The sequence below is a fragment of the Sus scrofa genome, chromosome 10 (genome assembly GCF_054392235.1).
Source record: "Sus scrofa isolate SSC_HxYL_T2T_F1_AM1 chromosome 10, Sscrofa_HxYL_maternal_Yorkshire_Landrace_v2.0, whole genome shotgun sequence".
Classification (NCBI taxonomy): domain Eukaryota; kingdom Metazoa; phylum Chordata; class Mammalia; order Artiodactyla; family Suidae; genus Sus; species Sus scrofa.
This window is the reverse complement of record NC_139392.1, coordinates 48336244-48480109: the sequence shown is the minus strand read 5'-3', so window position 1 is coordinate 48480109 and position 143866 is coordinate 48336244. Positions and strand designations below refer to the sequence as shown.

Below are 143866 nucleotides of genomic sequence, written 5' to 3'. Positions count from 1 at the left end.
TGGGAAGTGCCATGTTCATGGACCACCTCTGTCCCTCCATCTGGGAAAACCCCACCTGCTCAACTGGGCAGGAAATCCGAGGCCAGGACCCTTGTCCACTTTAGACTTGGTCTCCATCCCCCAAAAGCATTTTTTTTTTTTGGTCTTTTTAGGGCCACACCTACAGCAGATGGAAGTTACCAGGATATGGGTGGAATCCTAGCTGCAGCTGCCATATAATTGGAATGATACCCAGGGAGTTCTGGCCAACCAGACACCAGCCCCAGCAGCAGCCATATCAGCATCACCCTGAAGCCTCCATGAGGGAGATGTGAGTGTGCATTCTGGCTTTTCTGTGCTATGAATTCTGCAGATAAGATTTGTGGAGAGGACCCTGGGGCTGCCTACACAATACCCAGGATCCTGTTAGGGTCTCACCAAGCAGAGGGAGCCAGCAACTAGCAGACACCTGCTAAGGAGTCAGAGGAGTCACAGGTCTCATTAGGAGAAGCCTCTGAGAAAGAGCACGGGAAATGGGTTCCGTCTTACTTAGGACCTTGTCTGGAACTCTCCACCCTCTCCCTATCAGCTTTTAACCCTTGCTAGCCCTGGACTGCATCCCAACCCCATCCTGATCCCATCCACAGCTTACTTTTTGTGATTCAGAAAGCTAGGACCAAGCTCTCAGTCCAGCTATCAACCATAAAAAAAAAAAAAAGCTCAATCTATGGAGATCCCATTGTTGCTTAATGGGTTAAGACCAAACTAGTATTAATGAAGATGAAGATTCAATCCCTGGCCTCACTCAGTGTATTAACGGTCCAATGTTTCTGCAAGCTTAAGTGTAGGTTTCAGATGTGGTTTAGATTTCATGTTGCTGTGGCTGTGGCATAGGCCAGGAGCTGTAGCTCCAATTTAACCCATAGCCTGGGAATTTCCATATACTGAGGTGTGGCCCTAAAAAAAAAAGCACAATATAAAAGCTGAGATGTATGTTTAATTCGGGGGACTTGGGAGGCCTTAAGGCTGAGAGGCAGCCTCTCAGGCCACCCTGAGGGTGGTTATGAAGAAGTCAGGGAGGAGTCTTTGCAACAAAGACCCAGGAGCTGGAACATCACAAGATTACTGTCAATTAAATGACCTAACCAAAGGAAACCATAAACAAAGGAAAAAACAATCTATGGACTTGGATACAATATTTCTGAATGATGCAACTGACACGGGTCAATTTCTGAAATATACAAACACCTCATACAACTCAAGAACAAAACAAACAACCCAACCAAAAATGTGCAGAAGTCCAAAACAGAAACCAAAAATGTGCACAAGACCTAAAAAGACATTCCTCCAAAGACAGATGACTAAAAGGCCTCTGAAAAAATTTCAACATTGCTAATTATTAGAGCAATGCAAATCAAAACTACAATGAGGTACCACCTCACAGGGGTCATTAACAAGTCTACAAATCACAAATGCTGGGGAGAGTGGGGAAAAAAATGAACCCTCCCACACTGTGGGTTGGGATGTAAGTTAGTTACTATGGAGAACAGTATGTAGGCTCCTCAAAAACCTAAAAACAGAGCTATGATTCAGCAATCCCACTCCTGGCCATATATCTGGACAAAACTCTGATTCAAAAAGATGCATGCACCTCGATGGTCACTGCTGCACTATTCACAAGAGCTAAGATGTGGAAAAAACCTAAATGTCCATAGACAGAGGAATGGATAAAGAAGAGGTGGTACATACATACAGTGGAATACTACTCAGGCATGAAAAAGAATGAGTTAATGCCATTTGCAGCAACATGCATGGAACTAGAGATTATCACCCCAGGTGAAATAAATCAGAAAGAGAAAGACAAATAACGTATGATATCACTTACATGTGGAATTTAAAATATGACACAAATGAACTTACTTTCAAAACAGAAAGACTCACAGACACAGAAAACGGACTTGAGGGTGCCAAAGGAGGGATGGATGGGGAGTTTGGAATTAACAGAGGCAAACTAGTATATATAGACTGGATAACCAGCAAGGTCCTACGCCATAGCACAGAGAAGTATATTCAACATCCTATGATAAACTGTAATGGAAAAGAACATAGGAGTTCCCGTCGTGGCGCAGTGGTTAACGAATCCGACTAGGAACCATGAGGTTGCGGGTTCGATCCCTGGCCTTGCTCAGTGGGTTAACGATCCGGCGTTGCCGTGAGCTGTGGTGTAGGTTGCAGATGCGGCTCGGATCCCGAGTTGCTGTGGCTCTGGCGTAGGCCGGTGGCTACAGCTCCTATTCGACCCCTAGCCTGGGAACCTCCATATGCCGCGGGAGCGGCCCAAGAAATAGCTAAAAGACAAAAAAAAAAAAAAAAAAAAAAAACATAAAAAAGAATGTATACATATATATGTATATGCATTTAGTATATGTGTAACTGAATCACTTTGCTGCACAGCTGATTGTGAATCAATTATTGTTCAATAAAACAAACTTTTAGAAAGATTATGGTTTATTACAGAAAACCAGGCATCTCAAGTCAGTATTATGCTGTTCTTGAGTGGGAAGATGCAAGAGTCTGGGCTCACAGGGATCATTCTGTTGAGAGGCACCACAGCTTTCTGGGGCCAGTATCCTGCTTTTCTCCATCCTGACTGACACCTGTCACCTCCTGGGGCACAGTTCAAAACATCCATGTGTGAAATTTGAAATTCCTCAGAGGAGACAGAGTCCTCTGGGGAAGAAGTAGTTCTGGACCTCTGATATGGCTGTGGCTTCCATGGATGAAAGCCCTATAGCAAGCTCACCCTGCTGGGCTCAGCACTGATAATTCCACACATAACCATTATTCCAAAATCCATACCACTGTTATACCCTGGCCACAGCCAGGCAGGGACAGAGCTAGAATCATGTCTCCCAATTCCATGTCCAGCACAGCCCCCAGGCCAGGCTGCCCTTTCAGGTGCCTCCCTCCTGCCCCATGGAAGTGGCTTCAGGCCTGTGTGCGGGCCCTGGGGCCCTGGACATGAGAGGACAAATCTGGCCAGACCTCAGTGATGGGGAATGTCCTGCACACTAAGGTGTGAGCTCATGGGGGGGTTTACTCTTAATCCCTTTGCTGTTTAATGAGCAAGGCCACCTCTGATATTCTGCTCTGTGTCCCTATCAAGTTCACCCTGTTCTTGCCAACTGCCTCCTGGCCCTCGCAGACAGTCATCCCAGAAGTCACAGGCCCAGGTGCACTGGTCACTCCTAGTTCCAGAGCCCTCTATCTGGCAGGACAGTAGGGGCTGCAGTGTGGTGGTGGCAGCATTTCATTGCAGAAAGCAGGTCAGGAAGAGGATGAGACAGTAGGACCCTCCCCAACAAGGAGCCCAGCCCTCAGATAAGTGGCCAAAGGAAGGACATATGGCTGTGTCCCTAGTCCAGAACAACCAGACCCCACACTCATGCCCATGAACCTCTTCCTGGGGGTGGCCGGCCCCCAGGGCTCTCAGGGGAATGAATCAGTTTTATTGTGCAGCATTTTCTCCATGGTTTTTCAAAGCTGGTCCTTGTCACCTGTAGGGCTCCAGTGGGGCCCCTCTGTCTCTCTGAGTTTCTCAGGAGGAACTCAGGAACAAATGGAATGAGGACAGAGGCAACAGGACTGCCACAGGGGCACAGCGATTCCTCTTCCCACATGGCTGACACAACACAAGGAGGGAGAGGGGACACAACACATGGCAGGGTTGGGAAGGATACTCCAGCTGCTTGGGAGAGCTGACCTTCACCAAGGCCTTGGGCTGGGCCTTAGTTAATGGCTCACTCAGCTGGGCCCCTCCCAAGATCAGCCCTACTTTACCAGTAAGAAACAGAGACAAAAAGAGAGAGACAGAAACCACCTAAATCAGAGCACTGATTCACAGCAGAACCAAGAGTTGATCTTGGAGCCAGAGCCCATGCTCTGAATGTGCTGTACAGAGACAGGTGACTGCAACAGGCCTGAGTTGTCCACACACTTGCCTGGTCCTAGGAGGTCAGCTCTGAGCCTTTGGAATGACCTCCCCAGGGGGGTGTTTCTATTTACCTGAGGTCTTGAGTGACACCAGACTGTATGCGTAACATCATGATTTACGGTGGGGGGGCCTGGGGCTGGGCCCCCCAGTGAGGCTAGAGGCTAAGGTCAGCCATGCAGGTGGGCAGCCAGGCTTATATGACAGAATCCTGGTAAAACCCCTGGGGAGCATCCTGAACTGGCTGTAGCTCAGCTGTGCTGTCATACAGGCTTCTGGGGAACAAGGTGATGTTTGCAGGTCTCGCCTTGGACAGGGGGAGTTGGTGCCTGGTTCCTCCTAGACCCTGGCCCATTAGATTCCAGATCAGCTGATTTTCATTGGGATCCTTAACTGTAAGGAAGTGTAACCCACAGCAGCTTCTCAGACTTCTGTGAGCTCTTTGAGAGAATCCCTGAACACAAGGGTGGGTTGGGGGCCCTCAAACATCCAGTCCCATAAGTGGCTATAGTTCTAAGGTGCTGAGTTACAGGCCAGGGTGGGGAAACTGACATCTGGATTAATCTACCAGAACATGAGTTTCCTTTATAACAGTAAAAAATGTCAATCCATAAACAATAGTCAAAAACCACACAAAGGAAGTCTGGATTCCATTGCACCCACAGTAACCAAGGAACAGGGCAAGTGCCTTGGCTGTGAGCACGTGCCCTGTCCCCAGGTGGCTTTACTGCAGGGACAACCCCCAGGCAGGCAACAGGATCCCATATACTTCCCATCTGTGCTGCAGAGAACAGCTGCCAACCCCCTGGGTCAAGAGAGACAGTGCTGGGCAGGGTCCTGTGTTCCCCGTGGATAAGCTCTCAAGGGACTTGTTCTGTGAGTGAGAAGCCAAGTGAGGAGCTGCTGTGACTCCTGAGGTAGGTGTTCTTCACTCACACACACCGGGCACCTGGTTCCCACCAGCCACCCCCTACGGGGGTCTGGGCCACAGGCTCCTTCTGAGATGCCTCCAGCCCCAGCCTGATCTGAGTCACAGAAGAAAGGCCAGGGTGTCACACCAATTACTTCTCTCTCCCATTTTGCTGCTGATGGTGGCCACCAGGAAACCACACAGAGCCAGTCCTGCAGAAGGGGTGCCAGATACAGATGCCACAGAAACACCATCTCGGGCCATGGAAAGCAGACTTGACTTGTGGTTGCTTGGGTGGGGGCAGGGGGGAATGAATGGGATGGACAGGGAGTTTGGGGTTGGTAGATGAAAACTGTTACATTTAGAATGGATAAGCAGTGAGGTCCTATAGTATAGCACAATCTTGTGGGATAGAACAAGATGGAAAATAGTAAGAAAAAAAAAGAATGGGTCACTTGGCCGTACAACTGAAATTGAAGGAACACTGCAAATCAACCATACTTCAATGCAAAATTAAAAATAAAAAAGAAACACCATATCCCCATTGGCCTGTCCAGGGTGCTGACAGGGATGCCAGGATGGCTGGGCTGCCTCTCAGGTCAGAGCTAGGGGCAGGCAGGGGACAGTGGCCTGAGTGATACTGGCCTGAAGTCTGCATCACACCTGGGCTGTATCACACTTGTCTATGGGGATTCAACTTAAGGAAGCCCAAGTCACTTACCCAAAGGGTCTTGAAAGGGGGTTGGGGGGAGCCTCAGGATTATCTCTAAATTCCACAAGGAAGAAAGATCCAGAAAGGGGAGAGTCTGCCAATGCCCCCCCACCCCAACTAGACCTACCAAGCCACCACAAGGCATTTCAGATTAGCGCTGTGTGTTGTGCATTACTGTGCTGGGTGGTAGGGAGCAGCCAAATCTTCAGGGTCTCTCAGGGCAGTGGGGGTGTCCACAGGACCACATCCAGAGTCATTTCCCATGGTTGCTGCAGATATGAGGGCTGAGGGAGCTGCCACCAGGGAAGAAGGGCCCCGACAGCATGAGGGTCCAGCAAGCCTCTTGCCCCCAACCTAGGGGACCCATGTCCAACTTCTGCCCATGTCCCCCCAAGCCTGTGTGGGGACCTCAGTGTCTCCCAAAGTGATCACTCCATGAATGCATGAAGGAAACATAACAAATGACTGCAAAACAGCTGGCAGGCCACGTGCACTGTGGGGTGTCTTTGCCAGCACAGTGGGGGAAGGGCATCAATGCCAAGCTTTCTGCCTTTTCTTTCCTTAACATGCTGCTGAGTAGCTTTGCAGAACCTCCTCCCCACTGCTGGTCTCCACTTTGGAAGATGTCCCTGCAGACAACCATGCTCATGAGAAAGATCCCTCTGGCTTCAACTTCATTCCAGCCTCACAGTGGCTGGCTGTTGCCTCTGTGTTTGTTTAATTATTACTTTGGATCCATTTTGTGACTGTGATAGAGCTCCTATTAGCTGACCCTCTTCCTCTAAAAACATCCAGGGGCGAAAAAGAATGTACAGGTGTGTATAACTGAATCACTCCTCTGAACAGCAGAAACCAATACAACACTGTCAATCAAACAGACTGCAATCAAATTAAAAAAAAAATCACCCAGGGAGAATAGCCCTTAGAAGGCAAATATACAACTGCCATTCAAGTGAAAGGAATAAATATAAAATAGAAAAGAAGTGTAAATATTTAGAAAAAGTGGCATCAAGCTGCCCTGCCCCACATCCCAACCTGTGTGCCTTTGATGGGTAAACTGCATTATTTTCACACCCATGGCTATGGAACCACAGCAAAATTACGTAGCTTGGCTCCTGTGCTTCCCAAATACCAGCTTGCTACCTAGGCAAACAGGTGATAATTGGTAATCTAATAAAAACATCAACAGTAAAAAAGGGAAAAGAAAGAAAATAAAGGGATGATTTGTATTCAAACACTCAAATTTATTTCCAACAGTTTGAGACAGGAAAAATCTCACACACCAGCAGGGTGATAGGTTTATTCTGGTGAATTCCATTCTCTCTGACTTCTCCCTTGTTCTGTCCAAGGAGAGGTGAAGGCAGCAAGGTCATGACTGCCTGCAGAGCTATGAAGCCACACAACAGAATACCTTTGAGCAAAATGACCACTGGACCACAGGACAACAGGCCAGCATCAGTGAGACCCTCTCCGTCAGATGTGTCCATGGATTTTAAACCAGCGGTAAGCTCTGGTCACCAGGCTCTTAACTGGGTTGCCTCAACACAGCCCCTTGTCTTCTGCCAGGGGACATACACAGGGACACACACCCTCTGGGATTATAGCTCTTGGGTCTGCCCAGCCCACCATGTTGGGGGAAGGGGGAAGATGCTGACAAATTGCAGGCAGGGCTGTGGGCCCATGTTCAGATGTGCATTCTTCACAAAAGACTCATCAGATCCTCTGATGGGACGGAGACCTCCAAAAGTGAGGAACAGCTGGTATCCATAGCTTCTGAGGGAATTTCAGAAGCAAGCCTTGGTTCTATGTGTCCCCAGAGGCTTTGGTTGTTAAAACCATCCCCTGGGAATGTGTGGTTAAGGCCCAGCATCACCACCCTAGAAAATTCCTGGTTTGGCCCCATGATTATTTTCCATTTGAAACAGACACACATACACATACATTCATATTACTATAACTTTACTTATATTCACTCTCACCTAAATGCTTTAATTACCAGGTAGCTGCACCTACAAGCCTCAGTAAACCTGCCCACACACTGAGACTGGGTCCTAAATGACTCCTGCCCTGGACCTGGACCAAACCCACAAAAGGGAGATCCAGGGTCTCCAGCAGAAGTGCCTTTCCTCCCTGGAGGATGGGGGTCACTGGACATGGGACAAGTTGTGTCTCCAACATATGGGGTCACCCCTGCTTAGTGGAGAGATTCAAGAGACCGGTGGGCCTCTTTCCATAACAAAGCAGCCTGAGTGGGCAGGACAATCTCGGCTTTGGGATCCCAGGACCAGATGGGCCTTGGGCTGGTCACTGCTTTAAAACATGCTTTCTGGAATACCACTCAGCCATAAAAAGAACAAAACAATGCCATTTGAAGCAATATGGATGCAACTAATAATTCTCATACAAAGCGAAGCACGTCAGAAAGAGAAAGACAAATACCATGTGATACCACTTCTACGTGGAATCTAAAATATGGCACAAATGAACCAATATGCAAAACAGAAAGACTCTCAGACATAGAGAACAGACTTGTGGTTGCCAAGGAGGAGGGGGCTGGAGAAGGAATGGATGGGAAATTTGAGGTTAAGAGATGCAAACTATTACATTTACAATGAGTAGACAATAAGTTCCTACTACATAGCACAGGCAAATATAGCCAATTTCCTGGGATAGACTCTGATGGAAAAGAGTATAGAAAAGAATATATATATAAAACTGAGTCATTTTGCTGTATAGCAAAAATTGGCCCATTATAAATCAACTAAATTTTAATATTTACTTTAGTATAAATAAATCAATCTATCTTTCTCAAACTTACATCAAACATGCCCCCCAAAATGCTTTCTGACATGAGGCAACTGAATACCCACATTCATGGCAGCATTAGCCACAACAGCCAAAAGTCAGAAGCAACAGAACAACAAATATGGTCCATCCATATACAATGGAAGATTATTTAGCCTTAAAAAGAAGAAAATTCTGTCTCTCTTTTTTCTTTGTCTTTGTCTTTTTTTAAAGCCACGCCTGACTTAAAAAAGAAAAAACAAGTTCCCTGGCTAGGGGTTAGGAGTCTATTGGGAGATGCAGCTGCAGGCCTACACCACAGCCACAGAAATACTGAATCTGAGCTGCATCTGTAACCTACACTGCAGCTTGCAACAATGCCAAATCCTCAACCCAGTGCGTGAGGCCAGGGATTGAACCTGAATCCTCGTGGATACTATGTCAGGTTCTTAACCTGATGAGCCACAACAGGAACTCCAAGAAGGAAATTATGACACTGGTTACAACATGGATGAACCTCAAGGACATTAGCTCAGTGAAATAATCCAGACACAAAAACACAAATCCTATAAGTTCCCACTCACATGAGGTCCGTAGAGGAGTCATATTCATTGAAACAGGAAGCAGATGGTAGGGCCCAGGGGGTGGGGCAGTGAGTGTTGAATGGGGACAGACCATAAGTTTGGGAAGATGAAAAAGTTCTGGAAGTGGATGGAGGTGGTGGCTTCCCAACAAGGTGAAGGAAATTAAGCTGACTGAGCTGTGCACTTAAAATGATTAATGCAATAAACTGTATGGTACATACACCTGAGCACAACTTTTAAAATGGTAAGTGCAAAAACTGTTGTCACATCAACTTCCATTACATACTTCACTTATCATTTATGACTTCCCTCCCCTCCTTCATGTCTTTACTCAAGTTCCACCTTCTCAGGGGGTCCACCCTGACCACCTATGTAAAACCATACCCACCCCTCATTCCCAGACCACTAACCCAGCTCTCCTTTCTTCCTGGACCACACAGATGCCTCTTCATTATTGCTCTTATTGTGTCTCCTCTGGCTAGAATCAAAACCAAGTGAGCATAAGGAAGGAACTAAGAAACTGAGGGTGAAAATTCATTAAAAAGAATATAAAAAAAATAAAGAAAAATCAATGAGACCCAAAATTTGTCCTTTGAAGGTCAATTAAAAAAAAAAAAAACCTCTTAACTAGAAGGATTGGAGGTGGGGGGGAAATACTAAAATCATCAAACCCAGAAATGGAGAGAGGGTGCTGCTACCAGCCTCACAGGAATACAAAGGAATGCTATGAACAATTGTGTGACAATTAATTAGAAGGTTTAGGAAAATGGACAGATTTCAGTGAGATGAAAACCAACTTGTGTGACTCAAGAAGAAACAGAAGATCAGACATGTTCATAGCAAGGAGACAAGTGAGTTAACAAATTCAGAACTTCACGGAGTTCCCATCATGGCACAGCAGAAACAAATCCTACTAGGAACCATGAGGTTATGGGTTTGATCCCTGGCTTTGCTCAGTGGGTTAAGGATCTGGCATTGCCATGAGCTGTGGTGTAGGTCGCAGACATAGCTTGGATTCTGTGTCGCTGTGACTGTGGCATAGACTGGCAGCTGCAGCTCCAATTAGACCCCTAGCCTGGGAACCTCCATATGCTGTGAGTGAGGCCTTCAAAAGACAAAAGACAAAAAAAAAAAAAAAAGAACTTCACACAAAAAGAAGCTCAGGCCCAAATAGTCACACTAGTAAAGTCTACCAAACACTGAAAGAAGACTTATTGTCTCGAAAAGATACATGCACCCCAATATTCACAGCAACACTATTCACAAAAGCCAAGACATGCAAACAAACTAAACAGCCATTAGTAGAAGAATGAATAAAGAAGATATGGTCCATATATACTGTGGAACATTACTCAGCCATGAAAAGAATGAAGTACTGCCATTTGAAGCCACATGGATGGACCGAGAGATGATCATACTAAGTGATGTCAGAATGAGAAAGACAAATGCTATATAATATCACTTCTACACTACTGGAATCTAAAATATGACACAAGTGAACCTGCCTGAAACTGAAGTGGTCTCAGACATAGAGAACAGATTTGTGGTTGCCAAGGGGGAGGGGGGAGGACATGTGATAAAGTGGGATTTCAGTGTTAGGAGATGCAAACTATTGTATACAGGATGGATAAACAACAAAGTCCTACTGTATAGCACAGGGAACTATCAATAGCCTATGATAGACCATAATGGAAAATAATATGAAAAAGAATGTGTGCGTGTGTGTGTGTGTGTGTGTGTGTAGAGAATCATGTTGTGGTACACCTGAATCTAACGTAGCACTATAAATCAACAATACTTCAACCTAAAAAAGAATTTATATTAATTCATCACAAACTTTCCCCCCAAAATAGAGAATACTTCCTAATATTTTCATGAGGCTTGCATTACTGCAATACCATCCCAAAAAAACTACAGACCCCTAACTCTTATGCACATACACACAAAGAGCTCAGCAAAATATCAGAAAACAGAATCCAGAAGCATATAAAAAGGGTTATAAACCATGACTAAATGGGACTTATCACAAGAATGCAAAATTGGGTTAACATGGAAAAATCAATTAATGTAAGATATCTTCTTAACAGAATAAAGGACAAAAAAGCAGCAGATTATCTCAGTGGAAGCTGAAAAATCATTTGACAATATCCAAAGGCGCTTCATGATAAAAACCTCTTAATAAGAGTTCTCCAGCTGCTCAGGAGGTTAAGGACCTGACATTATCACTGCTGTGGCTCGGGTTGCAGATGTGGCATGGTTTCAATCCCTGACCTAGGAAATCTGCATGCTGTGGGCGTGGCCCCAAAACCAAAACCAAATCAAATCAAAAAACAAACAAGCACAGTCAACAAAGACTAGACTTGAATATCATCAACCTAATAAAGGGCATCCATAAGAAACCCACAGCTAACATCCTCCCTAAGGGTGAAAGGCTGGAGGCTTCCCCAGATACTAAGAACCAGATATGGATGCATTTTCTCACCATTTCTATTCAACATTGTACACAGACTTCCTGCTGTGCTGTGGTGCAGTGGGTTAAGAACCTGACTGCAGCAGCTCAGGTCACTGTGGATGCGAGGGTTCAATCACAAGCCCAGCATACTAGGTTAAAAGGTCCAGCATTGCTGCAGCTTCAGCTTAGGTCACAGTTGAGGCTTGGATTCAGTCCTTGGCCTGGGAACTTCCATATGTCATAGATGCAGCTATTAAACAGAAACAAAAATAAACAAAAAACACTTTACAAAGGATTCTAGCCAGAGCAATTAGACAATGAAGTGCAGGCACCCAGATTAGAAAGGAGAAGTGTGGAAACTTCTCTCCTGGGTAATAAACACCTTCCCAGTGGCTGCCCTGGCCCCCCATCCTGCCTCTGTCCCCCAGTCCTTTTGGAGGTAGACAGCCCCCTGCTATCAGAAACCAGCCTCTCTGCCTTATAATATTGCCAAAGGAACTTCCTGGCTCCACAGTTGTCACTCCCCACCCCATCCATTTAGCTTTTGGTGACAGGAAAGCAGGGAAGCCTCTGAACTCTTGGAAACCAAGAACATTCACCCCATGTTTGGGAAATCATTAACCCCACACATCAGGCTCACTGCAACCAGCTTCAGGAACTCCATCTCCAGCTTCATCTGGGCTCCATGTTCACAAAATAATCTGTTTCTTTGCCCCACCCCCACTCCCCAAGTGCCAGCTTTGCAAACATCCCACAGTCATCTTTGTGGATGTAAATTCACATGCCACCTGCCAGGAACTGAATCCCAGGGGCCAGCGGCAGGGAGATGCCAGGCCTGAGTGAAAACACTCCGCTGGCCTGGCTCTGAAGCCTCATGGTGAGGCAAAGAAAGTATAGGTCAGCAGCCTGACTGGTTTTGCAACTTCTAAGAGCTGAATACACAAGCTGAGGGGAAATCTGGAACCACTGATGCCTTCCAGCCACCCTCCAGAACTCATGGGATGTAGAAAAGCAAGGTCTCTTCCTGGAGAGACCTTTGCAGTTGGAGACAAGGGCCCCATATGCAACACCAGAAAATGCCTACCCCAGCTTGCCAGACCCCTGCCAATGATGGTGTAGACAAAGAACAGTGCATCAGAATTGGAAAGGAGGCAGAACAGGGAGAGGGCAGAAAAAATCCCAGACAGGAGTTGCCATGCCATGTGCTTTTAGGGGGCCAGCCAGCAGGCAGAAGTGCCTCTTCTGCTCCTCACACAGTCCTCATCCCCAGGGTAAGGGGTCCCAGGTTGAATTTTCTTTTTTCTTTTCTTTTGTTTTTTCTTTTTAGGGCTGCACCCACTGCGTAGGGAAGTTCTCAGGCTAGGGGTAGAATCAGACCTGCAGCTGCTGGCTTAGGCCACAGCTACAGTAATGCAGAATCCAAGCCACATCTGTAACCTACACCACAGCTCATGGCAATGCCTGGATACTTAACCCTCTAAGAGAGGCCAGGGTTTGAAACCATGTCTTCAGGGATACTAGTCAGATTCATTACTGCTGAGCCACATGGGAACTCCTAAGGCTGAATTTTCTTTTCCCTCCTCCAGGGCTGCCTTCAGCTCTTCTCAGGCTGTGTGACTGTCCCCCTGGGCCCTAGGCCTCCTGGGACCCAATCTGGCAGGCCACAGTCCCCCCTGCCCCATCCTGCACTTCCTCTGGCTCAAGCCACACCATGGGTTCATCAGAGCCCCCAAGAAAGGGTCCTGGCTGTCCCCAGGCCACTCCCCACCTGGGCTGGGATTATGGACTCTGTTTCTCATTTTTCCACACAGCCCTGGGAGGAACCCTGAGTGAGGACACTTTGGAGCAGGAGGCCCATCCACAGGGTCCTGGCCATGCAAAGCAGACAGGTTGCATCCAGTGTCACTGTACCTAGGTGTCACCACTGTCCCCAGGAGAGAATCACCTTCCAGAACCTTGGGGGTGGGGCTGAATCTCACCCACATCTCTCTCCTCCCCTGCAGGGGGCTTCAAACAGGGGTGCAGGGACCCTTTCAAAGGGGCACAGGCTAAAGGGGATGAGTCTTTCCTGAAATCCCTGAAAGCCTGGGATCCCCCACTTCCCATCAGCTCCTCACCAACCCTAGGATCTTTTACCTACTGAAGGACTTCCAGCCCCTCTGCATCCTAGGGGAAGGGACTCCTGGACACCAAAGGGGGAACTTCAAATAAGGCTTTAATCCAAATACTGAAATCACCCACCACCCCATCACTAGGAGATGGATTTCCAGGAACAGTTTCCTTTTTCCATTTCTAAAAATCCATAATGTATTCATAGTGTTTGACCACAGGACTTTCTCAATCCAGACATGATTTTTTAAAAAACACTTAGTGACTTGAGGTCACAGAAAATTTTTTAAATCAATTTATGTATATTTTCCCTGCACAGAAATATGCTTGACTTATTCATAAAAGACCCACAAGCATAAAAAATGTACCACATCAGGATAAAACCCCTCAGGGAAGTATCAAACCAAGAAGAAAACAATGAGCAGCCCCTAAGGGCCCTCCAGGGACCTGCCAAGGAAAGGTGGGAGTCCAGTTGCAATTTAAAGTTAGGGAACAGTTACTTTCCAAATGTCAATAAGTACCTCACAGACCAGGTTCTACATCTTTGACAAATCTTTAAACCCTGACAGAGCACATTTTTAGAGGTTGGCTTGAAAATGTATGCAAAGTCTAGGAAAATGGTTAATGGAGGGAGCTGAGGTGGGAATAAAGAAGTCAAGGGTGCAATTCAGTGCTCTTGTGGGTATGTGTACTTCTCATATGAAAATGTTGCAGAAAATGTGCAAGAGGACAGACAGGTTTTTAAAAAACATTTAGGGAGTTGACAGAAAAAAAAACTGGGAAGGGGGGGAGATACCTGCTCCAGCAAGGCAGGGCCACTGTGGTGTGCAGTGATTATCCACCTGAGGGTGCCCCCAGGTAAGGCTTCCAAATCAGGCCTTTTATTCTGATTTTTCAGCTGTGCCTGCAGCATGCAGAAGTTCTGGAGCCAGGGGTCAAGCCCACACCAAAACAGCAGTGACACTGCCAGATCCTTAACCCAAGGAGCCACCCACCAGCCAGGAACCACCAAACCCCACAGCAAGGTCCATGCTGGCAGCAAGGTCCACCCTAGCACCCGCACCCTCTTATCACTCAAGGCAAGATCCATGACGTCCCCAGAGGCCTATGAACCGCAGCGGGGACCTCCATCCATTTCCCAGCACCCTCTGAACCAGAGCAGGGAGGCCCTCTCCGGGGGGGCGGGGGGGGGGGACCTGCTCCAAAGTTCTGGCAGCCCCAGCTCAGACTGCCAGTGTGTAGGGGGTGTCTCCAGGCACACCGCACCAGGGACATCCTACCAAGGCCCTTGGTTCTCAGGCTGCTTGGGGGGGGGGGCGGGGGCGCTGCACAGAAGGGAGGACAGATGGCACGGTGAAAGTTGCCAGGGAAACTTTAGCAACTGGAGCTGGCCAATGCCAGCCTCCTGCCTAATTCACAGGAAGCGGCGGCAGGCGAGGGGCGTGGCTCACCAGCAACGGCAGCCCCCCCCCCTCCCCCGCCGCCCCAGTCTGGCAGAGGGCTGGCACCCGGTGTGGGTTCTACTGGACCCCAGGGACAAGGGGGTCCACCGGAGACCCCAGGGCCTGGGCCATGTGCACTGGCGCCTGGCCTCAGGAAGCCTGCTGCTTCTTCCCCATACACCTGGAATGCAGCCTCTGAATGCTGGTAGCAACGCTGTCTCCCAGGACCTTGTGGCCGCTGCAAGGGTCTCCCTCCCCGCACGCCCCCTGGTGGTCACTTCTGAGTCCACCCGCAGACTTCAGAGCCCACATACCCAGGCCAAGAGGCGGATCTAGGGCTAGGAGACCCCAGGCAGAAGGTGGATATAGGTCCATCTTCATTGCCCCACAGGAAGGCGCTAGAGGTGAGGGGGGTTCAAACCCGAGGGGGACGAAGGGATGCTCCTGTGCTCTGCCCCCACACTGACTCCAAAGCATTTTAAAGGGGTCCATACTCCAAAAAGAAATGGGGAGGCGGGAGCGGGGAGGGTATCTGTCTCTAAAAAGAAGTGACCCGCCCCCAACCAGGCCGCCAAGAACCCTTCCCCCCCCACACCCCGTTCCCCCCCGCCCCTCCCCTCCCTCCCCGTCCTCAGCCTTTGGGCCCCTGGGGGGCGCGCTACTGTCCTTCCCAGCAGCGCGGGGTGCCCTCGCCACCCCCGCCCCGCACCCTCAGCGCTCCACACCCCCAGCCACTGCCCTACCTGGCTCAGGTGTAGCTCGAAGCCTGTGGAGTCTGGGCGCTTCGGGACCCCCAGGAGAGGGCCAGCATCTGCTCGCACCCGTCTTGGCCTCTGGAGCCTGAGAGGCCCAGCGCCTAGCCTGGCGGGAGGTCTGGAGCCGCTACTGCAGCTCAGCTGTCTGGGTGGGGGGTGCGGGGTGGGGACGCCACGCCCCTCCCCTCGCCGCAGCGGGTCTGGGAGCTCCCAGCAGGGGTGCCTTGGCTGTCCCTCCCCTCAGCAGGGCACTGGCAGTTGGGAATGGAGAGGGAGGGGGAGAGGTCCTCTTCCGGCCAAAGTGCCCGCATGCGCAGCAGGCCAGGATCGCCGCCCTTGCCGGCATCCACGGACACCTTTCCACCTGGCCCCAGGCCAGCTCCCACCTGCAGAAGAGAGGTTGGAACTGGATCATCTTATATTGTTTTGATCCTATCAATGAATAATGCACTAACTTCTTTCTTTGGGGAGATTAAAAAGAGAACAACAGATGTTTGTGAATATATTTATACTAAAGGACTATATTAGATCAATTTGACCAGAAATGGAAGTTGTAATGATGACAGAAAAATGGCAGGAGCCTTAATACCATCAAGATGGACTAATTTAACTGTCTTTCTGGTCTGTGTTTTGGTTTTAAGACATATTTCATAAAAACGTATGTCTAAATTTTTCAGTCACAGAGAAATCATGTACTTTACATAAGGGGAAAATCAAAATGACAGACAATATTTAACATTGGTTAGGATGTGGAAGAGTCAGACCACTCACTCACTGAAAATGTGAAAGATGAAGTATGGATTTGCATACTTCTCTGGAAAGCAGTACAATGATATTTAGTAAATTTATATTTTATAAAGTGTACATATACATTTTCAAAGCCCAGTCTTTACACAAGGTAAATGAGTGTGTACCTCTAACAAAAGACATGTAAAATTATTAGCATTACTAGTTAGCATTATTGGTAGTACAAAAGAGGAAAAAAAATACTGCACTGTCTATTAACATTAAAGTGGATTAATAAATAATGACCTAATCCCACAAAGAATTACTGCACCACACTGAGAATGAATGTACTGCAACTTCCTATGACAACAGAGGATTGAATAAGTATGTGGTTGAGTGAAGTGATATATGCTGTAGGCATCCATTTTTGCATGGGCTTGTCTCTTGCCTCCTTGCTGGCAGGTGGGCAGCCTCAAGACACAGTGACAGAGGCCCGGACAGAGCTGAGGCCTGGCAGCAGCACGAGCACCCGGTGAGGGCCCAGCTCTTGTCTTTGTAACAAAGCAACCATCCAGCCTCGGATGGGCCCCGGGGTTCAGACACAGGAGTTTCTGCTCTCCTGTGACATAACTACAGCCCCGAAAAGCCTCCTGTTGTGTGAAATCTCACACTGAAAACCAAACCAAACCACACTTGAAAACAAACCAGGGTGATGGCTTAAAAAGGTTTGGGCCAGATCACTCAAAACCTGTGGAACTCTGTAACCAAGGTGCTCACAGAAAAGCAACAGCTGCAGTAAAAATACTCACCCCATTCAAGCTGGGATCACGGTCTGAGAATCCTTCAGCCTTATAGCTTCCACCCGCCTGGGCCTCTTTCTATGACATGTAGGCCCTGGAGAGGATTCAGGGGAATAGAGATGATGTGAAATGTGAACATGAGAAACAAAGGCAGGGTGTGCCTTTATACCTGAATCCACTGTTTTACATGAGAAATGGCTGCCACCCCAGCGTGTGAATGTGGGAATTCTCCCGGGAGATCTGCTGGCAGAGAGTGGAGTGGCTCCTGAAGCAACTAAAGCAGCCACTGCTTCACTAAAGGAAGCCATTTCTAGAGTTTTAAACATTTTTTTTTTAATTGATGAGGCTCACTTTTCAAGTGGGAGAAAGCTGGCCCAGACCACCTCAGACCATCATGTGTGAGGAAGCCATGTGAGTGGACCAGAGGCTGGCCGCACACCCCACACTCTTCCCACAATCCTTGTGAGTCAGTTCCCACCAAGTTACCTGCCTGGTTGCAGAATCCACCTGCTACTTAACCTCTGTAGTGAACCAGGGCAGCCCCTCTGTGTGTGTGCTCAGAGGGGCCTGGCTTGAGACTATCAGAGCCTTTCGGACAAGGGCCCACATTTTCACCTTGTGCCAGCATGGCCAGGTCTGACACTGCCTCTGACCTGTCCTGCTGCCCCTTGCTGGAGGGGGGTGAGAGGTTCACTCGGCACCTTTGGTGCAAAGTTGACAATACCTGTTAAGTGTGGGGCATTGTGAAGATTGTCCATCTTCAGGGACAACAGAGAAAGAGGGGAGCCGGGCTGAGACTGGCTCCCCCTGCCTGTCTCCCCATCAGCCCAAACCAGTCCACTGCCAAGCTGGGCTGATTCTCCCACTCAGAACACCACTCTTGGCCTCCTCCACCCTTGCCTGGACCAACTCATTCCCTCAACTACCCCTCCTATCAGCCCAAGGGGCCCTTCATGGTGCAAAGATAATCGCAAACTCCTGGCCTAAAAATCCTAGTGGCTTTACATTTTCTATTTTCTCTAAGAGAAATGACAAGATGTTCGAGGCAGTGGGTAAAGGCCCATCAGCTGTGCTCCCGTCTAGGCTCATGCCTTTCCCTAACTCCCCAGGCTCAGGTAAGACGGCCCCTCTAGATTCTTCAGATTCAGTTCCTTCTTTCATATTCTTCCTGTTCTCATACAGGGGTCCCTCTGATAGGTGGGCCTATATCCCTGAAGACTCTCATCCCAGCTCAGGCTCTGCCTGGAACCACACCCCTCCCAGAAGCCTCCCTGGTCCCAAGGGCTGCATTAGCCCCATACACGTGGCCACAGGCCCTTGCTTCTTTCACTTCAGGAGTTGCAGGTTCCTGACATCGGCCCTCCCACTGGGCTCTTGGGGGGGAAGCACAATGGCTGACACCTTCAGCACTGCTTCCTCAGTGCCTAGACCATAATAGGAAATCATGTCATCAATTACCTACACCTTCATTGCGAAATGAGGGCTTGGATGTCAGTGAGGCAGAGGACCCTCTGTGTCTCAGAAATATTCAATTCTTAGATAAAAGGCACATCAAATATATACTGTGGTGATCATGTGAAAACAGGCAAGACACATGGTACCCTGACTCACCAGAGATCCCGAGACAGGAGATCGCCTCTCTGGGCTGTTACCATCAGCAGGGAGTGTGACTCCTTGGTGTCCAGGATGGTCATTGCATGCATTCTGGAACATTCTGGAGCCAAGACTCACTCTGTGGAGAATCTGCATGAGGAGAAACAGATAAGGGTCTTCGGTGTTTATTTAATGCTGGCATCACAGAGTTACTTAGGCCAAATACCTCAAGACAAATTATGCACCCTGGGATTTAAACTGCCTTTTCCTTTTTATTTTTTTCAGTATAAAAGTAATACAGCCTCATTAGGTTTCTGCAGCATTTGAATGTTTATGTTCTGTAAAGTGACATCCCCTCCATTTACTCTCCCAATCCTCCAGCATCCTTTTTCTCTGTTGGTATGCAGTAGTGAGTACTTTATCGTGATTTTACAAAATCGAGAGCAAAAACCAGTGTCCTACAGCTTGCTTCTTTCACTTCATGAGCTGCAGGTACCTTTCTAGGGATGTTAATGTCAAGTTCATTCTTTTCAACTTTATTGTTTGGAAAAATGAAACAATCATCATTTATTTAATTAGTTCTGTGTTGATGGAGATACAGGTGTTCCCAATTTTTCATAATTACAAACCATGTTGCAAAGTCCATTAAAAAATGTGTCTTTCCACACCTGGGTGACAGTTTCTTTAGGATAAATTCCTGCCCAGAAATAGAATTCATGGGCCAAATGGCACGAACATTTTTAATATTAATTGACATTGCCAAATTGCCTTCCATAAACAGGTTGTGAAAAATGTACACTCTTGACAAGCTATGGGAACTCATACAGGGAAGTTGCTCTTGGGTAGAAGTGACAGAAATCCCAATTCAAAATGCTTTATACAAATGAAAACGTGTTGGCTTATGTAAAGGGAAGTTTGCTGTAAGGGCTTAACATGTATTATCAGAGCCAGGTTGTTTTGGGGTCCTAGCTCAGCTCTGTGGTCTGCTGTGTGTTTGCCTAAATGTCAGAGAGGTCACTCCTCACGGTCACAGGAAGGCTGCCAGCAGCGACTGGGCCACATGGTCCTAGGTCCATATCAGAGGAACAGAACTTCCAGGAAACACTCTGGTCAGGCTGTTACTGTGATGGGCTCACAGGCTCACCCTTGAACCACTCGGTGCCATCACAGCAATGTGACTCAGGGGCTGATTTAGCTCAGGGTCACATGTTGTAGCCCTAGGGCTGGGTGTGGCTGGGTGTGTTGCTCATACCAGAAGAGAAGAATGAGTGTGTCTGGCCCACCCTCAGAAGTGCCCTGGGCTTGCTTTGCTGCTCTGCTGTCATCATTTTGAAGTTCTTATAATTGTTAAACATTTTGCATGGGGACCTACAAATCATGTAGCCAATCACAGATGAAAATTCAGGCTGCTTTTAGAAAACAGAGGCAATATAGCTGGGGTGACACAACACAAATGTCCACTGCAATGGTTATGTGCTAAGTAATATGATTTAAACAATTCCTCCTTGAACAGTTTTATCACTCACTGTCTCTAATCCTTTGCTCCATACCAAAAACTATGTTCTAGGGGCTATGTTCTAGCTCTGCTTTTCTCCAACCAGTGTCTGCCTCCCTTGGGCTGTGAAAATTAATCTGTGCCTGCAGCAAGTTTATGGACAGGGTGATGTTCTTGAAGATAAGCTGCTTTGACTGTACTGGTATTAAAAAGTGGCCATCAATTAAAAGGGGGAGAGAATAAACCATGTTACAGGAATGAGAAAATTAAATTGATGAATCCCAGCTTTACTCAGCTCCTAGCAACCACCAGTGTTATGGAAAATTTCCAGTATGAAAATCCCAAGGTTTAGGGCAATGCTTTTTGAAGATTCTTGTAAATAGGTAACAGCTTGGTGTGGTGGATTAGACATATTTTTTCAGTCTGCTTTCTTTTCACATGTAACCCAATTATTTTCTTCTAATTGAGGAGCAAAGCAGACACTTAAATGGCATCTAAGTATTTCTGATGTGCTTCTTTCATCTTCATTAATGGTCCCATCCATATATTTCAGTGAAAATTATATTGTATGGCCATTCTTCAAAAAAGTGATTTATTTTTACTTCAGCTATCAATATGTGACTATATTCTCTTGTAAAAAGAAAAAAAAAAAAGGAAGAAAATGGAGCATTCCATGAAAGGTTAAAGTCCTTTCTGACCACCTCTCCCCACCTCACTCTCTCTATTACTCATCCTCCATCCTTGTCCCTTCTCAGAGGTAATTGCTGCAATCAGGTCTTAGCTTTTTCTAGAATGTTCTAAGCTTTTAGATACCTATATATCTCCCCAGAAAATGGCTACAATTGTTTTGTTCTGTTTTGACATAAAAGGCACCATCATGTAGGTCTCTTCTTTAAAAAAAAACAAAAAACAAAAAAACAAACCTCAACATAGCTTGGTGAGCTTTCCACATACTATGCAGATATTTTTAACTGCAGGAGAGTTTGTGCTGTATATTCCACATTTGATAAAGCCTCGTTGGGCCTTTATGGTGAGTTGTTTCCACTCTTTCGCACAAGAATGCTGCAGTGACCATCTTCATGAGGGCCTTTGAGACCAGCGTGTCTGCTCAGCATGGACTCTGCAATGGCTGATGGGCTAGCCCTGGAACCCACATCTCTGGGGAAGCAGAGGCAGTGAGCCTGGGCAGAAGGGGCCTGGGCTGTGATGAAGCTGCACCAAGGCCTTAGTCACCTCCATGGTTGGAGGTGTGCTCTGGAGCAGGGTTATTCAGAATTATTCCAAGCTGGAGCCACAGGACAGGTGTCTGCAACACACATCAACTGGTCACTGGTTGTGGACTGCCTTGGGGGAGGGACATGACCTTGAAGGTCTTCAGCAATCCTTTGGGATGGGGAAGACAGAGGTGTGGTGCTGGGGCCTTGGTTGTGGCCGTCAGCCAGGAACAGAAGGGACAGCGTGAGAAGCAGGAGGTTGGGTCCTGAGGATGGGGTGGGGGCAGGGCCCCACAGGCTCATGGCATTCCCACATTTAAAGACAAGGTGTGATTGCCTTTAGTGGGCCATGGACTTGTCGGGTGGGTGTGGTCTGGAGCAGATGCTTGATTTCAAAGGGAAAAGACACAATCAGATAACCTGAGATGAAATCTGAGGTCTCCAGGACATGTGCCACCAACCTGCAGCTTTGCAGCCCTTTCCAAAACCAGCCTGATCTGCAGATGCTTAGCTTGTGTCATTCTACAACTCACCAAGGTAACTTAGCCTTAGCACTTCCCCTTCAAGCCAAGTGGTCTTGAAGGTCATGTCCAGGCTCTGACTCCTTGTCAAATGTTTCCAGTCAGTGCTCTACTTCAGAGCTGGCAGGACTGAATGCAATGCGTCTCAATGTGGGTTGCTCTTCAGTGGCCACATCAGTTGGAGGAACTTGAATAAACTGGGGCTTGATAACTTGTTTCTATACAATAAATTTTATTAAATATAAATGGGAATCATTAGCTGAAACACTTAATTAAAACCATGGCCAAATTAGATATGTGCTAAGGAGAGGTCTCTAAATTTATTGCCCAATGACCTATAGGTTCACTCAGTAATATACTCCTGGAAACCTCCTTAATGAAGCTATTAAGCACATAAATATCATATGTGCCAAATGTTGAAATTTAGTGATGATATATCCCAATTTACTTGCTAAGTAAATACACCCCCTTGAAAGAAGCCACGAATTTATGCTGCTGAGGACTAGAGCATGGAATTCCTCACCTGCCTGAAAACAGACCTTTTGAAATAGGCAATTCTTGGCACCCCAAGTCAGGAAGTAAGGAGCTGCTCCCCACCAGTAAGCCAGGGGCGTTTGGACTGGTGCTCTACTCCTTAAACTTTCCTTCTCACAAATGCAGAGCAGGTACCACTGGCCACAGACGGATCCAGACTTATTCCTCTGTGCTAACTGACTTGGAGTCTGGGGGAAGCTCCTCGACCCACGGGGGGGGGTGAGTTCTTGGCTCATCTGGCACCTGGGAGGCCCAGGAGGGCTGCAGGTATGTGTGGTCTGGAGGTGTGGCCTCACAACCACCCAGACTCCTCAGCCCTCTCACCCTTAGTATGTTGCTTATCTGAGCTGTCAAACCTCCCTTGCTAACAGGAACACTGTCTCCTGTGCCTCGCTCAGGTAGTCTGCTTTGATGGTGATCTTGGCCAGAGCAGGCACTTTGGGAATGGCCTGCCTTCCCTGTTCTCTTAACTGACTTTGCCTATTGCTCTTTTCCTACCCTGCTTCCTGCTGGAGCTGCATCAGCACCTTGACCCCTGCCTTCCCCCCATCTGGAGTGCCCTACACTCCCCCAAAGCTCCCCAATAACCACACAGCTGCTCCCCCGACCCCACCCTGATGCCCAGGCTGCCAGAAACCTCTCCTCATCCCATCTGAACAGGACGTGTTTTTCTGTTGTCCCTCACCCTGCCTTTTGCTTGTCGCCACCTGACATATTTCATATTTATCCATTTATAGTTTGTATTCCCTCCCATGAATGTAAACACCAGTGGAGCTGGGGGAGGAAATAGTCACTTTTTGTTCACGGTGAATCCCTAGCACCTAATTCAGGGCCTGGCACACAGTTGATGCTCACCAAGTTTTCAAAAATGAATGAATGAATGAATGAATGAATGAAAAGCTAATAAGCAGCAGCCACTGGGAGTGACCCTGTGCCAGAACAAGAGCTACACCTGCTCCCAGAACAGTTCCCAGCTAACAGGGATCTGAGATGAAGTAAAGAGGAGATGACAAAAAAGCAGGCAGAGTTCTCCCATTCAGGGGGGGAGCGTGGGGACCAGAAAGCCTCCCCAGAGAAATGAAGGGGAAGACAAATCTGTGAGGGGGCACCAGGTGAATGGGGCTCAATGATGCTGGAGCCATGAGCACCAGGGTTGGAGGCTTGGTCCTGGAGGGTGGCAGTGTTGGGGTGATGCGATCACCCCGAGAGTGTGCATGGTGAGTGTAGAGGCCAAGGACAGACCAACGGCATGCAGGGGCCCTGAATGAGCCAAGCAGCAGCTCCCAGAGGCTGGGCCAAGCCAGAGCCATGGGTCCCAGCAGCTAGGAGAGAGCCAGCCAAGGGTGCCTTCAAACCATCAGCTGTTCCCCTGCAGCCAGAAGGCTCAGGTCAGGAGAAGCATATGCGGGTCTGAGCAAGGGGCTCCAAGGTGGGTCCAGACTAACCAGCAGTGGAGAGAGGCGAGCACAAAAGGGTGTGTGGGGACAAACGGGATGGACACTCTTTCCAGAGGTTGGACTGTGGGATCTGTAACAGTAAATCCCAGTTACTGTGGAGAAAGCTAAGCTCAAGTGTCTCAAGTGGGTGCATGTCCACCTGCTTTCACAGTGTGCTGGAGGTCATTCTGAGAGTGGGTCCCACATGCAGGTATGTTTGGGAGATGCTTTCAGCTGGCCCAGGGACATGGCACCAAGTGACCAGGCACCTGCAGATCAGTCCTGGCCTTTCCCTCTCTGTCGGCTCTGGGAACCCAAGCAGAAAGCCTCCTTCCTGGTGGTGCTGGCCAGTCTCCCACCTGCCCATCTGCCTCTCACCAGGACAGGAGCCTCTGCGGATGTAGCATCTGACTGCATACCATGGACTTTCTTTGAATTGATTTCTAAAATCATCTTATACTGCAGGCAAGTGGGTTTTGTTTTCATTCAAGTTGGTAATATCAAGTTTCTTGCAAAAATGCATTCAGTAAGAAAGTGAGTCAGGGTAAAATAAATTAAAAGTTGAGTAAATCAGGTAATGTTAACTAATAGGTAGTATGAAGAGATGCCAAGCCAGGGGAGGGGGGCACTGGTTGGGACCTCCTGGGCCCCATCATGCCATGAAGATGGTCTGATGTCACTGTGCTCCAGTGACAATGGGTAGGGTAATCTAGTTACTGCTGTACTGGGTTGAACAGTATCCCATAGAAATGCATGTCCATGGGGAACTTCAGAATGTGACCAATTTGGAAATAGGGGCTTTGCAGATGTAATTAGTTAAGATGAGCTTATACTGGACCAGGGTGGATCCTAAGACAATGACTTTTGTCCTTATTAGAGGAAAATTTGGATACAGAGACAGAGATACAGGAAAGAAGGCCCTGTGATGACAGAGGCAGAGACTGGAGTGACACAGCCACTTGCCCAGAAATGCCACAAGTCACCAGAAGCTGCCAGACACTGGAGAGGCATGGGGGGACTCTTCAGATACTCTGGAGGAAGCACAGTATGACTGCCAACACATTGACCTCAGACTTCCAGCCTCAGGGTTCTCTTGTGGCACAACAGGTTAAGGATCTGGAATTGTCACTGCAGCAGCTTGGGTCACTGCTCTGACATGGGTTCAATCCCCAGCCTGGGGAACTTTCACAAGGCCCAGGCAAGGCCAGAAAGAAAACAAACAAACAAAACTAAATAGACTTCCAGCCTCCAGAACTGTGAGAGGATATACTTCTGCTGTTTTAAGCCACCTGGTTTATGGTCATTTGTGACAGCAGCCCAGGAGACCTTGTACAACCAATTTCTGAAAATTAATCATTAGATGATCAATTAATAATTAAGAGAAAATGGCCTTATTTGGTATATTGATGAACACTCTGACATTCATAAAATTTCTTTCTTGTAGTTATCCTGGGTGAATCCTTCTGGAGCCATAAGGCAGAAACATATTCTGACCCAAACCATACGGTCTTCACAATATTAAGTGTATTTTATCTTAAAAAAAAAAAAAACCGAGAAAACTACCAACCTTTGCATGAAAAATTGGTTTTTGTTGATCCATATTTTTATTTCCAACAAATCTGATGAAATCAAATGGTGAGACAGGTGGCCTGGCTTGGAATAATGATGCTTTTGGATATATCCTTGTCTTGTTCTCATTTACAGCCTTAGAAGCATAAAAGCATATTTTCATAAAACCAACCCTTCCATGTGAAGGCAGATTTATCATTCAGATCCATCATTAATTTCCCAAAGACATTCTCACTGGCCATAAAAAAGACTTAGAGGAGTTCCCGTCGTGGCGCAGTGGTTAACGAATCCGACTAGGAACCATGAGGTTGCGGGTTCGGTCCCTGCTCCTTGCTCAGTGGGTTAACGATCCGGCGTTGCAGTGAGCTGTGGTGTAGGTTGCAGACGCGGCTCGGATCCCATGTTGCTGTGGCTCTGGCGTAGGCCGGTGGCTACAGCTCCGATTCGACCCCTAGCCTGGGAACCTCCATGTGCCGCGGAAGCGGCCCAAGAAATAGCAACAACAACAACAACAACAAAAGACAAAAGACAAAAAAAAAAAAAAAAAAAAAAAAAAAGACTTAGAGATCTTTACGAAAATTTTATTCCAGAGAAAATGGTCTCGAAACAGGGTTTGCACAGGTCTTTTAACCACTGGTTCCCTGTGTTATTATCATAAAGTAATAACGTTGCTTCCCGCCAACATCATTCTTTCTGCTTTGTACTTCGGAGACCGAGTGACGCCTTTTGGAGTGGAGGACAAGGCAGCACTTAGTCATCACCTTGTGCTCCTGGCTGGTCCCTGTGTGCCTGCTTAGATGGCAGTCTTACATCATCTTTTACGAGACCATCAACTTATCTGCAATTAAGTTTAGATTGTCTAATACAATCTGGTGACATTTTAGCTTACAGTTTATGTCCCAGTAAAAGGCTCCAAATGTTATTGCCATAAGAATCCCTGTGACAACCCAACATAAACCTTTTATTTCAGGCTGGACAGCTGACTGTGCATTTAGAAACGGTAGGGCAGGGAGATGGAGGGACCAGGGGTTGTGATGTTGATGATGCCTGAGGGCTTCATTTCCTTCTGGAACTCAAAATGGTTCAGCCTTTCTTTCTTATTGCTTTGGTAAGAATACCTAACATGAGATCTACCCTCTGCATCTTTCTGGTGTACCAGTCCATGGTATTAACTACAGGCACACCACAGAACTCTAGAACTTACTCATCTTGCACAGTGGAGCTTCAGACCCCCTGAACATCAGCCCTCGATTTCCCCCTCCCCCCAGTCCCTGGCAACCACCAATCTACTCTCTGCTTCTATGAGTCTGACTGTTTTTAGGTTTCTCACCTAAGTGGGTCATGCAGGACAGGGCCTATTTCAGTGAGCATGATGTCCTCCATGTTCATCCCTGTGGTTGCATTTGGCAGGAGATTCTTTTCAAAGGCTGAAAAATAGGCCATTGTGTGGCTGCACCACATTTCCTTGGTCTGTGCCTCTGTCCTTGGCCTGTCCGCTTGTTTCCATGGCTTGGCTATTGTGAACAGTGCCACAATGGACATGGGGTACAGATGCCTCTGCAGAGCCTGAGTTCAATTCTTTTGGATACCTACCCAGAAGTGGGGTTCTAGGTAGAAATGGGTTGAGACGCATCTGGTTGCAGCCTTTAGGTTTGGGCAATAGATATGTGAGCTAAGGAAATCACAGAGGAAGTCAGGCTTGCTGGTAGGACTGCTTCTGGTCCTCAGAATATTAGGCCTCCAAACTCAGCTTAGAAAAGTACTTTCATTACCACTGTATAGGAGCTAAATAGACGTGGAGCTCAGAGATTCTCAACCAGGGATGATTTTCCCTCCAGGGACATGGGTCTGGAGACATTTTGGTTGTCATGCCTGGGGTGGGGTGGTACAGGCATCTAGTGGGCAGGGCCAGGGATGTTGCTAAACTTCCCACAATACACACAACAGCCCTCCACAAAGAATGATCCAGTCCAACAGTTGTTACATGGTTGAAAAACCCTCATCTAACCGAACTCTCTTTTTTTTCTTTCTTTTTTAAGGGCTGTACTCATGGCATATAGAAGTTCCCAGGCTAGGGATCAAATCAGAGCTACAGCTGCCAGCCTATACCACAGCCACAGCCACACAAGATCTGAGACAAGTTTGCAACCTACACCACAGCTCATGGCAACACAGGATCCTTAACCCACTGACTGAGGCCAGGGATCAAACCTGTGTTCTCATGGATCCTAGTCAAGCTTGTTAGCACTGAGCCATGATGGGAACTCCCTGAACCCTCTTACAACACACAGCCTTGACTTTCCAAGGTGGCTGTCTGAGGTCCTTGCCTTTTGTCTTAGAAACATATTTTGCTCTGAATGAAATCATGGGTGAAGCCAGGGGATGGCTGGCCAATCTCAGCCCCTGCCTGGTTCAGGAACACAGTGAATGGTGGTACAGAGAAGGTGCAGGGTTTTCAGGAGAGAGGAGACACAGGACAGAAAGTGCAGCCAAGCTCTGGCGAGGAGGAGAAAAGCCGCGAGCTGCTTCAGTTTCCTAGTGAAGGTAATGCAACCTAGAAGCAATGACTTCATTTTCAAACAGAAAGTGCATCCTATGAGGAAGAAAAAAAGCCTCCCAGTGCCTGTGGAAGTAGCCTTCCAGAAGTTCTCAACATCTATGACCCCAAACTATGCTAACGGGTGCTCTGGAGGAAGCTCTAGGTGTAACGTGGATAAAGTGTGGAATATTCCATGACTCTTACATCTTAAAAGCTTACAGATTCCAGAAATGAAACCAGTTCATGCATAAAATATCTGCTCTCAGAGCATGGTCATTTTCAGGTTTGCCCTTGGGTGGGAATCTGGGTTATAAAGCACTGTGGTTAGACCAGAACATCCTCCACCATGTGGACAGAGGCGCCTCTATTTATAGCTCTCCTCATGGTGACTTACAGCATGTGCATCAGTCTCTGTGTGAATTCTGAGCTCCCAAATGCCTAAGGAGATATGCTAAACCCTTTTCCCTGTGGCATTCTTCCAGACAGAATTTAAGAGACATCAGAGGATGGCACATTTATACTGAGTTTGCAGTTTCCTAAATGTGAAGAAGATGAATAGCTCTCAGTTGAGGAACACAGGTCAGATAGGAGCTTGAAATTGAGTATTTGAGCTGACACAGGAGTGAAACACTGAGAGTGGCTTTGTGAAGTTTGCTGCACCTCTAAGCTTCCTAAGACCCTGTGATTAGAAATAGATTGAGGTCACAGAGTATGGTCCTATTTGAATTAATGAAAAAACAAAATTGTGCAGAATGCTGGTTTCTGTACTGTGTGTCCGGCTGCTGGGTTCTGTGTAGGGGAGGGTACTCCTTCCCAGGCCTCCTTCTCTCTGGTAATTTGAGATCCCAAATAAGATTTTTTTTGGTGGAGAAAAAGACAAAATGATACTGCTATTACTTCAAAGTGTGTGTGTGGGGGACTGTCAATGAGAATACTGAAGTGAACAATTTAAAAAGAAAATCTCAATTTGTTTACTCCTGAATGCTGGAGAGGCTTGGAGAGTGGGGACTGGGTGGACCTTGCTTCAGAGAGAACTTAGTCAAAACCTAAGCACCCATTCACTAGTCCTGAGACCTTAACCCGGCTGAGCCTCTTCCCTCACCTTCAGTGGAGAGAGAAATTCATACCTTCCAGGGGCCTGTGAGGACCACAGGCAATTACACCCAGAGCTCCCCTGGCTGTGGCTGTGGATGGTCCGGACAAGGGGCCTACCTCAATGCACAAAGGAAGCAAGTGAGGGGAGGTCTTGGTTCCCTACCTTGGGTTCCTTTTGATGGTTTAAGACCCGGATCATTTAGAGTTCTTTGATAACAAGTAACAGAAACCAGCTCTGCTATTTTAAGCAGCAAAGGGATTTCCTAGAAAGCCGCTGGGTGGCTGGTACACAGAAGGGACAGGAATGCTGGGGACTGAGGCTCAGCCACAGGAAAGAAAGCAGAGAAGCCCTCAGAACACAGCTGAGCTGAGAGTTGCTGGGCACTGGCGTGTGTTTTACTTTCTTGATCCCAGGCCCTCCAGTTTCATCTGGGTCACCAGCCTCCTCCTTGTAGGAAGGCAGGGCACCTTCACTGAGATGCCCTAAACCTGAGCACAGGGAGGGTGGTGATGTCCCCCAGGAAATCCACATGTCAGGAGCCAAAATGCTAAATGTCTGTTGCAGGCCTCCTGTGATGTGAGCCTCTTGCCCACCCTGCATGCCCAATGCCACCCTCCTCCCTCAGGTTTTCCTACTGAAGCCTCCATCCTCTGTCATCTGGGTAAGAAATTATTGTCAGTTCCCAGTCAGTTGCTTCAGCTTGTTTATCTGAAGTCAGGATTTTGCAGAAGCTTCGGCTGCCACTGCAAATCTTCCTGTTATCAAGCAGGCAGGCAGGCAGCAAGTGGCATCTGCTACCATCTTAGGGAGTTTGAACCTTTCTAACGATGCACTCCAAAACTTGGTCTTAGATCTCAAAAGTTTCCAAGTTAACTGATAGCCAGTGTCCCCAGAACAACATGAGCAAACATTCAATTCTAGTGCCTTCCCGAGGCAGAGCCTGGATGTGTAGGTTTGAGTAAAGGCTGAATAAATGATCAGCATGTGTTATCTCGTGCCAATGCTCCAACTCCCGACTTGTTCCCCTGTGTGATGGCTTCTTTAGTATTCTTTGGGGAAATTCCTGTTTCAAAAGTATCTTATTCTGAAAGATGATATAAGAAATCTAGGGGGGAAAAAAGAATACAAGCATATGGGCTAATTTTAAAACCTGGTGAAACTAAGAGAAAAAGCCAGCTTTGAGAGTTTCAGGCTTATGAAGTATTTATCCAGTGGCAAAGAAGACACTGAAGTCAGAAATGAACTTTGCAAAGTAATTCCTTTTGATCCCAGAAAAATGCATTCAAAGCCCTTCAGGTAAACATCATCTTTGATAGGTGGGAGGTGAATTACAAAGTGACATTATGCTTTTAAAGGCAACAAGGAATGAATCAAAGTCAGCAACTTGTCCAAGCCCTGTCAACCATGTTCCTGTGTGAAAGTTCTAGATGATGCTCCTTGAGTGCAGGGCAGAGCTGTGAATAGGGGAAGATGAGATATGGACAAATGGCAGATGAGAAAAGCCACAGGCAGCAAAACCAGAGTGGATTTTCCTCCTCCTGAAGGTGACTTTAAATAATGCACATGTATTTAAAAATAGAGTATGTGCAGCTAATTTTGATAGAGATCTTTAAATGAAATTAAAATGGAAATACACTCAAACTAGGCATCTCCTGGGAAAATGTCACTAGTTATGTTACATTGGTTTTCCATTTTGTTCCAGTGCTGTTGTGAAAATATCTTTATCTTCAGTACTCCCAGAGTGGAAGGAAGAAATTTCAGGGAGAAGAGGAGTGATTTTTTGGTTTTCCAATGAATTCTCCAGGGAGAGTTTACTCCGTGCCACATACACAAGCTGTCCCAAGGACTGCGTTTATCCAGCGCTGCCTCCAGGGGTGTGTGTTTGCACACATTCTTTTACTTTTAGATTTTAAGTCTCTGTCACTACAGGCCAGGACCCACTCCCAGGCTAATTAAGTATTAAGAAAGTAACACCACTGACCAAAGAATCCTGTAAAGATGATCTCAGTTCCCGGGTAATACAGGCTCATCCCTCCTAAGACTTGGTTTTCCTGAGTCCACACTGACTCAGCTGTAGATGATGTGATGACTGCAGACGATGGGAAGCTCGTCGTGGGGCCAATCTCAGGTTGGTGCAAGCAACCAGCCTTTCTGGGAAGGATGATGCACTGGCACCATTTCATTCCCCTGAATGTCAACTTCGGTGCTAGTGGGAACAGGCTCCCTTCTTTGAGAGCTGTTATGAGAAGAGGATATTTTTATAAACTCCTCATATAAAAAAATAGACAAATGTGAATCTGTCCCTTTGCTTTCATAAAAATCCTGAAACAACTTCTTATAACCCCAATGTCATTTCTGAAACACTATTTCTGGAAGCTTCCTATTGAAATCTTGGGATACTATTTGAAAAAATAAATTTAAAAAATTCCTTCTTGTCCTTAGCTCATAAGTAAAATTTTACCATCCTTGCTCAAAGAAAAGCCTGGAATTGGTCTTTTTCCCCTGTTGGATTATGAGCAGCAGGGAAGGTGAGCAAAGAGTCATTACAGTAATAAAGGTCAGGTCATCCCCCAGAAAGGCCACAGCTTATCTCAGACTCTGTGACTGGAAAAGGGTGGATGTTGAGGGCACGCTTTGGAAGAGCTGGAAACAAAGCAGAAGGTGTTATCTTTGGGATTATCTGATGGGGATGAGCCTCACTGCCCATTGAAGTGGGTGGGACGGTAGGGAAGATTCAAACCTGCAACACAAGCTACCCAAAGCCAGAGACAACCATGCTGGGAGCAGATGAGCTCCTAGAAACCCTCCCAGGAGCTTCCAGTGGAGGAGTGGGACAGCAGGACTAGAACGGCAGAGAGGTCAGGCAAGGGCCCATTGAGGAGGTGACTCCCCAGGGAACTAGGAAGGTTTCTCAGGTTGAGTCTCAAACACCCCACAGTGGTCTGGTTTTGGCTAGGGCTGCCCTGGTGGCTATGAACTCCTGGCACCTGTGATCTCAGCAAGTACATACAAGCAAAAGCCAAAAGGAAGTAGGGGCTTTGCTCAGAAACAGTGAAAGGGATAATCAGGGATGGGGGGGGGGCATCCACAGTGCCCCCCGACCTGCACCATAGGCTGAGAAGCCCCCAGCATAAGACCATGCCCTTGAGCTCAGCATTCTCTCAGAAAAGCTCCAGTTGCTGAGCACCTTCTGGCTGAGCTCACCTCTCACAGGGGGACATGCTGAGGCTGGGTGGTCAAGCCGTTTACCCAAAGGCACTAAACACCAGAGGGGCTTACTCCAAAGCCACTTCCTGGCATCCCATCCCCCTGCCTTTCAACTTCAGCTGAAAGTCCTTAAAGGCCATTTGTTGGAACCCATTTTCTCTCTGAGATTAAAGAGACTCCCTTGCTCGGCCTGCTACTTTGCATGCTTTGTGGAATCCTGGCTTATTTGTCTGACTACACTCTTCTCTTCCACAAGACAGGCCATGCCCCCGCCCCCGGCAGATGTGATGGTATTGCTAAGTGACAGAGAAGAGTAATTAGCACCCCAGTCCCACTGACTGCAAACTGTGTGCAGTGGTTCCCACGTTCCCTGTCAAATGGGCTCCGAGGCGCATTGATAATTCATGGTTACAGCCTGCACACCTGCAGAGAGATTCTGCTTGAGCTGCCGCTGGAGAAAGAAGCTCAACTTACAGGGAAGGTGGTTTGTCTTTTGAGAGAAGGCCTCCATACACAGAGCTAACTGGCTGATGAGCAGCTTCAGGGGGCTCTTTGGAACACTCAGGGATGCCCCTTCAACTGCCCAAAGCAGAAGCCTGAGGAGGGCTGAATTGGTTTGGGGTTCCCCCTTGAAGGCCCTGCTTGTAGGTTTATTCATTCACTCAGCGAGTCTTTATAGAGCACCACTGAATGAATGAATGAATGAATAAGCCCAGGGCTCTGTCCCTGGTCCTCTGCAAGGACAAGCAGATTGCTGGTGGCTTCCCTTGTCACTGTGATGCACGGGGCAGCCCATGAAGTCAGCTGCACACAGGCTTTCCCTTCATTTCAAATTCAGGATGGAACTATTTCCTAGTATCAGGGGCTGACTTACTAACACACTTTCCAAAATAGGGTCTCAGAAAAGTGGCCAAGCTCTTCCCATGTGTGTGTGTTTCTATGTGCATGCATGTGTGTGCACATGAGTATATGCATGCTTGTGTATGTGTGTCCATATGTGTGTGCATGAACAAGTGTGTATGTGTGTGTATATGTGATCTTCTGTCCATGTGTGTGTTCACACGAGCATGAAAATATGTAGGCTCATGTGTAAACATCTATGCATGCATTCAAGTGTATGCATGAACATGGGAATTATGCACAGGGGTGCACATGGCATGTATGTGTGTGTGTGAGAGAGAGAGAGAAAGAGAGACAGGAGTGTGTGTGTATGCATGCACAGAGGGCCGAAAATGTCCTTTCTGCTCACCAGTGTCCACACCTGAACTAGAGTCCCAACATGCTCCTGGAGTAACTCATTTTTCTAAATGCACTTCCTTCCTGCCTTCCCAGAAACATGGTGCCTTTGAGACTTTCCTACTCCCACATCTGGTCCAGCCACTTCTGCCAGGCTTCCTGGAAGCCTCAGTATCCCCTCTGACTCCCCTCCTCTCTCAGACTCAAGTAATAGATGCTGAGCAACGGGGCCCTGCCTTCAAGGTCATTCTCCTCTCCTTCACAGTGCTGCTGCTTCTAGCCTAGGTTAGCCCTTCACTCTTTTTTTTTTTAACCTTTTAATGAACTTACTTTGTATTTTAACTAAAATATACATACAAAAAATAAAGAAATCATAAATGAACTGCTTGATGTTTTCAAAAGTAAACATGCATTCAATCACATCCAGGTCAGGAAGTAGACATGGCCACTCCCCTGATACCCCTCTCCCCAGGCACCAGACTCCTTCTCCCCAAAGATAACCCCAGCTAGCCCTGAACACCCTGATCCACTTTGTTTTTGAACTCTGTATAAAGGAAATCATACAGTAGGTTTGCTTTTGTGTGTGGCTTCTTTTGTTCCACATTCTGTTTGGGAGATCCATCCTTATTGCTTATAGCAGCATTTCCTTCCTTTTAATTGCTCTATAGTATGACACTGTGTACATATATACCAAAGTTATTTATCCATTTTACTACTGATGGGCATTTGGACTGTCTCCAGATTTTGACTATTTTGAATAATACTTCTATGCATGAGTATCCTTACAGATTTCTTTTGGTAAACACACATACACATTTCTGCAGGGTATAAACCCAGGAGTGGAACTCTGGGCTCCCTCATTATGCTTTTCATGGATGCCTGTAGCAGTTGGGACCATGTTTGCCTTGTTCTGCCCCAGCCTGGAGTCCTCCTGCCACAGGCACATCTGCAAGAGACCCAGCTCAGTTCCAGTCAGCAGCTCTCAAAGGTGCTTTGCAGGGCATGTTTCATGCAGCCAACTGAAACACAGGACCACAGGCTCCTCCCATGTGGATTCACACCTCTTGCATTGTGATACTATAGCCCATCCCCCTTTCTCAACCCTTTGCATCTGGGCTGGCCTCCTGATCGGTTTTGACCAACAAAATGTGATGGAACTGACTATAGACTGAGGGCTCAGGATGCTGCTGCCACTTCCCTTCTCTTCCTGGAGCCCTGAAAACAACCAACCTGCCATGGAGAAGTCAAGGAAGACAGGCCACATGGCAGGAAGAAGTCAAGGTGTCCCAGCTAAACCCAGCCATGACCAAGCCACCAGTGGGCTCACAGAATCATGAGAGAGAGGTGGATGTGATGAGCTGTAAGTGCTCCCGGGTTGGTGATGCAGCAGGAGGTTGGTTGGGGAGCCTGTGCCCCTGCCCTTCTCCTTGTGCTCATTTTACTTGATAGCCCTCACCCTCTCCCTGCCTTTCCGGTCCCTCTCCTGCCCTCCAGTCTCTATTCTGGTCCCTCCAGCCTTGGCCTTCCTCCTGCTGCTCCATCTGAGGACATCTCCTCCTCACTGGGACACTTTGCATTGCTCTTTGCTTCTCTTGGGACACCTCTTCGGTGGTACCTTGTGTCTTAATTACTATTTCTTCCCAAGAGCTGTCCTCTCCAGAACAGGACCATTGACACCATTCATGCCCTGCCATGTCTGACCACAAAGATGCTCATCTTCTCTTGGCAGGGCCCCTCAGGGCACCTCACAGACATCATCTCATTCACTGTGGTCCTCCCTTTGAGGAAGTCCCATCACCCTCCTGAGTGGTTTAGAAGACTGAGGCCACACCTGGTAATGTGAAGATGAGATGTGGACTTGGACCCAGGTGTAATTCCTACAGCTGTGGCCTTTCCACCTGCTTCACTGCCTTTCTCTGCATGGCATCCTGCCAGGTACAGAGGGCACACTCAAATCTCTCCTGAGTATAAACAAATCTGAGTTATTGAGCCTCTAAAGGCTAATGTGTTACTCTTTTCAGGTAGAGCGAGATTCAAGCCAACAAAGGAAAACAAGAGTAGAAAATGAAGTGGTTTCCCAGTAAAAACAGCCTGACAGGAAACACACACTGCACTGTTTTCCAGCTAAACTGGGGGCTCAGGCCACTTCCCTGTCACCAAGCACTGAGCTGGTGCTCCGTAATGCACTCTCTACATTCTTTAGTTGGCTAACCCACAAGGTTATGCTGGTGTCGTCACTTTACATACAAGGAAACCGAGGCTCAGGGTACTGAAGCTGCCCTGGGTCCCATAATCAGGAAAGGCAGAACTGATGTTCCTTCCAGGCCTCCCTTGGGCTCTTCATTTATTAACAAACCTATATTGAGCTGATCCTATGTGCTAACTTCAGAGACAATGGGATCAATGCAGTATGAATGCCTCCATTCTTTCCGAGGTGATAACATTTCCTGCTAGGCTGGGTTTTCTAGTTCTAAAATCAGCTTCATCTGCAGTCAGGCCTTCACTGTGTAATGTGAGTAAGAGATGATGAGCTGAAGGTGTTAGGGATTATTTCTTAGACTTATAGCCTGTTAATGAGTTGGTATAATTTGGAGACTTACTTGCAAGCTTATTGTAAAGTTTACAAGATAAAAACTGATTGTTGTAACATATTTCCAACTCTTTCCTTTCTGTCTTATCACCCCCACATAAATCTGATGCCTGAATTTCCAGAGGTTGTGAGAAAATGCCTCTTTTCTTTTTCAGCATTGTTTCAAGATTATTTAACCACAAAGAGGTATCAAGTAAACATCACCTAACAGAAAAGAAGATGTGGTGTGTACACACACACACAATGGGATATTAGTTATGAAAAAGAATGAAATTATACCATCTGCAGCAACACAGATGGACCTAGAGATTATCATACTAAGTAAAGTAAGTCAAACAGAGAAAGACAAATATATGATATAACTTATATGTGGAATCATAAAAATGATAAATATAAACTCATTTATAAAACAGAAATAGGTGCACAGACATAGAAAATGAATGTATGGTTACCAAGAGGAAGAGGGAGAAGGGATAAATTAAATTTGGGATTAACAGATACACACTACTATATACATAGTAGATAAATGACAATGTCCTATTGTACAGCCCAGGGAACTATATTCAATATCTTGTAATAATCCACAATGGAAAAGAATATGAAAAAGAACACACATACTTACAAATGTATATATAGATGTTTATATATACATATATATATATAAGTGAATCACCTTGCTGTACAGCTGAAACTAACACAACACTGTAAATCAACTACACTTCAAAAAGGTTATAAGGTAAATTTTGGTGGAGTGATAATTCATAGCACAGTTATTTTATCATTGGCTTTATCTTTGTATTCTTTTTGAGATAGGCATTGATAAGGAAAAAAAGGCAGTAAAACATTTCTCCTTAAGATTTTGCTTGGTTGTGTAACATGGGTCACATTCTCAATGAGTCTAAATAAAATTTCCTCCACTTAATGTTCCTCCTCATTGGTTGTTATTTGGAAGAATAATGATAAGAATTTGAGAAGTCTTTCAGGTGGAACTTAAGAAATCACATTTAATTTTTATGAAGTAGAAAGGCTTGAATTGGAATTTCCAAAGTCAGAGTGTAGGGGAATGTAGAAACTGGTTCTGGGCACTGCTCAACCTGATATAAATCAAACTGGATGCTCTGCTTTAATTGCACATTCCATCAGGATGCACACTGAACGCAGAATACTGTGAATGCTTTGCCCCACTTGCTGACATGAACAATGCCTTTCATTTATTTTAAAGATTCCAAAATTCACTGCATGGAATTGGTACTTATTTGTGTTGCCCACTACATCACTTATTATGCATTTTCTAGCTCGATGTAAAAAGGCTGAGCCCTTAAGTCATGGGTTCAAATTCTGGTTCAGTTCTTTAAAAGCCCTGTGGATTACAGACCTTGGAGTGCCTCATTTTCATCATCTGTCAAGTGGGGGTTATAAGGAAAAAGATAATTTTTGGAACACCCCTGCATCATGCCCAGCCCTAAGCAGGACCTGAATCAAATTGCTATTATTATTTCTACTGTCAGGATTATTTGCAATTTTACTCCTACATAAGACTAGATTTACATAGGGCAAAGAAAAAGTGGGCCGTAAAATGCTGGACGTGAGGGGGACTGATCAGTGGATGGACATGAACATTTGGAAAATTATCCCTCAGAGAAGTTGCTGTTTGCAGAGGAACTCCTTGAGGAGTGGGTGGCATTCCTCAGACAAGCAGAGGAGGTGGGAACTAAAGTCACCTCATACTGTGGGTCCCCAGACAAAGCAGGGGAGATGTTAGCAGATTTGTATATGCTCTCATCTGCATTTCTCTATTGTGCAGGATGGCTGATTTGTCTAAATGGGTGTTTGTATTGTTTCTGGAGTCACCCTGCATTTTGGTATGTCTTTCCAGTTGTTTGTGTTCAGGATACAGGGACCTAGTTCCAGGAGGAAATACTATATACTGGCTACTGGTTCAGGACACGCCAGTGCCTGCCACACACTGGAGAATGGACAGTCAGGGCCACTTGGGGTGACCTGAGATGAAGGAGAAAGAGCACAGGTTGTGGGTGCAGATAAGGGTTGTGGTGCTCGGGTCCTGTTCTGGGGGTTGGGGGTGGTGCTACCTTCAGAGTCTGTTTGTTATTCACAGAGGAAAGCAAATTTTGCAGAAACAAGATAAATGTTCCATGCAACTGCACAAGTTTTCTTGTTAAATAAAAAACATGAAGAGTGTAGCAGCAGCTTAAATATTTTCTGCTTCCTTGTGCCACCTCCAGCAAAAAAGAAGGGAAAAAAGCCAGTGGAGAAGATGAAAAGTGGGGCGGGGATTGAAAATCCTGACTCAGGTGAAGCTAGGTTCGTTGGCTTCACAAATCAGCAGACTCTGTACATACACAACTTGGACGGCTGCCAGGAAAGGTATGATGGTGGTAAAACCACTTTTGAGTGTTGTCTGTCACAGCATCTAAGAGCATCTTGGTGCCTCTGCCTTTGTTGTGCTGTTAAAAGGTGAGAAAACCATGGTGAAACTGACTAGCGCCCAGCACTGTGCACATCAGGACTTGTGCAGCCTGGACCTGTCCTCAGGCAATTCAGACAGTAAACAAACGCAAGCATCCCCCCAACCCACAGGTGAGGTCTTCCTCGGGAACATCCTGGAGGTATCCCGTGCCCTCCACCTTGCACAGGAATATGTGTCGGTCAAGGCAGTTCAAGCAGAGAGGGAACTAGGTGCTTATGGAATTTCTAGCAGGGCTGAGATGTGTGCAAGATCTAGGGAGGAGCTGCTGCCCAGAAACCAGGAAACTGGAGGAACCCGCTGGATCTGCTGCCTGCTGCCTGGAGCAGGAGAAAGGCTGGGCGATGCTTATTTTTTGCCTCCCTCATCTCATTAAGCACCTCTCATAGGTGGAGTTAAGCCAGATTCCTGCTTGAAAGGGATTCTGGAAAATGCCATTCCCAGGCTTCACCAGCACAGGTGAATGCGGTGGTGCTGAATGCCAACAGTCCATAGCTGGCAGTCACGTGTATGGTCACTCAGCATCCAAACTCAACATCCCACTGAATTTAACTTCCAAGTAGCAACTGTAAAAATGTCATCATGCTGCCTCACCTTCACCCCAAAAGAAAATGACCCACAGTCCCATAATTACCATATGCTTCTCTGGCTGATGGTCATTTTCTTTGTTCTGTAAGATTCACCCTTAGACTATGGCCTAAAGTCTGAATTACTGGCTTAACCACAGTTAAGACACTTCTATAACTAGCAGGGGGTGGGGAGAACAGGGTAAGAGACACTGGTTAATGTACATAAACACACATTCAGTAAAACAAACAGGAACATGTGTCTAGACACCAGAGTCCTCATTTCAGCACCTGGTCACAAAGCCCTGTTTGGTATTTAGAAATGCCCACTTCACCACACCCTGCCTGTTCTTGATGGTCTCAGCCATCTCTGAGCCTGTAGAGTTCCACCCAAAATGTCATTCCCGAGGGACTGAGCTCAAGGGCTCTTGCCCATTTGAGTTTGCCATGGTTTTCCACGTGCACATCCATGGGTCTCAGGCCTCCTGCTCCCTGCATCACTCTGCAGTGTGGCCATGGTCCTCTTAAAGCAGCACGTCCTGTAACCCTAGCCAGCACAGCAAGCCCTTTCTCTGCCTTGGGAAGAATGAAGCATTCGGATTGTCACACCAAATTATCAACTTCTGGCATTTCTCCCCTGGAAGCCAAGCCCTCCACATCTGCAGGTTTGAAAGTTGTGCACACGGGAAGAGAAATTCTGTGTGGAGGTTGTTAGGTGTATCAGTGAGGGGAGCCACATGCATTTCTGCCCCTTAGCTCTCAGACTGTGTTATCATGGCTGGGGGAGAAATAGTACCATATATTGGTCACTGGTCCAGAACATAAACTGCATCCTGTAGGTGCAGACTTTAACTGGCAAGATTCTGTCTCCCTGGGCACCAAAACCAAGTCTTCAGAAAGCCATTCTTGATAGTAAGACTTCCCATATACAGGAATCCAGTCAGTGTAGCACTGGCAGAGAGAGAGAAAGAGAGGGAGGGAGAGAGAGAGAAAGAGAGAGAGAGAGAGAGAGATCAATGGAAAAGAACAGAGAACTCAGTATGCCCAAATGATTTTTTTGACAAAGGTAAAAAGAAATTCAATAGGGGAAGGAAAACCTTTCAACAAACAGTCCTGAAGCAATTTTGACATTTGCAGGCAATTCCCCCTAAAAATAACACAAGAAAATGAACCTCAACCTATACTTCACACCTAGTACCAAAATTAACTCAAAATGGATCATGGACTTAATGTAAAACTAAAACCATATAACTTCTAGAAACAAACCACAGAATCAAATCTTTGGGATCTGGGGCTAAGTGAATAGGTCTTAGAATTGACACCAAGAGCACAAGAGCCAAAAGACAAAAATTGTTATGTGGGGCCTCATCAAAATTAAACTTTTGCTTTGTGAAAACCTAGGAAAAGACAAGGTTCAGACTGGGAGAAAATATTTATAAACTATTTCTGATAAAGGATTAGTACTTTGAATGAAGAATGCCCAAAACTCATCAGTTAAAAAAAAAAAAAAAAAAAACCAAAAAAAAAACCTCAAACAATCCAACTGGAAAATAGGCAAAAGACATGACAGAGGTATTTTACAGGAAGGACATACAGATGGAAAATAAGCTAATGAAATTGTACTCAATACCACTAACCACAATGAAAATGTGAATGAAGATCACAGTGAGATATCACTATACACCTATCAGAATTGCCAAAATCAAAACAAAATAGTGGTAACACCAAATGCTGGTGAGGCTGCAGAGAAACCAGATCACTCTTGTGTTGCTGGTGGGAACGGAAAATGGGACAGCTGTACTGAAAAGCTGCTTGGCCGTGTCCCATAAAACTAAATTTGCAATTACCATACAGCCTACCAATTGCTCTCCTGGGCATTTATCTCAGAGAAATGAAAACTTAACGTTCATAATAAACCTGCACATGAATGTTTATGGCAGCTTTAGTCATAATAACCCCAAACTGGAAGCAGCCCGTATGTCCTTTACCAGATTAAGGGTTAGACACACTGTAGTACATCAAACCACAAGGCACTGCTCAGCAATTAGAAGGAACAAACCATGGAGATACACAAACTCATATGTGAAGTGAAAAAAGCCAATCCCCAGAGGTTATAGACTTTTGTACACAGGGTTCCATTCATATGTTATTTTTGAAATGACAAAGTTGTAGAAATGAAGGACAGATTAGCAGTGCCCAGGTATCAGGGAAGGGGCTGGAAGTGAGGTGGGTTTCGCTGTAAGAGAGGCACTAGAGATCCTTGAGACGGATCTGTTTTCTGTCTTGACAGTGGTGGTGGATGCATGAACCTGCACATGTGCTGATGGTAGTGCACAGAATCCCAACACACACACAGACACACACACACACACACACACACACACACACACTCAGGAGTGCAAGGAGACTGAGGAAACCTGAATCATAGGGTGGATTACATCAGTGTCAATTTCCTGGCTGTGATACTGTACTCTAGTTCAGCAAGATTTACCACTGGAGGAAATGAATAAAGCCTACACGGGCTCTCTCTGTATTGTTTCTTACAACTGCATGTAAATCTCCAAATAAAAAGCTTGATAAATAAAGAAAGGATGGTGAGGAAGCAGTAAAAACAGTAAACCCCCAGAGAGGCCCCAGTGACTCATTTCTCCTGCTGTAAAAAATTTCCTCGGGCAGAATCAAGGTTTTGGTAGGTATGTGTTTGATGGGTGAATGAGTGATCACAGTATGCCTTCAGCTATCTTGCCCAGTGTCTGAGTCAATCCGATAACCCTGCCTGCAGAAAGATCTTGGCTGCTCTGCTTGAGTTTTAAATTTAAAATAATTTAAGTTTATTTTGATGAAATAAAAACATTTATAAAAACAAACAATTGTATGTATGAAGTTATTACCTTCATACATACCTGCTACCTTAATGAATTATCTTATGGTTTGCATTTTAAGAAATGGATTTTTTTGTTTTTCATCCTTTTAGCCCCGCACCCACGGTATATGGAGGTTCTCAGGCTAGGGGTCTAATCGGAGCTGTTGCTGCCAGCCTACACCACAGCCACAGAAATGCCAGATCCTAGCCATGTCTGCAACCTACACCACAGCTCATGGCAATGCCAGATCCTTAACCCATTGAGCAAGGCCAGGGATGGAACCCACAACCTCTTTGTTCCTAGTCAGATTAGTTTCCACTGCACCATGATGGGAACTCCAGAAATGGATTTTTTGATACAAAAAAAAGTTTGTATGAAAATAATAATGTGGCTAGTGGGAATATGAACATATATAGTTTCCTGGGAGCTGACATACCAACATAAATCAAAAAAAGACCTAAAAGAGGAGTTCCTGTCATGGTGCAGCACAAATGACTCTGACTAGGAACCATTAAGTTTTGGGTTTGATCCTTGGCCACGTTCATTGGGTTAAGGATTTGGCATTGCTGTGAGCTGTGGTGTAGGTCACAGACATGGCTTAGATCTAGTGTTGGTGTGGCTGTGGTGTAGGCCGGCATCTGTAGCTCTGATTCGACCCCTAGCCTAGGAACCTCCATATGCTGCAGGTGTGGCCCTAAAAAAAAAAAAATGAATAAAGCCCTTAGTCCAGCTTCTATAAGCTCACCCTAAGAAAATAATTGGACAAGTGTGCAAAGATGTGCAAAATATTAACCAAAGTATCATTTATAATAGCGAACAAACATAAACAAGCAAAATATCAAAAACACAGTTAAAATAGGAGTTCCCATCATGGCTCAGTGAAAATGAATCTGACTAGTATCCATGAGGACATGGGTTCAATCTCTGGCCCAGTGGGTTAAGGATCCAGCATTGCCATGAGCTGTGGTTAGGTTGTAGATATGGCTCAGATCTGGCATTGCTGTGGTGTAGGCCGGCAGCTGTAGCTCTGATTTGACCCCTAGCCTGGGAACCTCCATACACCACAGATGCGGACCTAAAAAGACAAAAGAAACAAAAACAAAGAAAAGAAACTAACATGGGGTATTGCTGTCAATCCAACTCAGGTGTTAGATTTCATGGCTTTTGCACTGTTGTCTTTTTCCTGGTCTGAGATCCCACCCAGGACACCCCAGAGTGTTTAGTCCTCATGTTTCTCGAGCCTCCTCTGGGCTGTGATGGTGTCTCAGACTTCCCTCATTTTTGATGACCTTGAGTCTCTCAGAGCAGTGGCCAGGCATTCTGTAATTCTGTTTGGATTTGTCTGGTGGTGTTCTTGTGGTTGCACTGAGGTTGTAAGTCTGAGGGCAGAAACCCGCAGAGATGAAGAGCCTTCTCATAACAGGGCACATGCTGTCAACGTGACTTGGTCACTCATGATGGGAACCTTCATTGCCTGGACAAATACTGGAGGTGTTTAGTAGGGGAGGGGACCTGATCCATCACATCATTTCCAAAGGTCAAAGGGGTCATGTGGGTAGAGGAACACTAGGACGAGAGCCAAGGTGTGTGGGGGATGGGGTGAACAGGATCCCTGAGGCAGATTCATGGGGGGCGGGGGTTAGTAGTAAGGCTGTGAGGGGTGCTGAATGCCAGGGGAGGGGGGTTGAGTTTTATCCCAGTAGTTTTCAGATGCTGCCCCCTGAATTCTGTCTTCAAAGAGAACTTTCCAAAAAGGAGTGAAAAACGATATAAAACTTAACAATGAATTCCCTGTGATGAAGGGAAGACTTTGAATTCAGAGTCACTAGAGGCTCCCAGGACCCCTGAATGGAGCCCCTTAGAAGCTGAGGGCAAACCGTCAGCCAAGCCCAGCTTTGGGCAAGGTGGGCAAGTGGAGGCCGGCTTGTGGGTCATCACACCCTACATGGGCGAGGCACCTTCCCATGTCCAGGTGGGAAGCACCTGTAGCTGAACCAGGTGGGCAGAAAAGAGAGTAATGCCAGCATTCGGGGGTGTAAGAAGGGAGGGGGGCAGAGAGCCCACATGCCCTTGATCAAATGAAAGGCCAGTCACGCTGATACTGAGGGAGGAGAGGCCAGCCCACCCTCCTGGGGAGGAAGAGGTCTGTTCAGAGGCAAAGGTGGGAAACTACACTCTTGTGGTCCACAGGCTTCATCTCCCCTGGTCCTGGTCTCACGGAGACATTCAGGCAGGACAGCAGGACTGCAGAAGCTGCCTTCCATGTCCTTTGGGGTTTGGCTGCTGGTGAGCAAAGGTGTCCTTGAGCTTAACCTAAGCAGTTGTCTCCCAGACCCGGTTTCTCGCTTGCTTGAGGTTTTGTGATGTGGTGGACAGAGCAGGGTAACGACCACAGAGGACTGCCCAAGAGGAAATCTTGTTTAACCTTTAATGCATACTAATGACTGCAGCCATGGAGCTCCTTCTCCTCAGCGGCTGAGGGGTTTATTGGTTGCGAAGTTCCAATCTGGTAGTGAGGTCATTATAGTCCTGGCTTCCTCTGAAGGATCCCTCAAACAAAGAAGACTTCTCTGAGTCCTCCCCAGCTCCTTCCAGTAGCAAGGCCCACCCCGTGCTCTCCTCATTCCTCACACTCACCCCACTCCTCCTCCTGAAGTGGCTCCATCCTTCCAGGCTTCCTCCGATGCCTTTATCCCACCCCCAAATCCAATGTTGAGCACCTGCTACACACACACACACACACACACACACACACACACACACTCACTGCTTTGCAGGTGACAGAGGTGGCTCAGGTGGCTTCAGCCCATTAGGATCTCACAGTCCTGCCCTAGTCCTTGTATCCCCAGAGTCTGAAAGAACAGCTGAGCTGCTGGTGAACGTGTACTGTGTTCCAGACTCTGCCTTACACCTGCTGGGTCAGAAATTTGGGGGCGGAAACAGGCACTCTTCCTGAATGTGGGGTGGGACCAGTGGCATGGCTCAGGGCTCTCTGCAGCCCTGCACTCTTGGTGTGTTTGGTTATCTCATCCCTCCATAAAGGATCTAGAACTGAGACAATCTGTAAGTGCCTTTCTCTCTCACTGGATTGCCGTGCCTCCCAAGCAGGAGACACTGATCTATATCTGCTAGTGGAGGGTGGGTGAGGGGTTAGTGTGTGGGCTATGAGTCTCCATGGACAAATTTAATGGGACCCCCTGTCTAGCACATGGAGTGGACTGTGTGTCCAAAACGGCAGGTAGGCCTGGCTCTCCCTAAAGTGATGAAAACAACAACGACCACAATACTGGGTGTGTGCATGTGTTGGGGGTTGGAGGGGTGGTCTGCTGCTGCTGGACATGGTGTCAGGCTCTTGGTGTGTCTGAGCTCCAGCTGCTTCCCAACCTGGCAGGACAGATTCTGTAGCCCCGCTGCACAGATGAAGAATGGAGGCCTCAGGAGACAGCAGCTGGAGCTGTGTCAGGAGAATCATTAGAGGCCCAAGCCAGAGGTTTTGAGAGCCATGCAGTTGCCTGGAGAGGGCCTGGGAGGTGGGCCATCCAGGTGCTCACGGTGGGCAGACACCTTCTCTACTGTGCCTGAGGGTGGTGCAAAGGCACAGAGCAAGGGCTCCCACTGGCTTTGGAATCAAAGAGCCAGGACCACAGCAAACATGCTCTCTTAGACCCTGGACTTTCCTTTGTCCTTGTTCTGCTCCAAGTCAAATCGATCCACTCTGACTGAGCACTGCCACTGAGTCATGTCTGTGAAGGCAGCATGGCCTTGTTCCTGAAGAGCTCAGAGTCCAGCAAGTGTCACTTTAACAGGCCACACAGGGACAGAGTCATCTGTACACGCCAGACCCGGCACAGCCCTCCTTAGGATAATTGCCCTGCACTATACAAGCCATTAAAGTCTCAGTGTGTGGGGGGCACATGCCCCAATTAGTTATGTCCTCTACCTAATACAATGTTAATATTTGACAGCAGTCCTAAAAATGAAACTTAAATAATCATATAAACTAAGATAGCATACTATTACCAATCAGAGTAATGTGGCTTCATAAGCCAGTGCCATGTCATATGAATCTACCAATTAGGCACCACATTAGAGGGTAAAACCACATCCTTTACTGCCTTGCCTTAAATTATTCAAAATTTCTCTGAGCCATGAGCAAATAGGTGTCTCTTGCGTTTGAGAGTGTGCCTTTCCCCCGGATTAGGCTAACTCAGTGATGCTGCCCTGTGCACCTGCTGGTGTATGGTCCTGGGGCAGAAACATGGGGAAGGGTGGAGGGGAGGATCAGCTGACCACTGAGGAGCACTGCTCAGGAGCACTGAGGAGGTCGTGCATATAACTTTTCAGGTGGCCCAGGGACAGGCAATGATCCATGTGAGAAGTCCTAAGATGGCCAGGAAAGACTCTACCCCCTAGAGGGCCAGGCCCTGTTACCCACAGAGCAGCAGCACCTGTGTGCCATGAGGACAGGCGCAAGCATATGTGGACCAGCATGAACTCAAATGCCTCCAATTTATGCTGAGTATGGAAAGAGGAAAATGACATGCCGATCACCAAACTCATGCCTTAGGTTTTCTGATACAGTTTTTCATGGATTTCATTAAATAATAAAAATGCTAAGCATGAAACTTGGGTACACTGCCACCAGATGGCAGCACTTTTTCAAAAGTACACTTTGTTCAACACCTACTATATGCAAGATGTTTGGGGCATACAGCAGGGACCAAGGCATCGTGGAGCCTGGAGACTAACTGTATGTCATGGGCTTAGATCTTATAATATGCAGTGAGGTATAGCCAGCTTTTAATATGACATATTGATAGTTAACAGAGAGGAAAAGTGCTTAATCTAACTCAAAGCTATAATTTTTATTACAATAACTATTAAATGGAAAATAGTAAATGAGAACTAATATTATGTTTAGTTATAAAATTAAGTAGAGGTTTTCAAATATCTCTAAGTTTTGTGCAACCAAAATTATATGAGGAAGGAAAAACCATGAGTACTGAAGATAAAGAGCTATTCTATTTGAAATGGAAATGGGGATACAGGGAATCCATTCCAATAGGGCCAGATGTTGAGGGCTCAATAGAACACAACTGCAAAAGCCTGACCACAGAAGCATTGTTTCTGGGACTCACATGCCCAAGTTGCTGTTTGCTATGATTTAGTCTTAAGTGCAAACCTCAGAAATCAGGCCTGTTACTTTGTTATTTGTTACTTTGTTACTTTATAGACTTCTGGTCAAATAGCCTCCCCTCCCCCTGCCCCCTTCAGTTCTCTTGGAGACTATTTTTCAGCAAAACAAAGAGGAAAATAAAGCCTCCTAATGGCTAATGCAATCAGGAAGGAGAAAACCCCCCACTATTTATACGCCCCCTTCAACCAGAAGGAGGGCCATCCCCCACTCTCTTTCTTGCTCTAACATTTTCCATTCTGTTAAGTGTTATATGTAACAAAATCTTAGAACATTTGGAAACTAGAGCAAATAAACAACCACAGTCTGCAGTCTTAATGACAACACTGTTATTTTGTTGTAATTCATTTCAGTATTTCCCCCAATGTTTATTATTTGATATTTGCAATTATACTTTAGTAAAATTTTGTTGTAATTTTTAACAACATATCTTAATATTTTTATTTTCAGGTAGCTGAATTTCTTCATAAAAAATATTTTAAAGGCCACTAACCACTGAGTCTTTACGATCAATTTATGTAACCATTCTTTGACATCTATTTTGTTTCCACTTGTTTGTAAAGAATGCAATGGCAAATATCACTTCCCTTCTATTTAAAAAACATCCATTAGGACATATTTCCCCATGTCTTATTGCAGGGTTTAGTGATTTAAAAAAATTTATAATACCTCCTCAGGTGTGTTGACTAACACTTTGCAATTTATTATTATCATTATTCCCATTTGCTTGTTTACCAGATAGTTCTAGAAATATATGAGAATACAAGCTTCATTACACTGTTACCAGCACTAGGAATGTCCAATAACTACATTTTATTTTTATTTAAAAAATTTTTTTTATTTTTATTTTTCTAGTCTTTGCCTTTTCTAGGGCTGCATCCACAGCATATGGAAGTTCCCAGGCTAGGGGTCTAATCGGAGCTATAGCTGCTGGCCTATACCACAGCCACAGAAATGCCAGATCTGAGCCACATCTGTAACCTACACCACAGTTCATGGCAATGCCAGATCCTTAATCCACCGAGCGAGGCCAGGGATTGAAAACACAACCTCATGGTTCCTAGTCGGATTCATTAACCATGGAGCCTCGACAGGAACTCCCCCAATAACTACATTTTAATGCTAGTTAAATAGGCTTTGTGTAATACTCAGGTGGAAGACCCACTCCCCTGGAGAGGGCAGAAGCATCAAGTCTCCAAGAAGACTCCGGTGGCAGCTGCTTTCTTCCCAGCTTCCACAGGAAGCTCCCTTGGCCTCTCCTATCAGAAGAGATTTCCTGTTGATCACCCCCACCATCACTCATGTGCCTTTGTCATGATGGGTTTGTCCCATACTCTGCTTCATCCTAAGCCTGTCTGTACCTGTTCTCTGCCCTGCCCCAATATCAGCTCTGGGAAGGGAGATGAGGATGGAAAGGAACTCTCTCTTAAGCCCCGACCCTGTCTAGCACAGCACTGTGTATGCCTTGGGGGCCCAATTGAACTTTAGGACTAAACTAAAAATGAGGAAACCCAAATTATAAATGGAGAAACTAATTCCATCATGAGACTTCAACATTTGGAAGCTCATGAGTGGAACCAAGACCTGAACAATTGGAAACTCGGTTTTCCTCTGCTCCTGAATCATGGGTGGTTTGAAGTAAGAGAGGGTCAAATCCCCTTGGCCCTGTGTTGGGGAGTCAAACTCATGTCCTCAATGCTAGGCTCACAGTAAGGAGACATCCCACATAGTTTGACACAAGATGCATCTTCTGGATCCCCTCCCTTCCTTGTTGGGTTAGCAAAGTGAATGGAAAGAGCTGTGATCCTCGGGGATGCCTGCAGGGTGTTCATTACATTCATTCACTTGATAGGTACTTGTCAGGAATCTACTCTGTGCCGAACTTTGAGCTGCATCTGAGGAGAGTAAAGGGTGATCAAGAATGACCAGAATGTGGATGTTTAAAATTACTGTCATCTGAACTACTTGGTGATGTTAGAGCCTGACTTGTAGGAAGTTATCAGATCAGGGTTTCCAAGTGAGGAGGCCCTTATCAGTATTTGGCATCACCAGTAATTTCTCAATCCTCGAAAGCAGCAGTTCTCATACTTTAGCAAGAATCAGCATCACCTACAAGACTTTTAAGCCACAGATTACTGGGCACACCCCCGAGTTTCTGATTCAGTTGGTCTGGGGTGAAGGCTGAGAATCTGCATGTCCAACATGTTCCCAGCTGATGCTGATGCTGCTGGTCTGGGGACCACATTTGAAACCGCTGCTTCTACCCATAGAAAATTTACCGTGAGCTAGGTGTTCTGGTAACCACTGAGCTTGCTCAGTCTTCAGAGCATCCTTATAAAGGAGCTATTGATGCTGAATTTCTGAGATGAGGCATCTGAGCGTAAAAGAGGCTAAAAACTTCTTTAAGCTGGTATGGGAGATGAGTGGCAAGTTGGGTCTGAACTCATGAGTCTTTGGCTCTAGGTCTGAGCTCTGAATAACTCTTGCCTTCTTGGTATATCCACTCACATCATTAGGAACCACTGTCCTTGATAACAACTGAATCCAAGTCCACCTTCAAGTAACACTGCAAGCTCCATGCAGAATGCAGTTATCCTACAACAGTGTTCTGGTTCTTCACTCATGCTCCTGTGACATCACTGCTGTTCACCTCACTTCTCCATGTGCCATAATCACCCAGGATGCTGTTCATGTTGTCGCTTTTAACAGTGATCTTTTACAGATCAAGGCAATGAAAAATAGATTTTACATTACTGCCAGTGATTCCTTCTTGATGCTTTTCCTTTCTTTATATAGATCCACATTCCTAAAATCTTCCATCTTCCTTCTGCCTGAATAATTTTACCATTACTTGCAGGACTGGTCTACTGGTAATGGATCCCTTGGTTTTTATTTTCAGAGACTTATTTCTCATTTATTTCTGAAGAACAATCTTTCTGGAAATGGAAAGTTTTTTTTTTTTTTTCTTTCAGCACTAGATATTTCATTTCATTCTCTTGCCAACATGATTTCTGATAAGAAGTCCACTGTAATTCTTACTCTTGCTCCTTTATCTGTAAGGCGGTTTCTTTGTTTTGTTTTGTTTTTTCCCCCTCCTCTTTCTTGCTGTGCCTTTTTTGTATTTTCTATTTACTGCCACACCTGCAGCATATGGAAGTTCCTGGGCCAGGGTTCAAAATGGAGCTGCAGCTGCAGCCTATGCCAGAGCCACTGAAACATAATATCTGAGCTGTTCTACAACCTATGCTACAGCTTGCAGCAATGCTGGATCCTTTATCCAATGAACAAGGCCGGAGATCAAACCTGCATCCTTACAGTGACACCATTGGGTCCTTGACCAGCTGAACCACATAGGAACTCCTTCTTGCTCTATCTTGTTTCACAATTTTATGTTTGTCTTCAGTTTTCTGTAGTTTGAATATGATATGGCTAAGTGTCAGGGCTTTGGGTATTTACCAATTCTCTGGATCTGGTTTTGGTATTTGTCATTTATTTTGGAAAGTTCTTGGCCATCATTACTTCAAATTTTTCTGCTCTCTTCTGTTTCCTCTGTTCCCAGTAATCCAATAATGCATATATCAAAACTTTTGATGTCATCCCACAGTTCTTAGATATTCCATTCTGTTTTTTGTTTGTTTATTCTTTTCTTCTTCTGACATTTCAGTTTGGGAAGTTTATATTGATATATATTCAAGCTCCCTGATTCTTTCCTCAGCTCTATTCATCAAAGGCATTCTCTGCTTTTTTCAGAGTTTTAAAATTTCTAGTATTCCCTTTTGACTCTTTCTTAGTGTTTTCATCCCTCTGATAACATCACCAATTGGTACTTGCATGGCATCTACTTTTTCTATAGACAGCTTAACACAGTAAGCAGAGATGTTTTAAATTCCTGGCCTGATAACTTGAGGGAACAGGAACTGGAAATAGGAAGTGAGGTAAACAGGCATTACTGTGAGGATGTGTGTCATCTGCTCAGAGTGAGGCTGTAGTTCATGTTTTCAGCAACCACAGATGTTTAAGCCTGCAAACTCCTCTCATGTCCTTGTTTTTGTCTGCTCTCTTGGTTCTGAATTTCTCTAAATCATCCTCCTCAAAGACTGCCTGTGTCCTGTAGCTCTTGAAGCTGTAACCTAGCTATTATACTGGAGCACTGTGGGCATGGCAGAGAGGTGTGGGGGACAGAAGTATTCTCTACTCTTCAGGTTAAGTCCCAGTGTTTAAGTGGGCCTGTATGTCTGGCCTGTGACCTTCAAGAAGTGTCCCTCTGGTGTTTTCCCTGTGCTTTCTTCTCCAGCTTCAGCATAACCACCCTCTTTCTTGAAGCCCTTTTTTCTCTCTCAGTGGCACAGGAAAGTGGAAGGGCTTATCCTCTTGGGGTAAGTCTTAGGCAGTCTTTCCCTTGGAGAGTGGGCCATAAAAAGGTATTTCACTGGATTATTTTTCCCTTCCCCCTGCCAGAAGCAGGAGAGGATCTTCTTAGGATTTACGCCATGAGAACCTGGTAGGGAGGGTTCCTGGAGACAAAATCCACAACAATTTGGGATCCTCCTTAGACTGCAGACCCAGTAGCTTCTCACTTTCAAGATAGAATACATTCATCTAATAACAATTTGTTAAAATTACTAAGTATCTGCTAAGATACACCCAATTTTTAGCATTTTCCAAGTACCTAGTTTCTCCCAGGAAACACTGCATCACTTCTGCATTACTTGCATAGCAAATGAGAGATGGAATTAATTCATAATAGACTAATGGGGAGCATTAAGGGGCAAAGGTCACAGAAATTCTGGGTATCATTTCTTGCTGGGTCATATATTTGAAACACTCTAATGAAAAGGGCCCCAGAAATTTCCATATTATTTAAATGATGTATTTCTAGCCCCTAGTTTCCATCTTCCCAGAGATGCTATATTAAAACACACACAAACACATTCGAAAATTGGCGTATTTCCTCAACATACTGAGATCAAGATACACTATCATAGAAGGCACTAAAGATTTTTTTCCACTCCTCCTCCTTCCCTTCCCCTCATGGTAACCCCCTCCCTGGCCTCTATAACAGAACCTCTGCCACAAACAGTCATGCAGTCACCAATGCTGGCATCCTGCCAATGCTGTGCAAGCTGTAACACTGTGCCTAGGCTCTCATCAGCCTACTGGGCCTTAGTTACATTTCATTTGGCTGAGAGAAATAAAGCTGTTAAAATCTGGATGTGTTCTGTTTCTATCCAATTTACTGCCATGTCATAGGTGCCTCCTCGGTGTGGGACTGTCCAATACTGAGAGCAGAAAGGGGTAGGTCCTTCCTGAAACCCCTGCTCTGGGTGCAGGGTGAGACCATTAATGGCATCTGGAAGGTTCCCTTCCATCCTCCCTGAATTAAGCACTGTCAGGGATGAGGTCTTCAGCTGACTTATCTGAACAGCTATGTGCAGTGAAAAGTCAGACTGGATTATGGGGTATTAATAACCTGGTGTTTCAGGAATAAAAAGGAGGCAATTCTAGGTGTTGTAGACTTCATGAAACAAGATCAGATGGGACAGTAGCATTTTCTGATGCAAAATTGGCCACTGAGGATGCCCAGGAAACATTTGTTCAGGACTGTGTCTTCCCAGACAGGAAGAATGTGATTTGACTAACTGGTTCCCTCACACAACTCCTGACACATGTCCTCTGGGAAGCCATGTGAAGTGCATGGCTTTGAAAAATCCCACGTCTTGGTGCTGATCACTCCACCTGGTGCACCTGCCAGCTTATTCTCCATGCCCCCCCCCATCAAATGGCTTGTTCTACACCAGCCAAGCATTATGGCAATGACTGAGACTAGACAGCCAGAGAAAGCCAGTTACATTTATCTTGGGTATCTCTGAAGAATGTGCTTTGAGAGGGAATAAATAAGTTGACTTATTATTGAGTTTTCTGCTCTTTTATTCAACTGCTTAACTGACCTATCCATTTGGATGTCACATGAAGCTCAAATTTATGTGTCTAAAATAAACAAAGGAGGAGCCTGCTCTCTCTGTGCCTTTGGACTCAGACTGGAACTTAAACCATTGGCTCCACAGATTCTCAGGCCACCATACTTGGACTGGGACTAACCACTGGCTTTCCTGGGTCTCCAGCTTGCAGATGCAAGATGATGGGACTTCTTAGCCTCCACACTAATATAAGCCAATTCCTTACAATAAATCTCCTTACATATCACTATAACTATTTATCCCAGCATATTTATCAATCTCTTCTTGATTCTAATCCTGACTAATACAGTAATTCAGGTTAAATGAGGTCTCAAGGATGCGGTCCTAATCTGATAGGACTGGTGGCCTTATAAGAGGAGGAGAGAGCTCTCCTTCCCGCTCTGTGCACATAAACCAAAGAACTGCTGTGTGCACACACAGGGAGAAGGAGGTGATCTATGAACCAGGAAGAGCCATCTCACCAGGAACCAAACCTGCTGGCCTCCTGATCTTGACTTCAAAGCCTCTAGAACTGGGCGAAAGTAAATTTACTTTGTTAAAGTCACCCAGTGGCCAGTATTCTGAGTGGCAGCCGGAGGGGACCAAGAGACCACCCGACATGAGGAAGCCACAGTCCTCCTCATCCTGGCACCTCACATTTTCCTTTTTGGCACCCACCAGTCTAGGGCATCTTGTGTATGGCCTGACTAGACTGGTATCAGAAGGGCAGGGACAGTGACACTTCCACACCTCATTCATCTCTGATGACCCCTCCACAGTCCCTGGAGAACCAGTGCTAGGCTAAAATCAGGAACAATACATGCTTAATGAAAAAAAAAATAATTTGATGATGTAATTTTTCATTTAGATCATTTTAATGTTAATACTTCCTATGTTTGCATAGGATTGGACAATACTCCAAATGCCACATGATTAGTGGATCCTCTCAGAAACCCTTTGAAATGGTAGACAGGGCATCAGGGCATCCACAGGTATCTCATTTGGGGAGAACATTCGAAGCAACTCAAACCCTCAGTTTTCTGGGTGAAGAGGGAGTTTTGAGGAACTGCTCATGATAAATAGAGAAAGACAAAAATAGATACAGAGATAAACAGGTAGAGACATAATGAGCAAGAGAAAAAAGAGAAAGCTCTGTGGAAGAAGACAAGTGAGATAGAACATAGAAAATCAAGACAGCAACTAGCATAGAGGTAGAGAGTAGGGTGGAGAGAGAGGGTGTCTTTGGTGGTGGAATGGGAAGTTCAGAAACCTGCTATGGGAAGGAGCAGGGCCTCTTATAGGAGACTGTCTGGGGCATCAGACTAGAACATGACCTCTAAAGACAGTCTCCACAGTTGTCCACTCTCTGCTAAGACAAAGGTCTAGGGACTATGGCCATAGTCACATCTTCACTTTGGGCTGGACACTCTATAAGCACTTGGTATTTATAGAATGGCCAGCTGGTGCCATGTCCAAGCCCCACACTTCATGACCACAGGGATAATTCTGTATTAAATAGCTTGTCCTCTTAGTACAGTGGCCAATGCCAGGAAGAGGATGCTCCAAGTCAGATGGCCTCCTGTATTTAGGAACTGAGACCACTTGGGTCTGTTCACCCAGTTTGCTCATGGACAGAACACAGACATTCAGAAGCTGTGTGTGAGCTGCAGGACATGCTCCCACTTCCACACCACTTCACGTGTTTTAGTCCTTCTCTATCTTTCTATCTGGCTTCACTGGACAAGGTGCCCCAACATGGAGATCAAATGGACTCCCTCGATGTTCAGTATTCAGGGGGTGTGGGGCATACCTTTACTGCCCAGAGCTATGACCTCACTTTGTGAGTTGTGAAAACACTCATTCTCTTCCTTTAGTTTGACTTTCTAGGGCAATAGTCTTGTAAAGCCCACACAGCCCCAAAGCAGGCTTCCAGAGGATTCTAGTGATCTGGACAGTCAGCCCCAAGGTGAGCCTTCTGGCATTAATCAGGAAGAAATTTTGATTTCCAAACTGGGACAAACACTTTTTATGAGATCACCCATGTGGCGTTCCCAATTCTTTTTGCTTTAAAAACATAAAGAGAATTTGATCTCTTTGTTCAGGCATATTTGCAAGTTATCAAAAAACTGAACATTTTCAAACATTCTCCATGCTGCCTATACCCTGTTAGCAACAGTTTGCTCAGGAAATGAGTCTGATGATTGGCTCCCACTTGGCATAATGTGGAGGTGGCCAGTAGGAAGGAAAATAAAGCAAAAACAGACCCTCTTTGCTGACAGGGACAGAATGATGCTGCAACTCAATGGCATCAAGCCATTTAAATTTTCTTTCTGATTTTTAAACTAGAGCTTGAATTAAAAAGGGGAGCAAATGAGAGAAATCCATTAAGCCAGATTAGTATTGAACTCCAGTCAAGATCATCACCCACAGTCATTAGATTTGGCTGTGGGTAGAACAAAAAGTAAAATAAAGTCTGGTTTCTGCTTCTCACATCTACATTAATCCAAATTACCTGAGAAGATTACAAATAATCCTTTAAGTGGTGTTAGATGGTGGACTTAAGGTAAAGGACAAAGAGCAAGAACTATTCACATGCTTCCTTGACAAGACAGAGCCAAGAAGCTCAGACGTTTTTGTTCTGAGGATTGAAATGGATGTGCAGCTGAATTGAACTGTCCTTGGAAACTCATACTGGAGGTAGTGTGTCTTATGTGGGGGACCATCACAGAGGGTCACTGGGACCATGTGCTAGAGAGAATGTGGTGACTGCTGAACTAATGAATAATGACAATTGTGAAAGCTCATGAGCAGAGAATTGAAGAAAAGGGGAAACTAATATTTAAATGCCCCACAATATGTGATGCTTAATTCTCTGAGCAAAGTCCAGTCTGCAAGCAATAGATTTCAAGAGAAATGAACTCAAATTAGAATAGGACTCAGTATTTCACTTTGCCTTGGTCTTGGGTTAAGTAATTAAATCAGCATCATATTCTGCCTGGAAGCTAGGACAGCTGAGAAGCAGCTAATTGTTAGAGCAGAAAAATTAGCAGAGGATCAAAGAAAATTTTAGAATTTGTTGCACAGAATGAATATGCATGAAATTCTATCCTCTAGTCCTACAAAATGCATACAGGGTACAATTAAATTTAGCTAATGAAATTAGGTATGAAATAATTCATATTTTGTATTTACTAGGCTGCATTAACATTTATCAAGGACTAGTCCTAAAAGTACAGCTTGTATGAGTTGTAGGGACCCTGATGGCAGGTCCCGATTCCTGTTAAATGCCTCACTCTCTATGTTTTTAATACCCTGGGCAGAGCATTATCCACTCTCTGCTTGAAGACTCCCAGAAATAAGGACCTCACCACTCGGGCTCTTCCCCTCTGAGGTAGAAGAGGGAAGTACAGTCTTCAGAGTAGAAGGAAAAAAACTCACATGGAGGGAATGGCAGGGCACATTATAGTGATCACAAGTGGGATAAGCCAAGAAAATCGTTGTAAGGAATGTGACTAAAGGGAGCATGGGGGCTGGCCACACTTAGAGCATCACTGCTCAAAGGGGAAGGGGCTGAGAAGAGGTAGACCTCAATTTTTGAAAGGCTGCTTTTCTTACAATGATTGACTTCCTTTCATTTGCTTTTCAAAGAGGTTGATTCCAAAGGGTTAGAAGGAGGGAAAGCTGCACATCACAGATTCTGCACTGTAGAACAGCTTGAACCACTGCAGCAGTCTCCTACCTTGTCTTTGCCCATCCATTCTGTGACTGCTGTCTTAAATTTTTATCCACTTAAAAATATTTTTATAATCAAGAATTGCTTTAGAAATATCCACAAGACTTAAACTTTAGTTCAATAATTTTATCAGTTGTATGCACTCGTGTAATTATCACCCAAGCATGATATGGAGTGTTTTCATCACCCCTCCCTCTAAAATTCCCTGGTCTTCTTTCTGGTTTATTCCCTTAAAAGGCAAGATCTTTCTGATTTCTGTCAATACAGATTCATTTTGTTTTATTCTCAGATCTCATATAAGCTGAATCATGAAGAATGCATTCTTTTGTGTCCAACTTTTATTATTCATCCATGTTGTGTACCGGCAGTAGTTCATTCCTTTTTATTGACAATTAGCATTTTGTTTTTTCACTATACCTCTATGTGTTCATCCATTGTCCTGTTAATGGACATTTGCCTTGTTTCCAGTTATGGGCTATTAAAATTAAGGCCATTATGAATGTCCTTATACAAGTCTTTTTTTCTGGATATGTGTTTTCATTTTTGGGGGTAAATATGTAGGGGCAGAATTGTTGGGTTATAGAGGAGTTGTATATTCAAGTTTATACAAAACTGACAAAAAGGTCTCAAAGTACTATTCTCTTCTTTTTTTAAAAGACCTATAATTTTTCTATAATGGTTGATCTGAAGTCCTATTCTAACATGCCTGCCAGCAAGGGGTGAGAGTCCCAATTGTTCCACATCCTTTTCAATATTGAGCATTGTCAGTCACTCTGACTTCAGTCCTACTGGTTGATGAGAAATGGTCTTGTTTTAATCTGAGTTTCCTTGTGACTAATTATGTTAATTTTTCATGTGCTCATTAGCTATATATTTAATTCTCTTTTGTGAACTGTCTGCTCAAATTGCTTACCCACTCTTTTAACTGGAGTGTTTGTCTTTTTAAATTATTATTTTACTTTTACTTTTTGCTTTTCACCCCCTTTTTTTTTGTCTTTTTAGGGCCACACCCAAGGCATATGGAGGTTCCCAGGCCAGGGGTCAAATCGGAGCTATAGCCCCTGGTCTATACCACAGCCAGAGCAACACCAGATGTGAGCTGCTTCTGTGAACTACACCACAGCTCATGGCAATGCCAGATCCTTAACACACTGAGGGAGGCCAGGGATCAAACATGTGTCCTCATGGGTGCTAGTCAGATTCATTTCCGCTGAGCCATGACAGGACACCTTTTGTTTTGTCTAAAAATCTTGACCCACCTCAAGGTTGTGAAAGTATTTTGTTTTCTTCTAGAAGCTATACGGTTCTAGCTTTTATCATCAGGTCTAGAATCTATTGTTTATTATTTTATTATACAGAACAGGGTAGGGTCAAGGGTTTATTCTTCCTGCCCTGCACAGATACACAGTTGTTCCAGCATTAGTTACTGAAAATGCTTTCCTTTCCACATTGACTTGACTTGGTGCCCTTCTCAAAAATCAATGTAGTGGTCTGTTTCTGGAACTTCATTCTACTCTACTGATAAGTGTCCTAGTCATATAATTTTGGTGCTTGTTTTCCTTATCATTCCATTAATCTTTCTGTCCCCCAACCCCATGACTTATTCTTTGACTCATGCATTATTTGGAAGTCTTCAGCTTACTTTCCAATCATTTTGGGACACTGGCTTCCATTAAAAACAACAACACAAAATTAGAGGTTTTAGTTGACAACAAACTTCAAATGACTGAACAGTGTCACGCTAAAGTGGCTGTGTGGAAAAAAGCGAATGCCATCTAAGGTTGCTTGGGGACAGACCCCACCATCCAAGGTGGAGACATCTGCTCGGCCTGAGGACCTCACTCGGAACCCAGGCCTGGAAACACTTGGCCACGTCCTGGTGGGCACGTGGGATACTCGACTGAAACCCATGTTACATGAAGACGGGCCGAAGGGACCAAATAGCTGCCTGAGGAGGAGGCCTGAGGAGAGTCACATGATCTCCATCAGCTACCTGAAGGGCCAATCTTAAGAGAATGGGCTGAACTCACTCTGGGGATCTGGGAGGTGGAATGACGGTCACTTCATCATGGAAAGGCAGATTTCTGTCTCCAGGATAAGAAAGAACTTCCCAGTGATGGGAGCTGGTCATGAATGAGCTCACTGGAAGTTTCAAACAGAGGATTTTCATACTGGGCAGCAATCTGGGTTAAATGACTTCTGAGATCTTTTGCAAATCTAAGAGCCCATTATTTGTGAAAAAAATTTCAAAAAAGATGAGGGCAAAGTATGGATATAAATGGCACATCCATGCTGTAGAGAATGCATGTACAGGCAGTGTAAGTGTCTAATCCCATCTCACAGAAGCCTCAACAGTGACAGGGACACTGGGCTGGTGTCAGACAAGACTCTTGCCCTCACTGAGAACCTGCCTGCCCAGCACCTGAATGAAGGGAGTTCACATCCATCTGACAGGGACACTGGCTCCAGCCCTAGTCCATGGCCGCCTGTGGACTCTGGGGCTCAGGAAGGGGGGCATCTGAGAGGGGCCTTCTTGGGACTGTAGACCTGAAACATCATCCTGTGTGGGAAGGAGGGCCATGGGGTGGCCAGAGCTTCAGCTTCTCGTTCAGACCTCAGCTCCAAGAGCAGCTCTGCCCCTTCAAGATGCACACCCTTAGGCCAATCACCACATTTCTACAGCAAGGGGAGGGGACAGCGTGATCATATAGGCACTCTCCAAGGATGCATAAAGCTGTCCTTTCTACCAGGAGAGATCGCTGAGCGTCCCCAAACTTACTTTCTCTGAAGCTGTTTGGTCTCTATGTACGTCACATTTAATGATGTCTAGTTACCTTGCAAACCAGTGTGATGATCTCTTGAACCAATTATTTTGCACAAACCCTAATAGGTGGCCATGAGGCATGAGTGTGGTTAATTTCCAAGGCCTAAAATTCCCTCCAAAAGTGGTATTTCTAGCATCTGTGGGGATCTATTTTAGGGAAGGGACTTTCTAATCACCCATGCAGTTGTCTCGGAGGTGGTCATCTCTCCTGTTTCTGTGTGTGTGTACATGTGCGTGTGTGTGTGTGTGTGTGTGTGTGTGTGTGGAGGGGCAGTGCTTCTGAAGGGGATTGAGAAATGATACTGGAGCAGAGACAGCATTATCATAACAGTCCCTGCACAGGGGAACTGGCATCTTAACTATACTGGAAAACCAACCTAGGCCACACACTTATTCTCCTCCAAACAAAAACAGCAGATTTAAGAGTGAAGCTGTGGGCCAGACCTTGGCCTGGGCCCATGATGATACTAAAGGCACATGCTTCCTCTTACAAAGGTCTGAAGAAAGACCCAAAGATTGCCTTCCTTGAGAGCATGGACGGATGATTACAGCGTATGTGTCTGAATAAGCATATGTGTCTGAAAAACCCACTGAATAAAACTGCTCTTTGTCTTTATTTAATAATCTTGGTAAGTCAGTTCAAGGTATTTAAAAGCTCCATATTAGGTGAAAAGCAACAAAAGTGGACCATCTGTATGTGTGACCCACGGCACTTAGGAAGGGAGCCTGTTTATTTAAAATATGACATGGAAATTGGACCGCTGTAAAAAACATTAGTAAAATATCTGGCAGCTATGAATCTGATGGAATCATGGGGGTTCTTGAAGATACAATATGAGAATGGCCTCCTAGCCTTTTCTCTCCTTCCTGGGTTTTATGGATGTGGAAATTTTCCATGAGGTAAGGGTCTCTGGAAAATCACTGAAACAGCTCAGTGACAGAGAGTCATAGATAAGACTGAACACCAGGAATGAAGGAAGCAACGGACTTAGGTCATGAACTTGGAGTGAAATCAGAGCCTCACCATGGACAAAAGGAGAGAATAGGGTTTCAAAACCAAATCAAATAGGAGAGAACAGAAAGGCAGCCAGGAGAATGTCCAGAAGATTTTGTGGATGATTTGGTTCTAGTCATTCAGGAGAGAGCCCGAGGGAGCCAGCCAAGCAGGCCTAAGGAAAGAGCAGCAGTGGAGGAAGCACAGATGGAAGACAGGTTAAGCAAGGCCGGGCCTAACTGTGCCCAGACAGCACTGCTTTGGAGGCTGAGTTGTGTTTGCTCCACAAGGCAAGGTCTTAGGAGAGACCTAAGTGTGTGATCAGCTCTGGGTGACCCCAGGAGGGAGCCAGGCTCTCAGGGAGACCTCCAGCACTCCGGGAAGGCAAGAGGACCATGGGCTACAGCAGTGAAGAGGGCATGGAGGGAGTGGCTGGAGGTCAGGTGGGAGCTCTGGGCATCACCTGAGTGGAGCTCCTTCACCAGGGATGACATGGTGTTGGTGATGGAGTCGGCAGCCACCAGCAAGTCATTGAGGAGGTTTCTCCTTGTACCTGAGGGGAGTCAGAGCAGATGGCACTGCCAGGTGGTGGGTGGAGGAGCGAGCTGAGGGCCAGGCCCTGGGACATTGAATTCTTAAGGGGAGGTTGGCTGAGCAGCTCGGCAGGCTCCCAGGCACAGCAGGTGCACAGGCACCCACACCCATGGCCCTCCTCACTCTCCTCTGTCTGAAGAGCAGGGCCCTGCCAGCTCCATGCATCTCAGCCATAGTCAGAAGAGGTGGATTCCAGAACAAACCCTGGGGCAGGACTTCCTCCCCAGAACCACCTCCCTGCTCTTGTCTCCACCCCAACAAGGCCTCCTGAGTGGCCTCATCTTCCACTAGCTACAGACATGGCTGGCTGTTAGCTCCACAGACCAGGAGCCTTGAGTAAGGGCCTGTCTGGAGTTCCACTCTTCCTCCTCTAAACCTTCCAGGCTGAGTACATGACTTTGGGAATTCCTCCATCCAATTCCTCCAGAGGAGGCAAAAAAGACAAGGCATTTCCCACAGCTTGGCAAAAAGAGCACAGAATTCCAGGCGGCCTTTACTTCACACACACACACACAAAGCCTGCAGCCTTCCTGATGGGTGCTGCCCATGGAATGAGATGAGGCTGGCGCTTGACTTATTTTTTTTTTTACTGTATATGAAAATGCAGTCACTGAAAGCTAAGCACACAAAAGAAAAGAGACAGTAAGCCCTCAGTAGGAATCCTGTTCATGATTCCAACCCCTCCAGCTCTCCAGCACACTCTGCCCCAGAGCTCACTTTGGGCGAAGGCCTCCTGCATGTCCCTGCAGATGCCACTCAGTGGGTCCTGCCAGTAGTGGGTAGAGGTGGAGCTGGTGGAGGTGGAGCACACAGGCATCGGCAGCGGGCGGCTGCCTCCATGCGTGGGTGATATGTGCCATGATGCTATGGCCTGAGCCTGGGAGAATCAGAGATAAAACATGTCATCTCAGGCACTTTACCTCCTTGAGGAAGGGGGAACTCAGTCCTTTTTCTCAGTCAACCTGAGCCAGCCCTGGCCTTCAGTTCAGCAGTGAAAGCACTGAATGATCACAATCGGAAAGAAGGGTCAGGCTGCCTCCAGGACTGGAGGGAGGAAGAAAAAGAAAAAAAAACAAAAACAAAAAATGAAGGGGAGAGATCAAAGAGAAGATGGGACCTTCCCAGTGCACAGACTGAGCGAGTAGCTGTGCAGATGATCTGGGAAGGCCTGGGGGTCACACCACTGGGAAATTATACACAAACATCTTTCATTTTTGTTCTGTTTGCAAACACATCCATGTGCCTTATCTCATTTGATCCTCAGGAGAACCTGTGAGTAGAAAGGGCACATGTTTTTGACTCCACTTTATAGAAGCGAAATAAGGATTTTGAGAGTATGGGCTCTGTGTCAGGCAGGACAGCTCTTCCATGGGAGATGCCAAAACAAGCCCTTCTTCTCTGGGGGCGATGGCTTGCACTCTGCACCTTTGTAGCTGCCAGGCCACAGGGAACACGTGCCTGAGTTGGCGTGGCAGGAACCCAGCTGTGGGCTGTTCCAGGAGCCTGGTCATCTGGCTCATCATGCTGCTTTTATCAAGCACACACAGTGAGGTCTTTTGCAGCCATCCCGTAGGTGAGAATGGACACATATTTAGTGGAAACTGAACTTCCCTTGTGAAGGATCTGCTATAGTTTTGGAGAAAGCTTGGAGCAATGGGCTAAAATTTAAGCCCTCCAGAGAAAGGTGCTTGCTGAGATTTGGGCTCTGCTGCTTTTTAGAGAAAGGGCAGCAGAGGGTGGCATAGAGACCGGGGTTTTCTTTGGAAGCCAAACTGGGAAAATATAAACCAAAGTGCAAATAAGCTCAAAGGAAGATAGTAGTCTTGTGGGATCTGGCTCAGAAGCTCCACATACCAACAGAATCCTCCCCCAACAGGCTGACAGGCCATGTGCACAAAGCCTCAGCTCACAGCTTCACCCAGTGTGAGCACTGGGCCAAACAGAAATGGTCTGTTCTCCACCATTCTTTTTTCTTTTCTTTTCCTTTTTTTTTTTTTTCTTTTTGCTTTTTAGAGCCACACCTGCAGCATATGGACATTCCCAGTCTAGGGGTCAAATTGGAGCCACAGATGTTGGCCTACACCACAGCCACAGCAACACAGGATCTGAACCACGTCTGAGACCTACACCACAGCTCATGGCAATGCCAGATCCTTAACCCACTGAGTGAGGCCAGGGATAGAACTCACAACCTCATGGTTCGTACTTGGATTTGTTTCTGCTGCACCATGATGGGAACTCCTGTCTCTATCATTCTTAATTGATTTGTATGATATGCATGTGTGTGTGTGTGGGGGGTGGGTGTGTTTTTTAATTTGATAAATTTAAAAAATACAAAAAACTTTAAAATAGAACATAATTGGGAGTTCCCGTTGTGGCTCAGTGGGTTATGAATTGACTTGTATCCATGAAGATGCCAGTTTGATCCCTGGCCTTGCTCAGTGGGTTAAGGATCCAGTGTTACTGTGAGCTGTGGTATAGGTCACAGACTTGGCTTGGATCTGGCATGGCTGTGGCTGTGATGTAGGCCAGCAGCTGCAGCTCTGATTCAACCCCTAGCCTGGGAAATTCCATATGCCATGGATGTAGTCCTAACAAGCCAAAAAAAAAAAAAAGTTGAGCATAATAGACCACTCAAACTGGTAACTGTTAATATTGTGTCAAATTTATCTCAACCTAAAAACACTGCCAATAAGTCTGAAGAAGACCACTTTGACTACCAATTCTTTCCAGTCTCTTTTCCCTTCAGAGGCAATGATTATCAAAGATTTGGATGTGAAACTTTTTACCTATGAGTTTATATGTAATTATGAGTAATATGTGACATTTCATGCTTTCAAATTTTACATGACTGGGGTATCATACTGCACATATCATTTTGCAATTTGCTTTTATCACCTGACATAATTTTTGAGATCTTTCCATGATGCGGATAAATATGAACTTAGACCCTTACCTCACATTGCATACAAAAAACAATGCAAAGTGGATCATACCAAATATAAGAACAAAACTATAAACTTAGAAGGTTAGACAATGACTTTTTAGATATGACATGGAAAGTATATACCACAAAAGAAAAACATATAAATTGAACTTCATCAAAATTAAAAACTTTTTTCAAAGGACACCTTTAAGAAAGTGGAAAAAACTTAGTGGATTGGAAAATTTTTTGCAAATCATGTATCTGATAAGGGCCTTATATCTAGAATATATAAAGGGCTATGACACTCAGCAATGGAAGGATAGGCAACCTAATTTAAAAATAGGAAAAGGATCTGAATAGACACTCCTCCAAAGAAGATAAACAAATGTCCAACAAGCACATGAAAAGATGCTTGATATTATTAGCCATTAGGGAAATGCAGATCCAAACCGCAATGCTGTACAACTTCATACCCAACACGATGGCTACAATAAAAAAGGCAGATGATATAACAGGAATTGACAAGGATGGGGAGAAACTGGAACCCTCATAAGTTGATGGTATATAATGTAAAAAGGGCAGCTGCTTTAAAAAACAGTCTGACACTTATCAAAAGGTTAAACACTGAATAACATATAACACAACAATTCCACTCCTACATGTATATACCTGAGATAAATGAAAACATACATATACACAAAAACTTGTACACAAGTGTTCACTGCAGCATATTATATATAATAGCCAAAAAGTGAAAACAAATCCAAATGTCCATCAACTGATGAATGATTTAAATATATTTATATATATGGAGCTCCCATCATGGCTCAGCGGTTAACAAGTCTGACTAGCATCCATGAGGATGCAAGTTTGATCCTGGCCTCGCTCAGTGGGTTAAGGATCCATCATGGCTGTGGCAGTGGTGTAGGCTGACAGCTACAGCTCTGATGGGACCCCAAGCCTGGGAAGCTATGCTGTGAGTGTGGCCCTAAAAAGCAAAAAAAAAAAAAAAAAAAAAAAAAAAAACCAACCAAACAAAAAACAAACATCAACAACAATAACCCACAACCTAAATATATATATATATATATATATGTATATATTTCATTCTTATTTATAATAATGGAATATGATTAAGCAATAAAAAGGAATGAAGTACTGATACATGTTACAACATGGATGAACCCTGAAAATATTATACTAAGTGAAAGAAGAAGCCAGATACAAAAGACTACCTACTGTTTGACTCCATTTATGTGAAATATTCAGAACAAGTAAATCCATACAGACAGAAAGTCAATTAGTGGTGTCTGAGGCTGCAGGGTTTGAGGGGAATGAGGACTGAGTGCTAATGGGTATGGGGTTCTTTTTGGGTTGATGAAATGCTCTATAACTCATCATGGTGATGGTTGCACAGCTCTGTAACTGTATTAAAAATCATCGACCTGAACTTTAAAAGGGTGAATTGTGTGGTATATGAATTATGTCTCCATAGAATTACTTTAAAAAAGATACCACTAAGAAAAATAAAATAAGCCACACACTGGGCAAAAATACTTGCAACTTAATTCTGATAAAGGTAGGTTTCCATGGCAGGGAAGTTATGTCAAAATTGAAGTTCTGCTTCTCTCCATATCCCCACATCGATAAACTGGAATGTGCCTAGGCATCCAGAGGGTTTGGAGTCTGGGACAAAGTGGACCTTGTTTCATTTGGGATGTGTGTGAGAAAGATTATTTACTAACTTTGTGTTTAGTACCGTTCTCTGAAGCCTGCAGTCTGAAATTTTGAAAGGGTATGTAAGGGTATGTAAACACTGATAAATTGAAGGTTATATGTACATAATAATTAATATATTAACTGCTGGAATATTAGTCATAAAAAGAATGATATAATGTCATTTGCAGCAACATGTATGGACTTAGAAACTATCATACTGAGGGAAGTTAGTCAGACAGTGAAAGACAAGTATCATATATCACCTATACATGGAATATTTTAAAAAAAGGATACAAATGAACTTTTTTGCACAGCAAAAACAGACTCACAGACTTTGAAAAACTTATGGTTACCAAAGGGGACAGGTTGGGGGTGGGGAGGAGGGATGGAATAGGGGTTTGGGATTGGCATATGTACACTGATGATTGGCCAATGGGGACCTGCTGTGTAGCACAGAGAACTCTCCCCTATATTCTGTGATAATCTATGTAGGAAAAGAATCTGATCAAGAACGGATATGTGTATATGTATGACTGGGTCACTGTGTTGTACAGAAGAAATTATCACAACCTCATAAATTAGCTATACTTCAATAAAACCTTTAAAAATAAAAAAAAAAGATATATTAACTGCTTTGTGAAGTCATTGCTGGTGTAAGAGAGAAGAGTCTATTATCAAGACTCAAAGAAGCCACAGGCTTTACATGGCACTCAGCCGGTTCTGGATTTGGATGTTTTGACTCAATTGTAATCCTGCCAGAGCATTAGCGATGTTGAATGAAGTTACATGCATTTCCCTTCCAGAGTCTGGAAACTTCCAGTCAACAGGATCACTAACCTATCGGACCATTAATTAACTGTGATGATGGGAAAACATTCTCTTCTTAAACCTCTTAAGGGCATCTTTAATTTCCTTTTTCCTTAGAATAAATCAAAGGATTCACCATGGGGGTCACCACTGTGTAGAAGACAGATGCCATCTTATCATAGCTCAGAGCGTTATTAGCACTGGGGTACATATAGACAAAGAGTCCTGATCTGAAGAAAAGAGTCACTGCTGTCAGGTGAGAAGTGCAGGTGTTGAAGGCATTGGACATGCCTTCCACTGAGCTTATCTTCAGCAATGATATAACTATATGATAGCATGATGATTGACAGATGTCACACCAAAAATCACTGCTATCACAAATTTCATGACTTGTAGGAAAAATGTTTCAGAGCAGGAGAGGACTAATAATTGAGGCAGGTCACAAAAGAAGTGGTTGATAATATTTGGGTCACAGAAATTGAGCTGAAGTAAAGCACACAGTTGTATCAATGAGCCAAGGATACCAGTTATATAGACTCCAACCATCATCTGCACACACAGGGTGAGTGGGGAACACAATGGCTGTGTAGAGGAGAGGGTTGCAAATAGCAGCATAGCAATCATAAGCCATGGCGGCTAGGAGGCAGCACTCGGTCAGACCCAGGCTAGAAAAAAGCACTGTATGGTGCACCCTGTAAAGGAGATGAATTCAGGCTTCTGGAAGAAGCTTGAGAACATTTGAGGGGTTTTGGAGGTAACACAGCAGAAATAGAAGAAGGATAAGATGCTGAGGAAGAGAAGTACATGGGCAGGAGTCCATCCTAAACAGAAGGATGAGGCCCACATTCTAGACCACTGTCAAGAGGTAAATCCCCAAGAATACAGCAAAGAGAACAATTTTGAATTTGGGAAACTCTGAGAATACCAAAAGAACGAATATGTTGACTATTGCATTGTTTCCTCCGCCAGCCATTGTCTTGAGAAATTGCTTCAAACTGCAGAAAGATGCTTGGGGTAATGATTGTCTGTTTTAATATTATGAAACATATTTGTTTTGGATAAAGTTTTGTTGTTGTTGTAGTTTTGTGCGAAGGGGGAGAGGGTGGTGTTGGTCCCTTTAAGATCCTGAGGAAACACCTGAGGAAGGAAGGCGAAGGGGTGAGTGCTGGGAGGGTGGATGTTAGCAGGGCTCCACTGGCTTGTGGGGTGTGCCTGGTGGGGATGGCGCGCGCGCGCGTGCATTCGGCAGAGGTGAGAGCCTGCAGGAATGCTGAGGGACACCTGGAGCCTGAGGGAGTGCAGTGAGGATGTCAGCTGAGGCGTAGCTGAGAGCTAATAGTGGGGGGAGGGGTGGGTTTCTTCTTTGTTTGTATGATTCTTTTGAGAAGGGGCAGAGGGTGGAGAGGGTTCCTTTAGAAGACTAAGGAAGGTTGAGGGACGGGGTGGGGGGTGGCGGCAGCGGCTGGGGAGGGGGGGTGGGCCTGAAGGGGCGAGTGCTGGGAGGGTGGAGGGGGGCGGGAACCCGGCTGAGAGTGTCGCGTGCGTGGTGGGGGTTTGTTGCGTGGGGCAGAGGGGAGAGCCGAAGGGTATGTATGCTGAGGGACACTGCGAGCCTGAGGGAGTGCAGTAAGGCTGTCAGGGGAGCTGCAGCTGACAGGTAAGGGCATGATTATTTTTTCGTTTTTTGTTGTTTGTTATTTTCTTGGAGAAGGGGAAGAGGGTGGTGTGGGTCTATTTAAAAAGCTAAGGGGAGGTGGGCGGGCTGGGTGTGTGTGGGGAGGGGCGTGTGGGGGGGTGCAGGTGTGTGTGAAGGGGCGACTGCTGGGATGGTCTCTGGGGGCGGGGAGCCGCTTGCGTGTGGCGGCTGCGTGGTGTGCGTTGCGTGCGTTGCGTGCGTGGGTGCTGCGCGCGTGGGGCAGAGGCGAGAGCGGAAGGGTATGCTGGGGGGGGGACACCCGGCGCCCGCCGGCGGGAGTGCAGTAAGGCTGTCAGTGGACCTCAGCTGCCAGGTAAGCATGCTGGTTTTGATGTTATGGCGAAGGGGAGGACGGTGGAGCGGGTCTTTTGAACAACCTGAGGAAAGAGGTCAGGAGCGGGGGGGTGAAGGGGTGAGCGCTGGGAGGGGGGAGGGGGGCGGAGACCCGCGGGCCTGCATGGTGGGGGTTGGCGTGCGTGCGTGTGTGCGTGCGTGGGGCAGAGAGGAGAGCGGAAGGGATTGCTGAGGGACCCTGGCAGGCGGGGTGGGAGAGAGGTCAGGCGGCCAGTGGAGCTGCAGCTGACAGCTTCCAGGGAGGAGAGTTTTTGAGAAGGGGCCAGAGGGTGGAGAGGGTCCCTCGAAAAAGCTGAGGCAAGATGGCAGGAAGGTGGGGGGGTGAAGGGGTGAGGGCGGGGACGGGGGAGGGGGGCGGGGCCCCGCTTGCCCGGTGGGGCAGAGGGGAGAGCAGAAGGGAATGCTGAGGGACCCCGCGAGCCTGAGGGAGTGCAGTAAGGGTGTCAGGGGAGCTGCAGCTGACAGGTGACAGTGCGGTGTTTTTTTTTTTTTTTTTCCTTTGGGTTGGATTTTTTTGTGTGTCTGTCTGTCTGGCTTTGTTTTGTTGTTGTTGCTGTTGTAGTTTTGTGCGAAGGGGGAGAGGGTGGTGTTGGTCCCTTTAAGATCCTGAGGAAACACCTGAGGAAGGAAGGCGAAGGGGTGAGTGCTGGGAGGGTGGATGTTAGCAGGGCTCCACTGGCTTGTGGGGTGTGCGTGGTGGGGATGGCGCGCGCGCGCGTGCATTCGGCAGAGGTGAGAGCCTGCAGGAATGCTGAGGGACACCTGGAGCCTGAGGGAGTGCAGTGAGGATGTCAGCTGAGGTGTAGCTGAGAGCTAATGGTGGGGGGAGGGGTGGGTTTCTTCTTTGTTTGTATGATTCTTTTGAGAAGGGGCAGAGGGTGGAGAGGGTTCCTTTAGAAGACTAAGGAAGGTTGAGGGACGGGGTGGGGGGTGGCGGCAGCGGCTGGGGAGGGGGGGTGGGCCTGAAGGGGCGAGTGCTGGGAGGGTGGAGGGGGGCGGGAACCCGGCTGAGAGTGTCGCGTGCGTGGTGGGGGTTTGTTGCGTGGGGCAGAGGGGAGAGCCGAAGGGTATGTATGCTGAGGGACACTGCGAGCCTGAGGGAGTGCAGTAAGGCTGTCAGGGGAGCTGCAGCTGACAGGTAAGGGCGTGATTATTTTTTCGTTTTTTGTTGTTTGTTATTTTCTTGGAGAAGGGGAAGAGGGTGGTGTGGGTCTTTTTAAAAAGCTAAGGGGAGGTGGGCGGGCTGGGTGTGTGTGGGGAGGGGCGTGTGGGGGGGTGCAGGTGTGTGTGAAGGGGCGACTGCTGGGATGGTCTCTGGGGGCGGGGAGCCGCTTGCGTGTGGCGGCTGCATGGTGTGCGTTGCGTGCGTTGCGTGCGTGGGTGTTGCGCGCGTGGGGCAGAGGCGAGAGCGGAAGGGTATGCTGGGAGGGGGACACCCGGCGCCCGCCGGCGGGAGTGCAGTAAGGCTGTCAGCGGACCTCAGCTGCCAGGTAAGCGTGCTGGTTTTGATGTTATGGCGAAGGGGCGGGGGGTGGAGCGGGTCTTTTGAACAACCTGAGGAAAGAGGTCAGGAGGGGGGGGTGAAGGGGTGAGCGCTGGGAGGGGGGAGGGGGGCGGGGACCCGCGGGCCTGCATGGTGGGGGTTGGCGTGCGTGCGTGTGTGCGTGCGTGCGTGCGTGGGGCAGAGAGGAGAGCGGAAGGGATTGCTGAGGGACCCTGGCAGGCGGGGTGGGAGAGAGGTCAGGCGGCCAGTGGAGCTGCAGCTGACAGCTTCCAGGGAGGAGAGTTTTTGAGAAGGGGCCAGAGGGTGGAGAGGGTCCCTCGAAAAAGCTGAGGCAAGATGGCAGGAAGGTGGGGGGGTGAAGGGGTGAGGGCGGGGACGGGGGAGGGGGGAGGGGGGCGGGGCCCCGCTTGCCCGGTGGGGCAGAGGGGAGAGCAGAAGGGAATGCTGAGGGACCCCGCGAGCCTGAGGGAGTGCAGTAAGGGTGTCAGGGGAGCTGCAGCTGACAGGTGACAGTGCGGTGTTTTTTTTTTTTTTTTTTTTTCCTTTGGGTTGGATTTTTTTGTGTGTCTGTCTGTCTGGCTTTGTTTTGTTGTTGTTGCTGTTGTAGTTTTGTGCGAAGGGGGAGAGGGTGGTGTTGGTCCCTTTAAGATCCTGAGGAAACACCTGAGGAAGGAAGGCGAAGGGGTGAGTGCTGGGAGGGTGGATGTTAGCAGGGCTCCACTGGCTTGTGGGGTGTGCGTGGTGGGGATGGCGCGCGCGCGCGTGCATTCGGCAGAGGTGAGAGCCTGCAGGAATGCTGAGGGACACCTGGAGCCTGAGGGAGTGCAGTGAGGATGTCAGCTGAGGTGTAGCTGAGAGCTAATGGTGGGGGGAGGGGTGGGTTTCTTCTTTGTTTGTATGATTCTTTTGAGAAGGGGCAGAGGGTGGAGAGGGTTCCTTTAGAAGACTAAGGAAGGTTGAGGGACGGGGTGGGGGGTGGCGGCAGCGGCTGGGGAGGGGGGGTGGGCCTGAAGGGGCGAGTGCTGGGAGGGTGGAGGGGGGCGGGAACCCGGCTGAGAGTGTCGCGTGCGTGGTGGGGGTTTGTTGCGTGGGGCAGAGGGGAGAGCCGAAGGGTATGTATGCTGAGGGACACTGTGAGCCTGAGGGAGTGCAGTAAGGCTGTCAGGGGAGCTGCAGCTGACAGGTAAGGGCGTGATTATTTTTTCGTTTTTTGTTGTTTGTTATTTTCTTGGAGAAGGGGAAGAGGGTGGTGTGGGTCTTTTTAAAAAGCTAAGGGGAGATGGGCGGGCTGGGTGTGTGTGGGGAGGGGCGTGTGGGGGGGTGCAGGTGTGTGTGAAGGGGCGACTGCTGGGATGGTCTCTGGGGGCGGGGAGCCGCTTGCGTGTGGCGGCTGCGTGGTGTGCGTTGCGTGCGTTGCGTGCGTGGGTGTTGCGCGCGTGGGGCAGAGGCGAGAGCGGAAGGGTATGCTGGGGGGGGGGACACCCGGCGCCCGCCGGCGGGAGTGCAGTAAGGCTGTCAGCGGACCTCAGCTGCCAGGTAAGCGTGCTGGTTTTGATGTTATGGCGAAGGGGAGGACGGTGGAGCGGGTCTTTTGAACAACCTGAGGAAAGAGGTCAGGAGGGGGGGGTGAAGGGGTGAGCGCTGGGAGGGGGGAGGGGGGCGGGGACCCGCGGGCCTGCATGGTGGGGGTTGGCGTGCGTGCGTGGGGCGGAGAGGAGAGCGGAAGGGATTGCTGAGGGACCCTGGCAGGCGGGGTGGGAGAGAGGTCAGGCGGCCAGTGGAGCTGCAGCTGACAGCTTCCAGGGAGGAGAGTTTTTGAGAAGGGGCCAGAGGGTGGAGAGGGTCCCTCGAAAAAGCTGAGGCAAGATGGCAGGAAGGTGGGGGGGTGAAGGGGTGAGGGCGGGGACGGGGGAGGGGGGCGGGGCCCCGCTTGCCCGGTGGGGCAGAGGGGAGAGCAGAAGGGAATGCTGAGGGACCCCGCGAGCCTGAGGGAGTGCAGTAAGGGTGTCAGGGGAGCTGCAGCTGACAGGTGACAGTGCGGTGTTTTTTTTTTTTTTTTTTTTTCCTTTGGGTTGGATTTTTTTGTGTGTCTGTCTGTCTGGCTTTGTTTTGTTGTTGTTGCTGTTGTAGTTTTGTGCGAAGGGGGAGAGGGTGGTGTTGGTCCCTTTAAGATCCTGAGGAAACACCTGAGGAAGGAAGGCGAAGGGGTGAGTGCTGGGAGGGTGGATGTTAGCAGGGCTCCACTGGCTTGTGGGGTGTGCGTGGTGGGGATGGCGCGCGCGCGCGTGCATTCGGCAGAGGTGAGAGCCTGCAGGAATGCTGAGGGACACCTGGAGCCTGAGGGAGTGCAGTGAGGATGTCAGCTGAGGTGTAGCTGAGAGCTAATGGTGGGGGGAGGGGTGGGTTTCTTCTTTGTTTGTATGATTCTTTTGAGAAGGGGCAGAGGGTGGAGAGGGTTCCTTTAGAAGACTAAGGAAGGTTGAGGGACGGGGTGGGGGGTGGCGGCAGCGGCTGGGGAGGGGGGGTGGGCCTGAAGGGGCGAGTGCTGGGAGGGTGGAGGGGGGCGGGAACCCGGCTGAGAGTGTCGCGTGCGTGGTGGGGGTTTGTTGCGTGGGGCAGAGGGGAGAGCCGAAGGGTATGTATGCTGAGGGACACTGCGAGCCTGAGGGAGTGCAGTAAGGCTGTCAGGGGAGCTGCAGCTGACAGGTAAGGGCGTGATTATTTTTTCGTTTTTTGTTGTTTGTTATTTTCTTGGAGAAGGGGAAGAGGGTGGTGTGGGTCTTTTTAAAAAGCTAAGGGGAGGTGGGCGGGCTGGGTGTGTGTGGGGAGGGGCGTGTGGGGGGGTGCAGGTGTGTGTGAAGGGGCGACTGCTGGGATGGTCTCTGGGGGCGGGGAGCCGCTTGCGTGTGGCGGCTGCATGGTGTGCGTTGCGTGCGTTGCGTGCGTGGGTGTTGCGCGCGTGGGGCAGAGGCGAGAGCGGAAGGGTATGCTGGGAGGGGGACACCCGGCGCCCGCCGGCGGGAGTGCAGTAAGGCTGTCAGCGGACCTCAGCTGCCAGGTAAGCGTGCTGGTTTTGATGTTATGGCGAAGGGGAGGACGGTGGAGCGGGTCTTTTGAACAACCTGAGGAAAGAGGTCAGGAGGGGGGGGTGAAGGGGTGAGCGCTGGGAGGGGGGAGGGGGGCGGGGACCCGCGGGCCTGCATGGTGGGGGTTGGCGTGCGTGCGTGGGGCAGAGAGGAGAGCGGAAGGGATTGCTGAGGGACCCTGGCAGGCGGGGTGGGAGAGAGGTCAGGCGGCCAGTGGAGCTGCAGCTGACAGCTTCCAGGGAGGAGAGTTTTTGAGAAGGGGCCAGAGGGTGGAGAGGGTCCCTCGAAAAAGCTGAGGCAAGATGGCAGGAAGGTGGGGGGGTGAAGGGGTGAGGGCGGGGACGGGGGAGGGGGGCGGGGCCCCGCTTGCCCGGTGGGGCAGAGGGGAGAGCAGAAGGGAATGCTGAGGGACCCCGCGAGCCTGAGGGAGTGCAGTAAGGGTGTCAGGGGAGCTGCAGCTGACAGGTGACAGTGCGGTGTTTTTTTTTTTTTTTTTTCCTTTGGGTTGGATTTTTTTGTGTGTCTGTCTGTCTGGCTTTGTTTTGTTGTTGTTGCTGTTGTAGTTTTGTGCGAAGGGGGAGAGGGTGGTGTTGGTCCCTTTAAGATCCTGAGGAAACACCTGAGGAAGGAAGGCGAAGGGGTGAGTGCTGGGAGGGTGGATGTTAGCAGGGCTCCACTGGCTTGTGGGGTGTGCGTGGTGGGGATGGCGCGCGCGCGCGTGCATTCGGCAGAGGTGAGAGCCTGCAGGAATGCTGAGGGACACCTGGAGCCTGAGGGAGTGCAGTGAGGATGTCAGCTGAGGTGTAGCTGAGAGCTAATGGTGGGGGGAGGGGTGGGTTTCTTCTTTGTTTGTATGATTCTTTTGAGAAGGGGCAGAGGGTGGAGAGGGTTCCTTTAGAAGACTAAGGAAGGTTGAGGGACGGGGTGGGGGGTGGCGGCAGCGGCTGGGGAGGGGGGGTGGGCCTGAAGGGGCGAGTGCTGGGAGGGTGGAGGGGGGCGGGAACCCGGCTGAGAGTGTCGCGTGCGTGGTGGGGGTTTGTTGCGTGGGGCAGAGGGGAGAGCCGAAGGGTATGTATGCTGAGGGACACTGCGAGCCTGAGGGAGTGCAGTAAGGCTGTCAGGGGAGCTGCAGCTGACAGGTAAGGGCGTGATTATTTTTTCGTTTTTTGTTGTTTGTTATTTTCTTGGAGAAGGGGAAGAGGGTGGTGTGGGTCTTTTTAAAAAGCTAAGGGGAGATGGGCGGGCTGGGTGTGTGTGGGGAGGGGCGTGTGGGGGGGTGCAGGTGTGTGTGAAGGGGCGACTGCTGGGATGGTCTCTGGGGGCGGGGAGCCGCTTGCGTGTGGCGGCTGCGTGGTGTGCGTTGCGTGCGTTGCGTGCGTGGGTGTTGCGCGCGTGGGGCAGAGGTGAGAGCCGAAGGGTATGCTGAGGGACCCCAGGCGCCCGCCGGCGGGAGTGCAGTAAGGCTGTCAGCGGACCTCAGCTGACAGGTAAGCCAGCTGGTTTGGAGTTTTTGGAGAAGGGTCGGAGTGTGGAGCGGGTCCTTTGAGCAACCAGAGGAAAGAGGTCCGGAAGGGGGGGGGGTGAAGGGGTGAGCTCTGGGAGGGTGGAGGGGGGCGGGGCCCGGCGGGCCTGCGTGGTGGGGGTTGGCGTGCGTGCGTGGGGCAGAGAGGAGAGCGGAAGGGATTGCTGAGGGACCCTGGCAGGCGGGGTGGGAGAGAGGTCAGGCGGCCAGTGGAGCTGCAGCTGACAGCTTCCAGGGAGGAGAGTTTTTGAGAAGGGGCCAGAGGGTGGAGAGGGTCCCTCGAAAAAGCTGAGGCAAGATGGCAGGAAGGGGGGGTGAAGGGGTGAGGGTTGGGAGGATGGAGGGGGGCGGGGCCCCGCTTGCCTGGTGGGGCAGAGGGGAGAGCAGAAGGGAATGCTGAGGGACCCTGCGAGCCTGAGGGAGTTCAGTAAGGGTGTCAGGGGAGCTCCAGCTGACAGGTAACAGTGAGGTGTTTTTTTGTCTTTCTGTTGGTTTTTTTTTTTTTTTTTTGTCTGTTTTGCTTTGTTTTTTTGTGTGTGTGGTTGTGCGCGAAGGGGGAGAGGGTGGTGTTGGTCCCTTTAAAATTCCGAGGAAACACCTCAGGAAGGAGGGCGACTGGGTGAGTGGTGGGAGGGTGGATGTGGGCGGGTATCCACTGGCTTGTGGTGTGTGCTTGGTGGGGATCGCTGGGGCGCTTGCCTTAGAGGGGAGAGCCTACAGGAATGCTGAGGGACACCTGGAGCCTAGGGGACTGCAGCAAGGATGTCAGCTGAGTTGTAGCTGAGAGTTCATAGTGCGTTGTTTTAGTTTGATTTTTTTGAGAAGGTTAGAATGGTGGAGAGGGTTCCTTTAAGAACTAAGGAAAGGAGTTCTGGTGGAGGCGCAGTGGTTAAAGAATCAGACTAGGAACCATGAGGTTGCTGGTTTGGTCCCTGCCCTTGCTCAGTTGGTTAAGGATCCGGCGTTGGGGTGAGCTGTGGTGTAGGTTGCAGACGCGGCTGGGATCCCACGTTGCTGTGGCTCTGGCGTAGGCTGGTGGCTACAGCTCGGATTTGACCCCTAGCCTGGGAACCTCCATATGCCATGGGAGTGGCCCAAGAAATAGCTAAAAAGACAAAATAAAATAAAGTAAAATAAAATAAAATAGAACTGGGAGTTCCCTTTGTGACTAAGCAGGTTAAGAAACCATCATAGTGTCCATGAGGATGCAGGTTTGATTCCTAATCTCCTTTAGCAAGTTAGGAATCTGGCATCACCACAAGCTGTGCTACAGTTTGCAGATGTAGCTCAGATCCATTGTTGCCTCGGCTGTGTTGTAGACCCTGGCTGCATCTCTGATTCAACCTGTAGCCCAGGAACTTCCATATGCTGCAGGTCCAGCCAGAAAAAGAAAAAAGAATAAAAGTAGAATTTGTTTCTCACAGTATTGAACATTTTAAACTGCTACTAATTTCCCTATTTATGGTGAATTTGTAAGCCATTGTACATGATGGCTTCGGAGTAACTTCGCTACAAAAGCATTCTGTGTTTTATAAAGTCATGTTGAGCACCCAGATGGCGTCCACATCTGCCCATACTGGTTGAAAGTGTACTGCAGGGTTTATATCCCCACAGGGTATAAGTTAACTCCTCAACACCTTATAAAACAGTTTCTGGAGAACACTATATTTTACATGCTCTTTCTCTCTGTATAAAACTTCAATACTGTACAAAAGATGAAATTGTTGAATTTTTCTCCCATTCATTAATGCAATGAATAGGATTTTAGTGCTGACAATCTATCCTAGAGCTATTTTCTGTATTAATTGAATTTTATTGCCTAGCTTGTGTATAAGTCACATCAAATTCTCAGAGAAGTTATAGAGTATGAATGATTCAAATATGATTTTGAAATTTATACTTGTATTTTATCATTTTGATTGGTCCTACATACAAGGTTATTCTGTAAATAGGAGAAATGAAAGAATTTAGTGATTATTTTTCACAAATTCACTCAGTTGAAGTTTATGTTTTGCTGCATAGTTTCAACCTACTTTGCTTTTTAATGTTCCTGAAACAATTAGTTTTATATGTCCAGTTTATATTGTTTGTTCACATGACATGGGTGACTAATCAAATTAAGTAATTCAAGGTGATATAATTTCAATAAATTTGCACCTTTGAGGATAAAGTTGCAAACAAAACCGAAAATCCGTCTAGAGCACCCTGGAAAAAGTCCAGTTGACCGTAGGGAGGAGGCTTATACATTTAAAAATGTGTACATTAAAAAAATTATGTAAATTAAAAATTGTTGTTATCTAATACACAATAAAATATTTTCTCTACCATTTAAATATCCTATAATTATTGATGGTAATGTTGAAAATTAATTCATTTTCCCATGATAAAGTTATTTCACAATACTTTTTACAAAATAAGAGAAAAAATTCAAGCTTAAATTCAAGAAATTACTAATATTACTACTAATGGATATTGTTTTTGGTAAATTTGAAATTTTTATTATGATGCTTTTTTAAAATTTTTTTCCTGCTGTACAGCATGGGGATCAAGTTACTCTTACATGTATACATTTTTTCCCACCCTTTGTTCTGTTGCAATATGAGTATCTAGACATAGTTCTCTTGCTATTTTTAAGTGAAAATTCATGATTTTTCTTTTCAGATATTTAAATCATCTGTTTATAACAGATGGCAAAATGAATTATATAGAAAGTCAGAGCAGTATCTCACTATTCATTTTTGGGGACTTTCTTCTTACCAGAACATATAAATATTGTGCTTTATGTTTTTCTTATTCTGTTGCATTGCCCTGTTGATAGAAAACTTTCTGATTCTTATTACTATTAGATGCAGTCCTCTTTTTCACCAACCCACATACTATTTCCTCTGCCACAGTCCTCAGTCCTCTTCCTTGGACATCTGCTATACCTCTAGCATTACTCCCAAATTCATTGGTGACCTGCTAGTGGAAAGAAAACCATTTCCTATGGTAATTGGATGTTGTAGGTCTTTTCCAAGCATTTCTTTGGAATGATTGAAGTCTTAATTATTACAGTCATGGCCTTTGATAACCATGTTGCCATCTACAGACCTCTCCATTACATGATTATCATGAGCAGGACAAGATGCAATTTCCTAGTCTTAGCTGCTTGGGCTGGTGGAGCTGTTCACTCCTTTTCTCAATTGTCTATGATAATCCAGTTGCCTTTCTGTGGTCCTAATGAGATCAATCACTATTTTTATGACATCTCTCCTTTGCTAAAAGTTGCCTGTCATTATGCTTATCAATTCAGGAATGGTGGCCTCAATGACATGTGTGGTTTTATTTTCTCTTATGTCATTATATTATTCACTTTAAGGAATCACTCAGCTGAAGGAAGATGAAAAGCCCTCTCCATCTGTGGCTCTCATATCACTGTAGTAATTTTATTTTTTGCTGCTTCACTCTTTACCTATCTTAGACCTTGCTCCAGTTTTCCTGAAGATAAAGTATTTGTCCTGTTTTACTCCATCATTGCTCCTATGTTTAACCTCTTAATCTATACACTAGGAAACTCAGAAATGGAAAACTCTGTGAGATAAGTTTGGTGTCAAACATCATAGCTAAACATTTTCATTAAAAGAAGTTTGGAGTCACCTAAATGTGGAGGTAAGGAGCTAACATCTGTCTAACAGATTAATTGGCCATTGTTGTCATTTTATGAATCACATAAAAAAGGCTTTAGTAAATGACACTTGTTCAACCATACAGGAAGTAAATTTGGCATTTAGTTAATTCTCTCAGATTTTAAGATGATGTGAGCAGATTTACATGCATAAAAAACATCTGGCTTACAACAATTAAAGCAATGTTAAATAAGCAAAAAAAGGATGCAGAAGTGAAAATATGAATAATAATTTTTTAAGAATCAGTTACAGGAGTTCCTGTCATGGTGCAGTGGAAACGAATCCCACTAGGAACCACGAGGTTGTGGGTTTGATCCCTGACCTTGCTCAGCGGGTTAAAGATCCAGCATTGCTGTGAGCTGTGGTGTAGGTCACAGACACAGCTTGGATCTGGCATTGCTGTGGCTCTGGCATAGGCCGGCAGCTGTAGCTCCAATTAGACACGTAGCCTGGGAACCTCCATATGCTGTAGGTGTGGCCCCAAAAAGACAAAAAAAAATTAGCTATAGGAGTTCCCTTTGTGCCTCAGCAGAAAGGAGACTGACTAGTATCCATGAGGACATGGGTTCAATCCCTGGCCTCACTCAGTGGGTTAAGGATCCAGTGTTGTGAACTGTGGTATAATGATGCCAAGTGTTAGGGCGAAAAGACTGCTTCTTTTTGATATTTTCTTTTCCTTTTCTTCTAATACCCAACCAACTATTCCAGCAATGCTTGTCCCAAAAAACAGGTAACTTCATACCAATTATGATATTGTAGGTCATCACTTTACTGACGTATCTTCTGAACATTTTGGATCCTGATAATGATCCATACTTGGAATATAAATGACTATGATTGGTTCTCTCTCCTACCTCATCCCTTGTTTTCCTAGAAGCTAATCTAATACTATGAGAGGCTACATTAGTTTTTTTCCTGTTCTTCAGAATTCTGGAAGAGCACAAAGCAGTCAATAGGTGGACTGGAGCTGCAGGTGGAGCCTGAGCCAGAGGCGGCCAGCCCTCCAAGAGCCTGCATGTGTGCAGAGATGAGTCCTATGGCAGTCCACTTCTCCTCCTCTTGCCCTCCCCCAACAGTGGCACTTTGCTTTCCTGTGGGCCCAGACCTCCTCCTGGATTCCCTCAGCTCTGGTGTTCTGCTCCCTAGATCATGACACATTGCTCCCCAGCCCCTCAGGCTGTCTCCACACAGCCATCCATAGTCCTTTCACCAGAAGTGACCTCTGGAGCCTGAGTCTCAGCACACAGTCCCCACCAGAGTTTCTCAGGCTGTGGTTTCTGGGGTGGTATGCAGATGATCTTTGAGGTTCTCACTCTGCTTTTCCCTCCTCAGTCCAGCTGCTGCACTTTTCTCTGTGACTTTGAGGTCCCTCATTCTCAGTTCATCTCCCTGTTGGTTAGGTGGCTTCCCAAGATGTGGGTTCCTTTTCTCTTTCACAGCTCCCTCTCAGAGTTCTAGTCCCATCTTGCTTCCTTCTCTCTCTCTCTCTTATTTGCTTTTGTTGTACTGTTATGTGGAGGGTTTATTACCCTTTGAGGAGGTTTAATTTCTTCTGCCAGTGTTCAGTAGGTGTTCTGTGTGAATCATTCTACATGTAGATGTGTTTTTTTGATGTGTTTGTGGGACAAGTTGAGTGAGATGTCTTACTCCTCCACCACCTTCATCATTCTCAATTCATTATATTTCTTGATTGTTTTGATTTAGGATACCCGTTGACTTATCTGTCAACACAACCATATTAGAAACTTCTTGTCAGTTGGGAATATGATCCTTGATTGAGTTTTTCCAACCTCTATGTAGCACTGGTATTTAGCACATCCTCATTATGTATGTGTGTAATTGATAAAATTATTATATGCATTGATGGATGGATGGAATAGATGGATGGATGGATGAGTAAATCCAGCTTTCTGTATTTGGGAAATACAGAAGATATAGATTCTACACTTACAGAGCATATGCCACCAGGGAAATACAGAAAATATAGATTCTACACTTACAGAGCATATGCCACCAGGGAAGTTTGACACTACCCCTAATGGATGGTGACAGTTTCACCAGCTCTCAGAAAATCAGCTAGAAGACACATAAATAAATAAACTGTTTAATATTAGAGTGCTTCATCCTGCGCTGCAGGTCAATGGGAGATCCTGAAAGAGGCGTGCAAAGCACGCGAGACTCTTACATTTTAAAAGTGGGGAACCAGGAGGCACTCTGTTCTGCTGAATAAAAGCCCCTAGGCTTTAGCCCAAAAGACTTATTAGGGAAAGTGATGTGTTTAGATTAGTGAGCAAGAGTAGGCACAGGGAGTATCAAAGCTATCTCTTAGTGAGATTTAGGGAGGCTAATAGCAATAAAAGTCACAGGTGTATACATCTAGGATATAGTACAGCTGCCTAAAGAACAATATAGTTAACATATAAGCCCCTCATTTTATTTTGACAGGAGACCCTGCATTTTAGAACACTGTGTCAGCAGACATGCTTATCTGCCTTTTGCCATCACAAGCATTCCTTGATTTATCATGCTTTTGCATGTACCAAGTTTGCTTTCTGAGAGTTCTGCAGTTCAGTGGTCTCCAACATTAGAGCAGAGTGAAGTTGCAACACATTGCTTCTCTTTGGTCTAGATTGAGTACCATAATAGATCCTCTACTTTTGCACTCGCAGTGGATATATGTGAAAACCAAACAAGTTTAGGAGAGTACAAATTAGGAATTATTTACACAAATGTTATTGACATAATCTTTGAGGCTTTATCTTCAGGAAGCAGTGAACAATTGAACTTTGTATTCTGTAAATTAGCAATGCAAAATAATTGAAGTATAAACTCTTCTTTCTCTGGGATAAAGTTTGATGCTTCAATCATGAGGCATTTTCTGTGGTTGCTTTTATTCATTTATTGAATTTGACCACTCCCAGGGCATGCAAAATTCTGGGGTTAGTAATCAAACCTGTTTCACAGCAGTGACCTGAGCCATAGAAGTGGCAACACTGGATCCTTAACCTACTGAGCCACTAGGGAACTCTTCTGTGGTTAATCCTTGAGACTTCATTCTTTTTCATTTCATCTTGAGAAGCTTGAAGGAATAGATCATATACATATGAATAGATAATATTGTGCATGTTGTAGTAATTCTGAAAGTATAAAAAACTGGATTTGTTACAGAATTATAATTCTGTAATTGAAGACCATAAAATATTGCACATTGAAAGGATTATTTTGAAGTGTAAATAAACAAGTATATGTAAAGCTACTAGTATATGCATAATTTGAGAATTACTTGATCTAAAATGTATACATATATATAAATGTGTAATTCTCCTAGGCGAGATATAAAGCTTTTTCCTGTCACATTGCCATTACATATAATTGATTGCTATTTTACCATTATTGTATTACTATTTGATTTTAAGATAATAGTGTTTGATTTCCTGGAAGAAATTAGAAACTTTAAAAATATCAGGGAAGCATTCCAGATGTTCTTAGATGTTGTCAGAGAGCAAAAATCTCTGGAACAGGAGTTCCCGTTGTGGTGCAGTGGTTAACAAATCCGACTTGGGAACCATGAGGTTGCAGGTTTGATCCCTGGCCTTGCTAAGTGGGTTGAGGATCTGGCATTCTTGCCATGAGCTGTGGTGTAGGTTGCACACACGGCTCGGATCCCACGTTGCAGTGGCTCTGGTTTGGGCCGGTGGCTGCAGCTCCGATTGGACCACTAGCCTTGGAATTTCCATATGCCGTGGGAGTGGCCCTAGAAAAGACAAAAAATTAAAAAATAATAATAATAGATAAAATCTCTGGAACATAATACGCATCCAATGCCCTTCATCATGTGAAAACATTTGCCCTCTATGAAAACATTGTCAGAGTACAGAGTACAATGCCACTTACTTATTATTTTTGAGTGTTTTCTGAAATGGATGGGTTATTATGCATAGTTCTTTTACTTTCAGTGTACTCTTCTGTTGAAAAACATTGACAGTTATCATAGGATGAGCAGATTTTTTTCTAATCATCCATCGTGTTAATGGGACATAAGGTTGTATAACAAAACATACTGATTTCCTTATAGGAACCTATCAAATTTAAGTCTTAAATAAATCTAATTAAATGTGATCATTACAAATATTCTACTTTATTCTAAGTTATTTTTAATTGTGTCCTACTTTATAAAATATATGTATATATATTTACATATATATATACACAAATTTTATGTGTCAAAATTACATTAACTCTGTGTTTACATTATCAAAGTGAATTTTAGAAATTGGGTAAATAATGCTGAACGAAATAAATAAAATCATATCTGAGTTGTTCTTACCAAATTATTATTCTGATGTATGTTCAGGCAGTGACCCCATTCTTATGGGTTTCATTTGCATTATGGAAAATTTGCTTCCAAGGGGACCTCTGGCAATACTTTTATTTTCTCTTTAGGACCACACCTGCAGTATGTGGAATTTCCCATGCTATTGGTGTTGAATCAGAGCTGTGGTTTCTGGTCTACACCACAGCCACAGCAACTCAGGATCTAAGCCATGTCTGTGACCTACAACACAGCTCATGGCAACACCAGATCCTTAAGCCACTAAGTAAGGCCAGGGATTGAACCCATTACCTCCTGGATCCCAGTTGGTTTCATTTCAGCTAAGCCACAATGAGAACTCCTGAATACATTTTGATTAGCATAAATAGGATGGTACTACTAGCATCCAGTGAGTAGAGACCAGGGAGGCAGCCAACCACTCTAAAATGTAAGGAATATGAGTTCCCTAGTGGCTCAACAGGTTAGAGATCTGGCATTTCACTGTGGTGAGGATTTGATCTCCCGCCCAGGAATTTTGCATACCAAGATGTGGCAAATTGAAACGAAATGTTTTTCTAATTTACAGGGTGGAGCTTTTCTCTTCATCTTCTCCCAACAAGAGTACTGGCAAAAAAATCAGTAGTGCTGCTTTTAGAAATTCTGAGCTAGATAAAGTCGTAACAGTTTTATAGTTTGCAGATACATTGTAGTTTACTTATTTTATAGGCTTCTTTTTAGAAGTTTAATATCTTTCAATACTTTTTTTTCTTTTACAGCCACCACATGGCATATGGAATTCCTGGGTCAGGGATCAGATCCAAGCCACCGTTATTAGGACCTACACCACAACTGTCATAACACTGGATCCTTTCACCCACTGTGTCATACTTGAGACCTGGCTCTGCAGAGATGCCTCTGATCCCTTTGCACCACAGCAGGAACTCCAAATCCTAGAGCATTTTTATACATTGGGGAATAAATTTGTAAAACCATGTAATAGAACACATGCATATTTAATTAGAACAAATAGCAATGTATCAGTTATAAATTATAGCATGTCCTGTATACCATACTTAAAAAAGAGTTTGCAGCCAAATAAAAGAAAGTATGGATTCTCAAACAATATTCTCTCTGACTCTCTTGCCTTATGCTATTAAAGTGGAAAACATTATTTTGTGTGTTTCAAGAAAATATTTTTGTTTACTTCTGAGAAAACAAAATTTACTCATTGACATACTCCTTGGGAATTAAATATTTACTTAATCCTTTAAATATGAAAAAAAAATTTGTCTGATGTTACTAGAAAATTTGGTATTTTTTTAAACTCGTGCCATCAAACTCCTTTGCCCCTGACCTCCAGAGCTCAGTGTAAGGACAAGCAAGATGTAGAATCAGCACATTATTGCTGACCTGAATTAGACATGTTTGTTAATACGTAGGTATTTTTACAGAGGGAATGTAGGTTTTACTTTTTTAGTTTGTATGTTGTATTACTTCCTTATGACTGAAATGTAATAAGGTTTTTTGACATTCTCTCACACCATAGATAAGATAAAAATAAAGCTAATTGGAATTCCCATTGTGGTTCAGTGAGTTAACAACACAACATAGTGTCCTTGAGGTTGCAGGTTTGATCCCTGGCCTCACTCAGTGGATTACGGATCTGACTAGCCAGGGAACTTCCAAATGCTGCAGCCGAGAAAGAAAAACAACAACAAAACCCTAGGATTTTGCCACAGTACATACTTTTTCCTACTGAGATAAAATATTTTATGCACTACAGAAATCATTTTTGTTTCTTGTGTTCTTGAGCAAACTGAAGGAAAATGACCTGACACCAACTTCAAGCACCTTCCCACCTCAGAGAGACAGAAGAGGTATCAGGTGTACTGTTCTTATCACTCATCCCATTCTGAAGTGAATCTTGCTGCGTCAGCCTTGTTATTGAGAAGTAAGATATATCGCTTTTTTAATAGTATTAGAGAAGCAATGATCCTTCCTCCTTTAGCAGATTGGAAAATGGGTTCCAATAGCCATATGCCCTGGCTAAACCCTGGGTTCTAACTTTTTTTCTGCAAACTCATAATTCTTTAGTTGGGAGGACACCAGCTCCTCCTACAGCTTGACATTGAGAGTGAAAAATAAGACTTATCATTGAGACCATGCAAGAGGACAGAATACTGGCATTGACACAAAAGGACATCACCACATCTCTGGATGAGCAAAGGCTAAGGGCCTAGTCTTGGAGCTGTAAACAATGCCAGGACATGTGACCTAGCTGCCACTTCAGCATCTATTCTGATTGTTTGTCACTCTGTTACAAAACTTAGTAGGTAAAACTTAGTAGGTAAAAACAACAACCATTCATTTATCTAACTAACTTACAAAACTTAGTTTGTCACTTTGTTTGTCACTCTGTTACAAAACTTAGTAGGTAAAAACAACAACCATTCATTTATCTCAGGAATCTGCCATGTGGGTAGAACTGGATAGAGATGAAGTCTCTGCTCTCTAATGTCTAGTATGTCATTTAGGAGCACTTGAATAGCTCAGATTGGATGGAGCTTGGCTGAGCATCTCCTTTTCAGAGCATTTCCCTGTAAACTTTTAAGGTGTTTTCTTCAACAAGATGGCCTCAGAGTAGTTCATGAGCATATGACCCAAAAGACCAAGGTTGATGCTGCTGGCTTCTCATGTTATAGCCTTGGAAATTCCATAGAATTATTCCTGTGGTCTCCTATGGAGAAGCAAATCACTAAAGCCACCAGGATTCAAGAAGAAGAGTGTCAATGATTTTATAGCCACATTTAATCCATGATAGCACTCTATTGTCATTTAATCTCTTTTTTTTTCTTTTTATGGCTGCACTTGCAGCATAAGGAAATTCGCAGGCTAGGGGTCAAATCAGAGCTGCAGCTAGAGCCTACACCACAGCCATGGCAACAGTAGATCTGAGCCATATCTGCAACACACACCAAAGCTTGTGGCAATACTGGATCCTTAACACTGAGCAAGGCCAGGGGTAAAACCCACATCCTTACTGAGACTATGTTGGGTTCTTAATGTGCTGAGCCACAATGGGAACTCCATAATTTATCCTCTCAACCTCTCAACTCTATGTTTTTCATAGCAGTTTACAAAAAAGCAACCAGGAGGGATTTGTTTTGGATAAGTTAGCCCCTAATTCATATTCCTCCATTTTCATCCAGTGGTGTTTTCCATGGTTTATAGCTTACTATGTCAGTGATCCATACACTTACAGATAAAAATGACTGTAAGCCTAAAATGAGACATTGCACAGGGACACAGGTATGTATATTTAGAACAGTACACATATATGTTTGTCTATGTATAGAAAAAGAATTTGTTGCAACACTTGAAGCCCTCCAGCAACCAGGGGCCAATCCATCAGAAAATCCTCCAGGAAAAGATGTCAAAGGATGTGCAGTCAGGAACTTTCCCAGTGCAGGAGACTGTTGATCCTATATACATCGTGATGTGTCAGCCAGAATGCATATACCTCCTTGGCTCCATAGCAGAATAGTTTTGAAGTATAAAAATGTCGAGGCCAAGCATTCTAGGCTAATTGACATGCCCCCAAGAACTGGATGGTCTTCCTGACAGACCCAATTTTTTTTCAGCTCAGGTACCTCCCTCCCAGTAAAATGACTCAACCATAGAAAAGAATGAAATAATGGCATTTGCAGCAATATGGATGGAACTAGAGATTATCATACTAGGTAAAATACATCAGGAAGAGAAAGAAAATACCATATATTATTTACAAGTGGCATCTAAAATATGACACAATTTTACTTATCTATGAAACAGAAACAGACGCACAGACATAGAGAACAAACTGTGGTTGCCAAGGAGGTGGAGGGTAGAGAGGGACGGATTGAGAGTTGGGATTAGCAGGTGCAAACTATTATGTATAGGATGGATAATCAACAAAATCTTATTCTATAGTATAAAAACCTTATTCAGTATCCCCAGATAAACCATAATGGAAAAGAATATAAAAGTAACTTGTATGTATGTATAACTTAATCACTATACTATACATCAGGAATTGACATGACATTATAAATCAACTATACTTCCATTGAAAAATAAAATCAGTTTGAGTTATAGGTAGATAATTTGTATGTCATAGTACTTACAAAATTCTGCCCATTAGTGTTGAAGCCAAAGTATGACTATGATGTTGGAAAGACCTGGAAAAATGAGCATGGTTGAATCACCAACTCCAGAGTACCAGCTATGTCCACATGTGGCTAATAAGGATAGACATTTGCTCACATGTGGAGACTAGCCTTATAGGAATATGTCCACCACTGAAGGCATCACATGAGTCAACCAGGCCCGGGCTGTTACTTCCATCATGGATGTAAATATTGCAGGATAGGACTGAAAACTGGCTACAGTGTCAGGACCTGCATCATTGCTCAGAAGCCCCTACCAGTGACCAGGTTCTCTATTTTAACTTAGATGGCTGTGGTAGGCAGAATGGTGCCCAAAGTTCCCACCTCAACATTTATAAATGAGGAAACATCAGCCTTTCCCCAGACCTAACCAAGATCGAGGATCTATGGTCCAAACCTTTTTCTTGCAAATACATGAGTTTGGTCAACATTAGTCTTCATGGTTAAGGCATGGATCAGTTGGGAATGGAGTCCAACTGATGAGGCTGAAGCTTTATGACATGTCAGACCCTGTGGCCTGACCACTGCTTCAAAACCTCAGTGTTTTCCTTCCATTTAGTGTTTTTTGGGGAGTTTATATTTCAATAAAGTTAATTATATGCTATACAGTCCTGTCTGAAATGAACCATTCAGGATTAAAAATAAATGGATTTTACTACTGAATTTATAAAACATTTAGCTTTGTAAGAAAATTTTTTATCATTTTCATTAGTTATTAACGTAGCTTTCAAGGATAATAAAGCTGTTTTGAGATTTCAAATGTGAGAAATGTATGGCAAGGGTATAAAAAGTACATCAGTCAAGGTGCAACTTAAATGTTAATATAAACATACTCTATAATCCAGATCTATTTAACATGAACATTAGTGCCCTTTTTGTTGTTAATTTCACCTGTACAGTACAGCCTGAATGTTGGACAGTGGTTCTCAACTGTGGGTGATACTGTTCTCCAGGTAACACTTGGCATCCATTGTCACTGCCATGTAGGGAGGGGTGCCAGTGGTATTTGGGGATAGAATGCAGTGATGCTGCAGTCCTACAGTGCAATAGATGGCCCCCAACAAAGATTTCTCCAGCCAAAACATGGGCACTTCCAGTTTTTCTCCAGCCCAAGCATAGCATCTATCACAGAGTATGACCTATATGAGCCAAGCTGTGTTTTACAGATTTCTGGTCTGTCCTCAGGAATTCTGAATACAGATTTGCTAATCTACAAAGGCTGTTTCAATGACAACGTAATGAATGTGTACCAAAAGCAATGTTTCTAGAATGATTAAACCACAGAATTAACTTACAATGACAGAAATCAGGATATATACAATTTAATGCCTTTGAATATGTTCAACTATATTATCTTCTAATATAGAAAGTTAATTTGACCTGTGTTGACGTGGAAAAGAAAATATATTCCATTGTTCATTTTTCTGGATTATGAAAAAATTTAAAGATATGCCAAGTACCAGGAAAATAGTAAAAGGCACTACAAGTCTTCTAAAAATGTTTATAATATATCAAAAATGAAGAGTCTCACTTATCCAAATTTGTCATGACCATTTGTTTATTTAGATAGGTTAAATTAAGTTTATTCTTTTTTAATAATCATTTCTCAGATTTTTTTTTTCAAATAGCAGTGCACATATATGGGGAGTAGAATAAAAAATGAAGAATTCTCTTCCATACCAATTCTGGTTGTAAAATGTCAGTATTTCCAATGAGAGTACAATGGGGAAACACATTTTAAAAATTCATTTTAAGCTTACCAAGTAGAGGAATTCTTCAGTACTTTACAGTCATTCATCTCCACGTTTACATTCTTTGTATTTTCTTGTGGTCAATAAACTGATTCAAATGACTTAACTTATCCCACCATTGAAAGAGAAAAGTCTCTGCAATTATTTGAAGCCAAAATGACTTAACTTATCCCACCATTGAAAGAGAAAAGTCTCTGCAATTATTTGAAGCCACAGGGTTATCTTAATTTCACCAGTGGCTGGCTGCCTTTTTCAGAAGTTCCTTTAGTTCTTCCTTTCATACATAATGATAGCTTTTAGTTTCAATGGGCTCTGGATTCAAGGTTACATTCTTCCCTCACCAATTTCATGTTCTCCCCAGATAGCATCAGATTGATCCTTAAAGTGCATTTGTGTCAGATAATTACTTTCTTCTGGAAGAACTTCCACAGGAATCCCCAGTTCAGGCCTCTGTGCTGCTCTTCTAACTTCACTTGTGTCGTTTTTTTCATGCTCTTTTGGGATACTTAATGGATGACTAAAACAAGTATCAGTGAAACAGTATGGAAAAATAATTTTAGAATCTGATTGCTATTGCAGCATAAGTTCATTTTCAATGTTGAGTAATAGGAAGACACTAAAACCCGATGCAGTTATCCTTTCTCAATGTTCTCCTTCAGGTGACAGTTCTTGATCTCCACCCTGATCCTGCAATCTTTCTTGTTCATGAGGATGCACATCTCCATCAGCAGCTGCACCTGCTTTGCATCCAGGTGGTCTGTGTTTATCTCAGGCATTGTGGGCAAACTTGCACATGGTCCTGGAGACCTGGATCCAGAAACTGCAGGAGAAGGCTGCTGCCATGTTTCCCCCATGGTCAGAGCGCCCTGCCCCTTCTGGCCCACAGGACAGCCTCCTCAATGCAAAGCTCAGGCCCTAGGGTTTCTTCCTCAAACAGGTAAGATGAAGAACTCCCTGACCAACAGGCAGTGGGCCCGCCCCCTCAGCGTGCCAAATGCCCAATGCTAAGCCCAGGACACACATCTGCCCCCAGACCTTGGCCTCTGAACCTCAGCCACCGGCTGTCCCATAATTGTCACGACTACTATCTCTTTCTACCTAAAACTGTAAAGATATAAAAAATAAAGAATACAAATATAAAAAAATAAAATAATGTATTGTGTAAAATATAAAGAATAATATGAAATATCATGTTAAGTTTTTTAACTAATAGTTAACACGTTTTTTTAAGTGCTGCACCAGCAGCATATAGAAGTTCCCAGGTTAGGGGTCCAATTGGTGTGGCAGCTGCCACCCTACACCGCAGCCACAGCAAAATGATCCAAGCTATGTCAGTAACCAACACCACAGCTCTGGCAATGCTGGATTCTTACTTAACCTGAGCAAGGCCAGGGTTCAAACCTGCATCTTTGTGTATACCAGTAAGATTCATAACCTGCTAAGACACAAGGGGAAGCCCTGGTAACTAACTGTTTTTTTTTTTTTTAAGTGCAGCCTATAAGACATTCTATTAGTCACTGCTAAACATAGAAAGATCTTCACCTATGGGAATTTGATAAAAGACTTGTACAATGAGGTAGAATGTGGGGACCTGTATCTAGAAAATTGTGTTAAAGAATATCTTTTTCTAGATGGTAGAGTTTACTAAGCATAGGTCTAGAGGGTAAAAAAAGGCAAGGTGTATTCTAAGAATGACATACTAGTAATTCCTCTTAAAGTTTTCAATTTCCAATCAGGCTTGAGTAGTAAATCATTCTTTCCATAATTAAACTTGGCACTGATGAAAATTACAAAAGTTTTGTTCTCTATTAAAACATTTTTAGCATTTAATATCCATTATTTTTAGTATAATTGCTATATATAAAATGAAATCAAAGAGAACATAATGGTGGGCTTGTCTGAACACAATATCACATTGCTCTATTTTTCAGAGAGACACATATGCAAATTATAGAGTGTCTATCTTCTATTTTATAGATTAATTTTCCTGGTTCTTTTTCCTGAATCAAGTTTAAAGCTCATAAGACAGTCTGTTCTTCAAGTGTGGATGGGGAAACAGGTTTCCTGAGGCCTAACAGATGTGTAGGTTTTCTTTCCTCTGTGATGTAGTGACTCAGAGTGTAGATGCTGGAGTCAGATAACCCAACCGAGTAGCAGTTCTGCTACTGACTAGATAATCTCTTCAGTGTACCTATGAAATGGGAACCAATGATACTATTATTTATTTCATAGAATATCTGTGAACATTAAATGAAATATTAGTCATAAAAGGTAACCTACTATATAATTTCATTTATATGAAATATCCAGAATGGAGAAATCCATGGAAATAGATGGGGGATTGGTGATTACCAGGGAACAGGGAGAGAAAGGGATGGAGAAAACGTGTTTAATGGGTATGAAGTTTTATTTTTGGGTGATGAGAGTGTTTTGCAACCAGAGAGAGGTAGTGATTGAACAACATTGTGAATGAGTGGAATGTCACTGAATCATTCACTTTAAAATAATTTATTTTATGTAACATGAACTTCACCTCCATAAAAAACCTAGTTCTAAGTAGAAAATACATATATACATATACATATTTCATATCTATATATGAAGTTTGTAATGTCATTCCAGGTTGCTGTTGTCTTAAATACATGTGGAGACTCCTTTCTTCTTTCCTTCCTTCCTTCCTTCCTTCCCCCCTTTCTTCTTTTTGTTTCTTTCTGTCTCTCTGTTTCTTGTTCTTATTTAGTATTAGATTTCATGGGGGCACAACTATAAATTTTTAAATCCAGTATCACTAGAGTTTTGTGAATGATAGTTGGGAATCTGGATATAAATTTTATACTGATAAGCCAAAAGGAAGGCACACAAGTTAATTAATTCTCTCTCATCTCTCTCTCTCTGTGTTTGTGGGTCTGTATAATCACTCAAAAACTTTAAAGTGAATGATTACTAGAGTTTTGGTAGTATGATGTCATGCATTAATTTATATCAATTTCATAATAATGTGGTCAATAAAGCATGTATAAATGTTACCATTCTATAGGAATGGAAACATCAGCTGTTTTAGAACATTCAAACACTGTCTGAGTAGTGTCCATGTCATTGGAACACATTTCTTTAGTTCCTGACAACTGCATGTGTTCTCTGTGTTGTGCCTTCCTTCATCCCAAGATATTTTAGAGAACACATGTTTTCAAAATGTTATTCACAAAAGAAAGTATACTTTATCTATCGCAGTGAGAGCAGGTACAGCTGCTGAGAGGACCTGTAGTTCTGATTACTTTCAGTCTCAAGAGAACAGAAAAGATGTTCCTGATCCAACCTGTGGACATCTGTGATTCACATCTGTGTAAGAACTACTGCTTTATCCTCAAAAGAAAAAAATCAAAAATAATAAAATCTCTACTCTCAATAAGTCTTTAAGAATTGTGGAAAACCTTGTCTTCTCTGAATGTTCTGATTATTCTGTATTTTGCTTAATTGTGAGTGTTGAGGAAGTAGTGACAGAGGGTTCTTTAAAATTTTTGACATTTCCTGCTGTTTCCATACTAAGAGCATCTATTACTGTCTGTATGATTTGTCTTATTCCCAGACAGAAAACAATTTCCTAACCTGTGTTTATCTTTCAAATGCCTTTTTCTCCTTTTGTGGAAAGAAGACATTGTTAATAATACTATGTTCAGTACTTTCCTGTGTGTGTATGTTTGTGGCATTACATATTTGGTTTATATCGTCACTTAACACCCTGTGCATGTGTATGGAAAATTGGAGCTATTTTATGGAAAGTGGAATATCTCAGAATTGCAATCTATTTGTCTATAATACAAGGAAAATCATTTCTTCCTTAATTAGCCTATAAGTGCGGTTTCTTATATGTGGAATCTTTACAAAAGGATACAAATGAACCTATTTGCAAAACAGAAACAGACTCACAGACTTTGAAAAACTTCTGGTTATCAAAGGGAGCAGGTTGAGGGGGGGATGGACTGGGTGTGTTTGGATTGGCATATGCACACTTGTATATGGAATGATTGGCCAGTGGGGACCTGCTGTATGTCACAGAGAATTCAACTCAATATTCTGTGATAATGTGGGGAAAGAATCTAAAGAGAATGGACGTGGGTACCTGTATAATGAATCACTTTTTGCTACTGTTGCAGAAACCAGAGCAGCGGAAAGAGGCAAGCTGCACTTGGAGATGCAGAATAAATAGCCAGGCTTTTTCAGCACAGGATGCTGGCTGAGAAAAGTGGCCTCTAGAGTGTGAGCCCCAGGTCTTTGTTTTGGGTAGCTTTTATACCATACAGACTTTACAGACTTCCAGGTCTTGTTTTTCCTGCCCAAGCAGTCTGGCCCTCCCCCTTTCCTGAGCAGACAGTGTTCCTAAGAAGCTGAGTAAACAGGGTTACAAAAGTGAAACTGACAAGGAATGCTGGGTAAGCAGCTCTGCTATCAAGGACATAAGGTACATAGTTGCTACAAGATTACAAGAAGGGTGGTATGTGGACAGCAGAGGCAGCTGACAGGCACTTAGCTGCTGCTTCAGCCAGGAGGTTGTTTCTTTAGTTACAACTTCATTCCCACAGAAATTATCACACCATTGTAAATCAACTATACTTCAATAAAAGAATCTTTCTTTCTCTCTCTCTTTCTCTTTCTTTCTTTCTTTCTTTCTTTCTTTCTTTCTTTCTTTCTTTCTTTCTTTCTTTCTTTCTTTCTTTCTTTCTTTCTTTCTTTCTTTCTTCCCTCCTTCCTTCCTTCCCTTTCCTTTCCTTTCTTTTTCTTTTTCTTTCTTTCCTTCCTTCCTTCCTTCCTTCCTTCCTTCCTTCCTTCCTTCCTTCCTTCCTTCCTTCTCTTTCCTTCCCTTCTTTCTTCCTTTCCTTTCTTAGTTTCCTTACTTTTCCTTTCTCTTTCTTTTTTTTTTGTCTTTTTAGGCCACACCTGCAGCATATGGAACTTCCCAGCCTAGGGCTCAAATCAGAACTGTAGCTGCCGGCCTACCCAATAGCCACAGCAATGCCAGATCTGAACTGTGTGTTTGACCTACACCACAGCTCACTGAAATGCTGCATCCTTAACCCACTGAGTGAAGCCAGGGATTGAACTCACATCCTCATGGATACTAGTCAGGTTTGTTACTGCTGAGCCACAACTGGAACTCCCTTCATGCATTTATCTTGTTTCTACTTTCTTCACGCCCATCCTTTAAACTGGATCCCAGAATGACTCACAAGAAGTTGAAGATCTCCAATGATGGATTGCAGATGGAGAAAGATGAAAGCTCTCTGAAGAACAGCCATACCTCAGAGAGGTTTAGTGGCACAGGGTGCTATGGGGCAGCAGGAAATATATTCATTGGCAGTGGCTGCCACTATGGGGAGGTGGTCATGGGTTCCTCCACATGGTAAGTATACCCCACTTCTTTTCTCGCCCCTGTTGTCAGTGTCTTGGTTGGGCAATTCAGTTCTATAGCACAAACATAATACCAGTAAGTCAGGGTTAAAAGGTATGTATGTGATGGAAACCACTTCTAGAAAAATTTGACAGCTTTTAAAAGTAAAATCTTGGAAAATATACTGAGCTAGGACTTGAAAATTACAACACTCTAATTGCTAACTTTTTTAAAGCTCTAGTGTTGTCAGTATCATGGATCTAAATGTAAACTATTTAAGGAAGAAACATGTATTCTATTTCATATATATATGGTGTCTAGCACAACTCAGATCATTAATAAATGTTTATTCTTTTCTTTTGTTCACTGTCTCACAGGCATGCAGTTGGAATTGCCTACAAATCAGCTCCTAAGAATGAATGGATTGGCAAGAATGCCTCCTCATGGGTCTTTTCCTGATTCAATAATAACTTCATAGTGAACATAACAGTAAGCAAATGCTGGTGGATGTACACCCACAGTTGAAATGTCTGGGTATCCTTTGGATTATGATTCTTTCTATACTATTCTATGGTCAATATTTAAATAAAAGTAGTTTGGTTGCATTTAAATACAAATGATTATATGGTACTCACTGGCAATTATTCTGTTAAAATTGTAACTAATGTGATCACATTTCCAGGATTAAGCTATTCTATTTCTTTTTTTCCTCTAAATTGTTAACACAAATTATGTAAACTGGATTAAACACTTAGGAAAGTAAAAATATCCTTGCTGTTTCATTTGCTCAACTTATGCAACCAAGTAAGAATGATAATGGCAAACCTGATTCTGTGGGACTCCATGAGTAACTGCCAGAACTTTCTGATTGACAACAGCAAGGGTCATCTACCAAAAACTGCAACTTACAAGTTGTGTCGTAGGCTGGCTGCTCTGATTGGACCCCCTAGCCTGGTAACTTCCATATGCCACAGGTGTGGCCATAAATAAATGAAAGCAAAACCAAAGCAGAAAACCTCATGAAAGGAGTTTCTGTAGGGTGCAGTGGGTTAAGAATCCTACTGCAGTGGCTTGGGGCATGTCACTGCAGAGGTGCAGGTTCTCCCTGCCTGGCACAGTGGGTTAAATGGTTCTGCATTTTGGCAGCTGTGGCTTGAATTCAATCTCTGTACAAGGAACTTTTATATACCCCTAAATAAATAAATATATTTTAAGATAAAATAAAACCACCTGAAAGACTGCATCTCTGCACACTCACGTATTGGGGAGAGCACTTGTCAGGTGAAGTGAGGGAAAAGATAAGCCCTGGCCAGTGGAAGTGCTGCTCAGGTGCCTGATTTCAGGAGAGCACAGGGGGGCACACTTCCCTGACTCTTGAGTACTCTTCACAGGTGTTTGGGCACTGAGAGCTATGCCAGCACCTCAGTCAGCCTTCTGGTGTGGTAGCCTTCCTGCCTGCCAGGTGGGCACTGCTCCAGCAAGGAGGGCCTTCCCCCTGCCCAAAGACCCTGAAGGACTTTAAGAGGAACAGGCTCTTTTAGAGTAAAATCTGTTTCCAAACCCACGTTTGGAAGGGCTGGTTCATTTAGAGAGTGTTAGGCACCCAGAATGGCACTGAGAACATAGTAGGTGCTTAATAAATGTAAAGGAGTGACACTTAGAGTGTCACAGTGTACTGGGTGCAGGGTGGCAGGAGCAACACACAGGCCTGATGTGGCTGAGTGTTCACGAGAGGCAGCGCGGGACCCACTGGGGACAGGGTGTGAGGATGGCCACCTGCACCACACGGGAGCTCTGGAAGTTGACCTGGAAGAAACTCTTTGCAAGCACTAGTGCACCCTTGAAAAAATGTACTTTTATCCCCAGGCACTGGTATTCCCCTGACAAGCCCTGGTATCTGCAGTTTCCCCATAGCCAAAGGCAGATTTGAATCCAGGTGGGGCTTTTCCATGAGGGCACATGCTGCAGGAGGCTGGCTGTGCTCCTGGGCCTTGGGATTGAGGGCATCCAGGAGGCAGCTCTTTTGCAGCCATGCAGGACCTCCAAGCTCTCAGTTTCCTAAAGGCCCACATTTGTAGATGCTGCTTTTGTCAAGGAGGCTCTAAATAGAAAACTCGTCTTGAGCTTACAGCTCAGCCTGGCCTACTTCTGCCTCAGAACTGCTGGCTTGGTTGCTGGGTCTCTGCTGTAGGGGCTGGTTTTATAAACACAAGTCTTGGGAATATGAGTCACTCCCATCTGTTCTGTTGTTTGAGGACATGGTCATGCAGTCAGCCCTGGAGCACCAGGAGTTTGTGTGCTCAGGACTGCCTCCATGATGGGACACTGGGGCAACTGTTTGCCTGAAGACTTGGTTGAAGGAGGTCTAAGAGTTCCTGTTGTGGCTCAGAGGTTTACAAACCTGACCAGTATCCATGAGGATATGGGATTGATCCCTGGACTCACTCAGTGGGTTAAGGATCTGGCACTGCTGTGAGCTCTGATGTAGGTTGCAGATATGGCTCAGAGCTGGCATTGCTGTGGCTGAGGTATAGGCCGGCAGCTTCAGCTCCCATTTGACCCCTAACCTGGGAACTTCCATATGCGGCAGATATGCTCTAAAAGCAAATAAAGTAAAATTAATTGAGGCAGTCTAGAATGCAGGCTTACAATCCAACCACCTCTTTTATTCCTCAGGTCATCATAATTCTGTGTCCACCAGTGGGAAGTTAAAAATCAATGAAGATAATCCATGCTCCTGGGATGGAAAAATAAATATTGTAAAAATGGCCATTCTACCCAAAGCAATCTACAGATTCAATGCAATCCCTATCAAATTACCCATAACATGTTTCATTTCACAGAACTAGAACAAACAATCCAAAAATTTATATGGAACCACAAAAGCCCCAGAATTGCCAAAGCAATCCTGAGGAACAGAAGCCAAGCAGGAGGCATAACTCTCCCAGACTTCAGGCAACATTACAAAGCCAAAGTCATCAAGACAGTGTGGTAGTGGTACCAAAACAGACAGACCAATGGAACAGAATAGAGAACCCAGAAATAAACCCAGACGCCTATGGTCAATTAATCTTTGACAAGGGAAGCAAGAACATAAAATGGGAAGAAGACCATCTTTTCAGCAAGCATTGCTGGGAAACCTGGGCAGCTACATGCAAATCAATGAAACTAGAACATACCCTCACACCATGCATGAAAATAAACTCAAAATGGATTAAAGACTTAAATATAAGAGGAGATACCATCAAACTCTGGGAAGAGAACATAGGCAAAACATTGTCTGATACCAAACTTACAAATGTTTTCTCAGGTCAGAGTCTCCCAAAGCAACAGAAATAAAAGCAAAAATAAACCAATGGGAACTAATCAAATGGGCAAGCTTTTATACAGCAAGGGAAACCAAAAAGAAAACAGACAATTTACAGAATGGGAGAAAAATAGTTTCAAATGATACAACTGACAAGAGCTTAATCCCTAGAATATACAAGTAACTTATAAAATTCAACAGCAAAAAAGCCAACAGCTCAATTTAAAAATGGGCAAAATATCTGAATAGACATTTTCCAAGGAAGATGTACAAATGGCCAACAAGCACAGGAAAAAATGCACATAACTGATTATTATAGAAATGCAAATCAAAGCTACTATAAGGAGTTCCCGTCGTGGCGCAGTGGTTAACGAATCCAACTAGGAACCATGAGGTTGCGGGTTCAGTCCCTGCCCTTGCTCAGTGGGTTAACGGTCCGGCGTTGCCGTGAGCTGTGGTGTAGGTTGCAGACACGGCTTGGATCCCGCGTTGCTGTGGCTCTGGCGTATGCTGGTGGCTATAGCTCCGACTGGACCCCTAGCCTGGGAACCTCCATATGCTGCGGGAGCGTCCCAAGAAATAGCAAAAAAAAAAAGACAAAAAAAAAAAAAAAAAGCTACTATAAGATACTACCTCACACCAGTCAGAATGGTCATCATTAAGAAGTCCACAAATACCAAATGCTGGAGGGGGTGTGGAGAAAAGGGAACCCTCCTGCACTGTTGGTGGGAATGTAAGCTTGAACAACCACTATGGAGAACAGGATGGATGTACCTTAGAAATCTATACATAGAACTACCATATGACCCAGCAATCCCACTCTTGGGCATACATCCAGACGAAACTTTCCTTGAAAAAGACACATGCACCTGCCCTGAGATTGTCTAGTCAGCCATGTCCTCTTCAAATGGGGAGTTTGATTCTTCTCTCCCAGTTTGTCTGTTTTTCTTGCTTTTGGAAGCAGCTGGGTTTCTTGGGGCTGCTGTGCAGGGGGAGCAGACTTGCTGGGTCATGCCCACTCCAGGGAAAGGCTGGGGCCAGAGTTGGGACCTGCCAAACTTCCATCCAAAGGGAACACAGATGTGGCATCGTGTCACCTGCAACACAGGGCTGGTCCTTTTCTGCAGTGATCGTGGTGTGGCTGACTCCCCAGATGGGAAGAGATGGTGCCACTGTATGGGCACTACAGGACCAGATTACACAGCCGTGGCAGCCAGCAAGTGAGCGGCCTGGACTCAGTCCAGGAGCTGGTGGAGTTCAAGCTAGAGAGAGATACAGAGACAGAGAGACAGATGGACAGAGAGAGGCATGAACAGAAGATGTGGTGGCAGAGGAGGTCCTCTTTTGTGACTCTGTCCCTTTGCAGTGTGACCTGGGGTGGGACTTATACTGACCAGCTATAACAGAGCTCTGGACACAGATCGAGTTCCCACTACTCACCCATCCCAGCTGGGTCTCAGCACTCCTGAGGCATCAGGTTTAGGACGCCTCCTGGGGCCACAGCAGGTGTCATCCAGTACCTGGTAGGGGCAAGTAGTGCAGTTCCTTTGATTTTCATTGGCACTTTCAACTCTGTAGGGATCAGAAAATCCGAAGGGGATGATGATCACACATGGCAGTGAAGTGGATGTATCTTTGTAGCATCCCCTCAGGACTCTCCAGCCTGGGCCAGTCTGGGAACAGTCAGAAGAGTGGAGCTTTGGCCAGCCTCCCAGTGCTGGTCATTGGCAGGGCAGAACATGCAGAGGGATGGAGAGCCTAGTGCCTCTGCAGGGACCGGGTAGGGTGGAAGGGGGCCAGGCACTCTGGTTGCCTGGCCCCACAGGCTTCGGGGACCTGCTTGTCACTGAAAAATCACGTGTCCTGAAGAGGCCCCAAGACTCCCCTCACTCTCTCCAGAATTTCATGGCATCTGGTGGCCTGGTGGGCATCACTTGGTGCACATCCATCTGGCCAAGACCGCAAATGGATTTCTGCCAACAACAAGGCTCCCACTGCATTCAGCGAGCTCAGTGAAAACTAGCAGCGAGGCCACATCCACTGGACCCCTGGGCAAAACACTCGAGCTTCAGGTGAGCAGGTGGTTCCCTGCCTCCACTATGGCTCATGGGGAGTTTTCATCCACCACCAGGCCCCCAAGTTGTGTGCTCATCTGCATGATCATGGACTCCAGGCTTTTTGGAAGGACCAGCTCCTGGGCCCTCTTCAGAACTGTTCTCCTGCCACTGACTCAGCCTATTCTGCATCCAGCCCCATGAGTTGATGACCCACTCATGGACCTGCAGTGTCCCTTGTCACCTGGTTCAACCACACTGAATCCACTCTTCTCCTGAAATCCACTTGAGCTGCATCCCACATGCCTGTTGGTGTAGTCACTCTAAGTATTTCTAATTCCCATTGTGAATCCTGCTCAGACCTGTGATCCACTGAGAAATGCATCTTTGCTTCCAAATCTGTGGGTTTTTAAACCATCAACAAGGAAGTATCGAGGGCACCACAGAGAAGTCACTGTGTTCTGGGTCTGAAATACCCAAGAGGGCCACTCCCCACTAAACTTGTATATTTTTGGCTATGCATGTGTTTTGTTTTGTATGTTTGTGTTTTTTGTCTTTTTAAGGCCACACCTGCATCATATTGAAGTTCCCAGGCTAAGAGTACAATTGGAGCTACAGCTGCCAGCTTATGGCACAGCCACGTCAATGCCAGATCTGAACCACATCTGCAACATATGCCATAGCTTGTGACAATGCAGGAATCTTTTTTTTTTTAATTTTATTTTCCCACTGTACAGCAAGGGGGTCAGGTTATCCTTACATGTATACATTACAATTACAGTTTTTACCCCACCATTTCTTCTGTTGCAACATGAGTATCTAGACAAAGTTCTCAATGCTATTCAGCGGGATCTCCTTGTAAATCTATTCTAGGTTGTGACTGATAAGCCCAAGCTCCCGATCCCTCCCACTCCCTCCCCCTCCCATCAGGCAACCACAAGTCTCTTCTCCAAGTCCATGATTTTCTTTTCTGAGATGTTCATTTGTGCTGGATATTAGATTCCAGTTATAAGTGATATCATATGGTATTTGTCCTTGTCTTTCTGGCTCATTTCACTCAGTATGAGATTCTCTAGTTCCATCCATGTTGCCGCAAATGGCATGATGTCATCCTTTTTTATGGCTGAGTAGTATTCCATCGTGTATATATACCACCTCTTCCGAATCCAATCCTCTGTCGATGGACATTTGGATTGTTTCCATGTCCTGGCTATTGTGAATAGTGCTGCAATGAACATGCGGGTGCATGTGTCTCTTTTAAGTAGAGCTTTGTCCGGATAGATGCCCAAGAGTGGGATTGCAGGGTCATATGGAAGGTCTATGTATAGATTTCTAAGGTATCTCCAAACTGTTCTCCATAGTGGCTGTACCAGTTTCCATTCCCACCAACAGTGCAGGAGGGTTCCCTTTTCTCCACAGCCCCTCCAGCACTTGTTATTTGTGGATTTATTAATGATGGCCATTCTGACTGGTGTGAGGTGGTATCTCATGGTAGTTTTGACTTGCATTTCTCTTATAATCAGCGATGTTGAGCATTTTTTCATGTGTTTGTTGGCCATCTGTATATCGTCTTTGGAGAAATGTCTATTCAGGTCTTTTGCCCATTTTTCCATTGGGTTGTTGGTTTTTTTGCTGTTGAGTTTTTAAGTTGCTTATATATTCTAGAGATTAAGCTCTTGTCGGTTGCATCATTTGAAACTATTTTCTCCCATTCTGAAAGTTGTCTTTGTGTTTTCTTTTGGGTTTCCTTTGCTGTGCAAAAGCTTTTCAGTTTGATGAGGTCCCATGGGTTTATTTTTGCTCTAATTTCTATTGCTTTGGGAGACTGACCTGAGAAAATATTCATGATGTTGCTGTTAGAGAGTGTTTTGCCTATGTTTTCTTCTAGGAGTTTGATGGTGTCCTGTCTTATATTTAAGTCTTTCAGCCATTTGGAGTTTATTTTTGTGCATGGTGTGAGGGATTGGTCTAGTCTAATTGCTTTGCATGCAGCTGTCCAGGTTTCCCAGCAATGCTTGCTGAATAGACTTTCCTTTTCCCATTTTATGTTCTTGCCTCCCTTGTCAAAGATTAATTGACCATAGGTGTCAGGGTTAATTTCCGGATTCTCTATTCTGTTCCATTGGTCTGTCTGTCTGTTTTGATCCCAGTACCACACTGTTTTGATGACTGTGGCTTTGTACTATTTCTTGAAGTCTGGGAGAGTTATGCCTCCTGCTTGGTTTTTGTTTCTCAGGATTGCTTTGGTGATTCTGGGTCTTTTGTGGTTCCATATAAATGTTTGGATTGTTTGTTCTAGTTCTGTGAAAAATGTTATGGGTAATTTGATAGGGATTGCATTGAATCTGTAGATTGCTTTGGGTAGGATGGCCATTTTCACAATATTGATTTTTCCAATCCAGGAACATGGAATATCTTTTCATTTCTTTACATCTTCTTTGATTTCTTTGATTAAGGTTTTATAGTTCTCGGCATATAGGTCCTTTACCTCTTCGGTCAGGTGTATTCCGAGGTATTTGATTTTGTGTGGTACAATTTTAAAAGGTATCGTATTTTTGTATTCCTTTTCTAATGTTTCATTGCTGGTATACAAAAATGCAACTGACTTCTGAATGTTAATCTTATATCCTGCCACTTTGCTGAATTTATTAATCAGTTCAAGGAGTTTTGGGGTTGAGTCCTTAGGGTTTTCTAGGTATAGAATCATGTCATCTGCATACAGTGACAGTTTGATCTCTTCTCTTCCTATATGGATGCCTTTGATTTCTTTTGTTTGTCTAATTGCTGTGGCTAAGGCTTCCAAAACGATGTTGAAGAGCAGTGGTGAGAGTGGGCATCCCTGTCTTGTTCCAGATTTGAGTGAGAAGGCTTTCAGTTTTTCCCCATTGAGGATTATATTTTCTGTGGGTTTTTCATAAATGGCTTTGATTATATTCAGGAATGTTCCCTCTATACCCACTTTGGCAAGGGTCTTAATCATGAATGGATGTTGAACTTTGTCAGATGCTTTTTCTGCATCTATTGAGATGATCATATGATTTTTGACTATTTTTTTGTTAATGTGGTGTATGATGTTGATTGATTTGCGTATGTTGAACCATCCTTGTGAACCTGGGATGAACCCTACCTGGTCATGGTGTATAATTTTTTTGATATGTTGTTGGATTCGGTTGGCTAAGATTTTGTTGAGAATTTTTGCATCTATATTCATCAATGATATTGGGCGATAGTTTTCTTTTTGGTGGTATCTCTGTCTGGTTTTGGAATGAGGGTGATGGTGGCCTCATAGAATGTCTTTGGGAGTATTCCTTCTTCTTCAACCTTTTGAAAGAGTTTAAGGAGGATGGGCACCAATTCCTCTTTATATGTTTGATAGAATTCAGCTGTGAAGCCATCTGGTCCTGGACTTTTATTTGTAGGGAGTGATTTTATGACCTCTTCAATTTCATTTCTAGTGATCGGTCTGTTCAGTTGGTCTGTTTCTGCTTGATTCAGTTTTGGCAGGCTGTAAGATTCTAGAAAATTGTCCATTTCTTCCAGATTGTCAAACTTATTGCCATATAGTTGTTCATAGTATTCTCTTATGGTTTTTTGTATTTCTGCTGTATCCGTTGTGATTTCTCCTTTTTCATTTATAATTTTGGTTATTTGGGTTCTTTCTCTCCTCTTTTTAGTGAGTCTGGCCAGGGGTTTATCAATTTTGTTCACCTTTTCAAAGAACCAGCTCTTGGTTTTATTAATTTTCTCTATTGTTTTTTGAGTCTCTATTTTATTGATTTCTTCTTTGATCTTTATAATTTCCTTCCTTCTGCTGACTTTAGGACTTTTTTGTTCTTCTTTTTCTAATTCATTTAGGTGGAGGGTTAAGTTGTCAATTTGGGATCTTTCTTCTTTTTTGAGAAAGGCCTGTATTGCTATAAATTTCCCTCTGAGCACTGTTTTCGCAGCATCCCAGAGATTTTGAGAGGTTGTGTCTTCATTATCATTTGTTTCAAGGTAGTTTTTAATTTCCTTCTTGATTTCCTCATTGACCCATTGGTTTTTTAGTAGCATGTTGTTTAGTCTCCATGGAGTAGGTTTTTTCTCTTTGCTTTTCCCATGGTTGATTTCTAATTTCATGGCATTGTGGTCAGAGAAGATACTTGAGATAATTTCTATGCTCCTAAATTTATTGAGATTCGCTTTATGTCCCAATATGTGGTCGATTCTTGAGAATGTTCCATGAGCATTTGAGAAGAATGTGTATTCTGATTTTTTTGGATGTAGTGTCCTGAAGATATCAATGAAGTCTAACTTTTCTATTGTTTCCTTTAGGATCTCTGTTGCCTTATTGGTTTTCTGTCTAGAGGATCTGTCCATTGATGTGAGGAGGGTATTTAGGTCTCCTACTATGATTGTATTCTCATCAATATCTCCCTTTATGTCTGTTAATATTTGTTGTATGTATCTGGGTGCTCCTATGTTTGGGGCATATATGTTGATGATAGTAACATCCTCTCCTTGGATGGATCCCTTAATCGTTAAATAGTGTCCTTCTTTGTCTTTCTTTATGTCTTTTGTTTTAAAGTCTATTTTGTCTGATATGAGTGTTGCGACTCCTGCTTTTCTGTCATGTCTATTGGCGTGAAATATTTTCCCCCACGCTTTCACTTTCAATCTATATGTATCTTTTGTCCTAAGGTGAGTTTCTTGTAGGCAGCATATTGAAGGTTTTTGCCTTTTTATCCACTCAGCCATTCTGTGTCTTTTGATTGGGGCATTCAGTCCATTGACATTTAAGGTGATAATTGATAGATGATTATTTATTGCCATTTGATCCTCGTGTTCCAGTTGATTCTATGGTTCTCCATTCTTCTTTTTTTTTTTTTCCTTTTTTTTTTTGGTTGGATGGTCTCCTGTTATTATCTGCTTGAGTGTATTTTTTTTTTCATTTTTTGCAAATGCAATATTTGGTTTTGGCTTGTGGTTGCCCTGTTTTTTAAGTATGCTAACCCCTTCCCATAATTGTGTGTTTTAGCCTGATGGTCCTGTAAGTTCAAACACTTCATTATTATATTAAAATTAAGAAGAGAGACATACATACAAACAAAAAGGATTATTTACCTCCTAACATCCCTTGACCACATTTTATGGTTTTGATGACTCTTTTAGTTTTTTCTTTTTAATTTTATTTTGTTTGAAGCATGTTCATGATTAAATCTGTATGCTGGCTTATTTGAGTGACTGCTCTCTGATTGCGGTTTCCTCAGTCCTAGTTCTTCTTCTTCTTCTTCTTTTTTTTCTTTTCTTTTTTCTTCCCTTTCCTTCCTTTCTTTTTGGTTTAGAGAAGCCCTTTCAATATTTCCTTTAACCTGGGTTTTGTGTTGCTGTATTCTTTAAGTTTTTGTTTGTTGGGAAAAATTTTTATTTCCCCTTCTATTTTAAATGATATTCTTGCTGGATAGAGTATTCTAGGTTGCATATTTTTTCCTTTGAGCACTTTAAATATCTCTTGCCATTCCCTCCTGGCCTGTAGTGTTTCTGTAGAGAAATCAGCTGATATTCTTATGGGGGTTCCCTTGTAGGTAACATTCTGTTTTTCTTTTGCTGCCTTTAGGATCCTCTCTTTATCACCAATTTTTGCCATTTTTATTATGATGTGTCTTGGTGTGGGTCTGTTTGGGTTCAGTTTGTTTGGGGCCCTCTGTGCTTCTTGTATCTTGAATCCAGTATCCTTTAGATTTGGGAAGTTTCCAGCAATAATTTCTTCAAATATATTTTCCATTCCCTTATCTGTTTCTACTCCTTCTGGAATTCCTATTATGCGTAGATTGGCCCGCTTTATATTATCCCATAGGTCTCTTATATTGCTTTCCAGTTTTTTGATTCGGTTTTCTGTCTGTTGACCGGATTGAGTGATTTCCATTATTCTATCTTCCATATCACTGATTCGTTCTTCTGCATTATTCATTCTGGTTTTTACTGCCCCTAGTTCAGTTTGCATCTCTGCAAATGAATGTTCTAGTTTTTCTTGGCTCCTCCTTATATTTTCTAGCTCCTTTCTGAGGGTATCTGCATTACTGTTCATATCTTCTCTTAATTCCTTCAGTATTTTCACTATTTCTCTTTTGAATTCCAGGTCTGTCAGACTGCTGAGATCTGTTTCATTGTTGACTGTTTTAGGTGAGTTCTCCTGTTGGTTTCACTGGGGGTGGTTTCTCAGCTTCTTCATCTTGCTTGTTGTCTTCTTTCTCCTGAGGGAGTTGTACTGTCCGTTATCGGGTAGTGTTTGCCTTGTCACTGCCGTGGAATATTTCCTGAGGGCTGTCGTTGTTGGTCAATCTTTTTTGAGGCAGTGTGGCTTTTCTGGAGTGTTGATGGGACTAACAGTGTTTCTTTGAAGCAAAGGAGGACTTCCTGAGGGCAGACAGGACTGGGAGGTCCACCCCACGATGGTAGCAGATTTCACTTGGTTCTCAGCACCCCCTGGGGTCTTGGGCGGGTAGCAGGGCCCTTGGAGACTCAAGAGGCTCCTCCCCAGGGCAGCCGGATTCAGAAAGACCGTCTGAGATCTTTTCCCGATTCGGCCAGGCTTGCTGCAGCTTTTCTGGGCTGCAGGGGGTCCTGCCTGGAGCTGGCAGTCCTATGCAGCTGGTCCACTAGGTCTCAGCACCCCTTGGGGTCTTGGGCGGGTAGCAGGGCCCTTGGAGACTCAAGAGGCTCCTCCCCAGGGCAGCCCGATTCAGAAAAACCGTCTGAGATCTTTTCCAGATTCGGCCAGGCTTGTTGCAGCTTTTCTGGGCTGCAGGGGGTCCTGCCTGGAGCTGGCAGTCCTATGCAGCTGGTCCACTAGGTCTTAGCACCCCCTGGGGTCTTGGGCGGGTAGCAAGGCCCTTGGAGACCCAAGAGGCTCTTCCCCGGGGGAGCCCGTCTCAGAAAAACCGTCGGAGAATTAGGTCGATCTATTCACGGCCTGGCTAGGCTTGTTCTAGCTTTTCTGGGCTGCAGGCCTTTTCTAGGGGGCTGGTGGTGTTTGGTGCTGCTCTGTGGAAGTGTAGCCCCTCCAAAGGGCAAGCAGGCCTGCGCAGGGAGACCCCCTGCGGTGGTAGGCTTCAGGCAATTGTTGAGGCCAGCCCTCCTGGATGGCAGGCAGCCCCAGGTTCGGCGAGAGCGTAGGGGGTGGCGGGGGTGGGGGGAGGGAATGCACTGGGAAGCACAGCTTTCTGCTAGCTAGCGGGCCTGTAAGCTTGCTGTGGCGTGGGGGGTATTCTATGGGAACCCACCCCATCTTCTCTCCGCTCCCCAGCACGGGCGCAGACCAGGCTCTTCTCCCAGGTTCCCTCTGAGGCGGCTTTCCACTTCCCCGCCCCTAGAGTATTGCTCCCTTCCTCTGCAACAGCTTTGTTTTCTAGTCTCCCAGGCAGTCTCTGCCCCGTCAAATGGTTTAGAGACCTCCCAAGCAGTTTCCGCTCTTCCCCGCCCCCCTAGCCCAGGGACTAATCTCTGGAGCCGAGTTCTCGGTGCCCAGCCCCCACCCAGGCGTCCCCCGGCCCCCTCTCGGGGACCAACCTTCAGAGGCGAGGTCTCGGTGCCCAGCCCCCACCCAGGTGACCCCCGGCCCTTTCCCGGGGACTAACCTCTGGAGCCGAGGATTCGGTGCCCAGCCCCCACCCAGGCGTCTCAATTTTTGGTGACTGTGCCCGTAGTTCAGATGGTCCGTTGGGTTCTTGATCCGTTTTTCCGTACTCCGACTTACTGCTACACTCTTCTCTGCATCTGGGGATTCCTCCGGTTCATTTGATCTTTCGCCCGGTAGGAGACTTTCCAGGGTGCGGGATCCCTTTCTCCTCCGCAGTTCCCTTTCGGGAGCGCCCCGTCCCGCTCCGATTCACCTTCTCTCACTCTCCTCTTTTCTCCCGTTCTGCCCAATAATGTCACGAACTTCTTGCTGTTATTGGAGTTTAGGTTCCTCTGCCAGCGATTGGTTGCTGTTCTGTGCGAGTCATTTCTTCTGTAGATGTGCTTTTTTTGTTGTGTTTGTGGGAGAGGGCGAGTGTGTCCCCCTACTCCTCTGCCATCTTGTCCTCTCCCTCCGCAATGCAGGAATCTTAACCCACTGAGCAGGGTCAGGGATCAAACCTGCTTCCTCATGGATATTATTCAGGGTCTTAACCTGCTGAGCTACAATGGGAAATACCTACACATGTGTTTCTGAAATGTGTTAGGTTTTGCTTTTGTTTGGCCATGTCTGCAGCATGCATAAATTTCTGGGCCAGGAGTCAAACCTATGCCACAGTAGCAACCCAAGCCCCTGCACTGACAACACAGAATCCTGAACCCCCCCCAAAAAAAATGCCAGCCTTACCTGCATTTAGATAGAACTTTTTTTTTTTTGTTGTTTAAAATCACTACTTTCAAAGAGTAAGTGAGGCTGTTTTACAATTATTGTAGTGACTGCCGTACTGGGCTTTATTTTTAATGTCTTACTTTACATCGTTTGCACCTCATTTTTCTTTTTTTTTTTTTCTGTGATATAATCATGAAATCTATCCTTTTGACTTGCATGCACAGGACAGTGTTGTTAACCAGGAGCATCTCTAGAACTGATGCTTTCTGCCACACGTGTTTAAACTGATTTCATTCTGGGGCCTGTGCTCTGTGTCCAGGAGCTGTGCAGGGCACAGAGAACTAGAACAGAGGGCACCCAGCCCATGTGAACTTAGAAACAGTGGAAATCAGTAGAATATTTTAAAGTGGTTCATGGGTGCTGAGTGAAGAGAAAACTGGAGCAGGGGAGTGGGAGCAGGGCTCCCTGAGACATTATCCCAAGGAAGGTGGCGATGGTGGGTGTGATTGGTAGGGTATCCAGGCCTTTGTGGCTGCTGCTCTGGGGGCAGGATACAAGTTAAAGGGCAAGAGCCCAAAGCAGGAGGACTGGCTGAGCAGGATCAACCCATGGCCATGGTCAACCTCAGTTCTCCTCTATTTCCTTGACAGTGGGGGACCCCATCTGACACCCTTAGGGGAAGAGGCAGTGAGTTGATGCTCCAGGATCCCCAGCCACTCAAGCCTTGGGAGCTGGGCAACCACTCCTGCTGACCCATGCGGGACTGAACTTCCCTCATGTGGTCACCATATCCAAGCCCCGGCAGCCAGGAGGGTAGGTGATGGGAAGGGCTGTGGATTCCTGGCCTGCTGGACAGTACTGGACCAGTGCTGGACCAGTGTCCATACCCCTCTGTACCCTCAGCACATACCTAGGTGAGGGAGGGAGAATGGGCAGCAGCCATGCCTGCTCCACCCCATGCTGTGGGTGAAAGTGATGAGTTTCTTGTGTGCAGGGTGGGTCAGCTGGGCCCAGAGGAGGAGCCAGATGCCCACCCACACAGCACATTTGCATGGTCACATGCAGAAAGCATACATGTGCCACTGTCAGAGGCAGGGCTAAAGGGGACACCTGTACCAGGTGACTTTGCTGTAATCCAGGCCACCAGCCCTATGGACTGGCCTGGGTCCACCAGTGGCCTTAATCACTTTTTTTTTTTAACTTATTTTTTTTTAGGGCCTCGGGTGTGGCATGAGGAAGTTCCCAGGCTACTGACTGAATCACAGCTGCAGCTCCAAGTCTATGTCACAGCCAGAGCCAAGCCTGAAACCCACACAAAAACTTCTAGGAATGCTGGATCCTTAACTCACTGAGCAGAATTAGGGATCAAATCCACATCCTCATGGATACAAGACAGATTCATTTCCAATGAGCCACAATGGGAACTCCCAGGTTGCTATACTTTAGGAGGCTCTTGGTGTCAGTGAAGCTACAGAGGCCCCCACAAACCCACCCCTCCCTGTAGAAAGGTGACTATGCAGCCTGCAGACCCCACCCCAGGCCCAGACAGGAAATTCTCAAGCCCACCACCATCAATGTCCACTGCCTCCATGAACCTGCTTCTCCCTAAGTGGATGACACAGATGACCCCAGGGAAAATGTCATACCAGCTCTTTTGAGGCCTGCTTGGGCAGCTTTAAAAGTTCACCTGCAGAGTAACTAAGCAACAATAGCTAGAAAAACTGGAAAAAAAATGTTCAAGAGGGGAGGCCCTGGCAGCTAAGAAGATAAACCTAATACAAGACTAACATACATAGGAAAAGTCTTGCTAAGTCAGACAAAATCCTAGAGGCTGCTTATAAAAAGGGACAGGTTCAAAACACACAGAAGTCAAGTATGTGCATGGGGGCCCCTCAATGAAGTAAAGGAAAATTTGAAACTGAAAAGACATTTGCACTTCTAAAGTCCTTATTTTTTTTTTTTTTTTTTTTTGTCTTTTGTCTTTTTGGTTGTTGTTGTTGTTATTGTTGCTATTTCTTGGGCCGCTCCCGCGGCATATGGAGGTTCCCAGGCTAGGGGTTGAATCGGAGCTGTAGCCACCGGCCTACGCCAGAGCCACAGCAAAGCGGGATCCGAGCCGCGTCTGCAACCTACACCACAGCTCACGGCAACGCCGGATCGTTAACCCACTGAGCAAGGGCAGGGACCGAACCCGCAACCTCATGGTTCCTAGTCGGATTCGTTAACCACTGCACCACGACGGGAACTCCTCTAAAGTCCTTATTGAGGAATTTCTACAGATAAACATATGGCAAACAGCTGGAAAATGATGTGACATATAAATCACAATACAAAGGGAGGAGAGAGAAAATATGCCTATTGACCTCACTACTAAGAAACATGCAGATGGAGCGCAAAAGCCCTGACAGCAGGCACTTAGCTCAACAGCTTTTAAGGTCAGAGCTGGGAGGAAAGGTCTGAGGGTCAGGAGGGCTGAGAGACTGAAGCTGGGGTCAGTGGAGCACCACAAATACCCTTATTTATAACCACAGGCAGAGGTGACTGACAGGACCTCCACATGGGGGAGCAGCAAGGGCCTGGGGCTCCCCCTGGGCTCCTGGGTGTTTGCCAAATGGAAAGACCTGAGAGCTCCAAAATAAGGACCTTTAATAAAATCATGATAGATCCATAATACACATGTTACACAGCCACTGATACTGGCCCCAAGTTAATGATGGTCCCTAGCGTTGGTATAAGTGCAAAAGCTCTGCAGTGTCCTGGGGGCAGGAACAGAGCACGACTGTGATACACACCCTTCCAAGGGGTGCTGGACACCTGGGGAGGTGGGCCAAGGGACAGTGGGACAAGGCCAGGCCTCCGGGGGAGATCAGTTTGGTCACAGGACCCTCCCCCGAAGGCAAGAGCTTCCAGGTAAGGGGCTCAGGGCTGATGCCGACCAATGAGATGGGCCCTCATGGATGGAATGGCAGTGACATCATAGTTCCAATGCTGCCTGGCACCCACTCTGCTTCGTGTCCGAAGGCAGTTGGGAGCTCTTGTGGTCTCTGACCTGCTCTGGAGCTTGCTTGTCTGTCCTGTTCTGACCCACCATCCCCCTCATCCACCTTGTCACTGTTTCTAGAGGAGAGGCGCACCTCCAACAGCGAGAGCTCAGAAAGGTGAGCAAGAGAGGCACCCTCATCCCTAATGGGCACCTTGGGCACAGAGGCCACTTGGCAGGTGACCCCCTTCCCCATGAGCTGTGGCTGAGCTGACACCAACACTGGAGCACAGAAGGTGAGCCAGGGGGATGCAGCCCCTCAGGGAGCCGAGGGGTGCCAGCTGCAGCCACAGCGCCCAGGCTCATGAAGGAGGCCAAGGTCAGAGCTTAGATTTCTGGAGTGGGGAAGGGGGGTAGGTGAGAGGAAAATGAAGATGAGGATAAATGGAGGTGGGAGGATGGGGGCAGGAGGAGGTGGTGCAGGGGAGGAGGAAAGATGAACAGTGAAGGAACAGGGCAAAAAGGATGAGCAGGAAGAGGACCAGCATAGAAAGGGGGAGCAGGAGGACAGGAGGCCAAGACCAACCCAAGCCAGTTCCTTGAGAGTCATGTTGGGGTCCCTGTAGATATTTTACTTGAGTGGTCCCTTGGTTTGATGCTCAGATCTGGGGAACCTCAAGGTACTGATTGAGGCCTGTGTGGGAAATCACTGGCCTGATTCAAGACTAACCACAAGAGCTTACTCTTCACATCAGTACCCTCTTGACGCTACTAACAATCAGTAGGAGAGGAGGAGTGAAGGAAGATCAGGGTTCAGGGACTGCTGGTTGTGAGGGTCCAGGTGCCCAGTTCCACTGCATCCCGGCCACCCTCCCCTGCGTGGAGAGACGACCCTCCCCCTAAGGAAAGTCAAATTTCAGGCCAACGGTTCAGGGCTGCTCCTGGCCAATGGGTGGGCTCCACTGTGGGTGGAATGGCAGTGACCCCAGAGTTCTGTCTGTTGCCTGGCACCCACTCTGCTTCCTGTGCCCAGGCAGTTGGAGGCCCTTGTGGTTGCTGACCTGCTCTGATGCTCGCTCGCCTGCCCACCCTGCTCTGACCCACCTGAACCCCACACCTTCCTGGGTGACTTATTATCATTTTGAGAGGAGAGGCCCATATCCAACAGTGAGAGTCAGAAAGGTGAGCATGAGCTGCACCCTTGACCCTATCAACACCTCAAGGACAGAGAGATCACTGGTTGGTGTGTGGACCACTCAGGTCTGAGCCTGAGGTGACGGGGACCTCCAGCACCAAGCCCCTGAAAATGTAGCCCACTCAGGGCTCTGTGGGGTGTGGGCTGCTGCCAGAGAGCCTGAGTCCCTGTGAGGAGCCTGAGGTGAGAGCTCAGAACCCTGGCCCAGAAAAGGAAGGGGGGGGGAGAAGGAAGGAGGAGAGATGATGCAGGAAGAGGAGGAGGAGGTGGAGGAAGGGAGGTCTAGCCAAGAAGAGATGAAAGTAGAAGGGTGGATACAGGAGGCTCAAGAGAAGAGGTGAATTAGGAGGAGTTAAAAAGGCAGGAGTGAGAGTAAGAAGAGTAAGGATGAAGGAAGTAGAGCAGAAAGATGGAGGAGGAGGAGAAGTAGATGGAGGAGGAGTAGATGGAGGAGGGGGAGAACTAAGCAGGACAAGACGGATGGATGGAAGTGATGGATAGAAGAGGAAGAAGGAGAGGTGGAGGACCAAGAGGAGGGGAAATAGGGCATCTATGCCAGCCTAGAGCAGGTGGTACTGCAATCTGGATGAGGTTGCTTCAGTGGTGTAGTGAGCCCCAGGTTTGATGCTTGGACTCTGGGAACCTCAGGGAGCTGTGTGAGGCCTGGGTGGAAAGTCTCTGGCCTGATTTAAGTCCATTGGCAAGGGGTTAGTGTCCACATCACTACTGTCCTGGAACTGCTAATAGGGAGGGGGAGAGGAGGAGTGAAGAAAGGTCATGGTTGGGGGACCAAGTGTTTCTGAGGGGCCGTGTGCCCGGGTTCATTGCCTGCCATACTACAGCTGGCCCAGTCACCTTCCACTGCCAGCTGACTGTCCTGTCCCTGGAGGAGATGACCTCCTTGGTTATAGATTCAGTGCTAACACTGACCTCTGACCTTGGTCCTATTTTGGGTGGATTAGCAGCAACCTCCCAAGTTCCACCCTCTGCATAGCACCCTCTCTGCTTTGTGTCCCCAGGCAGTTGGAGGCCCTTGTGGTCTCTGACCTGCTCTGACACTCGCCTGCCTTCCCTGATCTGACCCACCGACCTGAACCTGGGTCCATTTATACAGCAGAGACAAGCTCTAACAGCAAGAGGCCAGAAAGGTAAGAAAAACCTGCACTGCATACTGACTCTTGGGGACAGGGGCAAGCGGGTTGGTGACTCAGTCCTCCCTGGTCTCAGCCAAGATGATGCCAAACCCAGCCCTGACCATGAGCCAGCTGCGTGCAGTTCCTTGTGTCTCCAAGGGGTGAAGGCTGCTGCCCACAGTGCCTGATTCCATGTGAGGGGCCCAAGGTCAGAGTTCAGAAAACTGACTCCAGGTGGGGGCACGGTGGGAAGAATATTAGACAGGTTTCAGGAGGAGACAAAGTGGAGGAAAGAGGGAGGGGAAGGGGAGGAAAGAACAAAGGAGCAGGAGGAAAAGTGTAGCAGGAGGAGGACAAAGGAGCAGGAGGAGATGGATGGATGGAGGCGGAGCAGGGGGTCCAGGCCAGCCCGAGCCAGCTCTATGGGTTCCAGGAAGGGTCCCTGCAAAAGCCATGCCTGAATGAGTCCCTGGTTTGATGGTTGGACCTCAGGAACCTCAGGGAGCTGGGTGAGGATGAGGTGGGAAATCATTGGCCTGATGCCAGTCCAACTGCAAGGGCTGTGTCCACATCCGTATCCACTTGGCACTTCTGACAAGCAGCGGGAGAGGAGGAGTTAAAGAAGATCAGGGTTGGAGGACCAGCTGGTCATGAGAGTCCAGGTGCCCATGACCAGTTCAGCCAGGCTCCACCTGCTCCTGGTCCCACTCCCCTGTGTGGAGAGAGGATCTCATACCAAAGGAAAGTCATTTTATAGGTCAAGAGTTCAATGCTGCTCTTGGCCAAGGGGATGGCCCATTTCCACTGTGGGTGGAAAGGCAGGGATCCCAGAGTTCTGCACCCTGCCTTATACCCACTCTGCTTCATGTCACCAGGCTACTGGACTCCCTCAGAGTTGCTGATCTGCTCTGACACTCACTCGCCTGCCCACCCTGCTCTGACCCACCTGATCCTCACACCCGCCTGGTTACCTTTTTACCATTTTGAGAGGAGAGGCCCAAGTCCAACAGTGAGAGTCAGAAAGGTGAGCTTGAACTTCTCCCTCACTCACTACCAACACCTCAAGGACAGAGGCCACTGGTGGGTGCCTGCACCACTCAGGTCTGGGGCTGAGGTGACAAGGACTGCCGGCACCAACCACTGAGCATGCAGCACCCCTCAGGGCCAGAATGCCCAAGTCCCTTTGAGGAGCCTGAGGTGACAGCTCAGACTCCTGGCCCAGAAGGGAAGAGGGGGAGGAGGAAGGAGGGGAGAGAATCCAAGTCCTGGAGGAGGAAGAGGGGAAGAATGGGGAGGAAGGAAGGTCTAGCTGGACCAGAATTGGATGGAGAAAGGAGGAAGGACGAGATGATTGAAGAGGAGTATAAAATACAGGAGGGTGAGGTAGTAAAAGACAGATGGTTGGGGAATAGCAGGAGGAAGGAAGCGGAGGAGAAGTGGGGAGATGGAGGTGGATGGAAGAGAATGCAGGTGAGATGGAGAGGGGAGTGAAAGAGAAGCAGGGTGTCCAGACCAGCCCAGGGTCTGCTGTATTGAGTTCCAAATGGTGTTTCTTAAAAGTTGTACCTGAGGGAGCACCTTGTTTGATGCTGTGACCCAGGGAACCTCAGGCAGCTGGGTGAGGCCTGGGTGGGAAATCTCTGTCCTGATTCAAATCCAAAGGCAAAAACTGAGGGTCCACATCACTATCCTCCCAGAAACCTCTAAGATGGAGGAGTGAAGGAAGGTCAGGGTTAGGAGACCAAGTGTTCCTGAGGGTTGATATGCCCAAGTCCATTGCCTGCCAGGCTACAGCTGCCCCAGTCACCTTCTCCTGACAGCCTTGTCCCTGGAGAGGATGACCTCCCTGGTTATGCGCTCAATGTTGACCCTGATCTCTGACATCAACTCCACTGTGGGGGGAATGACAGTGAACTCACAATTCTGCTTGCTGTCTGACAGCCACTCTGCTTTGTGTCCCCAGGCAGTTGGAGGCCCTCGTGGTCACTGACCTGCTCTGACGCCTGCTCATCTGTCTGCCCAACATTCTCTGGCCCACCTGATCCCCCACCCGACTGGATACCTTGTTACAATTTTGAAAGGAGAGGCCCACATCCAACAGTAAGTGAGAAAGGTGAGCTGGAGCTGCACCCTCACCCCATACCAACACCTCAAGAACAGGTCACTGGTGGGTACCTGGATGATTCAGGGCTGGGGAGGAGGTGATAAGAACCTCCAGCACCAAGCACAGAGCTTGCATCTCAGACACCTGGCCCAGAAAAGGAAGACATGGAGAAGAAGGAAGGGAAGCAGATGCAGGAGAGGAGAAGGATGGGAGGAAAGAAAGTCCAACTACACCAGAGTTGGATGTAGGATGAGGGAGGGAGGAGTGGTGAGTGAGGACGAGAAATGAAGACAGGAGTGAGAGAAAGAAGAAAAAAGATGGAAGGAGTGTTAGGCAACTGATGGAGGAGGAAGAGTTAAAAGCGGGGGAGGACTGAGCAGGAGGAGATGGATGGTGCAAGAAGTGGATGGAAGAGGATGAAGCAGAGATGGAAGAGGATGTGGAGGAGAAGCAGGGGGTCCAGGCCAGCCCTGAGAGTTGGTCTTTGGTTCCAAGTTGAGTTGCTAGAGAGTATACTTGATTTACATCCTAATTTAATGCTGCAAACTCGCTAACCATAGGGAGCTAGGGAAGGCCTGGGTGGGAAATTGCTGGTCTAATTCTAGTCCAATGGCAATGACTTAGGGTCCACCAGGGAACCCCAAGATGGAGGGGAGAGGAGGGGGGAGGAGGAGTGAAGAAAGAGCAGGGTTAGGGACCAGGTGTTCCTGAGTTTTCATGTGCCCGAGTCTATCACCTGTCAGGCTACACCTGTCTGTGGTCATCCTCCCCTGCTGGGTTACAGCCCTGTCCCTGAAAAGGATGACCTCCTTCATTTTGGGCTCAGTACTGACCCTTACTTCTGACCTTAGCCCAATATTGTGAGGAATTAGAATGAACTTGCAGTTATGCCAGCTGCCTGGAACCCACTCTGCCTCATGTCCCCAGGCAGGTGGAGGCTCTTGTGGTCACTGACCTGCTCTGAAGCCTACACATCTTCTGGCCCTGATCAAACCCACCTGATCTCCACACCCACCTGCTTACCTTCTTATCATCTTGAGAGGAGAGGCCCACATCCAATAGGGAGCGTTAGAAAGGTGGGCTTGAGCTGCACCCTCATCCTCTACCAATATCTCAAGGGAAGAGGACTGTGGTGGGTGCCTGGAGCACGTGGATTTGAGGTCGATGTGACAAGGACCTCTAGCCCAATCCCTGAGCATGAAGCCCCTTCTGGGTTCCATGAACTACAGGCTGCTGCCAGAGGTGCCTGACACCCTGCAAGGAGCCCAAGGTTAGAGATCAGGCTCTTGTCCAGAAAAGGAAGAGAGGTAGAAGGATGGACATGTGAGGCTGAAGGAGGTGCAGGAGGATGCAGGAGGAGGCGGAGGATGGGAAGGTCTAGCAAGAGGAGAGATGGATTCAGGAGAAAAGGTGGATGCAGCAGGATGGAGGGAGAAGGTGAATAAGAGGGAGATGTAGGGACAAGAGGGAGAGGAAGAGGAGACAACATGGAGGAGAGGTGGTGGATGCAAGGAAGATGGATCAGGAAAAGCATGAAGAGCAGGAGGAGGAAGAGGAATAGATAGAGGAGAGGGAGGAAAGGACTGAGGAGGAGGACATGGATGGATGGAAGAGGTTGAAGGAAAGATGGAGGAGGAGGGAGGGGAAGCAGGGGTCCAGGCCATCCCAGAGCAGGTGGTGGGGAGCTGTGTGGGGTCTCTTAAAGGGTGTACCTGAGTGAGCTCCTGGTTTGATGCTTGGACCTGGTGAAATCCAGCAGCGTGGTGCGGCCTGGGTGGCAAATTTCCAGCCTGAGTCAAGTCAAACTGCAAGGGCTTAGAGTCCACTTGAGTACTTTCTTGGAAACCCTAAGTGAGAGGGGAGAGGAGGAATGAATGAAGGTCAGAGTTGGGGTCCAAATGTTAGTGAAGACCTATTTGCCCAGGTCCCTCACCTGCCAGGTAACACCTGCTCCTGTCAACTTCTCCTGCCATGTTACAGCCCTGTCTCTGGAGAGGATAACCTCCTTGGTTATGTGCTTAATACTGACCCAGACATCTGACCTTTGTCCTAGATGGATGGATGGATGGAGCGGGGAGCAGGGGGTCCATGCCAGCCCAGAACCAGCTCTATTGGGATCTGGATGGGGTCCCTGCAATGCTTGTACCCTACTGAGACCCTGGGTAGATGCTAAGTCCCAGGGACCTCAGGAAGCTGGGTGAGGACAAGGTGGTATGAAATAGCTGGCCTGATTCAAATCCAATGGCAAGGGCTTAGGGTCCACATCAGAATCCTCCTGGCACTGCAATCAGGCAGGGGAGAGGAGGAGTGCAAGAAGTGTTGGTGGGCCAGCTGGTTGCAAGTTTCCAGCACAGCCAGTCTCCATCTCCCCCTGCTGATGCTCCCCTGTGTGGACAGAGGACCCTCCCAGAAAAGAAAGTCACTTTTCAGGTCAAGAAGTCAGTGATGCTCCTGGCCAGTGGGATGGGCACCATATTGGTTGGAATGGCAGAGACCCCAGAGTTGTATCTGGTGCTCTGAACCCATTCTGCTTTGTGTCCCCAGGCAGTTGGAGGCCCTTGTGGTCACTGACCTGCTCTGACGCTCACTCACCTGCCTGCCCTGCTCTGACCCACCTGATCCCCACACCCGCCTGGTTACCTCGTTACCATCTTGAGGAGAGGCCCACATCCAAAAGTGAAAATCAGAAAGGTGAGCAACTGCTGTGCCCTCAGCCCCTACTGACACTTCAAGTAAAGAAGCCCATGGTGGGTGCCTGGACCACTCTGGTCTGAGGTTGAGGTGACAAGGACATCCAGCACCAACCACCATATGCACAATCCCCTTAGGCCTCTGTGAAATGTGGGCTGCTGACAGAGGTGCCTCAGTCCCTGTCAGGAGCCTGAGGTCAGAGCTCAGAATCCTGGACCAGAAGTGGAAGAGGGGGAATAGGAGGGAGGGGAAAGGTTGTAGGAGGTGGAGGGGAGAGGATGCAGGCACAGGAGGAGAAGGAGGATGGGGAGGAAGGAAGGTCAAGTCAGAGGAGAGATGGATGTAGGAGAAAAGGTGGATGCAGGAGGATGGAGAAAGCAGGTGAGTGATGAGGAGCATTAAAGACAGGACTGTGGGGAAGAAAATAAAATTTTGATGCATGGGGAGGGGGATGATGGAGGAAATGTAGATGGAGGAGGGAGAGTGGGAGGACCATGCACGAGGAGATGGAGGAGTGGGAGGTGGATGGAAGAGAATGAAGGTGAGATGGAGAAGGGGCTGAAGTACACTTTCAGGTCCAGGCCAGCCAACAGCCTCATCTACTGGGATCCAGGTGGTGTCACTTAAAAGTGTACCCATGTGAGCCACTGGTTTGATGCTCAGACCCAGAGAAATCTGGGAGCTGCTCTTACCTGGGTGGTCCATCGCTGGCCTGAGTCATGTCAAACCCGGGAACTTAAGAGTCCACATCATTATGTTCCCTGAACTCCTAAGAGGAATAGAGAGAGGAAGAGTGAGGAAGGTGAGGGTTGGGGGACCAAGCTTTCCTGAGTTTCCAAATGCCTGCACCCATCACCTGACAGGTTAGAGCTTCCCCTGTCATCTTCCCCTGCCATCCTGTCCTGCTGGGTTACAGCCCTGCCCCTGGAGATAATGAGTCTCTAGATATAGGCTCAGCATGAACTGTGACCTCTGCCCTCAGCCCTATTGTTGTTGGAATAACAGTGGACCAACAGTTCTGTCTTCTGCCTGGCACTTACTTTTTTCTTGTCCCCAGGCAGTTGGAGGCCCTGTGGTCTCCGACCTGCTCTGACGCTCGCCCATTTCTCCACCTCTCCCACCCCATCCCTGGGTGCATTTCTACCAAAGAGGCACAGCTCCAGCAGCGAGAGGTCACAAAAGTAAGTGTGACTTGCACTCTCACCACATACTGACACTAGGGGACAGGGGCCTCTGGTGGGAGGCTGAAGTGCTCTGGTCTGTAGCCTAAGTGACAAGGACCTTCAGCACCAACCAACTGAAGATGCAGCCCACTCAGGGATCTGTGGTGTGTGGGATGCTTTCAGAGGTGCCTGAATACCTGTGAGGAGCCTGAGGTCTGAGCTCAGACCCCTGGCCTAGAAAAGGAAGGTGGGGAGGAGTAGTGAGGAGAGAGGATGCAGGAGGAGGAGGAAGAGGTGGACGTGCAAGGAAGCTGGATCAGGTGGAGAGATGGATGTAGGAGGTGGAAGGATGAATGGCTGGCGGAGGAGCAGTGGTTGGGGAGGAGGAACGTGGAGGACTGTTGTGGAGGTGGATGGGGAGACATGGCCCTGGGAAGTGGGCAGAATGTAGCATTGAGACCATTGTGGATGAGTGTGGATGTTGGAGGAATGTGGAAAAGTGGTGTTGGGAGGCGGACATTAGGGAGACCGAGAAGGAGGAGGTCAAGAGGGGTGAATGGAGGGACGAGGAGCAGCACCGGGCAACTGCAGAGGAGGAGGTCTGAGTTCAGGCAACTCTCCAGGGCCCACTTGTCCCTCAAAGCCCCTTCTTTGGCCTAAATCCTAGAGGTTGCTCATCCATCCTGCCTGAGATCAGAGACTCCAGCTAGGTGAGCACATGTGGTCTGTGAGCTGGGGTGGGGACATAGAGCCTCACCCAGTTCAGCATCCTGTCCCCCATCGTTCCATGTGTCATCTGACCCACAGAACCCAGCTGTGTTCCCCATTGGCTAGACCCTCTTTGTGTTGTCCCACAACAGATGTGTCCCACCACATCAACAGGGAAAATGAGCCACTTCCCTCTGTGACTTGTTCACAAGTGTGAACCTAGGGATGGTCTCATAGCACAGTGGCCACCTGTGGTCAAATATGTCATCCTGTCCCCAATCCTGCCCTCCTCCTGATAAGCTAGCACTCTACTCTGATTCACCAGCCAGAATCAGCTGAGAGTTAAGAAGAATGGAGCAGATGGGAGCCTCCTGTCCTAGAGACCTCTGGTCCCCACATCCCAATCTGCCTCCCCAGTGGGCACATCTGGAGTAGGGGCATGGTTAGGGAAGAGCTTAGTGGGCAGGAGCAAAGGGCTGTTCTTGGCTGGGTGAGCACCTGACATTATTTAAACCTGTGCAACTTCCACTCCCACCTTCAGAGCCTCTTGGGGCCCAGAAAGTGGGGAATCTGGCTCAGAGCTTTTTTCTTAAAATTCACACATCAAATGCAATTGCTAAAGTATATGACTGAGAGGTTTTTAGTGTATTAGCAGATCCATGCCACGACCACCACTATTTCCACCTTCTACTACCTCATCAAGTAAATCTCTTAGTATCAGATACTCCCACTCAGCCCTCCTGCAGCCCTGGGGACTGCTGACCTCTTCCTGTTTCTCTGGGCATGGCTCTGCTGGATCGGGCTCCTCCTTGGAAACTCAAAACAGGCAGTCTCTGTGCCTTCTTTCTTTCCTGAGCATCATCTCTGTCCATGTTGCAGCATGTGGCAGTGTTTCACTCCCTCTCTGGTTGAATGATGTTCCACCACATTCTGGTCATCAGGCCATCTGTCCAAGGAAACTTAGATGGGGCCCACCTTTTTGTTCTTGTGAGTTGCTCTGCTATGAACATACATGTTTAGACGTCTGCATCCCTGTCTTCCTCTCTCTTGGGTTTATATCTGGGAGTAGAACTGTTGGGTCATGCGGCGGCTCTTCATTTAACTTTTGGAGAAAGGATTTGTTTTCCATAGACATTGCACCACTTTACAATCCTGTCAGCCATATAAGAAGTTTCCAGCTTCTCACATCCTCATTTAATCAGTAACATTCACTCCAGTGGGGAGACGTTCAGCCCTCTGGTGGCTTTGATTTGCATACCCCTGATGCTAATATTGAGCCACGTCTCCTGTGCCTGCTGGGCTTGTTCTCTAAAGTTGGGTTGACTTTGGAGAAATATCTATCCGGGCCCTCTGCCCATTGTCTACTTGGTCCGTTTCTATAGTGGAGTTAGGAGTTTGGACATATTCTGTACACCGGGCCCTTGTAGGTCAGGTCATTCTCATATTTTTATGAATTGTGTGGGTTGTCTTTTCCTTGGCAGTGTCACTTGAGGTGCAGCTGCCTTAATTTTAATCAAGTCCAATTTATCCATGTTTACTTTTTGTTGCCTGGGCTTTTGATGCCTAAGCAAAATGTGAGTCCCATGAGCCAGCAGGAGCCTCCCCACCTGGCAGCTGCCCTCCCCTTGGCATACCTGAGCCAGGAGTGCACCCCCATGTGCTGCAGGACAGCCATTTCCATGGACCTCTGGGCCCCCTTCTTGATCTCCATCATCTCATTGTGATAGGATCTCCCAGGCTGCTGGGAGGGGTCTATTAAGTGGAAGTGTTAGGATGTTTGGGTTGTCACCTACCTAGGCAGCACAGTTTTCTCCCCTCTGATCACATAGATGGGGAGCCTCCAACAGGGAGCCCACTTTAACCTGTTGGTGCTCTGGAGCTCTTCCATGAAGTGGAATATTATGATTTTTGTCTTGCAGCATCAAACATGGTGAAGATGGAGACTCTGCTGGCCCTGGAACGAGCAGAAATAGTGGCCAAGTATGAGCAGGTGAGGCCCCAGAGGGAGTGAAGTCACTAGGAGCAGGTGCAGCTGTGGCAGGGGTCAGAGACAAGAACAGACAGGGAGGCCTGGTGGGGACCAGAGCCAGGTAACAGGTGAGGCCCAAAGGGGCATCATCATTAGCAGGAGCAGGTACATCACCCAAGTGGGAATTATAATAGCCCAGGTGCAGACCACAGCCTGAAGGGGCAGGTGAGGCCCAGGAATGGAGTCACAGCCCATGGGGGCAGGTATGTTCCTGGTAGGATCGGATCCAAGGTTGAGCAGGTGAGGCCCATGTGGGGACCAGAGGCAGCAGGAGCAAATGTGTCCCAGGCAGGATCAGAACAGGTAGGAGCAGGTAAGGGGCAGGGTCTTATGCTGGGCCTGTTGTCAGATGTTCCTTGGCGCCCAAGGACACCCTGCATGTAACTTCATCTCATTGCACCATCTGGGTTTCAGGGGCACCAGTCAGGGTCTCCAGCGGACCCGGACCCATGGGATGATTCTGACCTCTCGTGCTACAAGGTCACCTACAGGTTAGTATTTTCACTATGAGTCATATGGACACCCCCTCCCTCTCTCCTTGGGGAGGGTTGCATTTGGGGAATCAACTCTGGAGGCAGGACCCTTCAGCCTAGCTCAGGGCCTCTAGCCCTGGTGGCCACTGGGGACCAAGGTCCACATTAGACTTTTGACAAGAGTGCACAGGGGAGGTAGTACAGGCAGAACTGGGGGCTGGGCCAACATGGGCCTCAGCTCTGTGGCCTCCACATCCATACTGGGGAGAGCCCAGGGCATCCATCCAGCAGGGTCAGGGCCAGGCTGGTCTGCAGCAGCTCTGCAGAGCATGGCCACAGGGAGGGGGCACCTGGCCAACAAGTCTCCGAGGGCAGTGGGCCCAGACAGGGGGCCATGTGGGGACAGCACAAAGGGCAGTGAGAGATTGCTTTAGAGAGATGGTCAGAGGACAGTCATGCAGAACCTGGAAGCTCATGGGTAGGTGACAGAGGCAGGTGGAGTTTGATCCCTTGTCTGGTGCCAGGAGACACAGGATAGGAGGCATGGCCCAGCCATGATGGGTGAGGGGAGACTGGGCTAAAGTTGCTGGGTCAGCTCTGGGAGAGGCTGCTCACCTGTCAGGTCAGGAGTGGGGGTGCACAGTGCAGAGGGGGTGACCAGCCCCATTGGAAGTAGGGGCTCCACCTGGGGTGCTGCAGTCTGCTCTAGAGCTGGAATCCTCCTTGGGTCCTCCTCTGTTTCTGGGTGTCTCTGGTTAAGATGGGGGGTGGCAGGGGCAGGGGTTTCCAGTCACCTGGTTCCCACAGCTCTACTTCTCCTGCCTTGCAGATGGGAACAGCCTGGCCTCAGCACCCAGGGCCTCAGCATCCATGGCCTCAGCACCCACAAGGCGAGGGTGAGAAACCATCTGTGCTATGCTGGTGGGAGGTAGCCACGGGGTGTGGCTGTGGTTCCCTGCCTGACCCCAGAGCAGCCAAAGGGTCCTTGGGCTGTGAGGGGTATGTGCCTTCTTGCTTCCTCTAAGATCATGGCCCTGAGTCAGGGCCACTCTAGGGAAGCTGGCAGCTTGGCTGACACCACCATGTCCCCTTTTCCAGCAAAGAGCCCAGGACATTAGGCGAGCCACTAAGTGGGTGAAGATGCTGAGGAACTGGAGTAAATACTGGGGCAGTCGAAAGGTAGAAACCTGAACATCCTGACCCTGAAGAGAGCTGCCCTGGGTCCCCTGGGGCTTCCCTGGCCACTCTGGCCCAGGACACCACAGGGTGGACCAGACATGCCCACGCCACATGTAGAGACCAGCCCAGGTCCAGACAGAGGCAACTTCTCCTGAGCATCTATTGTGCCGGGTGTCACCTGCACCTGTTTTAGGGCCCCTTCTTTCCTGCAGATGCGCCGGCGGGTCTACAAGGGGATCCCCCCACAGGTGAGAGGACAGGCGTGGTCTCTGCTCTTGGATCTGGAGAAGGTGAAGGTGGAGAACCAAGGGAAATACCAGGTATGGCCCATCCACCTGTGCCTCAGGGACCCTTCACCCATCCCCAGATTTCCTGCCCCCAGCCAGTTCCTGACACTCAGCCCCTGTCCCCAGTGTACCCGAGGTCCCACAGCCCAGGGTGGATGCTCTATGCACCTGGTTGAGCAGCAGCATCAGGGGAAGTGAAGGGGGAGCAGGTGTGATAGTGGCCACAGGTGTCCGAGTTGCTCAATGATGGGCAGTCTGAGAGGCCCAGAGCATGGTGGGCATCCACTGACACCGTGGGAAAAGAGCCAGCATCACACTTGGTCCTCATGCTCTCAAAAGGCCCTGAAAACCAGGCATGGGCTCCTTTTCTGGCCCTCTGCCTCACCCAGCCTGTATGTGGTGGGACTGAGAGGGGTCAAGGGACAGAGGTCCAGCTGCCCTCCCAGCCTCCCCATTGCCCTGGGACACCCACACCTGGGAGAAGCCTCCCAGGAGATAAGCCCAGGGCCAGAGTGGCAGCACTGTCATCCTGGACTGCCTTGTGTGGGCTGGGGGAGGAGGGAGGCTGTTGGCCTGGTCATTGTGTCACTATTGGGTGGGGGTCTGAGCCTTGGAGAAGCCACAGGCTGATCATCCACAGGCCGACGTCCCCTGCCCAGTGATGCTGGACACAGGCTGTGACCTGGGCACCCTTGTGACCCTACCTGGCTTCAGAAACAGGCAAAAGAAGGATTTCTCCAGAAAACACTTGTGTTGAACCAGCAGCACCTGCTCTGCTGTGGCAGTTGGTTAGAGTTTTAGGCTTTTCACCTCGCTATCCCCTACCCCTGACTCTACCCACAGAGAATGAAGGAGCAGGCCAGGCTCTACTCTCGGGACATCAAATATATTGACATGGACGTGAGCCGCACCTTCCAAAACAATATTATGTTCCAGGAGCGGTACGGCATCAAGTGAGGATGCTGAGCCACTGGTCCCTTGGGCAGAGGGGCAGGGGGTGATGGCCAGGGGTCCTGGGGGAGGGGAGGCTCGAGGATGAGGCTGGAGCTGAGGTGGCAAGAGTGGGGCCTGTGCAGAGCACCTGCAGAAGTAAAAATGCACAGGGCAGGCACCCTGAGGGAGGTTGGCTGTGCCTTCATAGGTCAAAAGGCCCCCGTGTGGAGGGGAGGGTCCCTGGGCAGCAGAGAGCAGGCTGCACAAGGACATAAGAGGATAGAGTGAGTGTCATATGGGTCCAGATGTCACCTCATTTAGATCTTTGTCTACTTTTTTAGACCATCTGCATCATTTCTAAAAGTAAAGTGGGATGGAACCTGCAATGCTATCACCCCATCCTACATTAGTGATCCTTGCTCCATCCAGTGTTCCACACACACCACACACTTGACCAGTGGAAGGCTATGTTTATAGCGAGCCCCATTGTCCCCTTTCCAGGCAGCAAGCCCTCTTCAATGTGCTCACAGCTTACTCTGTCTACAACACAGTGAGTACCCACCCCTGGCCAGCCATCCCACAGTGGCCCTGCTTCTTAAGTGGCCTGTTGGCACCAGTCAGCATGCCAGCTCCAACAGCCACAGAGGTGATGCAAGGGGAGCTCTGCTCTCAAACTGACATGGATGGCTGGGGTGCAGACCCCACTTTTAGGACAGAAATGGCACATTATGCCTAGGCTGTGCCAGCCCGTGAGCTTGGGAATGTTTTATAGCAAGTTCACATGGGCCTAAAAAGCATTGCTATGGTGGTGACACTTGAGTTTGAATCCTGAAGATGCCATTTCATGAACCAGAATCTTAACAGGGATGAGAGTTCCCAGCAACCCAAACTCCTGTGTGGCTCCCTGGAGGTGGCTCCGCACCCCACCTGCACTTTCCAGAATATTCCCTCAAGGAGCACCAGCTGAGATGACCACACAGGATGACCAAAGTGGGGTCTGTGGCTGCTCCACCACCACCATGGCCCTCCAAGCCCCACATATGCCTGTAAGCAACCCCCACCTGCCCTCATGGCAGGACCTCCAAACCTTGCTGGTCCTCAGCACCCGGCATGCCTCGTCTGAAAAAGGGGGCCATGGGATGGTGCCCAGGCACAAATGGGAGACCATCCAGTAAGTAGCTGAGGAGCAAGTGCCAGGGAGAGGGTGGTGGAGGCCTCCAAGGGTCCCTGCAGCCATATCTGACTGATTCTTGCAGGAGGTGGGCTACTGCCATGGCATGAACCAGATTGTCGCCATCCTGCTCATGTTTCTTAATGAGGAGGATGCTTTCTGGGCACTGGCCCAACTGATGGACAACAAAAGACATGCCATGCATGGTAGGTGATTACCCTGGAGAGCTGGATGTGACTCGGCGACAGGAGTCTCCCTGCAGAGTTCTCCCCAGCTAACAGGGACTAGCTTGGTCCATCTCCCCATCAGCAAAGGGCACCAGCTCCCCTCACAGCCCTCTGTGTCCCACAGCCATGGCTCTCAGCCCTGTCCTTGTCCAGACCACACCATCCCTGCTGGTCCCTCTGCCTCTCTTTTGCCACCCACCAGGCCACCTCCAACCCCACCCCAAGCCCCTGATCAGAGGAGGCCCAGGTGGCAGTGTCTCCCTGCTGTACCCCCTCCCCTCGCCTGACTCTCAAGCCCAGGAAATGTTCACGCACACCCCAACCCCCATCCCATGGGCCACACAACCTGTCCCTCAGTACTGGGGTCCTCATCCCCTTCTGCAGCCACAGTGGGGAGGGGCTGTGCCAGAAACAGATGCCTGCCTGATGCTCACCACTGAGCACCTGCCAAGCTGGGCCTCTGTGAGCAGGTTCTCAACCCTGGGCCACCCCAAGCCTCAAAGGCAGTCAGTCATGTCTGGGAAGATCCATGTAGCCAGGCTGGGGTGGGCCTTGCACACTGGAGTCACTACCTGGGGAGGAGGCCTTGGGCTCCCAGGACACACAAGCCCTTGCCAGGCTCACCTCTGACTTCCAGTGGGGACGCTCCTTGGGGCTTCTCAGGCTTCTTCATTCTGGAGTTCCCGAAACTTCAGAGATTGCAGGCCCATCATGATAAGATTCTGGAGAGGACTCTTCCCAAGCTGAAGAGGCACCTGGTGAGTAGAGGCAGCCCTCAGAGAGCCTGGCCTGCCTGCACTTTCATCTTTCTTGTCCTGGTGCAGCCAGGTCTGAGCTGGGATCCACTGGTTGAAGGGGGTGCCTGCACAGGGTCCCCAGGCGGGGAGGACTGGGGCCATTCAGGCCAGCCCTAAACATTCTTTCCTCTGTCAGGACAAGGAATACATGTACACAGAAATTTATACTAAGCTGTGGTTCCAACATTGCTTTATTGACCAGGTAAGTGTACCCAGGGAGACTAGGTCCACAAGAGGCAACCCCCCAAGCAAGCCCAGAGCCCTGGGGAGGGGGCATCTGGGGTCCTGAGGCTGAGCCATCTTCCCCTGGGCTCCTATAGGGAAGGCTGGGTCAGGCTGGTGGGAGGGCAAGCATGTGCCCACACTGCAGTCAACCCCAGGCTCCTCTGAATATCTCCTGCAGAGCATGGGGCTGTCTTTTGTCCCCAGGACAGTGGAGGTACAGGCCAGGCTGGCTGGGACCTCCTCAGTCCACTCAGTTAAGGGCTGTACGGCTTTTTTGGAGGCAGCCTGTGGGACTGCAGAACCCAGAGGCAGTGGGAGCTCCTAACCTGTGCTGGGACACCCCCCCACACACCTCATGCCCTGCTCAAACCGCCCCTCCTGGGCCTGCTGTCCCCACAGACACCTTTCTCACTCACACTAAGACTATGGGATGTATACATCCTGGAGGGGGAGCGAATGCTCACAGCCATGGCCTATACAATCATCAAGCTGCACAGAAGTGAGTAAGCCCGAGCCTGGGCCACTCAGGCCACAGAGGAGGGCCAGCCAGGACTCAGGCTGGGCAGGGTCCCTGGAGAGGTGGCAGGAATGGGGCTGGCTCCTGGTTGTGGCACTGCTGTGGCTCTCCTGGGCCCAGCCGATCATGCATGCTGCCCCCAGGGAGGGGCCCCAGGGTGGGGGCTGAGCCTTCCCAATGGGGGCCCTGTTGGCTTGATGACATCCCCATCCCCAGAACACCTCCTGAAGCTGCCCCTGCAAGGCCTGTATGAGTTTCTTCAGGACAAGATCTCCGGGCCCTGGGCCCTAGAGGATGATGCAGTGATCAAAAAGCTACAGGCATCAATGGCTGAACTGCACAGGAAGAATTGGGACCTACCTCCCCCAGGTGGGCTCAGCAGGGGTCTTCTCCTGATTCCCCCTCCAGGGCCGTGACCTGTGGAGCATCCCAGAGCCTTCCTGTTCACCCTGTCCACCTCCTGGTCTGCTCTAAGGTTTGGCTGGCAGGGGTTGGGCCCCAGGGCAGCCTAAGCAGATGCTGACCCTAACCTTACCCAGCCTGAGGGATGTTCTCAGGGTGAGGCCCCGGTGGCCATTTGGGCCACCAGGAGGCCCACCCTGCACAGACAACGCAGCCTGGGGGCGATTCTGATCCAGTGTGCTCACTTCTAGCAAAACCTGAGGAGTTCCCCACAAGGACCCTGGGCCTGGAGCGGTCATCCCTGGAACCCAAGCCTTGCCCAACCATTATAAGCATTAAGGAACTCTCTGGAGAGGACGGGCCTGACCTCCCTGGCCCACCTGCTAAGCACCAGCAGCCCGGACTCTCACACGGCCAGGCCTGCCTAAAGGCTGAGGAACACCAGCAAGAGCGGGCCATGGCACCACAACTCCGTTGGAGGGCCCGAGAGCCACCACGTCTGGCCTGCCCGTTTCCACCCCTGGACATACCTCAGGACCGGATGTGGCCGTGGAGATGGGCTTCTCTTCCCAACATCCCCAGGAACTATGAGTGTCCCCTCAAGTGGCCAATTGATATAGGATTCGAGCCCGAGTGTTGGGACCTTTGCCCCTCAGCACGGGCCAAGGTCGCCCTCAGGGCCACATTGCAGGCCTAGCCCTGCAGTCCCACAAAGGCCTCAGCCACAGATCCTGCCCAGGCCCACTGAACACGCAGCCACGGGGCCCAGGACACCCCTCCTGACCCATAGCAAGTGCAGCCAATGCCCCTCCCAGGGCCGTGATCAGCACGGCCAAGATAGGATACGTGATTTCAATTTCATTACAATTTGTAACGCTACTCCATCGTTTTGCAAATGACCCTCTGACATTATCTATGACATAAAGGGCATTTGTGATGAAGTTTTTGACAAAAATCCAGTGACTTCTAGGATTTGTCTTTCAAATGACATGCATCTAGCCACTTGTAGCATGAAATTATTGAATCCCAAATCCCAGTGTCCACCACAGGGTGGCAGAATTCATCTTCTGCCTCAGTCATCAGGCTGCAAGTATTCATGGAGCAGACACTTCCAAAAACATCTAAGCATTCCTATTAAGGAGCTCTAATGGCACTGTACCAGTAATTTCCCACTATAAATCTCCTAGAGCTAGTTTCATTTCTTTTTTGTTACTATGATGCAAAAATGGTAGTGGTGAATTTGGTAGGGTTTGCAGCATGTCTCTAATGACCTTAGACCATGTTATTTCCAGAAACTGGCCTAATTACTTCAAACCCTTTAGTTTGGCTAAACAGAAGAGTTCTATTTGGCTAATTCTATTTACCACAGCTTGCCTAGTCTCCCAAGCTTCTCCCTTTGAGACAAAAACTATTATGATGTTGTCAATATAATGAATTAACTTACTTTAGGTATGGTAATACATAAGTCTTTTTTAAAAAGTATGACAGTATGCTAAATCTATATCTTTGGGGGAAAATAGTAAACCTATACTGTATTCTTTTGCATAGAAAAGTAAACTATGCCTGACGGTTCTTTGTTTCTAAAAGTTAATCCGGAAGCATAAATGTATGCAAATTGCAATTAATTTTTAAAAGAGTAATGAGTCTTTCTAGAAGACAAAACGAATTATAATGTTAGAATTAGAATCATATCCTGGCTCAGAAATACATATCGAATGCAAATCATTAACAAAACATGAATTAGCCCAATTTCACAAAGATATATTTAGAATAAGGATATTTCAATATAAAATATGGAATCCCTGCTGTGGCACAATAGGACTGGCAACACCAAGGACACAGGTTCAATCCCTGGGCTGGCACAGTAGGTTAAATAAAAGATCCTTTGTTGCCACAGCTGTGGAGTAGGTTGCAACTGCATCTCAAATATGACCCCAGGCCTGGGCACTCCATATGCCACAAAAAAATATGTTTCAATTAGGATCATTTTAGTTGTAAATGAAAGGAAGATCAAATGAAATTGTTTTTAAATGTAAGGATATTTGTTGACTTGCTTATGTAAATACAAACTCCAAAACCTGGACAGCCTCAGAATGCATTGATAAAAATGATCAATTATACTATAATAAAATCCTTTACTTTTTGTATTCTTATCCTACTTGTCAGTATTGAATTTATCTTAAATCTTAGAGCCTGAGCACTAGAAGGAGTACAATCTGTAATAATTCAGAGAAGAGCCTCTTTCTGGCAGAGGTGACACTGGCAGAGGTAATTGACCCTGAATATTAGGTGGAAAAGGAGAAGCTATAACACTGGTGTTGGGAAGAATATTTTTGAAGAAGTGATTAGACCTTGTATGGTAAGGTTCTGGACTAGACCTCCAGCTAAGTTACAGAGATCAGTTGAGCTGTGGGTGAAAAGTGAAGCCAGGAAGAACTGACACTGAAGGAAGAAGATGAGAAGTAGAAAAACGCAGCTCTAAGATCAACTGCAGTAGCAAAGGAAAGAGTTCACCACTCTAACCATTTCTTTTAATTTACCCTCAGAAACAGGATCCTAAAGGTGCCATAAGGGGCATAAGGGGTGGACTACGGTGAATATGGTAATGTATTGCCCAGCTCTCCTTTCGAAAAGAATAATATATTGCTCCTATTGCTGGCAGTGCTGGTAGCAGACAACCTCTTGAAGATTTGAATATGCCTCCTCATCAGAGACCTCATGTCCTTATCCAGAGCTGTCTCTCATGGCTTTTGGATCAAGAAAGTTTCAGGCATCACTAGAGATCAAATAGGAAACAGAGTCTTGTTCAAGAAGGAAGTCGCTTGTTCAACCAACAATTGCAGAATCTAGGAACATATGTGGAAATGGACCTTTTAGCTATTGGAATGGAGAAGGGAAAATATAAGCCTTCACATGGGAAATTCCATTAGCATGGGGGTTTTCCCCCATGAGTATGGCTACCATGAAGTACAAAATGGCCAAAGCTTACTTAGCACATACTGTATACTAAACATACAGGAGGGTATTCCAAACTTTCAGTCTAGGGTGTCCCAAATGGTTCTACAGCTCAGCCTTCAGCAGGAAATACCAATTTTCTACTCAGTTAATGATTCTTGGTGATGGAAGGTATAATGACACCAGTGAATTCTATGATGGCAAGTGATTTGGTTTAATTTACTATATATTGTGTGAACTTTTTAGAGATGATGGTGAGTGGAGTAGCCTGGCAGTGGATCATGGATTATGTTCCTTGAATAATAAAACAGACAGAAGAACGACAACAGAGGGAATAAATATATACCCGGAGTATATTATGACACGATGCTGTTTCCCTCAAGTTGAGATGGTTTTGGTTTTTTGTTTCTGTGTGTTCATTTGTTTGCTTGTTGGCTGTGCCAGTGGCAGGTGGAAGTTCCTGAGCCAGCAGTGAAACCCACACCATATCTGTGACCTGAGCCACAGCAGTGAAAACACAGGATCTTTCAACCATTTTTCCACAAGAGAACTCTCAAATTGAGGAGTTTTAATGACCTAAGATGCCACAAAATTTTTTTTCTCTAGAGAATTGTGCCCTATGAGGGAGTTGGTGGACTTTACTAATGGAATTTTGGACACTCAGCAGTGACAGGAGCCAGACAAGAATTGGGAACAGGTAGCTTCTACTGCTCATTGTGTCTATACAGAGCTTTCTTCTCTGCCACATTGCACAGTGACCATAAAACTGAATGAAAAGAATGACCAATATCACATTCTTTTTTTTTTTTTTTTTTGGTCTTTTTAGCTATTTCTTGGGCCGCTCCCAAGGCATATGGATGTTCCCAGGCTAGGGGTTGAATTGGAGCTGCAGCCACTGGCCTACGCTAGAGCCACAGCAATGCGGGGTCCGAGCCGCGTCTGCAACCTACACCACAGCTCACGGCAACGCCGGACCGTTAACCCACTGAGCAAGGGCAGGGACCGAACACGCAACCTCGTGGTTCCTAGTCGGATTCGTTAACCACTGCGCCATGATGGGAACTCCTTTTTTTTTTTTTTTTCAATATCACATTCTGATTTAAAGCACCTTTCCTTTCTACCAACTTTTGCAAAAATTGATTATTTTAAGAGGCAAGCAGCTGAATATTATTCCATAACAATCCTTCTGTTTCCCACTTCCCAGCAATACCACTGCTTTCATATACAATTTCTATTTACCTATTTTTCTATTTTCTCAGGTTTCCATCTAGTTCAATTAGTGTATCTAATACTAGAGTGTCTAAATAACTGCACTATTTCAGACACCACTGCCTTATAAAAAAAATCACCCCCCAAATAGTGGCTTAAAACATCAACATTTACTATTATTTCATATATTTCCAGTGGGTTTGGAATTTGATCAGTTCATTTGGGTACTTCAGGCTCAGCATCTCTTAGGAGGTTGCAGTTAGAAATTTGCTAAGGTCTGAGTTGCCATTGTGGAGCAGCAGAAATTAGTCCAATCCATGAGGATGTGGGTTTGATCGCTGGCCTCTCTCAGCAGGTTGGGGACCAGGTGTTGCTGTGAGCTGTGGCGTAGGACTCAGATGTGGCTTAGATCCCATGTTGCTGTGCTATAGACCATCAGTTGCAGCTCTGATTGACCCCTAACCTGGGAACTTCCATATGCCACAGGTGTGGCCTTAAAAAATGAATGAATGAATGAGTGAATAAGTAAATAAATAAAATAAATTGGGTGAGACTGAAGTAATCTAAAATGATTTATTCTTATACTAGATGTTTAGGCTGGAAAGCTTCGAACAGGGGAGACTTAAATAGGTGTTGCTTCCTAATACAAGGGTGGGGTACTAATAGAATAGCACTAGTGTCCGCATGTTTTCTTGGAGGGAAGGCCATGTGAGGACAGAGTGAGAAGTTGGCCATCTACAAGCAGGGAAGAAAGGACCCACTAGAAGCCAACCCTGTTGCTGTCACCTTGATCTTGGAGGTCCAGCCTCCACAACTGTGAGAAAATAACTGTTGTGTTAATAAATGTCCTCAGTCAGTAGTGTTTTGTTGTGGAAACCCTAGCCAATAATCTGACAATGATGATGATGGTGGTGATGATGCAATTTAACCTGAATTGGTGAATACAGAAGGATGAATGAACTGCCAGATTTGATTCAGAACAATCTTCACTCTCAACCCATCATCAAAGGTGGATATTTTCCATATCCATAGATTTTGGAATAAATAACACATCAGATATTTTGAGTAAGAAATCTGAAATATCATCCAAAAATAACTGGTGTACATCTTCAATCTAACCTTCCTCTGAGGAATCTGAGAGCATTTACCAAAGGAATTGTGCTCTGTGCAAATGGAAATACTCAAATCATTCAGGAGGTTCCATGAAGTAGGTTCTAAGCTAACACTCACTCATGGGTGGCACTATACTAGCATCCTCCATTGGTTATTGATGTGAAACAAGAAGAATGCTAGATATTTTTGCAGAAGGACGTGTTTACTGGGGGTCAGCAAGAATTTAAATTTGAGGCCTGAAATCATGACAAACCATATGCAATCCCCATCAGAGCAAGAAAAGGTGAATGCTCTACAGAGGATAAAAGAGAGTTTGGACTGAGAACTATGTCTAGATACTTACAACGCATCATGACAGTGGGAAAAAAAATTACATATACATGTATGTGTAACTGGGTCCCCAGGCTGTACAGTAGGGGGGGAGTGTGTTGGGGTAAATAAGAATAAAAATATATTAAAAAGAAGAAAAGAGAGTTTGGAGAGTTAAGTAAATAAATAATGAGCCCATGGCTGTTCATGGGCTGAACAACTTGCAAGGGAAGAAGTCTATCTTATTCCTGCTGGGCTCTGCTATGTTACAGGCCATAAAAGTTCTTCCTTCTGGTCACCTAATTCCATTGAATTGAGTATATGTTAATTAATTTTAACAACAAAGGCAGGGAATATTGATTCAGCACTCTCATAGTGGACCAGTTCTTCATATCTAGTAGACCATGTGTCTTCTTCAGAAGGCATAAATTTCCATCTTGTGTCCCAGATGCCTGAGTAAACTTGTTGTAAAGGACTGAGTAGACGTATTTGGAACAAATCTCCTTTTCCAAAATAGGAAAAAGAATCATCATATTCTTGTAATACCAAAAGATTTGATAGATGCAGAGAGTAAGTCTTGTCATAGTCCCACACAACTTACTTATATGATTTAGGAATAAAATGGAGAGACAGGTTAAATCCATGTGCAAAATGGAAGCTTAAAAAAATCCTGTATCATAAATGTTTTCTTTGTGTGAGTTTTCTTTATATGATAAAATGCTGCAAGGCAGTGTCAAAGGATGTGTTTGATTATCATCTTTTAACCTCTTCTTTTCCCTAGGCAGGTCTCACCTGGAAAATGATAAGCCTCATTTAAGTAATTACATAGATCAAATGAAAAAACTAAACTGTCTTTTGTTTGAATTGCTCTATAACAAGTTGGTACATCAGTGATTCCAGGTAGGGGAAAAATAAAAGAGGTTGGGATTTAGGAAACCTGAGTAGTTAAACTTAATTCTGCCAGCATCAGAATGTGCAGTTTTAGAAATGTTCCTTTCCTTTTCCATGTCACAGTTTCTTTTGATGAAATGTAAAGAGAATGAAATAGATACTCTCCCACAAAACACTCAATACGCAATGCCTAAGATTTTATTGTTTATGTGTAGGTCAAATACTGGTCTCCATGTAGATGAATTCTCAGAAAGCTTATTTATAGTATGATCTAAAAGACAGGATAAATATCCTTCTTGTGGGGAATCATGCCTGATACTTTGCAGAGACTTCTGCTTTTGAAGGTTTTTAAATTAGAAGGCTAAGAGCTTGGAACTGAAACAGCAGAATCAACCTTTCAATTCCACAACTTACTGGTTACAGCATCCTGGACAAGTGAAATAAATTATTCTAAGCTTCAGCTTTCATCTCTATATATTGGAAATAATGCATTCATGTCATAAATTTATGTTGAGATGAAATATGAAAAGGGATTGCAAATAATAAGAGCTCAGTGCATGACACTTCTTACTAGCAAATTTAGGGCAGATTAGAAATGGACAGGATGGAGTTCCCGTCGTGGCACAGTGGTTAACGAATCCAGCTAGGAACGCTGAGGTTGTGGGTTCGATCCCTGGCCTCGCTCAGTGGGTTAACGATCCGGCATTGCCGTGAGCTGTGGTGTAGGTTGCAGACGCGGCTTGGATCCCGTGTTGCTGTGGCTCTGGCATAGGCTGGCAGCTACAGCTCCGATTCGACCCCTAGCCTGGGAACCTCCACATGCCATGGGAGCAGCCCAAGAAATGGCAAAAAAAAAAAAAAAAAGACAAAATAAAAAAACAAAATAACAAAACTTCTTTGTAGTATTAGTCCCTCATTTGCAAATATTCAGTGTTTCCCCTTAGCCTAATTAAGTATCCTTTGTAGTGTTGTAATAAAGATCTTTGATTATCTGACTTTTACCTACTTTCCTAATTTAATCTCCCAATATTATTTTCTATTTCAAACCAAAAAGGTATCCTTTCCATAGGCTTGAAACCACCAAGCTATCCCAGGCCGATGCCACCACCTAGTGGTGGGGCCTCTAAACTTGTAACATCTTCACCCCTTCACTTCTAAGAGATAAGGCAAACATGACTTTTTCCCCCTGCCCTTCACTCTCGTATAGAGTTTATTTATTTTCCTCTTTCTCTTCAGCATTTCTATCTTTCCTCTCTTCTTATCCCCCATGCAAATTGCCTTCTCTGTCTATATAAGCCAATGTAAGCCCCGGTCAGAGATTTTCTATGTTCTATAAAAAGGAAAAACGCAAGTCATAAGTCATGTGAAAACAGAATTAAAGAAATACTGATAATAAACAAACTAACCATCGTCTGAATGATAACATGGGATGCTTAAGTCTCTTTACTCGCCATGCATCAAACCAGAAATCAAGTCTCAACTAAGGCTTGTACAATTTACTTTACTTATATTTGCTCTCCCTGAACTGTCCCCTCCTGATTAACTCTTCCCTCAGATCCCACCCAATCCTCATACCAACCCACCCCAGATCCCCAGCTCACTGAAGTGCAGTGATGAACCACGCAGACCCTGATGGATCTCTCTCATCACCATGGAGAGAACTGTTTGTATGTTCTTACCACTTCTACCCAGAGTATAAGGTAAAATGCTTTGTTCACCTGTCTTTACTGTGTCTGGCCCAGTGTCTGGCACAGAGGAGATCCACACCTGCTGAGTTCATGAGTGGACAGATGGATTTGGATTAAGGCTGGGAGGCAGTACTGAAACAGGGGTGGGGAAGTAAGGCGTGGTAACATGGGAACATCCATCCATCACTGTAAGCTTCACAGAAAATCCTGGTGCAGCCACCAGGCCAATGAAAATGTTGCAGATGGATGCCCTGAAAATGGCTCTAATTTCCAGCAGCTGAGAAACATGTCACTACTCACCTAAAAATGCTTCCAGTGTGGCTTCAAGTGATGCCAGATCAGTGTCCCTACTGCAGAGTTTCTTAGAAGCACTATGCTTGAATATCCTAACAAGGAGTAAAGAATGGCTGATTTTCCCATGTTGTCTGTAGAAGACAATCATAAATTTACCTCCATATAGAACATAAACCTTTGGAATTAAGCAAGAATTTTGGCCAAATAGTTATCTGTTGCTTTTTAAGGCTGTACTTGCAGCATAAAGAAGTTCCCAGGCTAAGGGTTGAATTGGAGCTACAGCTGCTTGTGTATGCCACAGCCACAGCAACTCAGGATCCAAGCCACGTCTTTAACCTATACCACAGTTCACTGCAATGCCAGCTGCTTTAACCTACTGATTGAGGCCAGGGATGGAACCCGCATCCTCACGGATACTAGTCAGATTTTTTTTCCATTACATCACAATGGGAACTCCCTGGCACAATATTTAAATCTTGGACTTAAAGATTTAAAAAAAAAACACTTAAAATGTGACATATACTGAGTCTTCCTATGCTTGAATACATTTTTTGAAATAAAGAGCTCCTCTCAGCTAGGAGATGAGAAAAAAAAAAAAAAAAGAAAGCAACTTTCTGATCTTAGCTATTAGGATCACTCATTTCAAAAGCTCCTTACCAGGGTCTCAGGATAAACACCTACAAATTGACAACTGAAAAAAAAAGACACAGGTTGGTTTCATCATCTATATAATTTAGCTTTGACCAAAAAAAAAAAAAAGAAAAAAAAAAAAAAGAAACCTCACCTACAGCAATTTACCACTCATAAAGATTAAACTGACACCTGGCCTTATGGCTTCCTTCTATTAAACCAGGTCCTTTAGGCCACAAATTAGGCCATGCAGATAACATTTAATGCAGCAGTAATGCACAAATTTGCTTAGGTTTCTTGATTCTATGTAAAATCAGCCAACTTGGTTGGAAAACAGGTGCAAGTAGGTCTGATGAGGCAGTTAAAATATTCTGTAACATCCCTTTCATGTCTGTCTAACATTCAAAGAAATGACTGCTTCAGAGATGACTCAACAGCTAAGCCTAGAGTCATACACTAGGAAGGCATGGGATCCATGGAACAAAAACAGTATTACTTTACATGCAATTTTTATTTTTTAATTTGAATTTTTTATCCTTTTGTCTTTTGGGCCCACGGCCAGGGCATAAGGAGATTCCCAGTCTAGGGATGGAATCAGAGATACAGCTGCCACCTTTAGCCACAGCCACAGCAACACAGGATCTGAACCACTTCTGCAACCTACACTATAGCTCACAGCAACACAGGATCCTAACCGTCCAAGTGACGCCAGGGATTGAACCCACATCCTCATAGATACTAGTTGGGTTTTTTAACCACTGAGCTAAGACAGGAACTCCTGCACATAATTTTTAGATTCCTCTTCTGGTACCTGTCCATAACATGGATTTAAATGGTCTATTAACATGATGAGACCCCATTAGAAGTATTTCTAGTAACTAATGAAAAGATACAAATGGACATAAACAGGCGGCCTGAGAGATTTTCTGAAGTTTTCTAACAATCTCACTTCCTTTCAGAGTGACAAGGAATTTGGCTCATTTAAGCTAGTGATTTTTCAAGGAATGAATACACAAATGCACACTTTATTCAAGTCAAACCTTAGAATGAATGTGTTAAGTACCATGCATGACATAATTTTTTTTTACTTTTTTTTTTGTCTCTTTGTCTTTTCTAGGGCTACTCCCATAGCATATGGAGATTCCCAGGCTAGGGGTTTAATCGGAGCTGCAGCTGCCAGCCTACGCCAGAGCCACAGCAACATGGGATCCGAGCCGCGTCTGCAACCTACACTACAGCTCATGGCAATGCCGGATCGTTAACCCACTGAGCAAGGCCAGGGATCAAACCCTCAACCTCATGGTTCCTCGTCGGATTCGTTAACCACTGAGCCATGATGGGAACTCCCGTATGACATAATTTAGGGTTATATTAATTGCTTTTAAAAATTATGCAATGTTTTAAGTACTTTTGCACTCATGATGAATTTTAAATACACAGCAAAGAAAGGTGGATAATAATTCTACTTTTGGCACCACATTTGTCCTTCTAAAACACAAAGCCAAACATCAGAATTAACCTAGAGACCTGGAGAAACACATTTTCTGAGTAACTGCAGAAAGTGGATGTGTTGGAGCACCACAATTCTAAGAGTAATATGGAAAAAATCACCTTTACCTACTTTTAACACTTACTGATAGAAATCTTCTTAAACTACTGAAATCTCTTTCTGAATGTATGAAGCCTTAAGAATCTGATTTTGTAAAATATATAAAAATAACTGAAGATCATCTCTTTTAAATCTTTTCAGATTCTAACAGCAACTGTAAATACACAATTAAACAAACAAACAAAAAACTTCTCTACCGGGCACCTGGGAGTTGCTTAACAAAAACCATTTAATGAGACCATAGTTCAGACACACACAAAAAAACTTTAACTGCATAGAAAATACTTATGAGTTTACTTTCCTAATGCATAAATCTGGTTCTTGTTTTCAAAGCCCCACAATTCACATCAGTGGGAACAAAAAATCTTACAGACACAACAGCAAGTTAACTTCCTAGAGGAAAGCGCTTGGGGTAAGAAACACCACTGAAAGATCCAGGATCTCTTTTTCTTTTCTTTTTTTTATAACCTTACTAGTTTCTCTTCCAAAAGAGAGACCACAATAAACTGATAGCACAGTTTCAAATGTTTAGCCCAGAGATTTGGCCAACCACACCTATTCTAAGTACATTCAACCAACTCCAACTCAAACCTCAGAGCAGCACTCCTTCAGGTCACAAAACATCCAGTGGAACTCAGTAACTCCATCGCAAAGATGGAGTTGATCTCTCTTGACATCAGTTGATCTCTCTTGACATCACACCTACATTCTGAATATTTCACAAATTGGAAGCAAAGTGCAGGTTCAGATCAGTGGAGTCTTTGCTGACTCACCTTTTACCTATGAAAGCAGGGCAGGGCACACATGTGAGATTTCCTAGCTCCTCTGCACCAGATGTTCTTCTGCCTTGGCCAACACTCTGCTTTCCAGCAATGGCTCCAGGGCCAAACCTGGTGTGCCCCGGGTTGCCACCGGCTGCTCCTCGCTCCAGCTCTAAGGTGAGTACCATTCTGATCAAAGACAAATTATCTGCTCCTGCCGCTCTGCCTCCCCCCACACAAACCTGCCAAAATCCAGGGTCAGCCCTGAACTCTCCAAGTGGACCAGCACCTAGGCACCCCCGCAATCTGGTAGGGCGCTTTCTTTCCATCCACTTCCCCAAACTTAAGAGGTCTACTGCCCAGGGCTGGGCAGAAGCAAGGCCCCACAGAGCTGAAAACCCACAACAGTGCTGCAGCAAGTTGCCCCTGCCACAGGCACAAAGGGCTCGGGGCCTTGGCCAGGCATTCCTAAGGAGTGCGGCACCACTTACCCCTCACCCACCACACAGGCCGCAATGTGGTTTCTCTTAAGCTTACCTTAAATTTGGCCTCAAGTTGTGGCGGAGTTCACCAGGGGTGTACTCTTCCTTTCAGCGCGCCCTCCGGGGGGGGGGCAGGTGGGCAAGGGCATTGCTTGGCGGGCAAGTCCTCATGGTCTTGGCACATCCTCCACAGGGCTCCTGGAAGGCTCCGAGGTCACCCTTTGTTCTTCAGCCGGGCAGGCGCGCCTGGCCCTGCGTGCAGGCATGCATGCCCAGTGATCTGCATTTGCTCTCCACCCACCCAGCTCCTAGGCCCCCTGCTCGTCTCCCGTGTCTCAGGATCCCAGCGCACAGAACAGAGGGCCACGCCCACAAATGCCGGTTTGCTTTCTCCACCGTGGAGTTTCAACCTGACTTTCCCTAGAAGCAGGATTCACACCTGGTGCAGGGTTGGGGCTCTGTCCCCCTGCCTTGGGTCAGGGATCTTCCTGCAGCTCTGGCAGCCAACTGCGAAGTAGGAGACAAGCAAGTGCCCTGGGTAATCCAGAGATGCTCCTCCGAGGAACAGTCTGACCCTCCCTCTAGGGCCAAGTTTGGTTATGGCCAGCACACAGATTTGTGCAGAGAATTAATATAGAATATGTTCTCTTCTAGGTGTTTGATGGTGTCTTGTCTTAGCTTTTAAGTCTTTACTCCATTTTGAGATTATGTTTGTCCGTGGTGTGAGGGTGTCTTCCAGTTTCATTGATTTGCAGGCATCTGTCTGGTTTTCCCAGCACCACGTAATGAAAAGACTTTTTCCCATTTTATATTCCTGCCTCCTTTGTCAAAGATTAATTGACCAGAGGTGTCTGTGTTTATTTCTGGGTTCTCTATTCTGTTCCTTTGGTCTGTATGTCTGTTTTGGTACCAGCACCACACTGTCTTAATTACTTTAGCTTTGTAATATTGTCTGAAGTCTGGGAGAGTTATGCCTCCTGCTTGGTTTTTGTTGTTGTTGTTGTTCCTCAGGTTTGCCTAGGCAGTTCTGGATCATTTATGCTTCCATATAAATCATTGGATTGTTTATTTTAGTTCTATGAAAAATGTAATTGATAATTTGATGGAGATTACACTGAATCTGTAGATTGCTTTGGGTAGTATGGACATTTTTATGATATTAAGTCTTCCAACCGAGGAGCATGGAATATCTCTCCATTTCTTTGAATCCTCTTTAATTTCCTTGATTAGTATTTAATAGTTCTCAGCATATCAGTCTTTAACCTCCTAGGTCAGGTTTATTTCTAGGCAGCTGATTTTTTTTGGGGTGCAATTTTAAAAGGTATTGTAATTTTGAATCCCTTTTCTAATATTTCATTGTTAGTATACAGAAATGTAACTGTTTTCTGAATGTTAATCTTGTGCCCTGATACATTGCTGAATTTGTTGATCAGTTCAAGTAGTTTTTGTGGGGAGTCTTTAGGGTTTTCTATTTGTAATATGTCATCTGTATGCAGTGACGATTTTACCTCTTCTCTTCAATTTGGATACTTTTTATTTCTTTTGTTTATCTGATTGCTCACGTTAGGACTTCCAATACTATGTTGAATAAAAGTGGTGAGAGTGGGCATCCTTGTCTTGTTCCAGATTTTAGCAGAAATGCTTTTGGCTTTGCTCCATCGAGTATTATATTTGCTGTGGGTTTGTCATAAATGGCTTTTATTATGTTAAAGTATGTTCCCTCTATACCCACTTTGGTAAGAGTTTTTATCACAAATAAATGTTGGACTTTATCAACTGCTTTTTCTACATGTGGTTTTTGACTTTTCCTTTGTTAGCGTGGTATATGATGTTGATTGATTTGCACATGTTGAACCATCCTTGTGGACCTGGGATGGGTCCCACTTGGTCATTCATGGTGTATCATCTTTTGGATTCAGTTGGCTAAAATTTTGTTGAGAATTTTTGCATTTACATTCATCAAAGATATTGGCCTATGGTTTTCTTTTTTGGTAGTATCTTTGTCTGGTTTTGGTATTAGGGTGCTGGTGGCTTCATAGAATGTCTTGGGAATGTTCCTTCTTCAACCTTTTGGAAAAGTTTAAGAAGGATGGGTATAAGTTCCTCTTTGTATGTTTGGTAGAATTCACTGTGAAGCCACCTGGTTCTGCACTTTTGTTTGTAGGGAGTGTGTTCATTATATATTCAATTTCATTTCTAGTGATTGGTCTGTTCAGTTAATCTGTTTCCTTTTGATTCAGTTTTGGCAGGCTGTAAGTCTCTAGAAAGTTGTCCGTTCCTTCTAGGTTGTGAAATTTGTTGGCATATAAGTGCTCATAGTATTCTTTTATTTATTTATTTATTATTTGTATTTCTGCAGTATCCATTAAGATTTCTTCTTTTTCATTTCTTATTTTGTTTATTTGGGTTTTTTCTCTCCTCCTCTTGGTGAGTCTGGCCAGAGGTTTGTCAATGTTGTTTACCTTTTGAAACAACAAACTCCTGGTTTTATTCATTTCTTCTATTTTTTTTCATCTCTATTTTATTGATTTCCTCTCTCGTCTTTATGATTTCCTTCCTTCCGCTGACTTTATGTTTTGTTTGTTCTTTTTCTAATTTATTTAGGTGGTGAGTTAAGCTATCAATTTGAGATTTTTCCTCTTTTTTGAGGAAGGCCTGCATCACTATGAATTTCCCTCTGAGCATTGCTTTTGTGGCGTCCCATAGATTTTGAATGGTTGTATCTTCATTATCATTTGTCTTGAGGTATTTTTTAATATCTATTTTGATTTCCTCATTGACCCATTGGGTTTTAAGTAGCATGTTGTGTAGTATCCATGTAGTCGGATTTTTCTCATTTCTTTTCCTGTGGTTGATTTCTAGTTTCATGCCATTGTGGTCAGAGAAGATTCTTGAAACAATTTCTATATTCTTAAAAGTTGTTGAGGTTAGCTTTGTGCCCCAGTATGTGATCAATTCTTGAGAATGTTCCATATGCATTTCAGAAGAAAGTATATTATGATTTTTTTGGATGTAATGTCCTGAAGATGTCAATTAAGTCTAACTTTTCTATTGTTTCCTTTAGGATCTCTGTTGCCTTATTGATTTTCTATGTATAGGATCTGTCCATTGATTTGAGTGGGGGTATTAAAGTCTCTTATTATTGTACTCCCATCAATTTCTCCTTTTATGTCTTAGTATTTGCTGTATGTATCTGGGTACTCCGACATTAGAGGCATATATATTGATGACTGTAATATCCTCTTCTTGAATGGATCCTTTGTCATTAAATAGTGTCCTTCTTTTTCTTTATGGCCTTCATTTTAAAGCCTTATTTTGTATGATATAAGCATTGCAACTCCTGCTTTCCTGTATTGTCCACTGGCATGAGATATCTTTTCCCATCCCCTCACTTTCAATTTATGTGTGTCCTTTACCCTAAGGTGAGTCTCTTGTAGACAGACGATTGTAGACTCTTGCTTTTTTAATCCAATCTGCCACTCTGTGTCTTGATTTGATCATTCAGTGCATTGACATTCAAGGTAATTATTGTATTTATGTATTTACTGCCATTTTAAACCTTGTTTTCCAGTTGATTCTATGTTTCTCCTTTGTTCTTTTCTTTGG

The 143866-nt window shown here is 46.0% G+C and overlaps 1 protein-coding gene, 1 long non-coding RNA gene and 1 pseudogene across 6 annotated transcripts; 1 reads left to right on the top strand and 2 right to left on the bottom strand.

The window, feature by feature from the left end:
* Positions 1 to 68485: 68485 nt before the first annotated feature.
* On the top strand, positions 68486 to 130472 carry LOC110259044 (USP6 N-terminal-like protein). 5 transcript variants are annotated; one of them, XM_084979583.1, is made up of 20 exons: positions 111103 to 111263; positions 112119 to 112267; positions 113300 to 113428; positions 114289 to 114437; positions 115377 to 115526; positions 118062 to 118208; positions 119266 to 119389; positions 121999 to 122069; positions 122523 to 122599; positions 123411 to 123477; positions 123680 to 123760; positions 123973 to 124080; positions 124891 to 125000; positions 125482 to 125530; positions 126237 to 126357; positions 127042 to 127136; positions 127312 to 127377; positions 127800 to 127899; positions 128134 to 128286; positions 128571 to 130472. In XM_084979583.1, the coding sequence occupies exons 8-20, from the start codon at positions 122007 to 122009 to the stop codon at positions 129014 to 129016; spliced, it is 1536 nt and encodes a 511-aa protein (XP_084835709.1). In that variant the 5' UTR covers positions 111103 to 111263; positions 112119 to 112267; positions 113300 to 113428; positions 114289 to 114437; positions 115377 to 115526; positions 118062 to 118208; positions 119266 to 119389; positions 121999 to 122006; the 3' UTR covers positions 129017 to 130472. The 5 variants fall into 5 exon arrangements, 4 of the variants coding, with proteins under 4 accessions (XP_084835710.1, XP_084835712.1, XP_084835709.1 ...); XM_084979584.1 differs by lacking the exons at positions 111103 to 111263; positions 123680 to 123760 and adding an exon at positions 68486 to 68594 and having other exon boundaries at positions 126997 to 127136; XR_014817599.1 differs by lacking the exon at positions 123680 to 123760 and having other exon boundaries at positions 110147 to 111263; positions 127016 to 127136.
* LOC146399364 (isopentenyl-diphosphate Delta-isomerase 1 pseudogene) lies at positions 89039 to 89808 on the bottom strand (annotated as a pseudogene).
* On the bottom strand, positions 117228 to 122033 carry LOC110259045 (uncharacterized). The gene is made up of 3 exons (XR_002341310.2): positions 121873 to 122033; positions 118901 to 118977; positions 117228 to 117364 (listed from the first exon to the last, which is right to left on the bottom strand). It is a non-coding gene; the product is annotated as an uncharacterized LOC110259045 (long non-coding RNA).
* Positions 130473 to 143866: the final 13394 nt, after the last annotated feature.

Excerpts from the sequence above, each read along its gene's own strand:
- LOC110259044 (XM_084979583.1), top strand. The coding sequence starts at position 122,007 with ATGGTGAAGATGGAGACTCTGCTGGCCCTGGAACGAGCAGAAATAGTG. Across the intron at positions 127,137-127,311 it reads CCAAGCTGAAGAGGCACCTG|GACAAGGAATACATGTACAC; the intron begins GTGAGTAGAGGC and ends TTCCTCTGTCAG. Across the intron at positions 128,287-128,570 it reads TTGGGACCTACCTCCCCCAG|CAAAACCTGAGGAGTTCCCC; the intron begins GTGGGCTCAGCA and ends GCTCACTTCTAG.